The following is a 121,191-nucleotide window of genomic DNA, read 5'->3' on the forward strand; positions in this document are numbered from 1 at the left end:
AACAATCAGCAAAAGTGCAGCTGTCCAAGAGTGTTATCTAGAATGGCCATAATGTGAAAAGGTTTTCTTTCAAGGTATTAGCTATTTCTTTAGGAGAAACTGAATTTTTACTGAGAAAAAGGCTTACAAGGTTTACATTCAATACTAAAAACTTAGCATTCTGAAGGAATACCAGGTTCTTTGTCACTTTGAACAGTGCACAATAAAAGTACAAAAACCTTAATTTAATGTCTTAAAAATATTTATTTTATTATTTTATTAATTTTATGAGTATTTAAAAATACTTGCTTTTGTATGCAATCTCTGCATGCCTAAATTACGTAGCAAATTGTACAGCTAATAATTCAAGACTGCATGATGCAGTTGTGAGATCTCAGGGGGATTGGAGCACAACGGGTAAGAAGTTTCACATTAGAATGTGAACATTTGGGATCTCAAGAAGAACTGTGCATTTTCTAAACAGCTTAATGCAAGGAAAGAGTATTTACAAAGTTAGAAACTACCAAATAATAGAAATCTGATCAAATTTACTTTTTCTAAAGAGAAGCAGGGAGTGGGGGCAGAGTTGCAAAGAAAGTAGGGCATGATGTCCAGTTATGTATGGTATTTAGAAGGAAATAGAATACATGGAAGGTTTGTACATCAATATTTATGCTACAAGTAGTAACAATAAAATTACTCATATATTATAATGAATTGAAGGTGTGTTAGGTTCAAATTATAAATTCAATTAGCAACATGGATATCAGGAAATTATTTTTATTCAAACAGCAAAGCTCATTGTTTGCAGACAAAGGACCTGGCACAGATGGAAAGACAAAAGCACCTTCTTCTGTCTGTTGAGTTATATCTGTATAACTCAACACAGATGGCAGCTGGGTAGGAAATTTTTTGAAGGGAAAATACTTTTTGAGTGATAAAACCAATTTGGAGCCATCTTCCATAGAACCTGTCTCAAGAGTGACAGAGAAGGCGGTTTCCAAATGCAGAACTTGTCTTCAAAGTATATGCTGTTCATTTCTTTTTTTTTTTTTTTTTTATGAGTTGAGGACACTGCTGCTCTCTGATCACTGACTCTTTTCAGAAACATACATGTAGTAAAAGGTTGGACTTTGTTATGAAGATCTGGGCTTCAATCAAAGTTAGCTTTAATGGAGAATGAAAATAGGAGCTGCTATTTTCCAGCACTGTTTGAAATAAAAAATAGTGAAGAAATCATCACTCAAGAAATGAGACTTTATGGCTGTGTTCTGTTGAGTGGGCAGAGTAGTGTAGATGGGTGATTTATTGCAGACACTTCTGTTGTGTCATAATTCACTCAAAATAATGTGACTTATCACACATGCAGACTGGTAGCTTATTTCAACAGACACAGTTAAGTGCTAAATTGAGAACCATGGAAGTGAAAAAGGCTATCTTGAAGAGCTGGGGTGTTTATATATGATTATTGGCCTGTGCTCAGATTTAGAGAAAGGGGGATTTTACTGACACTTAAGACAGCTGAAGGAGCTACCTCAGCACAGCCGGGTTTGTATAAGCCCTGTGAAGAGACGTAACACGGTGTTTGTAGCAGGCTGTGTATGTGCTTGAGGATGCTGGTTGACAAACATTTCTTCTACTGCCTTAGGCTGTCTTTGCCCATGTCCAATTTCTGACTGATGCCAGGGCAACAGTTTGTGGAAATGCACAACGAACAGGACCAGGAACCTCATCCAGATGATGAATTGCATTTTTTTTCCTTCTTCAACTTTTTTTTGGACATATCCATTTCCTAATGAAGATTACCACATGGCAATCTATGTACTCATTCAGAAACATTTAAGAACACAATTGAAGGGCAAGAAAAAAATGCAGAAGGTTAGAGGTTACTGCTCAGACCAGTGCTGTTTACATTTGTTCAGTTATATTCACAGAGGTTCAGAATTTCCAAGCATGTTGTTATTGGTAAAAATAGCATGACAACGTGTTTGTTCTATATTTCAACTAATAAGGAGAGTTCTTAAATCCCAAGGATGCCTGAAAGAGAGCTGATAGTAACAAAAATGTGTCAATTTGCAGAATTTTAAAAATGTGAAAACTCAAATGCACATAGAAATGTGGAATATGCTGGAATTCTAAGAATATGCACATTTTCAAATTGAAGCACTGAAGAACTTAGTTACTGAAAAGATTGATAAACCCTGTAAAGATTTTTCTCAGCTTCTTTGACACATGTTCTGATTAGTCTCTTGGAGTGAAGATGAAGGTTTAATATTCAGATTTTTAGGAACACAGGTCAGAGATGAAAAGTAATTTTAGCTGTTGTGGGTAATTGCCCACATAATTCAGAATTTAATTCAAGGGACATGCAGGAAAACTAGAGATACATAGATATAGATACACACTGTGGAAAGTAAGATATCAAAATGGTTTTATTATTAGCCTAAACTAGAGAATTATATTGTCTTCATTTGGATATGAAAGATAGTTTTGTAAAAAAAAAAAAAAAAAAATCAGTGCCTTTTTATAGGCAAATTTTATTCTCACTAAAAAAACCTTGAACTTAGCTGTCAGTGGATTCCATTTTAGTTAAAATATTTATGCATAAAGGAAATAATTGCTTCTCTGCTTATGTAGCTACCATCTACAAATTTTAGGGGTTTGTCTGGGATTCTGAATGGATCCAATTACAATGGTATTGTTAAGGTTTTCTGCTTGCATATGCTAACTGATCTTCATCTTTAGAAGCTGATTCTGGGTCAGTATTATTGAATATAGACATTAAAGTCTTGGTTATGATATTCAACTTGTATCCTATTGATATGTGAAAGGAACAAATTTCTCAGAATATTTGTAAGGAAAAAGGACAAAGACTGCAAGAGAAAGGGGAAAGGCTATACCAGTAAAGATGGTTTCCTTTGATAGCTGGATAGGAACTAGTTGTTAGGCAAACTGTTTTAAAGTGATTGTTGTTTGGGGTTTTTTTTGTCTGTTTGCTTGCTTGCTTGCTTGTTTCTCCTAACTGGGTGATATAGATTTGATTGTGGTGTCAGGCAATCTCTTGTTAAGTTTACACAAAACCTGTATATGTGTCTGCTGGTATCCCAGTGGAATTCAGAGTTTTACATCTCTCTGACATACGTCAACTTCTTCAAATATAAGGGAAAATACTTTGTTTCTTCCAGGAAAATTTTGACATTCTTTTCATGTCTGGTCATTGTGAAACACTTGTCAGAACTTTAAGTTTCATGGAATTATACCACACCTTCTTCCCACACAGGTTATGTGAACCCTCAACATGCTAGTCAGAAAATCATTCTGACATTGTTGTGTTGTCAGTTATATCAAAATTCTCTTTATCATCAAGAATTGCATTTTATTATTTTTCTTCTCAGGCTCTAGGAGAAAAACAAGTGAAATATTTCTCTAAATTCTTTGCCACCTTATTGTGTTCCATACACTGAATTCAAAATATATTTTTCTACATTATTCTATTGTCAATTTTTTGTGTTCCTGGTTGCTTCTCTGGTGGAAAAATTAGCATTTATGCCTGTCAAGTGCATCAAAATTGCATCATTCTGCCCTGTTATCACTGTGCTGTTGGCTTCATCTGTCCTTTTTTTCATGGAGTCACCAGCAGCTATTGCTCACCTTCCTGCAAGAATTTCCGTCAGATATCTCCTGAAATTTTCTGTTACATATTGCCAGACAAGTTCCTCCATAGGTGTCTTCCTGGGAGTCTAACACCTATTCAGTAAGTTGAGTGTTTACCAGATTTTTTTTTGCCAGTTAGTCACAAAGGTTTCAGCTTTTCTACATTTTCCTGGTGCTATTTTCTCTGTGGTCCCTGCCAGTGATTCCCATCGTAGTCTTTCAAGACATATTAATCTGCTCTCACTGTACGCAGAACTGCACTTCAATCACATGAACACAACTTATGCTGCATTTCTGCTGGCATGCACTACATGCACCCAGCATTTCTTTCAGCTGGCAAGAAAAGGAAAAAACAACACACCCAGCACCGATCACAGCAGTTGTTCCCTCCTCATTCACATACGTGGCACCGAACTACTTCTCTAGAGACATAACCATAGTTCCCCTCTGATCTACCTTTTAGATGGAGATACTCCAAATTTCCACACACTTGGTTTTCTGCCATTACAACACACTCCAGACACATGGTATGATCAATGACCCTCAAGGCTCAAGCTTTAAATTCTTCTAAGGGAAATGGTACACGTGTATCTCTTAAGTAGGATATTCAGAATCATCGAATCCCAGACCATGAAAAGAAACAAACCAAAACAAAACTCACCGAATCCCTTCATTTCCAAGAACAGTATTTGCAGGTTGGGCCTCAAAAAAATCATTTTAGTTATTCACCCTTGATAGTCATTAATGATGTCCTTTGCTGTTGAGAGACTTCACTGTAAATCAAGAGATAATGCCTGCTAAGACCTGATCATTCCATATCCAGGTTCATAACAAATAAGTAAACAGCAGCAGCCCAATGCAGGATTTTTTGACACGTGCCACAGAGGTTTATTTCTTTTAGCTTTACACTGTCCCACTATAAATTGGTTTGCATGAGTCTTTATATATTCTTGAGGTATTCTTTTTAATCCATAGGCTTGCTTGAATCACTACTTACTCTGACATTTTTTATCTTTATAGTGATACAATAAAGATCAAGGCTTAAAAACATGGAACATATTTTTTAACAAGGGTAGAAGCAACAGCAATAAAGCAGGTAATAAGGAATATGCATACATCAAGACCAGAAGGTCTGTGCTCCAACAGAATCACATCACAGATGGCCCATCCCTTTTCTCTCAACAGGAAGGCAGCAATAAAGATACCCAAAATGAGAAAACAAAGATGATGGGCAGTAACCTTACCTAAGAATTAGGGAGGATGAAAAATGCAAAACTAAGGTCACAGTCATGCCATGACATCTTGACTCCCAGGGGTCATAAAATAGCTTGTCAAAATTGTGCTGTGTTCTGCCTGATCAAGACAAACCTAAGAGGCATCCCAAGGACTCAGGAGCTGCTGTCCCCTGTCCTGTGTCACACACACATACACAGAGTCCTGAGCAGACCACACACACACACATCTTGGTGCTTATGACTACGAGTGAATGTGTGAAATAGGAGTGAATGAGTGCAAGTGACTGAAATCTGTTTCATTTAAAACAAATATAAGCATCCTCTTCCACAGTCTTGAACTTTGTAACACTGATTCTTATACTTCCAAGGCTGTCATTCATTAATGGCCATGAGAATTTTCAGAATACTAATACAGATAAATCATTCCAATGCACCCATGGGTCCTCATGTCCTTGTGGGGAGGACAATAAACTGCAGTGAAAGCAACAGTATGAGGTGGGACTAGAAGGTTTTTTTCCACTCTCCATTTTTGGGAAGTGTATTCCTTTCCCCCCACAATACCTTCTCCTGTGTCTTTCCTGAGAACCCACAGATAAGGCAGTTCTGCTCTGTTTCAGCATTTTTCCAAGGAGATGTGGTAAATCCACTAGCTGCTACTGGGTGGAAGCACAGCTCTCTTCTCAGTCCTCTGCCTTTCCTCAGCTGGGGCAGAGGAGGCATGTACTAGCATTGCCTCATGGAGAAAGAAAAACTGGAAGAGGCAGAACAAAGCACAGCTCATCTGGACTACACAGGACAATGCAAAACATACATCTATTTTATAATACTGTAGTGTGTTAGTACTCAATCACTTCAACCCCAGTGGCAACATAGATATTTAGAAGGATAGTTTATCATACTGTTGATAATTACTCATCACTGCTATCATTGCTAGATGATTAAAAGGAATACATTTGTCTAGTTTATGTCCAAGATGAGCATTCTCATATCCTGGGAGTCAGTGGTCCATTCATTCCTCCAGAAGCAGTGAACTGAATGTTGAGTAATCTGTCCTTTGAAATGTGTAAAGAAGCTGTTAAGAGAGCACAAAACATGTTTAGCCAGCAGTACCAGCTGGATGTGAGCCCATCCAGGATATGCTCTGCTCAGATGACAGCTGTTACCAGACCCGCATGAGGGTTAGTCTCTAACTCTCTCATGTCTCATTCTGCCTGTCATTGACGCCTTTGTTTCACTCTGTAGGAGGGAGAGAAAAAGATAAAACATAGGGACAATGCAGCACCTGGTGGGTACAGAGCTAGGGAGGATTTGCAGGGTGGCAGGTATTTGATAGGATATACACACCACATTAGACAAGATATTGAGTGGTAGGAAGTTCTTGTTATGCCATAAATTGCATCCTCGCACCAAACAGCAAATTACTTTCTGGTCATTCCATCTGTCAGTCCTCTTCCTCTTCCAAGAAAGCTTTTTGTTTTCTTTTATTTCCCACTCTCTGTCTATTGTAAGAATCAGCCTCGTGACTGGTAGATGTCTTATGTGAAAAATGATTAAAATGTGTCTGTTGCTGCAACAGGAGAAAGTCCTGGTGTCTGCCCCAGGAAGGTAAGTGGAGATGGAGAATGTATAGAAGCATGTCAACACAGGGCAACAAGGGCTGGACAATCCACAAGGGGAAACATTACTAGGTGCCCCATCTGTACTGTGAGTGAGTACACTGCCATTTCAATTCCTCCCATAGCAAGTGGGTGTTGGAGGGTAAAAGACCTTTACTGTTGCAGAGCCAGAATGTTTTTTCACATCCATATCTTTAAATCTTCTTTTTGGAAGTCAACATTAGATTTCAGAGGGTTAACAATAACCATGCTTTACAAAACCCCAAATTTGTTCTTCAACTCAGATCAGGAATGTGAAAAGCCTATTATTTTGCTGTCAGCAAAAATCAATGCCAGCCTTCAAAGGAACAAGTAGTAGCATTGTTGTTAGGTGATGATCTAAGGCAAGCCAAGCTTTCTAGAGAGAGATACAAGCTTTTGATAAACCAAATAACACAGGTAGTCTATAGACATGCTTTGGGACTCACAAATCTCCAGAGCAGAAGGTCAGACATGAACATGATCTTGGGTAGCCAAAAGCCTGTCGTTTCCCCCAGTCACATCTTTTGGTCTAGCTAAGGCTTTTCCCTCCCTCATCGGCCTGACGAGGTCGGCCGGTGCGGGAGCCCCGTCCTGGCTGGCTCAGCCCGGGACCGGAGGCGCTGCGCTGCCTCCCCGCGGCGGTCCGGCCGCAGCCACACCGCCGTCCTGTGCCCCGGGCGGGAGCGGCGCCTGCCTCAGCCGCCGCTCTGCTGAATGAAGGGCATCATCCCGCGCCGCCCGTCCCCACAACGCCCTCTCCTCCCGGGAAGGCGGCGGGGAGCCCGGCCCGGCTGGCTCACAGCGCCGCATCGCTCGGTCACCCCCGTCCGTGTGGCGCCCGCACGCCCCCCCGGTCCGCAGCGCCCGCGGGCGCCGGCGCCTCCCGGAGGCCGCCCGGGCTTGCGGCGGTGACGGGGGCTGCAAGCCCCTCGCCCCGCCGCCCCCTCCTCTTCCCCGCTCCCGCCCGCCCCCGGGCCCTCCTCCCGTCACTGATTCGGCGCCGGAGCCCCGGGTGCCCGAGCCCCCCTCCCAGCCCCGGCCCCCGCCGCCGCCGCGGCTCCCGAGCTGTCAGTGCGCAGGCAGCGCCGCGGCCCCGCTCCGCACCCGCCCCGCACCGCGCTCAGACGCCGCCGCCGCGGAGCCGCCGCCGCGGGGCGCAGCAGGTACCGTGCCGGGGGAGCCGCCGCCGCTGGGGCCGGGCTGCACCTGCAGGGCCGGGCATTGAGATGGGATCCCCCGCTCGGACGGGGGCGATGGGAGCGGGGCCGCGGGCGGGCCTGGCCCCGGCGGCTCCTGAGGGGAGGCCGCCGGTGCGGAGCGGAGGGACCGTCGGGGCTCTGGCCGAGGTCCTGGAGGAGGGGGGCTGCGCTCGGAGCACCCTGCGGTGTCCCGGCCCGTGGCACTCGGGGCGGCGGGCAGGGCGAGGGCGGCCGCCCGCCCGGGCTGCACTCCCTCCGTTCCCACGGAGCGGCTGGACAATAGCGGGAAATGCCGGAGTTACCCTCCCTCACACCTATCATTCCCAATATTAAATGGCTGTAGAGTTTATGTGGGAAAGGGTATAAAATTTTGGCCCCACTTTTCATGGAGACGAGGTAGGAAAACCTCCCTGAGACTCGCCATCGGGAAGAGCATCCTGGCAAATTCCCACAGGGACAGTTTCTCAGGTGGGAAATAGCATTAGTCTTGCATGGATCTTGGTTTCTTGGTGCAACAAAGTCCCGAGGGTTTTTCCAAGAGAAGCATGTGCAACTGATTCTGTAATGTACGATTTTCCGATAGATAATATGATTTTATCCTTTGTGTACTTGGCCATCCCACTGTCATCTCCTCAACCCACTCTGTAAAAGCTCCCAGAGAAGTAGGTCAGTATCTCCAGATGATGTTTCTATTAGACACTGGTGAGTTTCTGTGCTGCCGGCTGACTAGAAGACAGCATTGTGACCCTTCCGTTTATTCGCATGCTGAATGAGCTGAGCTTCAATTATTCATTCTGATGCTATTGCAACCTTCTGCAGTTTCTCTTCTCCGGGGACATGATGTGTAACAGGAGTTTGAAACACTTCACCAGTGAGGCTGCAATCCTACCTTGGCATATGGCAGCGGTTTGCTTGTCTAGCCATTTTTAAGGTTTAATTTGCAGCACTAGGAGGTATGTCAAGGAAGAATGAGGATTCCCAATGGAGCAGCATTACCCTGTGCATTCCTTCTGTTTCCCTCTAGAAAGCTGTAATTCAAAGTGCTGAATAGTTCGTGGGCTAGGGTCTACAAATGTGTTTTGTATTTTCCATCTGAAAGAAGCAATGCCTTCAAAGGGCATTTGGTTACCATAATGGAGAACCTATGGCTTAGATACAGAATTGGTTTAAATCTTATAATTTGTTGCTGTTAGAGACGTTTGCTATTTTGAAGGTGAAGAAACAGATGCAGAAATAAAATACGTTGGAACCAGAGATTTGGCGCCAAAACTCGGAACCCTGTTTGTTGTTATTTATGTTTTAGTTGTGTTATTTATATTTTACTTGTGTGATCATCTATCCATTGTGCTGTGCTCTCCATTCAAACACTGTGAACCATTCATATTTTCCAAGTACAGAAGGCTGGGAGGGCCCACAATGGCAGCAGCAATACTTGTGAAAAAGCAGGATAACTATCCTGTGACCTGTAGTCGTGTAGGGTATGATAGCTTTTCTAGTCTCCATTTTAATAAAAGGTGTATTTCAGAAGAGCAGCAAGGCTGCCTGTTCATCACCAGCTCTTAGAAAACTTACTCTTGTATAAAATAGTAACCTAGATGAACACAGGCACACAGGGAAAAATGATATGTCAAAGGTGTAAAGAGACAAGATAGCTTGAACCTTCTGTGCAGAGCACCCTGTAATACAAAGGCCGAAAGAAAAAGAGACCCGTGCTAGCAGAAAGTGGACAGGCACTGAGCCTCTGAATGATCCCTGTCATTGTGCCAGAATTTCACCTATTATGGCTAGTTATAGGCAGAAAGCATTGAAATTAACTGATACTGGTAGTGGCAGCAGATTTCCAAGGAGGTGAGTACCTCTGAGAATATAATATTTTCAGCTGGGAAATCTCCCCCTCCGAGAGATTCTTGGCTCTGCATTGACTTTTAGGCAGAAGAATAGAGAAAAAAAAATAGGGTTTAAAATTGCTATAGTCTTACAGATGCTGAAGGCCAGGGCTTTGTTATCAGCATCTGAGGTCAGATGTTAGGATTTGATGGTTTTTACTCCTGAACTCTTCCATACAGCCACCTTTTTAAATCACCAAAGTATGAAGCATGCCTTCTACTCCAAGGTGCACAGATAAGGAAAATGATGTTCCACTGAATTACAGTTTACTGACTAGTCTATAAGGGTGAGGTTCTTTGTACTGTCTTGGAAGACACATTAAGACTTGGCAATTTGATAGTTCATTTTACAATGTTTGAAGTACTGGCTCTGATTTTCACCCAGTAGAAATTGGAAGCCTCTTACTTCTCATTTGGCACTCAGAAATTTAGTATAGATCCCATTGGCCAACCAAACCAAGCAGACATAAAGTCAGGAGTTTGTTTTTCCTTTCAGATTTCTGTGCCTTTTGCTTTGACCTCTCCTAGATAAGGAAATTTGTGTGATGTTCAAATGAGGTAAGCCAGTACTACACAACTGCTGTGCTTCTGGTGCTCTGTGAATACCAAGTCTACCCCTGAGTCCCTATAAAGCTTCTTTCTAGTTGTGTGCTTCCTCCAGACAGGTTAGAGAACAAAGGAGGAATTCCTGCTGCATCTAATCAAAGGTCTGAGGTTTCCAGCAGAGGTAACACTGCCAGAATCAGATGATCACAGAGCAAGCAGTTAGTGACTACCCCAGGGGCTAATAATTGATTACTAGGGCCCCATTGGGAAAGAGGGAGGGTTTATAAAGCCCTATTTCTTCCTCTTTACCCTCCAGCTGGTTAATTCAAACCACACATGTTTTCTGCTGTGCCAGGGCCTCAGCCACAGTGCCAGGAAAACTGTCCATACTGGATTAAGGAATTTGGGGGCACTGTGGTAATGACTACTAGAATAAGAGTCAGGGCTAGATGAGAGAGTTAAGCCTCTGTTGTCAGGAGGAATACCAGATCATCTTTATTCCAATGTACACAAAGGCTTACTGTCTGCGATGTGCCTGCTTGTGACCGTCATGGCTGGTGTTTAAGCTCCGAGGAAAAGATCCTGCAGTCATTGGTCAAGAGCAGATGCAAAGGAACTGCTCAGCCCATTGAAATCAACCAGCTGCCTTGGTGCTGCCCTTGAAGCGTATGCTGCTACTGTAACTACAGTGAATGTAATAAATTAGGACATTTCTATCATATGCCTAAATCTATGAAGAGAAATGGTCACATCTTTCCCAATTATTTTTTCAGTATTCCAGCAGTTTCTAACAGAATTGGCTTCTGTTCAGTTTATATATTAAAGGCTATTTGTAGGATAAGAGTGAGGGATTTCATTCAGGTTTGGGGCTTTTTAATGTAAAAGTTGAGATTCTTGACTATGGTTGCACATTAATAAGAAATATTTGTTTTGGTGAGGCATGGAGCATAGCAAGTGAAGAAGGCTATAAACTGGGTAAACATGATTATCTGAACAGGCAGATCCTCCTTAAATAATACCAGAAGATTCAGAGCTCATTATCTGTATGCTTTTAGTATGTTCCAGTCCTTCAGAGAGGCTACAGGCTGCTTAACAGTGACACAGTAGCTGCATTGGAGTGTCCTGGATCTGCTTTTATTCAGTGTTTTCTTAGAAGACCTGGATGGTAATATAAGGAGTGGGTATATCACATTTTCCAGGGACATGAAACTGTGACACTTGAAATGTGCTGGAGGAAAATACTAGAATTCAAAATTTTTCCAATAAATTGGAAGACCGCCTAGGAAAAGAGCTGAATGAAATTCAGCAGGGATAAATACAAGGTATTACAATAAGGCAGAAATTACCAGCCAGATAAGCACAAGACAGAAGTAAATTACTAGGTTGCAACTCCACAGTAAAGAATCTGTTACGATAGATCACAAGCTGAACATGAGTCAATATCATGCTGTTGCAAATAAAGGCAAACATCTTGCTAGAATATGTGAAAGACATGGAAACCTGGAAGACATGAAGCAATGATTTTGCTCTGAAGCCAAAGCCTCAGCTTGGGGGCTGCACAAAGTTTTGGTTGTTGCACTTTGATACAGGTGCAATTCAATCAGAGGGAGTCCAGAGGAGGGCAGCAGGACTCATCAAAGGTCAGAAAAATGTGACCTGCAAGATGATTTGAAATAACTGTGATTTTCAGACCAGAAATTTGACAGGGGGATATAACAGTCTTCAGATAAAAATAAAGGAGGGAATGATCTTTTCTTTAGGCTCATGGTGGATGGAGCAGAAAGCAAGAAGCAGCAGAAAGGATGATTATTTTAAACTACAAGAATAATTTTCTAGGGCCTAGGATAATAAAAACAGTCAAATATTTGATATAGGGAGGTTCTGAAGATATTTTAAGAACAGGTTACACAACTGTAAATTTATCTGTGAATAATCAAATAAGGCTTGTGATCCTATAATGGGAAAGCACCTTGGACTGTTTAATGTCTTAAGTTCTCCACTGGACCATTCTTCTATCATTTTATTAGGGTGATCATTTCATGTGAATGAAATAGAAGAAGTCTGCTGGCCCTGTTCTGATGTTTGTCTGATATCCAGGGGTAGCACAGCACCAAGACCACAGACCAGCTCTTTCTGAAAAGAGCCTGAAAGAAGAGTAGGAGCTAACAAGAAAATAGTTAGAAGAGGTCTCTCCTTTTGGAAAAAAAGGGAACGAATGGGACATTCTGATTTCCTGGGAGCAGATGCTTGATTGAGTCTATGAATGCTGAAAACAGTGTTATGGAAGAAGAAAAATTAACCAAGATTAGCAGTTAGTAAAATTATCTGAACTGAAAATATAAACTCTTCTAGTATTTTATTCAGAATGAAAGGCTGTAGTCCAAAAATGGGTTTTAGAGGTAAAATGAAATAAAATAATGGAATTCAGAGTAGGAATAAAATAAATCATAATCCTATGATTTATATTTTTAGGCATTTATCCAGGGAGAGAAAATCTAGGTCCTGTAGTATTCATGGTTTAACATATATTGTTTAATATAAATGGAACAGACAGTCCCCTGTGCATGGTGAAAAATCCTGGATCTCTGTGAGGAGACAGGTAGGAAGAAAGAAAAGAGAGCAACAATCAACACTTGCAGATGCTGAAGTGGTGGGCTGCACATACGATCCTGAAAAGAACACAGTCTGAGTCCAGCCAAATAATTTTTTAATCCTCTAAAGGGACAGGGATTTTTTCTTTCTCCTCAGGCTTTAGACCTTTTCACTCAGACAAAAAGAAAAGCTGTTAGAGAAGTTAAAGATATACTGGGAGGAGTGGAAGTGTTTTTATACCAAGCAGGCAGTAGGGATTTTTTTCTGTGAAAAGAGGTACTCTTTAGGACTGAAGGGCTGCAAAGCAACTGCTGCAAAGAGTCTGAGTTGAACAAGACAAGGAGAAAATGAAGAGTTAGGCTGTTCTTTTTAGTAACCTCTTTTCATGGAGCTGTTGCTCAGTGAACATATTAGCATAATAATATCTTGTAATTTAAACACTCTTACACTGGAATTATCCATAAAATGATGGAAATCCTCATATTTTATTTACTCTGGGACACATGAGCACAAGCTGTGACACTGTATAAGCAGTGATGGACTTTTCCCCTCCCCCCAAATTCCATTACTGCTAGAACACCTTGGGAAAAATAATTATATGCTTAGAAAGACAGTCACTTGATGCCCCAGATATTTCAAAGTGAATTCATATCCCTTCCACCCAAGGACTGAGCAGTGCTTGACATCAGCTTGTACCACTTTGCCTGAGTTTATTTCATCATTCCCCTTCCCATCCTTGCTTTTACTGTCTTTACTTCTCAGATGAGCGTATAAAAATTTGAGAGACACAAAGGGTATCCAAAAGAAGGCTTACTGTGATCCAGTGCTAAAGGAAATCTAGCTTTGGAACAAGGTGGTTTTGGAAGGAGATAAATATAGCTAATGTAAAGAAAATCCTATTTTTACTATTAGGAGGAGACAACAAGGTGAGGGGGTTATTCTCCAAGAAACTTGTGAGGAAATCTGAGACAGGCTGTGCAGAAAAACACTAAACATGCTGGAGGGGGTTCTGCAGATGGTAAATGTTTCTCCTGGTGGAAAATGTGGCTAATTGTCATGAAAAGGAGAAGTGTTAGACAGAAATAGCTACAAGGTAGGGGACTGAAAGAATTTGAATAGAGGAAGCACTGTCTTGAAATATGAACTGAATATGAATGTTTGGGTTTAGGGTGCATGACTGGAATTTCTCAATGTGGCTGTGAGGAAATTGCGTAGGCTGTTGCAAATGGCCCTTCTTTCAGTATGAGCTGCGTATTTAATGCAAAGTAATGATATCCAAGCCTGCTTTAAATGAAGCATCTGCATAGCAGGGTTCAGAGCAGCCAAATCCTTCATGTTCTTGATATTATATCCAACTAAAGTTTGAAAATCAGGTAAAACCTGCCAGTGCATTGCTGCAGTTGTTATTTCAGTATTTTAACAAAATTCTTTTCCTATAAGCAAAATCAGAGGCATCAGCTACAAGCTGTCAAAGGCAATTTTGCCTGGGAGGAAACTGGCTGGTCACGGAGATGAGCCGGGAATCTGTGAGCACTTGACAGGCACTGAGAGCTTCCTCACTGTGAATGAGGAACTGATGAGTGAACAGCAGTGTCCAGCAGCGCTTTTTGATGGCAATGCCAAAGCCTTTTACCAGCAGCTCCCCAGTGCAGATGGAGCTTTACAGAAATAGTCACACAAGCGTTTCGGCTGCCATTATGAGGGGACTGACATTTTTTAAATACTGGAAGCAATATAAAGCTAGAAAGCAGATACTGGAAAAACCTTGTAAAGGTATGTGTGTACTGAGGGCATTGTTCAGGAATGCTTCTCTCTATCCCTCCATCCAGGGCCACAGATTCTGCCTTGTAGGCGGCAGCACTTCTGTGTCAGATTGTCACAGAAAAACCCAGGTTCAAAAACGTGTGAAGTGAAAACTTGACTTATACAGGGTGTTGGGGAGGAACTTCACAGTTCCCTGTTGAAAAATATGACAAGCTGATTAAATCAATGGACCAAAATATACTCGATGTTTTAAAAGTGGAAGCAGAAACTGTGGTTTTCCTAAAGATACCAAATATCAATTCACAGCCTTGGGTTGTCTCATTTACAACAGCTATAGCCTTCTGAGAGATAACCGCTTTTTAACCAATTTGAAAGAGCTCAAGTTCCAGCTGTCTATAGATCTTCCTCAGAGAGGCCTGGTCACAAGGGATTTGGCAGGTAAGACCACTAAAAACGGGGAACTACACATTTCTGGTTGTGAAGTGTCAGTATTAATAAGCATGACAATTGCTAACCCTGCTGATTTACTTTGCTGCTTTTAATTGTGTATCTGTAAATGTAAAAGAAAGAGTGCTAGTGGGCCAAGTATTGGATAAACCTGATTCATTGTTAAAATAAAGGTCACTGTATGTATTGAAGAATTTCAATGCTCATCAAGAACTTCTGTTCCATACCAGGGGAAGTCTCTATCTCAAGGTATCTCAACTGTCTGGTGACAAAACTGACGGTAGTCCCACACAGGGATTATTCTTTTGATGATTGCTTCTTGATCTCTCTACCAATTCAGTGGGTACAAAAGCAACAGGATTATCATGGATAATAGGAAGAAATTCTTTCCTGTGAGAGTGATGAAGCACTGGAACAGGTTGCCCAGAGAGGTTGTGAATGTCCATCCTTGGAAGTGTTCAAGGCCGGGTTGGATGGGACTCTGAGCAACCTGGTCTAATGGAAGGTGTCCCTACCCATAGCAGGGGGTTGGAACTAGGTGATCTTTAAGGTCTCTTCCAACCCAAATCATTCCATGATTCTATGATCCAGCTGGACAGTTGGAGAACAGGACCAGAAAAAAGACTCATTAGCATACACGGACTCTGACACCCCTTTTTTCCCCACAGAGAGTTTTCATTCTCGAATAATACTGAGGTCTGCTGAGTGCATGATGCTTGTTCTCTGGCTCCAGGTCTGTGTCCTGACCCAACAGGAGGAGGGGCAGAAATGAAAGTGTCAGAGCAGAGATGAAAGATACCTGGATCTTAATGCCTTTTATCACCTTCCTCGCTAAACTAGAGCTCAGTGAATTTCCAAATTGAGATGTTGCCGCATGTTGACAGTGTAGAGCAGCACTGCAGTGCAATTCAGTGTTCTCTGAGTTTCTTTACAGTAATAGAATAGCAAGGCACGAAAAGAAATGAATGTGGGTTTTTGGCTGAGTGTGATGGCAGATGTTAAAAGACAGCATGTTTTCCTGACTTACCTGTCAAGACATGCTAAAAAACTCACAAGGAAAGCAGCATTCCTGTAGGAGAATAGCCCAGTACATGGAGAGTTTTTTCAGATAGATTTGCAAAGCCTGCTGTCAGAAAACAGTAGTCAGTAGCATGTGACATTTTCTCAAAGTATATTCTATTGTAGCCTTTGATGGATAAAATGACCAAATCAATGTTTCCATTGGTAAAACATAGCATAGCATAGAAGCTGGTTTATCAAACAAAGTAAAACTAATCTCATCCTTTCTGAAAGTTTTCTGTTAACTGAAAGTAGTCAGGATGGAGACCAGATTTACCTAACTTGTGAAAATTTTTGGGTTGCTAAATCAGCTCATAGCAGACAGCAAGTTCAGACATAATGATGAAACCAAAATGGTTTTTGTTGTCATGACATGTAATCCCAGCTGGCACTTAGCTGTCCATTAGTTCTCATAGGGGACCGCAGCTGGACTCCACAGGTTTATCCTAACTTGAGATTTGATTATTAACCAGCAAGAACCAGCATATTCCCTCTAGCTTCTACTCAGGTGGGTGATGTGGCAGGTCTTAGAGAAATGACTGGAGGGTAACATTCCAGTGAGTGGGGGAAGGGTTTGAAAACAACTTCTGCAGGTGCAGAGTTACAGGAAAAAATTACTATTATTTGCCCACTGAAGTGAGAAGGAGAGAGAAGGTGTGGCTATGCAGCTATAAAAGAAAGCAGAAAAGAAAAATCTAGAACTTGTTCTTTGTGTGATTAGGACCTTACGTTGCAGTTAAATTAAAATGGTATATTGGCTGATACAAAGTGCAGGAGGAAGGAAACAGAAGGAAAATTGAGGACATAAAACCATTACGGAAAGGACAATGAACAAGCTTTGAGAGCACACCACAGGTTCCAGTATCTCTTGTAATATCATCACAATTTCCAGGACAACAGTCTTGAACAGGAAGGTGTAACACAAAAGTTGCAATTCCTGTAACGTATAGACAGTCAAAATTGCTTTCCTATTTGCAACATCTTTGTGGAGCTTAGGTTCCACAGGTTCCTATTAGTTCCTGGAAAAATAAACCTACTATTAACAGTTGTTTTCATTCTTAGTGAGGAAAGGAGAGAAGAACATTAAAGAATCACTGCAAAATTTTGCTCAATTGATGGTGCCATAGCATGCTGCTGGATGACTGGGAATATGAATGAAAATGGAAGGCAACAGGGAACAGGAATGAAAGCCTGTACAGCCTGTGTTTAACTTGAATATTTACTCTCATCTTGATGACCTTTATTTTAATGTCTTTAAGTGTTTGTTAGAACTAAGGATTTAAAGAAAATTGACAAATACAGCATCAACTCTGAGAATAGCCCAGGAACCTCCTCTTTTGGTGAGTATGATTGGAGGATGAAAACATTAATTCAGCTGCAGTGAATCAAACTCTTGCTTAGGTCCAGAGAGGAAAGTGTGGTTCAAAGAAAAGTCAAATATCTGCCTATACTGTAGGTATATTTACCTATAGTAAACACGTAACAATGGTCTCTGAACTGTTGCTGGACTTTCGTTTGTCAGCAGAGGAAGTGGAGATTTTCCTGAAAGCTAAACTTTACTTCACTGGAAGGAAGTAGTGTAGAAAAACTGCTAGAAAAAGCTAGGATGTGTAACAATACAACAGAAAGAATAAAGGGGTTAATATTCGAGTTGATTCCAGAATACTGATTCCAGTGTCATTTTGCCTACCTAGTGTTTCCACTTTGTCACTCACAGCTCAGTTTACCCAACTGAGTTTAAAGCAGAGATTTTTTATTTTATTTTATTTTAAATGTCCCTAAGGATTTGAACTATCCTGCCACTTCAGGAAAGCCTTAATAAGCTTGTGATCAGTGGGGCTGTCCAAACAGTTTTTCTTTGTGTATGAACCCTTTAAAGCCCCTATGCTTCATACATTATTGGGAAAAATTATTTATCTTTTTCTTGTACAAACTCTTACTAAAAGAGAAAAATTACAGCAGTAGTCTGGGATGCTGAACCCATCTGCATTTTCCTTAGGTTCAAATTTTTTGTCTCCAGCCTAGTTAAGTCTTTTGTAAACATTTCTTCCTCATTGCCTCTTAAGAGTCTCTCATTTGTATAGTCATTGCCTTCCTCTTCACCTTCTCCTTTAGCACTGATGTGGTACTACCTGGATCCTGCTTGTTCATTCCAGTTTTGTGAGATGATGAAATAAAACCATTTTATTTCATGGAATCATAGGCTCATGTAATGGTTTGGGTTGGAAGGACCCTTAGAGATCATTTATTTCCAACCCCTGCCCCCTTCATGGGCAGGGACACATTCCAGTAGACCAGGTTGCTCCAAGCACTATGCAACCTGGCCTTGAACACTTCCAGGGATGAGGCATCCACTACTCTCTGGGCAGCCTGTTCCAGTGCTTCACCATCCTCACAGGAAAGATCTTTTTCTAAATATGTAATCTAAACCTACCCTCTTTCAGCTTAAAGCCATTCTCCCATATCCTATCACTACACACCCTTGTGACAAGTCCATCTTCTGCTTTCTCATAGCCCTTTAGGTACTGGAAGGCTGCAATAAGGTCACCCTGAGGCTTTCTCTTCTCTAAACTGAACAAATCCAACTCTCTCAGCCAATCTTCATTGAAGAGGTGCTCCAGCCCTCTGGTTATCTTTGTATCCCTCCTCTGGACTCACGCAAACAACTTTAACATCCACATCCATGATATTAAGTATCTTAAGCCAGGTGAGAAGTTTAAAATAAAAACCCTGTAAATAAGTCTTGTTCATTTTTAAAGAATAATTTCACATTTGGAATAGCCTGAATTGCACTGCTTGTACTCAGCATTCTTCCTCATAAAGTGTTTGTCACCCCAGTAGGTCTGTTGCTGGTACAGTCTCTCTGGCTTCAGATGATTTTATCTTCACAGGCAAAAAAGACCCCAGGACTTTTGCGGGAAAGTCCTCCTGCTTACGTGGCTTCTAGCCCAGCCACCTGGAACAAGGAAATTGGCCTCTACTCCATCCTCTGAGTTCTCTGAGTCCTCTCTCTCTAGAGCTTGATTGCAGTGTGCAGTCTGCCTTTGGGGCCTTCCCCTCTCACTCTTAACTGAGATCGTTATGGTATTCGCTGCCAAAGTGTCAGATACTTTCTTTTGCCTATCAAAATACCTTCTGGTATTCCAGGCCAGACTCTTTGTTAGTCCTTTATGCCAGTGTGGTCTGCCTGGTGCAGCAATATGATTCCTGCTTGGAGAGATGAAATGCTCCAATAAAGCCTAATTCCACAGTCTCAGCATCTCTTGTGCACAGCAGGAAAAAGAAATGCACAAATAAAACAGGTTAAAAAAGAAAACTATGGCTGGGGTGAAAGAAGAGATGGTTTAACTTTGGCATTACTATAACAGTAATGGGATCCATGTGAAAATTCCAACTGTTGAAATGGTCTCACTGTTTTATGTCTAAAGGTAGCAGTGTTAAGTAAACACTGCACAGCAACAGACTTTTGGTTTTCTCAATATGTGGTTTCTTCTGGCCTCTGCTTTCACAGAAGCTGTTTGTCACTGAACTCCTTCCCATCAGTGGCTACTTTTTTCACTTGTTTATTGCTAGTGTAATTTCCATGATTACTTATCAACAGTTGGTTTATCTGCATGTGAAAAATGTCTTTACAGTATTCAACATGCTTTGTGAACTACAGTTTAAACTCAAATGTTCTAGCAATGTTTTCCATTCTTCTGCTTCTGGCCAGTGTTAGAGTATGTTTCTTTACTTTGAAGTTTTAGTCCTGTTTTCTTGAGAAGTGTGTACATGGTGGACAGTTGGATTTGTCTAATGTGTTCATTTGGAAAAAGATGTAAAAGAATTATTACATCTTAAAACATTAGTTCTCTGGAATAACTCCTTTCTCCCACCTAGGATTTATTCAGCAATCCTCTCTACTAAAACACTATTTTGACTAAATTAATATATTTTAAAATATAATGGTAGCCAAAAAGGCAGATGTAGTGTGTCACCCTGGCACTTCAAATGCGTGTGACAAATTTTCTTAAATTATGTTAAAGACAAAAATCAATCTTAATGTCAGAACTATCATGTTTACATTTTGGTTGGTGAATTTACATAATTTCATATAACATCATTTTAATTTTAACAGAGTTGTTAGGTCTTTGGTTGAAATATCAGGTTTAATCATATTCTGAAAGGCAGGGTAACAATAGTGGCTTCTGCCAAAAAAGTCTCTCCATTTCCTTTTCCTAATTATGGCTGGAGTTGAGGCACTTGAAAATAATTTTTGCCTTTCCACAGATCTTTGAGTACACAGAAGCCGGTTTATTATGCTAAAGTCTCCCGTGACTCAGGGAAACATTCAAAAGTAAGCACTTTCTATATTAATGCGATACATATCTGTCATTCAAGGCATGACATAGAGTTTCCAAAAGGCATCCTGAATGCTTCAGACAATGTTTTACCTCCCAGGATTGTGCCAGAGTTTAAAAAAAACCAAACGCATTCATCAAAAGCAGAGAAAGGCCAGAGCCATAAGTGAATCACTGATTTTGTTACTCATGTACTCTTATACAGATTTTGCTTTTGAGGATGTGCTACAAATAATTTCTTTCTGAAGCTGGAAGAACGGATGCATTTGCATCATTATCTGATGCTCCTAATCTGTATTGGATGAGTGGAACAGGCAGTATGTGGTATCTTGGGAAAAGAAATCTTGCTAACTATAGTCCAAGAAGGATGTTCATTACACAGGCTTTCACTGATTCAAATAATTGAAACATTTGCAGCTGTCCTTAAATATTAGGGTGAGAGCTTGGGAGAACAGGGCTTTGCTCTTGCAGCTTTCAGGATTTAAAAAACCTTTTAGTAACAGCTGATCCTACTGTACTACTTCAATTTTGTTTCATATCTCATTCTTCAGCAATATTCCTGGCAAAACTCCCACTGAAATTAAAGGACTCTTGCATAAGGTAGGACTAGGGAATCTGGATAATTAATATTTTGGAATAAAAAGAAAACCCTTGTGGGTTTCACAAGTAGGTCTGTCCTGCAAGTGTAAAAATGGGGTGACCTTTCTATTGTTGAATGTCCTTTTGTAAATCCATGTGTCTCAATAGAAGAGTAAAACTAATTGTCATTTCACTGGTGGATTGATTCTGTTCCAGGACAGAAAAATCACCTCCAGCAAACTCAAAGCTATTAAAATTTCCTGGGTCATGCAAATGGTGAATTCTGACTTTCTTTTCAAGAAAGTTTTGCAGCTCTTGTTCTACTATGAGTCATTACCACTTTAGCCCCTTCTTTTCAGGTCACTAATTTAATGCCAGTGTCTTTGAGAATTGTTTCACTGCATCACGTGTTTTGTGCCTCCTATTCCAAAATTAGTTTCTTGACTTCCCTGTGGGCTGCTGTCCCTGCTGGTACTGCCTAAAGTAAAAGCAGTAGCCTACCTAGTTTATCCCTTGGGTCTGCTTAGCTTTATTCCATGCTTCTGTGGTGTTGGGACAATAAGGAATGGCAGGGTAGGGGAAAAAGGGCCCTGATTTGTGTATAAATGTAATGAGAATAACACAGCTGCCACATGCTGAAGACCCACTTTCCATCTCTAGCTTGGGTCTTTCACCTCACTCTTCAGTTTTAAAACTTGGATCATAGCATGAACTCAAGGCTGATGCCACAGTGTCCATGGCCAGCTTTACATCCCCAGTGCTCTCTTCTCTGCCAAAAAAAAACTATACCAGTAAAAGAGACTTGGGCACCAGAAACAATTTTTGGAGGAGGAACAAGGCATTTTGGCAGCTTTATCCTTCAGAATTACTATGACAATACTCAAGTCCAAAAACTGTCACAAGTTTCCTCTGTTTATGGCACCCCTTTAGCTGGATGTGTCTTCCTAATGATTGGTAAATTATTCTTAGACTGGTTTAGTGTGAGAGGCAGTTATTAGATACTTTTTAAATTATTTTTGAAAGAACCTAAATAGTGCTGAAAGTGGTGAGTGGGAGCTGTCAAGGAAACAGCTTGCTAATGGAAGCGCAGTATAATTAACTGCCTCATTTAAATTACTTGCTTTTGGAAAGAACTGATAAATAAGGGACAGCAGCAGCAGAGGGTCTTTGCAACTGTACTGAGTGATCCAACGTTTAATAAGTGACCTTATTACAGAGAAATTAGCTTTCAAACAGAAGCAAGCATAGCAGTAATTTGAGGGATCATAAGGTCAGATCTACTACAGACTTTATTAAGCTTTGTCTGCTTTGTCTTTCTGTGCTTTTTGGCCAGCAGTGATGTGCTTTCAGTATCCCCCCCTGACTCCTGGATATGCTGAACAAGATCTAGAGCACAGGCAGCATTTCAGAGAAGCAGGCTTGTTGCTAAAATTGCAAATGCCAAATCCTTTCCTGTCATTTGTTGTCTCAAGAGCATGCAGCCATGTCACAGTCATCCTGGTTCTCCATGCAGCCACACCATGGTGATCACTGGAATAACAATGAATGAGTATGAATCAGGAACATCTAACAGCCCTTATAAATTTGCCTTTAGGGCTTGGTTTTCTAAGCTGGAAACTGGAATGAACCTGCCACACTAGATGTAGCACCCTACAAAAATAATACCGCTGAACCAGAAGCTGAGCGCACAAGTGTGACAGTTTGGGATTTAGTTCTTGGTGGGATATTAGGGTCTATTAGTATTGTTTAAATGGCAACAGTAGCCAAATGCTGTACAGACATGGGAAGAGAGAATGTCAGTGCCCTGAGAAACACATAAACTACAAAGTAAGGAAAAATAAAGACATCATGGAAGCAGATTTGTGGATCCTTAACTGTGGATTAATAGTTTCATTTGAAAATGCTTCAATTTGCTGGATGGAAAATAATCTTTCTGTTAGACCTGCCATTAGCTGGTTAACTCCATGTAAATGCCATGACTAGGCTGTATAGGGACTGAATTTTAACTTTGAGAAGGCAGTAGCTATGGGATTCAGTTGCAGAGTCAGGAGTCATGACTTAGGAAGTCTCTAGTCCAAGTTCCTGCTGGAAGCAGAGCCAACACTGTGTGCAGACCAGGTTGGTCACAGCTTAATCCGGTCTTGTTTGTAACCTTCCAAGGATGGAGATCTCATAATCTCTTTGAGCAAGCTGTTACATTCTTAGTAGCCTCATCAGGGACTTATTTTGCTTATATCTAGTCTGAGTCTTCCCCTTTGGATTTTACGACCACTGTCTGTTATTCTTCCACCATGCTCCTCAGTGCAGTATCTCGCACTGTCAGGAACCACTAAAGGCACTGGAAGGCAGCTACAAGATCCCCCCAAAGTTTTCTCTTTTCCACACTAAACAAGCCCAGTTCAATAAGCCTCTTCTAGTCAGGCAGGTGCTTCAGACCTCAGCCATCTTGGCTGCCCTCTTCTGGAGTCACTCAGGTGCCAACTAAAGAGGAATAATCACAAACTGAGGTTCCTGGCTGTGTTCTGTTCTGCACCCCAGAGTGCTGTAAGCCTTCAGTACCTGCAGGGCACAGTGCTATCTCAGGTACAAAGTACTGTTCTGGACTCCTAGATCCTTTTCAGACCCTTTTCAGACAGACTCCCAACCAGTCAGTCACCAGTCTGTACCAACACATGGGTTAGTCCATCCAGGTGCAGTATTTTGCATTTATTGTCACTGAATTTCTTTTCAGTCCATTCCACCAGTCTGTCTGGGTTCCTCTGAATAGCAGCTGTGCCTCCAAGTATATTGGTCAACCATCTGTTTCGGTGTCACCTGCAGTCTTGGTCAGTGGGCATTCTTTCTGCTTCTGAGGACACTGATAAATAATATTGAAGATGACATCTGAAATTGAACATTAAACACTAGTTCTCAAGCCTGATATTCCAGTCAGATTTTCACTTTTCTAGTAGCCCACTTACCTAACATCACAATTTGGATAGAGAAATGCTCTGGGAGACTGAAACAAAAGCCTTGCTAAAATGCAGGTGACATCCACTGATCTCTTCCCACAAGAAGGCAATCTATGCTCAATTAAATAATGTGGGCTAAATTACATGTCCTTTGACTAGAAATATGTTCCAAGAAGAACATTCCATGATTTTCCCAGGGACTAAAGTGAGGGCTAACTGGTCAACTACCCTGTAGTTTCCCAGGTTGTGTCACTTGTCCTTTCTGAAGATGAGTGCCACATTTGTCTATCCCCAGTCACCAGGGACCTCCTCTGATGTCCATCACCTTTCAAAGATGATAGAGGGTGGCCTCAAAATGACATCAGTCAGCTCTCTCAGCAACCTTCAGTGCAGCACGTGGGGGCCTGGAGGAGCAGGCTAGATCAGGAGAAACATTCTGAAATTGGGGGCATGGAGAAAAATACTGACATGTCACAGGCAGAATGGGAGCTTCAAATTTAGAGAAGCCCTCCCTTCACAAACAGAAGCCACAAGGTACAGAAAAGACTCCCTTACTTTCTAAATTCTTTCTGAGAAAAGAGCTGAGGTACAGATGGATACAATATTAGTCCCGGACTCAGTCAATGGTTTACATCTAATGGTTTATATCTAATTACACAGGTGTAATTGAGCTTTTATACAACTTCGTCCTGCAGAATTAAGGATAGCAAACCAGATATATTTATATAAATAAAATTAATAATTTATTTCAATTTATTGAAATAATAATTAGGGGGAAAAAGCTTAATCAGAATTATTTACTACACAGTATGGATCTCTATTACTACTGATTTAGTGCACTGTTTTTGAAGCAATTATATTAAAGCAATTATATTCAAGGTAGCAGAATAATTGTTAAGCAGAGATTGATGTTACTTTCCCACACCAACAACTGTTGAAAATGTCTTTCATTCAGCCTCAAGGAATAACCTTGAGGAGTGTCCTCACTGAAGGGAAGGATCTTCACACACCTTAGGGAGGTATGATAGAAATCTTTCCTGTGCAAAAGTGACACTGGCCTTTTATAGCATAGAGTGATTGACTTTAATATGCTTTCAAAATAGGCATTTTTTAGATGATGGCGTTCTCAGGGTTACTCAGGAAAATATGCTTTCTGCTAAAAAATATGTTGGCAGCTTTTTTAGTTTCTTCTCTTCAGCACTTCTGACCGTCACTTCCAAATCAGGACCTGCACATCCTTGCTGCTCCCAGCCTCAGTCAGGGAGTCTCAGTCTTGCGTGTCCTTGTGGTGGAGGTAAGAGTTTGGTCAAGCTGCTCTCAGCATTCTTCAGCACTAAGAGCAGCAGTGTTATCCTTGCTCAGTATTATCACTGATCAGCAGCCTGTCCTTGCTCCACTGAACAGCAAACTCCCCTTGCTCAGCCCGTCACTGCCAAACTTACAAGCCTGCTTAGGCTGAGAGCCCTGCTGCAGATGTCTGTGGGAGAAGTGATCTACGCTAATGTTGGGTCATGGATGGATATTTCTTTTAGTCTTTGCTAGTGTGCCATTTTTATGTAATTGAGAATCTAATTTATTCTTGGGTTCTTATGTATTAAAGCTGCACCTCAGATTTCAGTTTTATTCTCAAATGTGAAAGAGCAGGAATCAAACTGAATTCCTGTTGGTGAGTGATTCCAGGTATCACATCTTGCCAAAGCAGGATCTCTTTGCCACTTCACAGTCTACGTGCATTCTGTCTGCTTTACTTCTATTACTGGGCCATCTCAGATGATTCAAATATTTACCCCTTTATCCTTTTTAATGCAGGATTTGTCTTCAACCCTCCCCCTTCAATGAGTTGCATGTTTTGCTTCTGTTCTGCTGGTCTGTGAATTCATTGTTTGCAGGCTGGCAAGGCACCAGTTTTGGGGTGACAGATGGAGCAGACTGCAAACCAGGCAGTTGCCTCCTAGCCTGAATGATATTTTAATAAGCACAGAGAGGTGACAGAAAGAGAAGCTCCCCACTGGAATGACTGGCAGTTTTGTTTCCAGCCTGAAAGCACTAATAGATAATTTTTGGCCTCAGTCCCAAAAAAAAATTCACTGAAAATAGAAGCAGAAAATCCTATTAGTGCCTAACTTTTACAGGGGTCAAAGAAGTTTTTATGTCTGGTCTGTTTTCCAGTTAGGGAGTTGTTTCCCCATTTTTGCTATGTCAGTTCTCTCTCAGGAACTGTACACATTAGGAGACTTTTCTTTTACTTACCATTTTGTTTTCCTTGTTTTTTTATTATTTCAGTAATTTTCTCCATTGTCTTCCTTCTCTAAACGTTCCTTCTTCATATTTCTTTATACTTTTCACAGATTCATGTTGGAATAATGGGATCTAACAACTTACTTGGCTTCCAGCTTCCACATCTTGTGAAACAGCTACTGCACTGCGAGGCAATGGCATCTGCATGGGAATCTCTAGAGCATATGTCCTCTTCTCCCTGCCCTTCAGCTGTGTCTCAGTTGTGCAATACAGGGTTTGTGCAGGGCTTTGTTTCACCCTTGGTCTTACGAATTAAAAAAGGCACAATAAAAGGGAGCTCTGGCAAAGCCCCAGCAAGCTCTGAGATCCCTCTGCAGAGTGAGCAACATGGTGTTTTGCAGACAAGCTGTAGGATAGCCAGGCTTTCAAAGAAGGTTCTCTTTCTTTCCATGAGTACATGTTAAAAAAGTCCAGCTCTCACTAGGAAAACATAAAAGTGGTGCTGGGATCTGAACTACGGTGTGGTCCCATATACTGCTCAAAGAACACACTGGAAATTTCTCAATATTTGGACATGGATCTTCATGTTTATTTAGCAATATTCAGGTCTGGATTTCAACTGATGTGTGAGCTGTAAATTAATGCTATTCTTGCTAAAATATGCTTCTTTTTTCTTCCAGATACAATGATGACACTGAACATTCAGATCATCTTTGGCCTCCTTTGCTGCATGAATTTTCTTCCTACAGATGGCTTCCCAGCAGACACCAGTGCTGAATTTCGCTCTGCTTTCTCTGTGGCCAGAACCAGCAGCATGGAAGGGAGCTCTGAGATGGTGATTACCTTTGACAAAGTGTATGTGAATATCGGCAATGATTTTGACCCCAAGACTGGCTTGTTCCGCTGCCGGATCCCGGGAGCCTACTACTTCTCCTTCACCGTTGGGAAATACCCAAAGAAAAACTTGTCTGTCATGCTGATGAGAAACAAGAATGAGGTGCAGGTAATTGTGTATGATGAACATCACCGCAAGGAACGGAAGGTGGCCAGCCAGAGTGCCATGCTGCAGCTTGACTACGGGGACACAGTTTGGCTGCGTTTACATGGAGATCCCAAGTACGCTCTTTACAGCAATGTGGGCCCCTATACAACTTTCAATGGCTACCTGATCTATCCAGACACTTCTGCCTTCTTCCAGAACGCTCTTAGCTCTCAAGAGCTCGGGCCACACAGCCCTCACACAGTTCAGCAACTTCCCAGAGAGCAGAACGAAGCTTCACAGCGACACGTGTTGTCCGACCAACCAAACAGGGTACAAGACCCTCGCTCTGCGTTTTCTGTTGCCCGCTCGCAAAGTCTCCTGGGGACAGATGAGAAGCAAACCCAGCACGAGCCAATCACATTTGATACGGAGTTTGTGAATATTGGAAAAGATTTCAATTCCTCCACTGGCATCTTCACATGCCGTATACCTGGTGCATACTATTTCTCCTTCACCATTGGCAAAATGCCCTTTAAGACTATGTCAGTGAAACTGATGAAGAACCACAATGAGGTGCAGGCCATGATCTACGATGACAACCACTCCAAGAGGCGGGAGATGCAGAGCCAGAGCATCATGCTGCCTCTGCAGTACGGGGACACCGTTTGGCTCTACAGCCATCAGCATGATGGCTATGGTGCCTACAGCAACCATGGCAAGTACATCACCTTCACAGGCTTCCTCATCTATTCAGAGGCTCAGCCAAAGTGGCTTCCAGGTGCCAGCTCACCTCAAGGGTCAAGCAATTAAATGCAGATGTGAAAGGATCATAAGAAGAGCTAAGGTGCCATGAACTTGGGTATAGCTTCTCTGAATATCATCCTCTACTTTAAGCATGCTGTCATGTGTCCAGTGCTTTCCTTATGCTGCACGCTTGTGCTCTGTCTGCAGGGCCACTGCTGTGTGTGCCATTCATCCGTAGAGAGGCCTTTCAGGCTGTAGCTGTGTGTCCCGTGTTGGTGTTTGATTTAACATAAAGCATGAGGTAGTTTTGGGGCAGGGTTGGGGTGGTGTAGTGAGATGCTGAGGATCAGAGAACTACTGCTGTCATGTTACTTCAGATCTCCAGCATCCAGACAGCAAAGGGTGTGGTGACTTTCCTTGTTTATCCAGGGAGGGAATAAATGTAATGAAAATGAATGTAATAAAAATTTTAAAAATGTGAATGTTCTCAGTTTGGAATTTATGCCATTTTGTGAGTTGTCACTGGCTGAGGTACCAGCTCATGTGAGAGAGAAGCATGGCAATTGTGTGAGCTGAGGTTGTGTTACTGAGCCAGTCTGTCTGTGTACATGCTTTTTAATCATTTGTGTGTGTGAAGGGCTGGTACCTCCTAAAATTTTATTGCAAGTTTCACAGTGGTTTGTGCTTTTCTTTATCTGATGTAGATGAAGTCAAGAAGCTTTGGTTGAAAATCTCAACTTCCGTTTAATGTAAATACATTTAGAAACAAAAAAGAGCAGGCTTCTTGTAGTGAAAGATAAGGGTTCAAATCTGTGAATGGACCATGCTCTGAAAGCCCAGGAGCAAGTTAAGTAAGAAGAGTAAGAAATGTATTTTTAAATCTGTAAAGATTTGGATCATCCGTAGGCTCGCAACACTAAGTGTGAGTAGTACCACGCCACTGGGACATTACCTTCCCCAGAAATGAGCCCCTTGGACACAAGGGTGCTGCCAATCCACCATGTGCTGCACTGATGGCCTCCTGCAGGAGGGGTCAAAGGAACCATGAGGTGATGTTTTCAGCATCTGTGTTCCGGTGGTTTCGTACATGCAGAGTTCCACCAAAAGTTTGTCCTGTGGAGAGGCTGCTGTGGCTGTAGAGGATGCTGCTGTGTTCCTACAGTCCAATAAACAGACGGACAGGCACCCAGCAGAATCCACTGAGGAGGCAGTGGGAGCACAGGAGATTTCATTGTAGCACCACTGGTGCTATTTCAGTTGAGCTAAACCCTGGTTTGTATCCCAAAAATATATAAACTGCAAAAGTCCCTGATCCTAAGCATGTACAAAGCTTCATGACATCACTTCAGCATACTTTATAATAAGTTCAACGGGCAGAAATGCTCTAAAACTGCTCCTAACAAAATCCTGAGTTCAAAGCAGTGTGTTGGCATCTGAGTCACAAGCCAACCCACTCAGCTTTTTTCCATGTATTCATATGGCTCAGGCTGTACATTCTCCAGCAAGTGTTTTCATACACTAGTGCATCTCAGGTCAGCTTTTTGATGATACTCTGCTCAAACTGGACTTAAATGCAGCCCCTCACTGCCACTGTTGCTCCATACATGTCCTAGACATTGAAGACTGGGGGCATATTTGGCAAAAGGGTGAAGTGTAAAGATTGGAAGTATGTAAAAAAGCAGCATAAGAGAACATTAGGTGAGACAAGATGTTTGACTTCAAATAAAATTATAATTTTAATTCCTATATCCTTGAAACAAAGAAACAAACAAAAAGAACCCCAAAGCACAAACCCAAATGAAACAAACACACAAAACAAAAATCCAGCAACAAACAACCTGCTTTAAATCTATCTCCTTCTGTCATAACCCTAAGCTGACCTCTAAAACCATTGTCTGTGGAATCTTGCTTCCAGGCTTCTTGTTCCTGCCTTACCATTTCTCCTGTCCATCTGTTGGGCTACAATGGCTTGGAATAAGATTAACTAGGTCAGAAGCTAGCAGTTCCCACTCTGAAGGTCACACATGCCTCTTTTGCTGAACATGGAAAAATTATATTGATAGGGAATTATGGATCCCATCGTCTAAGCACATGCAATGAATGCTCAAAATTGATATACCTATAGTGGCAGCAGAAAATCTGGTAACAACAAGAAGAACCAAAATCAAAACCCGCCTGAGGAGATAATTACATTTATTTAATTCCACAGCACAGTGTTTATGACAGACAAATGTTAATGATGTCTTTCTATAAAATAATTATATTTCTGATTTTGAGGATAGAGACTATGTAATTATTATGTTTGGCTTCTAAAATGCCACGGCTGTACAAAAAAATAACTTTATAGAAGACAGGCAAAATCTGCTGAAGAAATAACTAGGTCAGGATCCTTCAGAATTTAAATGAGATTTCAGGAAGTATATTCCGAAATGATAATTGAAACAAAGCTGTGCATAAGTGTAAATATGATATGCAAATACTAGAAAGCTTCATGGAATACATATATTTTCAGGTTGCTTTTTAGAGAAAAATGAATACATGAGATGGGAAATTGCTGTTGACACATAAAATATGATGCCACATGAAGAGAAAAAGCAAATTAAATATTTGACCTATATCATGAAACACAACAAAGCCTGCTTAGCTGCTACTGGAGAGGAGAAAAGATCTTGTATTTGTCTGAAACCACAGGGAGAATATAAGGAGAGTGAACTGAATTATCTGATATGAAGTCAGCTATGACACCAGCATAATATCCTGGAAAAATACTTCCAAGCCATCTCTCCTAAGCATCAGTGACCAAGATAGATAAGGCATCTAAATAGCACTGCCCTGTTCAGCACAGCCCACTTAGCAAAAAATTAGGAAAGGGGGAAATGCACTTTACAGTTTTGTCCTTTTTTCATTTAAAAATAAAAGCTTGTGCATAAATCCTGAGAGGGTTGCCAGCGCAGTGCAGAAAGCAGGACAAAAATGTGTGGCACATTTATACAAAGTCCTGCATGGTGTGGAAAGCATTGAAAATAACCAAGGATGCAGCTGATGCCAGGTAAGTCCTTTCCTATAGTGGGTTCCCTCATTAGGTGTCTCTCTTGGTCCTGGCCAGGTTAGAGCGATAGAAATGTTTCAGGGAGGCCAAATGCGAGGGCTTCTCCTTCCAAGGCCAGAAAGCCTGGAGGAGAGTGGTATTCGCAGGGCAGAGCCCCTTGCACAGGTCACGAAAGATTTCATCAATCAGCTGAGAGAAAAAGCCAATCCAGGGGGTTTTATCCAGACCCTGTATGGAGCGAACCTGATAGGCACTGTAAACACTGGTGAAAAGGAGACGCTCAAACTCTGTCGGGGGCAAGGGAGTGTCAGTCAGTGAATAATATCTCAGATGCTGCTCAATCTCCGCCGGTGTTTTGGGAACTTCCTCCTCTAAAATCTGCAGGAACCGCCGTGCCGGGCGTAGGGAGGCCAGCTCTTCATCCCGCAGCCGGATTGTCCCGTTGGCCTGAATATCCAGCCTTCCCCAGAGCATCTGCAAGAGAGGAGCAGCGCTGTCACGGAAAGCCCAGCACAATTCCGTCACTCGCAACCGCGCTGCCAAGCAAAGCCCTCCGCAGTGCTGCCAAACCTCGGGCGGGCCCAGAGCGGGCCGCTCCCTCACGGCCGGCCTAGTCCCACACCACGTCCTTCTCCGCCAGCCCCACACGCCTCGTTTCTGACCAGCCCCACACCTCGTGGGGCCTGTGCGGCGCTTGCCTCCCGCCCTCCTGTCCCCGCACTGCCGCCTGCAGCAGCTCCCCGGTGCGCGGGGCCTTGGCCGCTGGCGGGGCAGTCACCAAACCCAGCGGGGATGGTTCCTCGTCCCGCCGCGGGCACCCCGCGAGGTGCCGCGGAGTGGGGCAGGAGGGAGCACAAATGCCGCTAGGCATCGCCGAGGCGTTCTCCGGGGGCTCCTGAAATCCGTCAGGGACGAGAACAAACAGAACAGGTGAGTTTTTACGTGCAGGCAGGTGGGAGCATGGGCACTAACAGTGCCTCGGCCCAGGGCCCCCAGTGCTCAGGAGACCTCTAACATGATGCCAGCGTCCTCTGGGCCACGACGGGCTGTGTTGGTGCCGCTGTGAGGATGTTCATCTGAAAGACATTAGACAGAGCTTCGTAGCACAAGACCTTCCTGTTTACTGTTTTTGCCATTTGATTGTCAATAACATCTTCAACATTCCTGAGCTACCACTCAGCCTGCCAAATATGACAGATGCTGACCACGGGATTTTGATAAGCAAAACAAGCTTTCTAAGAGAAGCAGCAGTGGTTGAGGCGAGGTTTTGGATATCACGGCCCTCAGTCCTGCCAACAGAGCTAAAGCGTACAGCAGCAAAGGCACTGCTTTGACAGCAGTGAAAGAGGCAGAGAGGCAGCAAGGAGCCTCTCGCACTGAGAATGGATAGGGTTTGAACGGACAGGGTCTGGCTGGTTGGCAGCTTTTGCTGGAGAAAGTAATGCTGTGCAATGAAAGGAGGGTGCTGGCAGGCTCCTCAAGCTGCTGCTAGAAGCACAAACTGATGCTTATCCTGGTTTTTCTACTTCGTCCCTAAGCTTCTGCTGCTGGAAGAGTGTGAGGATAAAAGAAACCTTGTCAGATCCATTATGTCTCAGTTGATGTCCAGCTAATTACTTGCTGGGACACATGATATCATGTAATCTGGGAAAAATGGGTAGGAGGCCAGAGGAATGGCAGTTTTTGAATATGAGTCACATTAATCCTATGAATTGTTTGATTTTCATTTCCTAATACTTAAAGTGTTTTAGCTGTCTGCATTTATTTTAGTTGGTTTTTTGTGTGTGTGAAAAAGGAGACACAAGCAGTCTTGGTGCAGGACTGTGAGAGAGAGGCGGCATCCCCTCCCTCCTCTGTGTTATCAATGTCATGAGGTAGGCAAGACCCTCTTTTACTTCTTACAGACTCATCCTTAAAGTTAAGAAACATGAAATGGAAAAAGATCATATAAAATAGTAAGCGCTCTGATACTTTTATGGGGTTGGGGGTTTTTTTCCATTTTTAAATGGATGAAGGTTTTTTAATATTAAAAAAAAAAAAAAGAGTGAGGATTTTGCTTGAATAGTCCAGTGTTAAAGTCAGAAGGTGCATGTAAAAATTAGAAAAATTATTTAGTAGTATGGATGTGTGATGTGTACCAAAAGACACTTCCAAATTTGCATTTTTGATTAGACCTTTTCAGGGAGATGTACATGCTGCCTGGAGGAGTGCACTGCCAGCCCGCAGGCTGCAGAGGTTTGTTTCTCTGCACAGCTGCAGGCTCTGTGATCCAAGCCAGCTGTGGCTTTGGAATGTGAGCAGGGATGTAGCTTCTCTTTCCTACTCCTCCGTAGATGTACCAGCAAGACTTTTAGCTCAGATGAAAGCATTGTATCATCTGAAAATTTTCTTTGCTGGTCTTGTGTCTAGTAACCGATCCTCTAGGTTCACAGATCTCTCTCCTGAGAAATGTCTGACTGGCTGCAAAGTCAGTGCATTGTTGAACAGGTGCCAAACTGCCATCATTAGTAACTGCCTCATAATAAACACAGTGGTAGATTTTTGAGTGGAGAAAAATTCAACAAAGCATAACAAATAATGTATTGAAATAATAACATAAATATCCTCTGGGAAAGGGAAAATCCTTACTTACTTATCACTCAACAGGGTTGGGTGGGGTCTTGTTTTCCAAAAAGCATATAGAAAATCCACAAACAGTATTGCAGGAGATTTTTTTTTCAGTGGAGACCCAAGAAAATCCTCCCCTTGCCACCAAACACAGCAGCAGGTCTTCAACCTGCAAGTAGGTAGCAGTGCCCACACCAGCAAACCTCCCCCAGCTGGGCTCCTGCTCTGTCCCTTGCCAGTGCAGCTGCCTGAGACCTCGAGCCACATTTGAAGGAGCAGCAAAGCATCACACAAATGGCACTGCACCAAGTTTGCCAAGCCAAGGAGCCGTATTGCTAACAGATGTGCTCCTTACCTGTCAGCCTCTGGAATGCAGCAAACACACACAGGAGCAGCCAGGAGCTGAGCTGTGCCTGGGCCATGGCAGCACTGCCAGAGCAGCTGCCACTCGCCCCGTGACAGTGCAGTGCCCCAAGCCACAGCAGTTCGCTGGGGCGTCTTCCCGTGCTGCTTCGGATCCCAGCAGCCTCTCTTGGAATGGATCCATCTTTCTGTGTTTCTGGTCACAGCCCTGGGAAGGGCTTGCAGTTCAACTTGCTGACCCCAAAAGATATTTTCCATGATATTTTGGAAACTTGGAGAACTTTGTTGTGATGTTTTTGGCAGAATTGTTTAAGCTTCCTTTTCAAAGACTGACTTTCCACTGCAATGATTATAGGAAGCTGTTAGTTGTAAGAAATTCCACTACATATGTTTGCCTCTTAAGAAGGGAGGACCCCCTAGCCCCTTCCATCTCTGCTCAGTGCCTCTGCCACATACTGTGACACTTCTGCTCGCCTCCTTAGCTTCATTTTTAGTTTTCCTTTTTCCTGGGTTCGAAAATCTGAAAACAATCCTGGAATGTCTCAAACAGATAAAGCTAGCAGACTGGAGATTCATGGAAGGGCAGTAGCAGCCAAAACATACAGGCAGACAGAAGAAATGTCACTGGTTCAGTTCTCTATCAAACACCCTGGAGGGAGAACTCAGTACAGTGACCTAACAAACACCAAGTATCAAAGTGGCTCAGGGTTTAGCAGCTCATCGTCCTCTCCTGTGACTGCACTTCTGGGTTACAGTGAGCACAGTCTGCCTTAGATTTTCTAAATTACATAGACAAAACTTCATTTGATTCACTTTACAGCAGGCATCTGTTCTCTACACATCTTTACATGTTTATTAGTGCCAAATCCCCAGTCAAACTGTTCTGTATTTCTACTCTGTATGGCACAGTATGTGATGCCAGGGTTATACAAATATGCAGTTATATGTATAAATAAGGACTAATGCCATCTTCCTCAGGTTAAAGGGAGAAAGAAGTCTGCCTAGAAAAGAGAGAAGGTAAATCTGAAATGCATGCCTTGCTCAGCAAGTTACAGGACATACTGTCACCAGATGGTGTACTAAGGGCTGGGATGATATCCTGGTTGGCAAGTTGTCTGTGTGCAAAGAACCAAATCTTTTGCTACTTTCAGGATCTGTAGCTGTACCTGGCAATACCTGGACTCACACCAGCCAAAAGAAGCAGCACATAATGGAAGAGTCACAGAGGGTCCCACAGTATCCAGAGCCACTCTTCCTGTCAGTTTGGATTGAAAGCAAGACCTGGGTTTCTGATAGCCTTAGGTATGTTCAAGTCACACTGCGCTACTTTTGTTTTTCATTATTTTCTGCTGCTTACTCTTCAGTTGCATCCCTTTCTTCTTTTATTAAACTGAATCACAAGCTACACAAGAGGTAGACACGTGCGGTGAGACTGATGTGCCTTCTGCTTTGTGCCAAAGTCCCTTTTAGGCCACACTGTACACAGGAATTTGTCTAGAAGCCGCTGTGGAAAAACCCCTGTGCTTCATGGGCCATGAAACAGCCTCTCTTTGACTTCAGCATGTGACATGAAGAGGATTGCCCAACAGGATTTCGGCCAACATCTGTGAGAGCTGTACATGATTTTGTCAACAGGAGAATTTCCTAGGAACAGCTTGCAGCTGAAGTGCCTAGAGGAGGACAGCCACATTGGTGGGAGGGAGAAGAGAAGAGTGGGGGCTTTGCTCAGATGACTGACATACTGGCAGATGAGGGACAAGCATCAGTGTGAATGCTGCTTTGAGCTAGGGGAATTTTGTAGAATTACCTCCCTATCCCACAAAGAAAGGCATTTTCGGAGTGATAAGTATATTCCTTAGCTGTCTGTACAGCACCAATACTTGCACAGAAACAAGGCTGAGTTTCTGACAGCTGCACAAAGTCCCTGCATGTACGACTGCAATGTTAGACAGTGCACCTGCTTCTTCTGAAGGATTTTGTCCTTGCCAGGTGCTCACAGCTGAGCACAGCCCTACTACTCTGCACTCCCCTGGCCATACCGTCTGTTGTTGGAGCAGTTTCAAAATGTCACAAGCCAGGTTTATGCAGGGACACCTTGGCTGGTATCTTCGTTTTCACCATGACCTCCTGAAGCAGGAACATGGGAAATGAGAACAAGAGAAGAGGGGTCAAAAACTGCAGGAACTGGTTGGATGCTGATTGAGGCACAAGGTGTGGCACCAGAAGAGTCTCTTTAGGAAGGAAGTTTCTTTCAAGTAGAACTTGAGGGAGATAGCATATTCACAAAAGGGAAATTCTGCTTATAAAATTGAAGAAATCACTTGCTTCAATCATCTTGCCCAGAACTTGAGGAGGTTACTCCCTAGCCTGGGGCTGTCTGGCAGATGCTCAGGAAAGGAAGAAGACTGAAGAAAGAGGGGAAGGAAGAAGGACATACATGGCTCCCAGAAAAGGTGATGTTTGAGTTACTGGAGTGGAAGTAAGATAACCTTGAGGGAAGCAGGAGGGAAGCAGGAGGGGAGCAGGAGTGAAGCACTGACTGTGACCAGACAGGACCTCTATTATACTGGTATTTTCCAGGTATGGTGCTGCCAGTCCTTACGAGGATGCTTTCCTTATCTTTTTGTTTCACTTTGTGAGCAGCATCTACTGCTTGAAGGAGTAATGAGCTGTGTAAAAGTGACAGGGAGGGCCCCATCCCACTGTACCTACTGTACATGAGGTGCGTGGACACGCTGACATTGTCAACAGCCACATCCTCAGGGAGTCTGCTTGCCTGCCTGTAGGGAGAAATGCCAGATTTCTGGAAAACACCAGCAAAACTTACTCAGCTGGAGAAGCTCAACATGGTGGCCGTGAGTTATCACCTAAAGTCTATCTGTCCCTTCAGTACTAAAAAAATCTCTCTTCTGTATAGTGTGTCTATAAGTCAGCTACATCTGTTATGTACAGTCATACCATCCCACATCCTCCTACAGCTGGGGAATCCAACCCAGGCAAACAAGCCCTGCAGAAGCTGGCAGTATGCAACAGGCAGGGACAGAGGATTTGAAGACAGCTTTGTTCTTGGCCATGTTGACCACAGCCTTGTCCAGCACAAAGCAAGTGTTCACCAGCCACAAGGAGCCCAGAGTGAGCAGGCTCGATGAGCAAAATGGCCTCAGGAGCTCAGGAGCAGTGGGGGAAGCAGAGTGCACAAGTATTCTATGAAGCTGTGCAACCTCTTGTGCCCTGGGCTAGATGAGTAAACTGCAGCCTTCCTGATCTCCCAGGCTTCACTAATGAGAAGAGACTCAGGTCCACTTGCAACTATTCCACAAATGAAATACTTGCTGGAGCCAATGCCTGTTCCCATAGGGCTGGCTACTTTTCCAGTACACACATTCTTGAGCAAACCTTGCATATTGTCTAACTTGACAGGCATCATGTCTGACATTTATTGATGTCGATCAAATTCTCCCTCTGCACAAACATTAGTTTTAAAAGACAAATTTCCTAGTGTTCCTGCTACCATCAGTCTGACATGTCATACTGGGAAATATGTATTTTTATAATATATAGACCATAAGTCTTGGTGTGGTGTCTCAAGCAACCTGGGATGAAGGAGAACATGGAGAGGAAATGTGATTTATAAAGAATTTTCATGGTGATAGAAGTGGCACCAGGAACTTTTCTGTCTTGCACAATAGGCATCAGCATGCTATGAGAGCCACTGCAAAGGAACCAACCAGCTGTGGAACATCTTGTAGGAAGAACTAAAAGTTCATTTTGTATTAAATCTGCTTAATTGAAGACAGATCCAAAACAGAGCTAAGAATTGTATAAAACTCCAAATTTCTGTTAATCTGTGTTCACTTCTCCTTCCCATGTAGAGCTGTGACTTTCAAGGTGAATGACAAATTTATTTTAACCAGAGAACACCGCTGGGTCACATCCCAAACATTGCTGGCCATAGCAGCTGAAACAAAATTTAACAAATTAACCAGCTTACATTATAACCATGCTTACAAGGCTGAGGCAGAAACAAATATGAAACCAAATTCTTAGAATACAGTTCAGCCTTTATTCTTGAAAAGAGATCACATTCTAGTCACAGCATGTAGGGTTTTTTTCTAAATTGAATTTACTGGTGTTGTATCCCTTCCTCCATCCCATACTCTAATCTCCCCCTAACCCCTATTTTAATTAGTTCTTTTACAATTTAAAAACTTAAGTATTGATTCAGGGAATCTCGACAAACTGCTTGTGAATTATTCTATGAAATCTCTTATACAACAGTTTTCAGATCTTAATGAGGTCTGTCAGCTTTCTGATGCAGAACAGCATTATGCATTTTCTGGACCAAGGACAAGGGACATTATTAATTGATGACTGCTGTAATGTAATGCCATTCAAACAGGTGGTGGGTGGACTGGAACTATAGTGTTCTTCCAGGTTTTTTGGAAAAAAAAGAGATTTTCCACAAAAGCAAATAAAGTGGTAATGCTATTGTATCATAGAGCTCAAAATAATTGGAGTACTGACAAAAAGACATACTCTTGTCCATGAGGCAAGGGAGAGGTATATTTTTGGCTGCAGGGAAAAAAAAGCACACTCAGAAGATGCTGGAGAAAATAAAGACTGCTTGATTGTGAAGAAAAAGCGATTGAGGGAGTGTCACATCAGAAGTTACCTGCAACTCCTGTTGGGAGAAAAGGCAGTGACCTAATCCCCATGGAAATAGTAGAGATTTCCATAATTGTTTTGGTCTGGACCCACATACATTTGTGTTGTCCTGACAGGAACTGCATTAGAACCATTTACACAGGCTTTGCCTTTTTGCCATATTATTACTGTCTTCCCAACACTCATCCTGCAGCTAAGAAACTACTGTCCTATTGCTCAAACTCCACAGCTGCTTCACTGCAGTCTCCTAGGGAGTGCTCAGATTCTGATTTCTACCTGCAGGGACTGCTGGCAGTAGTAGTGTTCAGGAAACACAGCCACAGGCAATGCTTTCACTGTTCAATTTGCAAACCAAGAAGACAAATTCCCTGTTTTACAACTCAAAGCACCAGATAAACATCTACCAGCTGGATCCTAAGGATTATAAATTAGCATGCCTGGGCCTTGTGCTTTTCATCTAGTTTGGAAACAGTATTCAAGAGATGACAACAGGCAAGTATCTCATATCCATTTTTATTATTATAAATACTATATTAGAACAGAAAGGATGCACATCAACTTCCTTCTGCTGCTATTTGGTATCTTCTTTCTTGGCTCCTGCTTCTATTTTCAGGGGTTCTGGAGCTGGACGATAGGCAGGGAATGCCTCCCACGGGCTGTTCAGGTCAAACTTACGAAATTCCTGAGCTAGCTCCACAGGCTCTGCCACCACCCGTTTGACTTCATCATCATACCGCACCTGGAACAGCACAAAGAACACAGGCCAGTCATTTTCACCCTGCTCCTGAAGCATGTCTGCTGTGCACAATGACCCAGTAATGACCCACACCCCCCTTTCTGCAGACAACTACTTCTTATCCATGGAAAAACCCAGGCCCACAGGCCTCTGCCACAGCTTCAGTTCTCCTCATGACTAAACAAGAGCTCTCCAGATGCTACTGAGATCTGTGCAGTGTCCAAGAAAACCCTCCTCCTATGCTTTGCTCCCATGCCCCTCAGGTGTCATGACTAAGCACCCAGAATCAGGAGCACCCATCCTAACAGTCCACATGAAGGTCACATGCAGTAACACTTTTAATTTGTCATTTGACAAAGGAATTTCTCCTGAGTCGCTGAAATAAGATGTCCCATCCTGGGCCTGCATGCCTGAGGACTACACTCATGAATCTTTATAATATGGCATTTGTGTGGTTTTAGTTCTAATTTTTAGTGTAACACTCAGAACTAGGGGAGAAAAAGACAACCAGGATGGAATGCAGGAGTACCAGACATTTCTGATTGGATTGCTTTATCCTCGCTGTGCCAGTCCAGATCTCTGAAGCCAGCTCAGGAGATGGTACCTTATCCTTGCTTACAGGATTTTGTTATTTCTACATTTCTTAAAACAGCCTCTTTTTTTGCAGAACTTCACTGTTTCCTTCTGAGACTCGACTCAGTCTTAACACTGCACCAAATACACCTGCTTCTGCAGGGCAGTCATTTGAAACTAGACAGATACCAAACACTCTCATTTAACCTGTGGTTGGCATACAGAAGTAATAAATGGCAAGAGTCAGTTTAATCAGAGTTTTATTATCTGGGCCTACAAATAATCAACAGAGTCAAGTTCCAACTGAATCAAGAACGGTTTGGTCCTTTATCCTTCTAGACAACTCAGTTCTGCAGTGGAAACTTTAATCTTACAGAAAATGTGCTGAAAGCAGAAGCACTTTCTCTGCCTGATAAGTATCTTTGGTATACAGCACATAACATTTGCTCAATTTCTCCAGCCTTAGGCTGCCTTTTCATAGATGATATTTTGTGCGATGATTCAAATTTCTGTGCAGATTTATATAACTCTTCTGGAATATAGACAAGTGATTATAAAGCAGTCACATCTTTGTACTGGAGCTCAGAAAACAGCATTGGACAGATTTGGTAACTTTAGACATGACTGTATCTCCTACCTCCACATAACCAGAGAGTGGGAAGTCCTTCCGGAATGGATGGCCCTCAAACCCATAATCTGTGAGGATTCGCCTTAGATCAGGGTGGTTGGCAAAGAAAACACCATACATGTCCCAAACCTAAATGAAAGGGAGCCAAGTTAGTTGAATTGTATTTGAAAAAATACCCAAAACCACATAACCTGTGTTATTTCCATAAAATTTTAGTTACATGCCTGGAGTTTAGTTTACAGTGCCAGCAAAACTGATGCAGGAATTCATTCAAAAGCAAATCAAACACCATTTTATCTCCTACTCTGAAAAGGCAGCTGGGGAAACACTTATCTCTTTCTTCCTGAGGGCATTGGGGAATTACTTTAAATGTGAAAATACAGCCTCTCTCCACAAAAACTCTGTTCCCAAGTGCACCAGCACTCACCTCTCTTTCATACCAGTTTGCTGCCTTGTGTACAGGCACTGCTGAGTCAATAGGTGTCAGCTCATCGGTGTACGTCTTCACACGGATCCGGCTGTTGAACCGCAGGGACAAGAGGTTGTACACAATCTGAAGCAGAGGAACAGGCAGCATTTATGGATCTCTTTGCAGTACACCACTGCCTAAGCAAAGCCACACAAGGACTATTTCAAATATTCTTTATGAGCAGGAACATACTCTGCACTTCAGAGCTGGCCACTAGAAGACACTCCAACTGAGGTTCCAATAGCTTATCACTTTGGTCCTTAGAAGTGTGACAAAAGTTATGAGAGACTTAGACATCATGACTGATGATGAAGAAGAGAGATAATAAATCTTAAAATAGAGACTTCTGGAGGGATGGAAACACTTGACAATGGTCTGTCTCAAATAAAATGGCCATTAATCACTCTTGCAATTGCTATCAGTGGAAGAAGGCTAAGATAAAATACACTTAATTTTCAGCAAGTAAGTTCAATACCAGGGAACGTTTCCAACTTCTATGGTGATGAAGTTTAGTACAAAGGCTGTTCATGAGATTTATTGTAATCTCTGGAAAGGAAATGCATACTACAGCAGACTGAAAAAAGTTCCTAAAAATTTGTAAGGAATTTTAAAGCCTTGTTTGATACTGCCTTGGTGACTGGAAAAGATGAAGAAATTAGGATCTATATTTCTATTAATCTGCTATCTTGATTTTTGAAAGAAAAATATTTAATTAAAAAAATATTCCACTTCTTCAGCAACTGGAGGCCTTTGACTTAGAGAATTCTATCTGCAACTCTCAAAATTTTTTCTCACTGTCAAAAGCCAAAGAAAGTGGTCAGAGCTGCAACAGCACGTACAGCCATCAGCACTTGTGAAGCCCTCCAAGTACTGCACCTCTGAGCAGTTCCTACCTCAAAGCGGTACTGCCGAGACGGGACATCAACAGCAGTCAGGTCAGCCAGGGATTTGAACTGCGCGTTGGTGTGGTCACGAAGGAAGGTCAGGACGGGAATGATCCCATCTGGATGGATCAGAAGTTCCAGCTCATTGTAACAGGTCACCTGATGAAAACAGAGCAGTGAAAAGGGCATGCGTACAAACACCATGAAGACTGAACATGATGCTGATTTCAATAGAACACTCAAACAAAGAGACACAGCAGACACAAAAAGGCATCAGATTAAGGGGCTTAACAACAGCAGTACTTTTCATGGAATTCTGGCCCTTTTCTTCCCCAGAACTTCTCTGAACAGGTAACAAAAAAGTGGTGTGATCACTGGATCCTGTCCTGGCACAAGAACAATTTCTTGAAAAGCACCTACCTGTACTTGCTGGATATACTTGGGCAGAATCTCAGCCACATACTCCCCAAAAGCACACAGCTGCTTCTGTTCTACTTCATTTTTTGGTCTGACAGTAGCTAAGGGGAAAAACAAGGTTTCCAAGATTATGACAGGGAATACAGAAAGCTACAGAAAGAAGAGTAGTAACTCCGTTTAACCAGTCTAGCTGTCTGTTAGAGACTACACTATAGCAACATACTTGTATTACACGGAAGGTGGAACTAGACACTTTGATAATGAAGGAAATTTGTGTCAGTGCTAAAATTTTGTCAGCTCTGAAGAGCAGCATGAATTGTCCAACAAGCAGATGGAGGAGTAAATAGCCAGATGAAAAAGAGGGCAGCAGAGATGAACTCAGGAACTGCTCATGTCATTCAACATGGGTCTAGAAAGGGCCTTGTTTTCTGGGTTTGCTGGATGTGTCAACATCTAAGCAAGCCCCTCATAAACAAAACACTCTAGGAGCTCACATCGTTGGGGTGTGTTTTTTCACTGTTACGACTGAAAAAGCCTTTAAGAGTCAGGGCAACGAGGGACTATGAAGCTGTTGCCTAGGCACAGCTTTGCACAGAAAAAGCAGGCTTGGCCCTGCATCTGAGAAAGGACGCAGACAAGAACCCAGAGCAAGCACGGGAACCCACAGCAAGCGCGGTTACCAATATAACCACTTTTCTGCCCATGTGGGGTTTTCGGGTGACCGGACCAACCCTTTCCCGACACGCTCACAAAAGCGGTTCCACCGCCTAGGAACGTCCGTGGGGCGGTTCGGTGCCCTCCCGCCGGCTGGCAGCGGCACAACCGCACGCCTCGGGCCCCCTCCGCCCCCAAACCGGCCCCGCACTTACGGCGAGTATCCGCGGCGGAGCTCCCCGCCAGCCGGGCCCGCGCCGCCGCCGGTGCCGCGCCAGCTGCAGAGAGAAACGGACACATCTCACCTCCAACCGCCCGGCCCGGCCCGGCCCGGCCCCCGCACGGCCCCCGCACGGCCCCCGAGCCCCCGCGGCCTCACCTCGCAGCGCGGCCCGAGCCAGGCCCCGCGCCGCCGCCGCCCACATCCCGCCGGGACACGGACGGGCAAGGGCACGGGGCGGAAGCGGAAAGTGCCGCCGCCGCCGCGCTTCCCCCGGGGGCGGAAGCGCGTGAAGAGCTTCCCGGGGACGGCTCCGGGTCGGTGGGCGGAATCGGCGAGTGCCCGGCGGCGCCTGGCGCAGGGTGAGGGCCGGGAGCAGCCGCTGGGGCAGCCCGGGGCGGCGGCATGAAGGGAGGCGCCGCAGGTGGGTGCCGCGCGGTGCGGCCGGGGGGAGCGGCGCGGCCGGCGGCCCGGGGACGGAGCAGCGAGCGCCGGGAGGTGTGGGCGCGGAGGGCGGCGGAGCCCGGCAACCCCCGGGCTGAGCCAGCGCTGAGCCTTGCACAGCGTCAGCGCGGCCCTGGTGGGAATCTGCGTCTCTCCGAGGATCGGCCTCCTTTCCTTCCTTCCTTCTCCCCGCCTCGGACCGTAGGGTCGCTGTCAGTTGTCCTTAGAGGTTCCCCGGTCTTGGGCGCCGCCGTGGCATCCGCGACACTGTCAGGAGCAGGGAAAGAATGAAGCTGGAGCACAAGTCCTATGAGAAGCGGCTGAGGGAGCTGTGTTAGTTTAGCCTGGAGAAAAGAAGGCTCAAAGATGACCTTACAGCCCTCTCCAGCTGCCTGAAAGGAGGGTGTAACCAGACAAGGGTTGGCCTGTTCTCCCAGGCAACCAGCGACAGGGCGAGAGAACACAGGCTTAAGCTGCAGCAGGCGAGGTTTAGGCCAGACGTTACGAAGAATTTCTTCACAGGAAGGATGATTAGAGACTGGAATGGACTGCCCAGGGAGGTAGTGGTATTGCTGTCCCTGGAGGTGTTTCAGGAAAGACTGGATGTGATACTCAGTGCCATGGTCTGTTTGACAGGGTGGTGTTCAGCCTTAGGTTGGCCTTGATGGTCTCAGATGATTTTTCCAACTTAAGTGATTCTGCCATTCTGTGAAGGAGGTGTACTAGGTGTTGGTTAAACCACTGTCACTGATAGCTTGGCCTATGGAATGCATGAAGCATGTGATTTGGCTTTATGGAACAGTTAACTGTCCTTTATGCCTCTTTCTTTATAGCAGAGATACCATGGTTGCAAAGGGGAGCTTTGTCTGGGTGTCTACAAGGAAGATGCAAGATTTGTGTAGTCTTTAGTTGCTTCTTGGCATTTCTTTCATGACTTGGTATCAGTCCTCTGGGAATTGTGCAGGGCGGTGTGGGCAGCTGTTTCTGCCATGCCGAGGGGACAGAGTAGTTCATCTGTCCATATCCTGGTGCTCTGTGTGGTCTCTTCTGCGTTCTGGGCTAAAGCTCCTAAGCACCTTGACTGTGAGGATAAAGAGCTTTAAGCGAAGTGGAAGCCAATTTGCAGGATAGGCTCATATTTCATAAAGCTGGAGAAAGAGTACTGATGTGTTCTGTGCTGACTGCAGTTCCTCTGTCTCTTATAGACAGGTACTTTAGTATACTTACTGTATAGTTACTTTTCAGACAGACCACAACTACTGTAAAATTGGGATAAGAGTATAATTAAGGCAGGCTATCACCAGAGAGGAGATGGACTTGTCCAGACAATTAGGGATGTAGACAGTACTTCCCATGAACAGAATTTAAGCAAAGAACTTAGGAGCCCTCCTGATCAAGCACAGTAATTGTAAGAAAATGCATGTGTGACAAGATAAACCATGGAAGAGTAGCTACAAATCTGCTGGAGAAAAAAAATCACATCTTTGTGAAACATTGTCCTTGAAATAATGTTCATTATTAATTGAAGAAATTTCTGTTATCAGACATTATGGCTGGTAGTTCAGTTGTAAAAGTAAGTCTAAAGTGAAGGCAGGTAGGCAACTGTTTCAAATGCTGTCAAGAGCCATGGTAAAAAAGAGCTCCTTGCTGTAGTAGTCCTTCTGTGTTTCAGAAGCTTTTCTGACCCATGAACTACCTGGAGTGCTGCAGACATCCATGGTACCTGCTGAGAGGTGTTTTCTTTTACATTTTGTTCCCCTTTCCACTTGGGAAGCAGTGACTAACAACATCTAAAATGTTGTTTTGCGTGCTGAAGTTGACTGGCACATTAACAAACAGCATAACCATCAGTTGTCTCATTCGGTTAGCTTGAAGGACTGGTGGTGATGTCAGGCCAAAATCTCATGCATCTTTTTGGTAAAAACAAGTTCACCTTGATACAGATTCATCATTGGGTTTTGACAATAATTAACACCTCCTGATGATATGAACTGCTGCCTGTGCTCTTTTTTAGTATAATACTGTGATCCTTTTCTAGTCCAGATATGCTGCTGCCACTTATTTTGGCTTCGCAAGTTTCCTAGAGCAGTTGCTGGACTTTCCACTTGAATAACTTGATGCATTTCTTTGTGTCAGTGAAATGAATGGTGAAAAGATATGCACGTCTCCCAGCCCTGCTGGGATGTGATGTTCACTGTACTGGAAGTTTGGTATATATTATAATTTTAATTATGCCAACTTCTCATTTGCTGTTTGAGATTCTGAAGCTCAAGCACAAGTTTCTGGCTGTGCTATTTATGTTCAGTCTAAAATATGCTGGACCCTTACCAATATGTTTGATTTTTCCCTGTACCCTGAAGTACTGCATAATCTTGTTAGTGGTGAGAGGAAGTCGTATAATTATTGTGATTTTACAGATTGCTGGAGGTCTGATTTGTGCAGCACCATGGACTCATCAGAAGAGACTGGAGGCTCCTCTGCAGAAGAAAACTACTTTGTGAACTACACCTTCACCGACCGCTCCCACTCAGGCCGCGTGGCCCAGGGTATTATGAAATTATGCTTGGAGGATGAGCTCTTTGCTGATGTTACAATATCAGTGGAAGGCAAAGAATTCCAGCTGCACCGTTTGGTCCTGTCAGCTCAGAGCTGCTTTTTTCGTTCTATGTTCACTTCCAACCTAAAGGAGGCCCACAACCGGGTGATTGAGCTGCAGGATGTTAGTGAGAGTGTCTTTCAGCTCCTTGTGGACTATATTTACCATGGAACTGTAAAGCTGAGGGCAGAGGAGTTGCAGGAAACCTATGAAGTGGCAGACATGTACCAGCTGACTGCCCTTTTTGAAGAGTGCTCCCGGTTTCTGGCCCGTACGGTGCAGGTTAGAAACTGTCTGCAGGTCATGTGGTTGGCAGATCAACACAGTGACATGGAGCTCTACACAGCTGCCAAACACTGTGCAAAGTCACATTTGTCTCAGCTGCAGGAGACAGAGGAGTTCCTACACCTGCCTCTTCGCCTGCTGACAGACATCCTTACAGGTAAGGAGTTCTTGAAACTACCTAGGATGTGGATGTAGAAAGAGACTTTCAGAGTCTGGTCAAGTAGTGAATGAAATAGATGGAAAGATATAAACTTTCATAGTCACTGTCTATTCAGAGACTTAGCTGAGCAAGGCATAGCAAAACATTCTGGATACTTTTATCAGAAAAAGTCCCAAACTATTATTGTTACTGGATGTGAAACATCTAAGCTATAGAATAGGGACTTACAGAATAGACTTATAGAAAAGGATGCTGGAAATTCACAGCAGTTCCTGAGTCAACAGGTTAGAAGTGTTACACATTTTTTAAACACAACTGCCAACAATTTGTTGTATTTTTGTTTGCATTAAAAGTAAAACAAAGAAGCCTAGAACTACTAGAACTACATACCTGATGAAAGACTTTTTTATCCCTTTAGCTCATAATCATTTAACATAGTAATGCAATAACTCAACCTCTGTAAGAAGGCTTGAGCACATATTTTTAGACTATTTTAATGTTATTTACAATTGTATATAATTGTTAGGATTACTTAGGCACTCAACTGACTGAAATAGAGGCATTGTAAGATCTTGAGTAATACAGTAATTGCCCTTCTTGTAAAGGTAATAGTCTTCCACAGTTATGGATGCCATGACTCAGAGTTGTGAAGGACATGTCAACACATAGACAACTTAGTCCAGCTTCCACCAATCCTTAAAGATCTGCTGCCCTAGTAGGTACAGTCAGTACTTGTTACCTCTCCAGGATGCTGCAGTCACAAGTCCATTCTTCTGCTGTTATGTATCATTGCTAGAGGAAGAATGTAGAAGCAGCTCATACATCCAAATGTGCGTCTTTCTTGCTTTTAATTACTCTTTGTAACTGAGTAAGTAACTAGACTTTGTGTGTCATGTGTTTTATATGCAGTTGCAAAAATAAACCTATCATGACTGGCTTCTTCGGAGCACTGGCAAATCTATCTATAAGACCTGAACTAGCCTTTAGAGTTGATGCTATGCATATGAGAGTCTTTACATATTGTATTAAATTATCTCTATTGCATCTAAAGAAATTTACAGTCAAGGACCTATTGAGTGTATGTACTGATAGCTCAAGAACCGTGATAAATTTAGAGTAATTTTGATCACTATCTAACTAAACTTTTTTTAAGTAAGTTGCAAGTTCATTTTAAAAAAACTCTAAAATCATGAAATGAAACTGTAGAGGTCAATCACCTTTAATTTCCTCGTGATTCCACATAAAAAACAGTTTTAGGACTATGGACTTTAGCTCTTGTGGTCCTAAATTAAAACAATTGCTCAGTATAACTTTTTTTCCATGCATCATTATTTTCATGTTTAGAATCACATGACTCAGCATTTATGCCACAACTTAGCTCATAAAGTGGATTAAAATCTGAAATACTTCCCTACTTCTTGTAGGAAAAATCCTTTTATTTTGCCTTTCCTCCATCTTTGTTTAGTTAATGGAGAATTAAATAGAGGAAGCTTTTAGTGACAAGGATTATAATTAATTTTATGAAATAGAAATTTATTAAGTTTACATTATGTTGCACTCTAGGACCAATTTCAAAACCAATTTTTTTCCATTTACGCACTACATGTGATGGTTAGCTTATGAGAATCCTTTTAAACAGAGCTGAAATACCTGCTTCTGTGCCACACTTTTTCTGCTCCCTTCCACTATAGAGAAAAGTATTGGAATTTGTCTGGTGCCTTCAGCATCATTGAATTCAGAGTTTGTCATGAGGACAGACTACAAAATCAGAGTCTTCATAGGGAAGCTTCTCAGTGAACATAGGCATAATTGCTGGCTTTCAAACTGGAAGGAAATACCTAAAATCTTTTTAGGTAATGTACTGGTGATGATGATGCAAGACTTTGTGGCTTAACCAAAACTTCCAGTTATGTTTGGAAGGAGATTTAAATCTGATGCAGTCTGTGGAGTGTTTCCTACTGTCACATGGCTAAGAAAAGCTCTAATAGCTCATTGGGGATTTCCAAATGTTAAGAGGATAGCAGCAACACCAGATGCTCAGTCATGAGGGTCAGCTGCCTGACAGTGCTCAGACACATTTTGTAGATGACTTTCGCTAGGCACGTTTCTAGGACCAGCCAGAAAGAAAGGCAGGTGCTGACATTCTCAATAACACCATATTTTTGCCTAAATCATTAAATAAGAGAGTATTTGTCATTGTCACACAGCATGTAAGTTCTCTTTCACGTCCTCTTTCTCTTGGGCATAGATTCCTGAATAGATTGCTGAAACTCATCCAAAGTGCTTAAGATCTGGCAGCTCTGTCTTCTTATAGTTCCTCAAATTAATTTCATGTAGATGGCTGGCTGGCAGTGCTGATCATGCCTGACAAAATCTATAAACACCTGTGTCTATTTTTCCTCTCCAGAAAATAGGGTTTGTGGTGGGAGTGGGAGGAGGCAGCCGCAGGAAAAGGGTGTTCCTGAGTACATACACCTTTGTCTAGATATCATAAATGCCTTTCTGTCCCCGAACCGCAGATGGCGTTCCATCTTCTCAGAATCCAACAGTTGCCATAGAAACCTGGATCAACTTCAACAAGGAGGAGCGAGCGGGCTTTTCAGAGACTCTGCGATCGAGTCTGAAGGTATAAAAAGACCTTATGTTCTAGGGCTGATGTAGCACTTGCTACAGAACATACAGAACTTCTCAGGGCAGGGTATTCTGCTCACAGGTGTGACTTGAAAGTCACAAAACACAGATGTCATTGAAATTCATGGTGCTTGTGAGAGGATACTTTGAGTGTCATAAATATCAACCCCACTGACAGCTTTTTTTCATTTAACCTGAGGCTGCTTTCACTGGTGATTGGAGAAGTGCCACAAATAACTTATTTCACCTCAGTTACCAAATAAACTGGTCAGAAATCGATGTTTGGTACTCCCCTTGTAACAACTGTACTCCATCAGTGATGTAACTGGCCCTTACCTAAACCATGAACACTTATGTCGTAGTGACATCCGTGGCTATTCTACTGTGTCAGATATACATGGTATCTTGAAAAGGCCTTGAGGTTTTGAATCCTGAATGTGCTAGGGTGGCAGGACTTGGGAAGGAAGGTGTATAAACCTCAGGCCCACAGGTGGGTCCTAAACTGAAAAATTCAGTCTTGAGCATCACTGATGTTTGCTGAACAGAACCAATTCTGCTGACACACTTCTGCTTTCACTCAGGTGATTGGAGAAAATGTTCACATCTACCTGATTGGAAAGGAGTCATCACGTACACATTCCCTCGCTGTCTCTCTGCACTGTGCTGACGATGACTCCATCAGTGTGAGTGGCCAGAACAGCCTGTGTCACCAGATCACCGCGGCCTGCAAGCACGGCAGTGACCTGTATGTTGTTGGTGGCTCCATTCCACGACGGATGTGGAAATGCAACAATGCAACTATAGATTGGGAATGGTGTGCTCCTCTACCCCGTGACCGGCTCCAGCACACCCTCGTCTCCGTGCCAAGCAAGGATGCAATATATTCACTGGGGGGGAAGACTCTTCAGGACACTCTCTCTAATGCTGTCATATATTACAGAGTACGAGACAATGTCTGGACAGAGACCAGCCAGTTGGAAGTGGCAGTCTCTGGAGCTGCAGGGGTGAACCTTAATGGTGTCATTTACCTGCTGGGTGGGGAGGAAAACGACTTAGACTTCTTCACCAAGCCCTCTCGGCTCATTCAGTGCTATGATACCAACACAGAGAAATGCCACGTGAAGCCATACGTACTGCCTTTCGCAGGGCGCATGCACGCTGCTGTGCACAAGGATGTGGTGTTCATTGTGGCCGAGGGGGATTCACTGCTCTGCTACAATCCCCTGCTGGATAGCTTCACCCGGCTATGCCTCCCAGATGCCTGGAGCTCAGTACCATCTCTCTGGAAAATTGCCAGCTGCAATGGCAGCATCTATGTCTTTCGCGATCGCTATAAAAAGGGCGACGCAAATACTTTTAAACTTAACCCAGCCACTTCTGTTGTAACAGTCACAAGTGGCATTAAAGTGCTGCTCACTAACCTGCAGTTTGTCCTGGCCTAAACAGGCCCAGTGATAGAAAGACAGCAACAGTGTATTGCTGTGCAGCTCAAAGACACATATGACCCTCAGCACCAGTCCCAATTACAACAAGCTCACAACATCCAGTAAAGACCCCATCCTCTACCTGTGCAGAGGAAGTACAGGCTTTCTGACTGTGGACCTATTCTTTTACATAGCACTATCAAAACCGTGTTGAACTGTTGTATCTTAGATTTCAGATGGACTAAATACTATTACTTTGATTCCTTGATGATAAGCGTTTGAGGCCCAAGCGGCAGCAAATGGCTATTTTATCCTGGAACCAATCCATCACTAAAAAATCCTGTGGCATATGGAGAACATTCTCCTTGGGCCAGACTGCTAGTTTTAACTGCCCAGGAGGCTGCGTGTTGCTGCTGTGTCAGTCACAGAGTTAGACGTGCACTGTGTCCCCCAGGGATGCCCCCATTTAAACATTCCTGTGTCCTATTGCAGAAGAAGGGCCTGGCAGACAGATTCCAGAACTGACCCCAGGACCCTTAGGTTACATTCAGCACTTCTCCTAGAGGAGTGGTAACCAACTGAGTACTTGCTTACTGTTCTGTCATCACCTAGTATAAAGAGGGAGATCATTTTTAGAGCATTGGCTTCCTTTACTGTACAGGAAATCCCCACCTGTAATTATAATATAGTGTTGGTGAAAAGACAGAAATAAGACCACTTCTTCTTTCCCCTCTCTGTTGGCACTGTAACCCTTTGGGTAAGAATCTGAATAAAGTCTCTACTGAGACAAAGTATTTTGTTTTTTTCTCTTTGCTTCAAATACAAATATGAACTTCTTGTGGATTGCAGTTCCGCTCAGCACTGATGTGTGGAAAACAACTATGGGGCTCTGTGAGATCTACAATATTAGCCGTAAGGAAAGAAAGCTTTAATGAAACAGCCCTATTCCCCCTTTATTGATGAAATAATTTCATTGGTTAAGAATGAAAATGCTTAAGCTTTTGTTAGATCATAAAAACCTTTTTTATAGCAGCTGAGGTGAGGATTTTGATAGTTCTTACTAAGTTATGCAGTTCTCCCATTGATCATGTTCCTGTGAAATTTCTCCAGGACCTGGACTTGCTTGTGTCGAATGAGGATATGGGGACGAATCTTGGTAATGGCCTCTATTGCTTCCTGAGGGCTCCAGTGATGCAGCTGAAAAGGCAGAAACACAGCAAGTGAAAATCCATTCCATCTTTGCACCAGTTAATGGAACCCTCCTGGAGGGTACAGGCAATATTAGAGATGTTAGAAAGCTTGCTGCTGCTTTGCCCTTTAGGTTTACTTGATGTTCTTCTCAGAGCGGCCTGCAAGTCACACATTCATGAAGTGAGTCCCTCAGTTAAAGAGGAATGGTTGCTGCCTGGGCCCTCTATTTTCTCGCTCACTCTTCCTTCATGTTGTGAATAGTTTCCTGTCCTAGCCCCACTAGACCAGAGCAAAAGTGCACCTTGCTTCTTAATTTAAAAAAAAAAAAAACTCTACTGATACTCCCATCACATTTCAGCACTTAGTAAAAAAAGAAGAATTAGAAAAATTTAGAAAAAAAATTTTTAACACTAATGGAAAATTTTCCAGGGAGCGCTTAATAATACCAAGGAAAGAATCCACTGGTGGGATTTTATTCTTAATGCTGGCTTCCCCAGTTGGGCTGGTAGAGGAACTCAGAAAACAAATCAGTCCTCTTGATCCTGAGTTGTGTTTATGGAAAAGTGTAGGAAAGCTCACAACTCCAGTGAGCCAAGGAGAAAATACGAACAAAAAAAATGGATATTTATTTGCTCAGTGAACCTGTGCTCATGAGTGACTTGTTATTCCTACCTCAATCTGTTCCTCCACAGAAAGAATTAAATCAAAAATCTGCATTCAAAATCTGCATTTGCATTCAAAACAACAAGGTACATTTGAGGCGTCTCTTAAAATGAGTGTCCAAGCTTTGTAAAATCATGGAATATTAACGTGTAAATGCTCGGGTTTCCTGAGCGAGAGTTAACTATAAAGGTTGTCTGCATTTTATTTCCATTTTTAAATGAAAATTAACCCCGTTTAGCAGAGATGCCTGACCTGAATTAAGTATGCTGCCACCATGGTGGCACTGCGGGAGCGCCCTGCCTTGCAGTGCACATAGACGCTGTTACCGCGGGCTCGGTGTCTCAGGATGAACTCCACGCCCTTGTGCAGGTTTTCCAAGGTGGGGACTCCAGTTAGATCTACAGTGCTGAGACGCAGTTGCTCCACTCCCATTGCCTCCCATTCCTGCAACAGACATTGCAAATTTGGTGAGTGAACTTTTGGGTTGATTTTTTTTTACTGAAAGAAGCTCAGAACCTGTTGAGACACTTGAGAAATTCAGAGAAGCTGTAAACAGACTTCGAACGTCAACCCTTCAAATCAGATGTATGGGAACTTCAGTGCTCGTCATCAGAAGGTGGTAGTTAAAGGGGACTGAAAAAATATGTTTCTAAACATAGAAAGCCAAAGGAAAAGAGGGAGGCTGGGATCTCTTCCCAACCAGAGGCATTCCTGTATAGTGCTGTACGTGAGTTACATTCTTCCTGTTTTTCCCTGCCACTGCAGCTTCAGTTCACTAGCATGCTCACGTTTTAGTGGTTTGTCGCATAGTTTTTGAGTTTTAAGAGTCTGCTTAGGTACGAGTAGTCCCGTCTCTGCTGCCACAGGACGTGGCGGTGGCTGCTGGGATGACGGCAGGAGGCGGCTAAGGCCTCACCTGTGCCGGGACAAACAGCGGCGGGAGACGCGTGGAGGGGGGGACGACGACCAGCAAGCCCGGGGCTCACCTGGGGGGAAAAACAGAGGAACCGGGTCTCATAGTCCTCGGTGAGGGTGACCACGCCGCGCACGTTCTCCTCCGCCAGCAGCTGCGGGCACAGGCACCGTCAGGGAGCTCCATTCCTCCCGGCCCGGCCCGGCCCGCCCCGCTGCGCCCACCTTACCCTGCGGATGCGCCCCCGCAGCGGCAGCGCCCCGAGCAGCACGACCTCGTCGATGCGGTGGAACCAGGGCCGGCGGGACCCGGGCAGCCGCGCCCGCGTCACCGTGTACAGCAGCGACGGGTAGAAGAGCAGCCGCGCCGCGCCGGCGCCCAGCGCCTCCAGCACCCCCATGCGCGCCGGGACCGCGCCGCGCTGGGCTGGGCCGGGCCGGGCCGAAGGGCGGGGGGGCGCCGCGGACGCGCGCACCGAGCGTCCCCAGAGGGGACAGCGGCGGCTGGGTCGGGCCGCGGGCGGGAGGTGCCCGGCGGGGCCGGAGCGGGGCGGGGCCGGGAGGGGCGCGGCGGGGCTGGCGGTGCGGGGGGGGCGGGCGCACCGTCCCGGCCCCCCCGCGCCGCGCCCGCCGTGGTCTCTCCCGGAAGCGCCGCCATCTTGCAGAGCCGGCCCGAGGCGGCGCAGGGAGCGGAGCGGGGCGCGGGCGGATCCCGGGGCAGGTGAGGGCGGCGCCGCCGGGAGGAGCTCGGGCCGCGCACGGCAGGGACGGGACGGGACGGGACGGCACGGCAGGGACGGCGCGGGGCCGAGCCGGGCCGAGCCGGCGGAAAGCGCGATCCGTCTCGCGCAGGTAACGGCTCCTTGCCCCTTCTCCCCCGCTCCCCGGCGCTCCCGCCGCGAGGCCGCTCGTGCCGGGCCGAGGCGGCCGCCCCGCTCCCGCCCGCGGAGGAGCCACCGCCACCGCCGCACCGCGCGCGCCGTCCCGGGGCGGTGCCGCCCGCCGGGAGCCCCGCCGGGGCCCGGAGCCGGAGGCTGCCGGGTGTCGTATCTGATCCGAGCGCTGACAGCGCCGCGGGCGGTGGCGGTGGCGCTGCGGGTGCGAGCTCGGCCCGCGGCGGCGGCGCCATTGGGGGCGGGGGGGCTGCGGCGAGGCCGGGCGGACCCCGGGGCGGGGGAGCGGCTGCCCCGCGCTCGGCTGCCGTCAGCCTGCCGGCACTTAGAGGAACCTGGGGTGCGGTTGCTGTGTTCGTCGGTACGGTGGGGGTCTGTCCGCCAGAGCAGTGAAATGTGTGCTGGTGCACCCGGGGGTGGAGGCGAGTCAGGCATACGAGAAGCACGAGCAGGGAGATTGGAGTTCAGCACAGTGAGGATTTGCTGTCCTCAAGTATGAGAAGGCGTGACAGACGCTACCGGAATGAAGTAGGAAGAGGAATATAAAAGCCAGGAGGGACGGAGCATAAAATGGATGATAAATACATGAAGCAGCAGTAAAGGCTGAGAACAGCGTGCTTTTTTAGTAGGACTGTTATGAGAGGGAAGTTGAGAGGGAGCCTTAAAATACACTCCTTTAAATTCCTGAAGAACTGAGGCCCAGACATTCTCACCTTTAAGGCACAGGCATTCTCTACTGCCAGAAGTTGTCGGGGAACATTTTTTAAGCATTGCAGTTTTCTTGTATGTCCTGCTTGAGTGTGGTCGTTGGGTGTGTTTCACCAGTTCGCTGGATTTAGAAAAGTATTTGGTGGGGATTTCTATCATGAAGCGTGCTTGATTCCTGGCTTACAAAAGCTTGCGTTTTCTCATTACCCTCAATTGGTGTTTTTATTTTTTGTGTATGTCTATCCTTTCAGTCTTACTCCTTGTACCAGTGATCACAAAAATTGCTGAACTCTATTCTAGTATCTTTTGTTGTCTCTGCTATTGTTTTTCCCTAGGTTAGTTCATCAGATAGATTTTACTGCACTGACTTGGCATTGCACAGCCATAATAGACCCATCACAATTTTTTTCTTTTTTCCATTCCCCTCGGCTATGTTCTTGGGATCTCTGCATAATATGAGATACTCTGTCTTCCTGGAATTGTGTCTGGACCTAAGTCTTGAAGAAGCAGCATTGTTGGAAACATTGCTGCTGTGGTAGATGTTTAAAATGGATCCATATGTCTGTAGACTGAGCTAGGAAATGTTAGGGTGGGTGGGTGCAGCTTGCATCTATCAGCTTTATGTGTTCAGTTGCATTTCTGCTGATGAAGAGCCCCCAGGACATGAGCACAAATCTTATAACTGCTCAGAGGTATGGTTGTATATATATGTATATACTACTAAAATTCCTAAATAGGAATTATTAAATACAGTAATGTAAATAATTTACTTTTCTTTAGGTGCTTACCTTTCTCTTTCAGCCTCTGCTCACATTCAAAATTATTGCTGGTACTTATTTTGGGAAGGTGTGTGCTGTTCTGAGGAGTGTTATCACCCTTTCTCAATGATCATTCTTGCATGGCTGTGTTTTTTCTTGTTTTCCTTTCCCTAAGTTTCTAATGTTACATTGGGGAAAAATCAATGCTTGATCCTAAGTGATGGATTACATGTTTCCCCTTTTGTATCTGGGGTATTTTTGGTTTGGTTTGGTGGGTTTTTTTTGATTTGTTTTGTTTTTTTATAGGTAACAAATGATGCAGGCCTAGGACATTCTATTTACATGCAAGAGAAAGCATCTGTAGAAAAGCAGACAATTGAAAAGTGCCTGTTCTGAAGTCACAAACACTAAAACATGAAGATTTATGTGTTAGGTAGTTTTGTTTTGAAAATAAATGACCTTTACTTCTCAAAATGTGAGAAGAACGTACCCATCTTTCACTATGGGAGACAGGGTAAAGAAATCCATGGTAGTACTACTGTGTACTTCTTACTTTTACATATTCACGTTTCTGCTAGGCCTCCAGAACTTGATGCACTTGTAGAATTATCTTTGCATAGTAAGGGGAAGGTTCTTTTAGTTCTTCTGCTACAAGTAGGGGTTCTGAAAACATGGCCTCTGGCACTACTTCTCTAAAGGGGAAAGCAGGAAATGTAGCAGGATCATCGATTGCAATATTTGTCTATCTCATTAATAATAAATCCATTCCTTGCCAAGTAACCTGTACATCAGTTGAAGAATCATTGGTTGAAACAAAATATGATGCTTTGAAATAAGGGAAGTATTTATAATGTTGTATAAATTTTCTTCTAAAATCACTAACAGTATCCTGAATTGGTCGAATTTCATAAAAGGTAGATGCTTATGTGAACCTTAAATATTTATATTCACTTTGAGTTAAGTAAGATTCTACCTGAAATCCAGTAACTAACTGAACTTACTGGGAAACGTTGTGAGCAGGTGGCTCCTTAACTATTTCTTGCATATTTTTTTGAAGTGTGGCTATTGATTATCAGTTACTGAGTCATCTGCCGCAAATTTCTTCAGAATGCCCACTCTGATTTTTCCTTTAGTGCCTATTTTAGAGTAGGTGGGAAGTGAGACAAATTCTCATAGATTTTGAGATATGCTGGTTATTAGTCTTTAGCACTGAGATCTAAGAACCCACTCTTGTGGCTGTTAAACTGGAGACTGTTTTTAAGTGAATGTGTCCAGTTTTCAAAAGTATAATGTGAGTCCAGTTACTGAGACAGCTGCAACAGTCAAATGGACTCAGATCTATATTTCTGCTTTCTTATTTTTCAGTCTTGCCAAGAATGTCTAAAATGTTTTATTTCAATCTGGGCATGTTTACTATTGTTTGTCCTTCAAGACTATATGTAGAATTATTCACTGCCTTGGAAACTGCCTTCAGGCAAGAAGGTATGATATTTATCCATCGATCAGGTATTTGGCAGGAGAAAAGAATAGTATAGAAGAAAAGAAGACTAAAATATTTCAGTACTTGTTAGAATGGGAATTGTAAATTGAGAGAAGTTTTCTGGGGCCTCTAATGGGCATTTCTCAAAGTATCACAGCACAGGATATTGAGTGGTGATCCCATTGCAAGATTTCTTGTGTCAAGAGAGATTATCTTGATTGTAAAAAGTAACCAGTAGTTTTACTGCCCTTCTTCCAGTTGCCAGAGATACTTTTTATACGAATAAATGCAAGAATGCAAGATACCACATTTTCTGCTATTGCTCTCTACAACCTATTTTAGAAAGATGCCAAGACATTTTGTGTTTGGAATGTAAGAATGAAAAGAGAGAGCTTTAGCATTCACATTTCAGGAGGAGATTTTCCCAAATATCAGCTGAACATCATCTTTTTTGCACCTGATGTGAGACTCAAGCAAGTAGAACTAAAATATATGTTGGGTCGAAGCTGCAGTGCCACTTAGTCTGCAAGTGCTTTGCTGTAGGGAGGAATAGCTTACGAGTCTGAACAGTGATGGACAGAGCAGGCTTATTTGTGTGACAGCAATGGAGTGCAGCACAGTCATCATCCCAAGGAAAGGAAGTCATCTTTGACATCTTGAGTAGCTTCAAACTTCAGCTGTCTTAGCTCTGTGCTGAAGAAAATGCATCATTGCTAGCTGAATTCAGGATGAACAATGAGAAACTAGATGGCTGAACAGAAATCTTCAGTGGTTTCCAACTCTTAGTGAAAAATTTCAGTTTAGATGATGCAGTTTGTGTCACAGGTATATGTGAGTGAAAGCCTTATGCCGGAAGAGGAATCCTTGTGCACAAGCTCTCTTGTCTGTCCCATATATGCATGCTATCCTTGTATCTTCAATATACTTAGTATAGCATGGTCTGTCTTTTTGTTTTGTTTTTAGAAAGGTGTGCTGGCTTACTGGCTGCTCTGTTAGAGGCAGAGTATTAGTGGCAAGCTGACAAACTGCAAGTTTTGATAGTGAGTCTTTACCAATTTAGAGCAGATTTATAACTGATTTAATGGCTTGGCATGCAATGGTAAAGTCACAGGTAGATTTAAGATTATGTAAACTGTCTTTGAAACTATATCACTCTGGGATTTTTACATTGGTTTGACTAAATTGCTTATAATATAGCATGGAATAACTAGCTTGAGTATTGCTGAAATCCATGCAAATGAGCAGGCAGTTTGGGTTTTTTGTCCTTTTCAGCAGCACCTCAAGGAGATCTTGAGTGAGCATGTGGATGAGAGGATAAGTGTTGAATATCTTGTGTCATGCTGGTGCATGGCTGGTGCAAAGGCTTTCCTTCACAGAACATTTTTTTAATGCTTGCATGCTCTGTATTCTCTCAGAACTGAATACTCTCCCAATTCATGTAAGAACCCAGGTGACTGTCTTATGTTGTTTTTACTATAAATTAATTTGAGTTTTTCAAAACCTTGGCTTATTTTTTTCACCACTATCAAAACTGTTCTTTAGGGTTGCATTCAATTCTGCCTGCAGGCTGGTTTGTACTGCACTTTTCACAAAAATAATGTAGTTGTTATCCACTAGATTTCAGTATTTCACATGTCAAAGTAACACTGTTGTCCTTCAAACATCACTTAAAATTCAGGCTTTCACTGAACCCATGCATATTCTCTGCTATTTTTGTCCCAAACTATGCAGTTCAAAAGATATTCCAAAGTAGGCATGCAATCCACAAATTTTTTAGACTCTGTTGGAAAGGGAATATTCATGCTTTTTCCAAAGCAGAGGAGTTTGTAATTCAAATCAAGCACTTAGCAGACAATGTCCAAATCTACATACAAAAACATAGTATCTTTCTTAATATATGTAGAGATTTGCAGGATGGACATCAGGCATCTTATTATCTCTGCAAAATCTCTCAAGATAGACAAGTTTTGATGAATGTTTTTTCAGAAGGCAATGAAATATTGATCTTTCGGGAAGAGATAATGTAGCTTGAAGATCACATCTAGCTTTTGCATTTTGTGTAGGCACAGTACAGTGTAAAAGTAATTCTCTAATTTATAGTTTTTTAGTCCAAAGCAGAGCACCATCTGAAAATATTTTTTGCTTATTTGTCTGTATTTCCTTGTTACTTGTCTTCAAAAATTTTCTGTTCTCCATTTAAAACTCTGAATTAAAAAATACTTGGATGACAGGTCAACTTAGTGACGAGTTGTATTTTTTGTTGATTGTGTTTTCTTGCATGTGATTGTTCAATGACTGTACAATGCGTAGCGCAATTGAGCAGGAGTTGAAACAGTAACAATTCCTTGCATGGTCCTAAGTGACATTAGAAGTGATACCTTTGAATATATCAATATGCAAAATGTTTTTGGGGAAGAAAAAGGATTGTGTTTTCTCTAAAGCAGTTTTGGCTGCTCAGAAATCCATGATTATATGCATTGGAAACTTATGAAAAGTTAAGTGAGAATATTCTGATATTTATGGACTAAAGCCACCCATGATACACTTTGGAATATGCATTCAGTGCCAGAATTTGATCACTATCAGAGACTAGCTGTAGGTGGTACTGTCTGTATTTCATAGTGTGGAAGCTGCTATGACACTAATTGTCTGATGCAGAATTTCGTTTTGAATTTCTTTGGGTTTAAAATTATTTTGTCATTTAATTCAAGACTAAGTTTAATAGGCATTTATTGGGGAACAAGACTAGAACCCATATTCCTGATCCTTTTTTGTAAGGCAAATAATTTAGGCTGTGCTTAGTGTAGCACTAATTCCGCATATGCTGTTGTCTTCCTGAATTTGCAGGGAGCCTAAACCATTATCTCAATAATGATAAATTTGAAAAAATATCAGGATTTTTGGTTTGAATGCCAGCACTTTTGTATCTACTTGCACATGACGTTAACAAAGCTACCTGACTTGTGTGCTCTGAGTTCTGAATTGGCTGCTGCATTCCTGATACAGGTGGAAGTTGCAACTTCCACTTGTATGAAAGAACTTCTCTGGTAGCTCCTGTAAGGTGGTTTGGTATCACCATATAAATGTGGGATACACCAAGGAGAAGCAATAAGCAGCAGCATGCAGTAATAAATCTCTCATGAAAAATGATGCTTTTTAATATAAATTAAGCTGCTTTTGAGTTTGCAAACTGTCTTACTTGCGTACTAAAAAAAACCAAAAAAAAACCTGTGCTACTTCAAAGTTTTTTTTCTATGAAGACCTAGGGATTTGGGTCTTCAATTACACTTACTCTGCTCTTTCCATGCCAGAATGTGAAAGGGGTGGGGTGGGTGGAGAGAGAAGAGAGGATGCTGCATAGAAGTGCATTTATTCTGCTTTTAAGAAAAAGACTGCATAGGAAAATGTTTAGTTAGTGTTTAAACACTGGCAAAAAGGACTACAGGGAAAGCAGACAAGCTATGGCAGGTCACCATAGTAATTAGTATCAACCAATGAGAAAGGTCATGCTTCCTGGTTTAGGACAATACTTGAAAAGGGAGAATGGTTTAAAAAGACTTCTGTAATTCAGTTTGGGCTGGAGGGGGGAGAAGGTCAAACCAAGAACTTAGTATGTGGATGTGTGTGTCCAAAAGCAACAAGGAAGACTTTACTAGTTCAATAGTTATTGAAATGCTGGTGGATGTGGAGATTCCCTGGGAAGAAGCTTTTTGTCTTGTTTCTGAGTTGCTGCCCAGATTTTGTCGGTGAATAGTGTTAGACGTTTGTGCATTATTAAGGTGGGCACAAGCAGAGTGGAGCTGGAACTCATTTCAAAACCGTAACTGCTTTAGGTTTGTAGCTTTAATTCTTTTCTTTGCTTGCACGGTGTGACAGTGAATGAGGGTGTGTGTATGTAAAGGAACTTGTCTTAGCAAAGGTCTCTTTCAGAGACCATGTATGGGTAAAGCAGTTCAGCTGGTTCAGCTCCTGCTCCTCCCTCCCAGGGAGCTGGGCAGAATCTCTTCTGCTGAAAGGGTTGTTCCACTTTCTGCTTTCTATATTTGTCCAGCAGAGCACACTGGCTCACCAGGCAGTGTGTCTGGCCTGGTGGGCATTTTCTGAGCAGAATTGAGAGCCAGGGCTTACAGTCTCTGTTATGTCTGTCTGTCTGTCTCTGGGGACAACTGGTGTTCCAAGTGAAAGGTGATCTGTTTGCGTTGTCTGTTTTGTAAAATGCAGTTCATCCAAATTTGGGAGTCTAGGGACTGGAAGTGGAGGAGTTGTCTTGCAGGGGCAGTTTGTAGTGGCATCAGAAAGACACAGATTTAACCTCCAAAGGAACTGCTGTCTTCTGGGATGAGGATTTTAATCTCCCTTCCTGCTTTGGGGAGCGATTAGCCAAGGCCTGTATCCTTCCATAAAAGGTCTGTTGTCACTGTCTGCCTTGAAGATTAATGAAAGCTAGATCCTGTCCTGGAAGATCTGAGTGCTGTCTTTGCTTCTTATGGGCAATGGGGATTAATGAGGAGCTAGACCTTGGCCTGCCTAGTTTGGAACCAGAAGTTCATGTTCGGGGATGGAGCTTGTCGGAAATACCTTGTTAGGAGGGGCTTGAAACTTGCAGCTAAGACTTCCCTGGCTGCATGTGTGTGTAAACTTTGTATTAAGGCCCTGCATACATTGGGATGACTATTTACAATTGCTGTTTTTAAATAGTAGATGAGATGAACAAATAGTGCAGAAAGTCTGTTAGCTGCTACACTGTAGTAAACTGTTGATACAATCTTCTTTGAGTAGCAGAAAGGTACTCAAAATAGTGGCAGCAATTGAATACACCATTAACTGTGGCAATAATTTTTTAAGAGGGAGAGGGCAGTTGTTTATAGGATACTTTTTCTGAATTTTAAGAAATACCGTCCCCTTAAAAATTCTGCTGTCTTTTGAATATCTATGCAAATAGGCATCAGCCTTTTGTTTCTGGAATTTGAGGGGGGAAAATACGATTTCAGTTGTGAAATTGATTTTAGCAAGGGTCTGCCTTTTTTCTTGAGGACCATGTTCCATAAATTCAGTTTGAATTATTTTTCTTTCCTACCACTGCAGTGTCTTCAGTGTATTTCCTCCTGAGAAAGCTGGGTGTCTCTTGAATTTGGAAGGATGACATTTTGGACGCAAGCTGGTGGATCTCAGCTGCCTGACAATGTCTGGATTGTACTGATGTCTGCAGGCAGGGACCTGTGATTGATGTGTGACAGAGGGTCATCTTCTTGAACTGATTGAACTCAAGCAACTTAGTTGTGTGGCTGTTTTCTGATCATTCTTTGTTTAATGGGGTCACACTGCAGTAGTTTTTTCCATCTTCATGAGGAAAACCTATGGAATTTGCTGTAAATATGCAGCCTGTGAGATGATAAGCTTGTTACCTGAAGTGTCTTTTGGTATTTTGCCTAATTCTGGCCTCGTCTGCTAGAATTAGGTCCTCTGCCCGCCTGTCTTCCCACTTTTCCGCTTGCTGACTTCCTAGCTGACAACCTGTCATTTATATGAGTTGCCAGTTAAAAGCAATTTTTGGTACTGTTTGAGGCCAGTGATTGGAGTTTTATGATTCCTCAGGTTTCAAGTGTTTTCTTGTACCATACTCACCTTTTCCTCCAGGTAGTCTTGGAGCAAGAATATCATTAGGCAGTTTCAAAGGCCTCTTGGAGAAGTACACTATTGCATGTTTAAAAAAAATGTGCATGTTTAAAAATAGTGTGTCTGTTCTGTGAAAGATACCATGATAAATGGATAGAACTCTGAATAAATAATAAATATATGGGCACCAAGGGTATTTGAGTAGTAGAATGGCACTGGGGAATTTCAATCATAGCATTTTGCTGGAATCTTCCTAAAGGCAATGTATGAGAAAGTGACATTGTTCAGAGCTAAGTGAAGCTGTCAAGACAGGAAATCTTGTTTGCTGTATATACTTCTGTGTTTAAAGGAGAATACCCAATAATCCATTCTATCTTGACTGTGTTACCCTGTCTGCAGAAAAGGTTTGCTCAGGATGGGAGACAAATGAAAAATTAACTTTTGTGTAATGTCCTTTGAAGGTACTGAAATTCCACAGGAATGCATATTTTTTTATGTTTTTCTTGCCCTATTGCTTTTTTACTTCTTTTACAAAAATAAGCCCTTTTAAAAAATACTCTAATTGTGCAGTTTGGTAATAAAGTTAGGCTGAGGGTGAACATATGGGAAGATTACAGGAATTTTTAATTAAGTCCAATATGCATTTCAAATTGATGAAACTTGAAACTGCTATTGTGAAGTAATTATAGGTATTAAACTCCAGAAAGAATAAGTGAAAGTTGGAAAACATTTACTTGTGATTTCAAGAAGTTAAATCATATTGTTTAATCAAGAATATGGAGTCTCTAATATCTGAGGCAGTCCACTGACAAAGAACTGGAGCAGTGAAGATGATAATGTGGAAGGATTTTATATAGTTCTTACAAGCACACTGTTTTCTTAACAGAGCCAATGGAAGCCTTGTTTATCATTTTAGGCTTTTAAAAAGAATCGATCAGTAGAGATTTAATTGTGTGAAATTCAGTACCTAAATCTGGTGATCTAGTTCCATGAGTAATTTAAATGAGCATCTGCCAGTATTGCTCTGAAAGAGGCTTGTGCCATTTTCATGTGTTTTTCCTTTCCTTTGTGCTGCCAAGAACATCTGTGTGGTTGTGCAGTGAATTGAATCTAGGAGCATGTCTGGGTTAAAACTATTATTTTCCTGTTGTTGGTGGTGGACAAGATCACACCTTGACGATTTCCTTTCTCAGGCTTGTTACGCAGAGGTGGGGATGGACAGCTGGAGAGAAAAGAATTGTGCACTATTCTTTTGGCAAGAACACCAGCTTAAACTGAATGTATAACAGGAGTATCTCAATCTATTCCTTTGTATTTCTTTCCCATTTCCATTGAATGTTTATGGAGATCTCATATCCAGTCTTCTGAGTTGTATAACCTGAAAATACTAAGTGAGAATTGTTTGCTTGTGTTGCCTGCTGGGGCACGTGTAATTTAGCTCTAGACAGGGAAGTCTAAATGTTGTCTTAACATACTTCTTAACGAATGCAGTATTTGGTACACCCTGTGTTTGATGCTGCTCTACAGAAAGCCTGCTCTTCATTTGGAAAGAAATTGGTGAGCTTTTCTCATACGAGGACAGAGAGAAAATTACGTGCTGCTTAGACTGTCACGTGTAAGGTTTTGGAAGTACAAGGTGCCTCCAGAGTCTATGTACAAGGTATAGAGAATCCAGAAAGATATTCATGTCTAATCTGCATGCTCATGCAGCCAAAGCTATATCATAGCACTTGTTTTTGCCATAAAGTTTATGGAGTCTCTTCCTGCTAGCACTGGAAAACTGCTAGCAGGTGTCATACTGCACCTTCCAGTAAAAGTGAATGGAAATGAACTGACTGGTAAGTGTGTAAGTGAGGAACATCTGAAAATACGTGCATAAGTAAAGCAAGTACTGACTCTCTAGTTCTTGGCAAAATACATTGAGACTCTTGATCCTTCTCATCCAGCTAAAATCTAAGATCAAGTTATGGATCCAGCCTTGTACAGCAGGGGAGTGTATCTGAGGCCTTGGGAATACAGAGGAGCAAGCAGAGCTTGCTGTGCTGACACAAGAATCAGCGGGCATCAACCACTGGAGATGGGAAACACATTGTGTTAGGGTCACAAATGGACCATGAGGGTAGCTTGTGGAGTAAAAGGCTGTTGATACCTGTAGGAAAGATGTTCTATTAGTTGTATTCACATGTTTGTAACTAGGAATGAAAACTTAAGACAGAGGAAAGTTCATCTGAAGTGTGGCATTACGTTTGTGATTGGTAGTCACACAAAAATGTTGCTTCATGGCACATATTCAGTAGACTGTAAATGAATGTAGGGGTTTTTTTTAATACCATTTTTTTGGTATTATTTACAGTTGTATGTTTCAGATACTATATAAAGATACTGAAGAGGGGAGAAATGTTGCAAAAAAGAAATCAAAGTATATACAAATGATGCTACAAATGGTGACAAATGAGAAACCTTCAGAGGTCTGGACTAGGAGCTTAGTAAGAACTGCTTTGCAGTGAAATGGTTACATTTTATTAAATTTGTGGTTTACAGCAAAAGTGGAATGTTCCTAAGTTGATGTTCCCGCAGCAATGCCAACATTTGTCTCTGATAGAAAAATAGTATAAAATATTTTTTTAAAGTTTCAGCTCTATACGCCCATAATTAAATCTCTTCAAGTGTTAATAAAAATTATTTTCTGTTAAAAGTGATTTGAATCAGTATTCATCGGTTATTATAGAGCATTAACTCCAATTCTTTGCAGATGTAAATGAGAGTAATTTGTATCCATTTACTTCTGTAAAGGATTTACCATATGCCTGTTAGAAAATAAAGATAAAAATAATTGAGCCTATTTTTACTCTTTGGTTTGCAGGCGTGGCAATGGCAGATTCTGCACGGTAGAGTTCATGGCAAGTATTTGTCTAATATAAGCCAAGCAAGACAAACAGGCTTCAGGTAAATCAGTATTTCTTAGTTGTGCTTCTCTGAAAGAAAATATAAATGTTTATGCTTCAACATTTTGCAGATATAGAATTTCAGACCTACTCAGAATTTTGCATACAGCTCAATTCTGATCTTTCAAAATTGGGACACCTTAAAATTATTTTCCTCCTGAAGTAGCAGTAGATGCTGGAAACAGCCATGTACACCATGTCGTTCTTTGACATTTTAGGTGTGGTAATATAGAATAGTGATTGCATTTGAGGATTTTTGTGAGGAACGTGCAGTATATTTTTATTCTCTGTTTGCTTTTGAATCTGTTCCCTTTTGTACAATCAGAAAAAAGGTGTGTAAGTATCTTGAATTTTTAACACAGAGCTGTGCAAGCTCTATCTGTCTAAACATTGCACGGGGGTGGTTTTCCCACTGACATTTTTTTATCTTGCCTTTAAAATAGGTAAGTTGGAAATGTTAGTGTTGGAATCTTGTGGCTGAGATGGATGAGGTTGTTAAAGTTCAGCTAAAGTTCTGTTGCTTCTAGGAGTAGACTTAGTGGTTAAACCAAGATATTGTTTGTGCTCACTAAAACTCAGCCTTTTACCCAAAGGAGCCCAAACTCTGCTCTATGTGATAGGCCTTCCTGTGGCATGTAGAGTCTCCATGATGCAAAACATGAATGCATGCTTTCTGACCTTCATTCAAAAAGTAAATGAAATGTTGCTTTAGTTTGTACCTTCTCTATTTGCAACTCCTGCTTTATTTTGGGAGTCCCTTAATACCATAATCTGGAGAGAGATAGCAGGCTAAAATCTTTTGTTGGTGAGATTCTTTGGCTTTATCAACAGACAGGTGTTTTGCGGATTTTTTTTTTTTTTGGGAAGTTGTTCTTGAGGTTTTCAGCTGAGATGCAACTGTAACAATGTGATGATACTCCTGACTCTGCTTAAATACATTCCATCACTAGTTTTCAAAATACCTTTTCACAAAGAAATAATATTATTGTTTCTTTGTACATATTTGTCCATCTTGTACAAATGGAAAATCTCAGAACCAAAAAGTTACTATTCAGCCACATGGTTAATAATAGAAGTTTTCTTCTAAGCCCCAGTCCCATGTTTTCAACAGTAGATCATAGGATTGGTTTGTATTATTAAAGTGTGTCTTTGACACTTTCATTTTGGATTGTGAGACTTAATGATCAATCTTGGAGGTGTTTGGGCTGTAAATGCTGACTGGACATGGAACAGACATTGCGAATATGATCAACATCCCAAATCCTAAGTAATTTGTGATGTCCTTGTTAGAGCAACTTGAAGCATAGCATTTTAAATGTTTTTCTGTCCTTTTGTCTTTATCTGCAGCAGTCCCAAACTGTGCTCTTCTGTTCTTCATTCTGTTCTTCCTATTACATCTGAAGTTGAAAAAACTTAGAACATACTGTCATGAGTAATTCAACTTGCTAACTGTATAGTTTGTCTGCTACCCTGTATACCCTTTAGTATTCGTGCTAGCAGCACTGAGAAAACCAGTATTTGACAGCTCTGTCTGCCAAAATAAATTGAGCAGGCACAGTGACTGAGCTGTTGCCTCACATTGAACAAGTAGCTTCTGGTGCTGAGAGGTTTGGGTGGTGTAAAGATTGCAGCAGAAGGGCACTTCTCAGATAAAAAAGTACATCTCCTTCTCTGGTAAGGTTTTTATACCCTAGGAGTTGCCTCTTGCTATCTCTGTTGTGTTGTTGCCTCTTTAGTAAGGGTTGCTACAAAGTGACACTTTCTGTGGGTTGTGGCCTGAGCTGTGCAGTGATTGAAATTCCCTCTGGTCTGTGTAGGACTCTCAGTTTGTAATCTGTGTAGGGCACTTGCTCCGTCGCTCTTTGATGCATTATTATCTCCCTCCTGTACTTCTTCCAAAGAACTAGTTCTTTCTGTATTTTCAAATTTTCATTATTGGTCACATGGGTTCCTAAAAGTATGTACATCTGCAGTGAGTCCAGACTGAATGCTGATTTATGTGAGAGACTATTGACGCCAGGATGTATCTGAGGTTGAGCTATGTGGTCTGTTTGATCTGTTGGCCTCTTTAATTGCCAGTGGTAACCTTGACATCCCATAAACATTAGTTCCTGGAAAGTGTAATGAGAAATGAGAACTAACTGGTCTAGACAAAGTGCTGACTGTGACAGTAATTTCATTGATCAGAATCCATTTAATGATCTGGTATTCTTTTAGATGGTCCCAGGTGCTGGTGAGACAGAGGTTTTACCACTTAGTAGAAAAGTAGTATTAGTAGATTTATTAGGCTTATATCCATTGTCTTTAGTGGATAGAGCCACTTCTTTTCATTACCAACTGCAGTTCTATTTATATTATATTGCATATCAAAAGTTGCAACTGTTCATCAGTGAGAGTATGTTTTGTCACCTTTAGATCTGGTAGGGCTGTTAAATCTAAGTGTTAAACCTTTGTTTTTCTACATGGAGTACTCTGGTAGTGTCAGTAGTTACCAGCTTTGTGCAGTAGTTGAAAGTGACAGCTGTACTCAGCTGCAGCACCTTAGTCAGGGGACAACTTCAGGGAAGTTTTATAAAAGCTGTGATGAGAGGTCTGAATTTACCCCATTAATCGTTTTGCTGACTGCACTAAGAACACTCATGTAGCTTTGAGAACAGTTTGCTATCAGCTGTCAGTTGGCTGAGGAGAACCTACTTTGCACAAGAGCTTACAGCCCCATCAGTTAATTACAGACATGACTATGCTGCACACATGGCTAGCAGCACCCAGCTGTATGTATGCATGTACTTGAGTCCAAGGGATCCAAAACCCAATTTTTCCTGAGAAGAAACATTGTTGTCAGATTCTTTGGCCTTTGGGTCAGGTTTGTCTGATGTATGAACTTGGATAAATTATTTAGTGTATTTATGTTCTGCATGCAATTAAATAAACCATACTAAAACAATTTGTGATTTAAGAGCTCTCTCCCAGGCTTTCTACAGGTGGTTGTCAGATTTGCTGCTAGGTTTTTGAAGTTTTTATTGTCTTGGATTTTGCCTTTGATTCGGTGAATATTTTTTCCCAAAGGAAGAGGGTTCCTCTGGCTAAGTTAGCTGCACTTTTGGTTTCTTTGAAGTTTTTTAATTAATTCACCAGAGTGTTACAGTTACATGTGTGAAGTGAAGAGTTTCTTTTTAACATCAGAAAGTTTTTATAGATATTCTTAAGCATTCACAGGACCAAATAGCTGTGTATTTAATTTTTTTTCTGAAAGCTAATTATCAAAGGAGTATAACTTAGCATATAAGCAAAAAATTTTTGTTACATGTTGTTTTGAAGACATTAGAATTTAGGCATGAAGAAGTTCTGTTAGCAGGAATCTGAGACTGGGTTTTTTTGGCCATAAACAAATATTTTGTAATTAAACTGCAGAAAAGCAGAGGAATCTGGCTGAAGTGGAGGAAGTGTCTTAAGGTAACATTTGCCTCAGTCACTATTTGGAGCTTCATAATCCAGGATGTTGTTGTGAAACAAAACAAAAATATGTAAAGTGTTCCCTGAACAACAGTCAGTTTTGAGTAATATTCTAGGAAAGAAAAATTCATAATTTTGAAAATACACATTCCAGATAACTGCATTATGTTTGTCAGGATTCATGGATTGAGTTTTGTTTTCAACAAATATAAGAAAATTAATTTTGTTCTTGTGTTTAGGATTCTTTGTTCCTTTAGAGGTTTTAGTACTTTATTAAATAAATTGAACAAATAGGAAGAATTTAGAAGAATTGAAAATTCTCAAGAGGTCTCCCTTTGAAAAAGAGGGCATGAATACATGTGATAAATAACCAGCTATATTACATGGCAAGCTAGAAGAGGATGTGGCTCGCTTATTCTCACTTATTAAAAAAAATATAGAACAAAGGTTAAGTAGGGGGCCTGCAAAGCAGTCAAGATGTGGGAGCTCAGATAGCCTTGTATAATTCTTCTTGCTGGTGGATGTAGCTTTTAGTTTGGTAATTATAGATAAGCAAATAGATTTGGATTTTCTGTAAAATACTGCTAGACTGACATGAGTGTAGTTCTGCAAAATAACCCAGGAGGAAGCAGAGAAGAAATTATCTGAGGGGGAAAAAATGTCAAGAAACCTCACAGATAAAAAATCCCAAGTTTGTTTTTAAATATGAACTAGCTTGTGTTGAGAATCTGTTACTGAATTTGCAAAAAGAGAGCTCTGAATCATCATGTAGCATCTCCTATTTATTAGGTGCTAGTACAGAAAATTTGTATGGTTCCTGGCTGATGATTTGCTTAAGATGTAGAAATAACGTTTTTTCCTTGTGTTCAGTTCTGTGTTCCTGATTCAATGCTTTTTGATACATTTCCATTTCTGCAGTTGCACATTTGAGTTCCCCTCTGCAGGTTCATGGTCATCTGTTAGTGCTGCAGCTGTCAAAATAATGTCATGTAGGAGTTTAGGATTGTGGCTACTGCTGTTGGTAGCTGCTTCTGTTGTGACAGCCAAAAAGCCAGATAGGTGCCATAAGTCCACTGAACGTTGCTAGGAAGCTCCAAGACTTCTGTTTTCATCCATGTTGTGTTTGCAGTCCATTTTTGGGCACCCTTTCATTTACCCTTTTATACTTGAAATATGCAGCTTCAGTTTTGATTCTGCTGAGGGCTGTTACCACCTCATGATGACTTCCTTTATTAGAAATACTCTTTGCCTTCCCAGTCCTCAGTGCTTTACCAGGTTGAGTTCATGTAATGACTGTTATTATCTGATGTTAACTCTGGAGTTCTCAATGTCTGTTTTTCCTTATCTTTTAGAGTGAAGACTGGAACGACTGGAGGGAGGTGCATAGCTGCAGGTATGAACCAACTAAAGTTGTATCCTTCAGTTGAGTAGTAGAACTTCCTTTCAAAGGTTTAGAGAGGAGTTGTTTTTACATTCAGTGATGAAAGCAGTCATTTTCCACTGCAGTGAGCAGTGCTCCCTGAACCTTAAACTGCAGTTTCCTGCCTTTGTACTGCCAAAGGGGGTTGGGAGTGTTAACAGTTCAGATCTGTGAGTACAGTCAATAGATGTCTTTAACTCCATCTGTAATTTAATAATTTTAGAAACATAACTGCAAAGTAGAAATGCCTATCTTCATAGTAATTTCTTGACCAGAGAAAAAATGTACTATTCTGTAGTACATGAAACTCGAAAGGTGAGTGTTAGTGGAACAACTCCTTCTGGGCTAAGACAGGAACATAGTCCAGTGTGAAAGTGCATGGAGTCAAATGTGAGGATCTTTTGGTCCAGTTTTTTTTAGTGCTAGAAGTCCAGTAAGGGTGTAGCTTCTTGGGACAGCTGAGACAATTGCCCCGTCTCAGTTTCCAGCTGAGGCTGTGTCCTTTGGTTATGTTTGGTTCTCATGGTAAGCTTGCATTATAGATAGAGTCAGCTTGACAACCCAGTAAAAAGCTCTTCTGTGACCTAGTTGTTTCTCTGGTTTAGGAAGTTGAAATGATTTACTGTGTGGTCAGGGGAGTACAAAAAAACACATCAGACTGTTCATACTGTGCACCTCAAGAGTTTTGCTTCGCTTCTGAGACAATTGACCTGTAACTGCTGTGTTAAGTAACACTATCCGTATCACCACAACCAAACTGGTGATTTTCATTCTTCCAGTGAATTACCTTTGCTATGGCAGAAATATTTAAGGTGTGCTTTGATCTGTAGACAACCAGGGAGAATTGAGTTTTTATATTGTCTTGAGGAAAGAATTGTTTTCTGCTATGGACAGATGTTTGCTACAGTTTTCATTAATTCATTGGGAAGGATTTAGTTATGTCTATATCAGAAAGAAAAACAAATTTGTCTTTAAAGTGCAGGATATCCTGTCTCTCCATATGTTAGTCATCGGGGTAGAAAGATCTAAAGTTGGTTTAAGGAATCCAGGAATGCCTTCATTTTCAAGCCATTTTTTAGAGAGTTGGTGATTGACCTGGTTTGAGGGCATTGTCTCCAGGCATTGTGTGGGTTGCAAAACACTCAACTTCTTTTCTAATGATTGGTGCTTCCTGCTCCTTTGCTGTCCATTAGGACCATACAGAAGATTGGAAAGAGAGATTACTGATCACTGTGTTTGTGGCTTTTTTCCTGAAGAATTTGCATCTTTGGGGACAGACTAAACTGATTAGGCCTGGTTTTTCAAACTCATGGGATTCTCCAATTGCAAAACCCAGAAACAAAGTATTTGTTATTATATACAATATATTATATTGTCCAGAAACAATATATTTGGATTACTTAAATAACAAAATCAGATTATTTAAATAGCAAGATAATCACCAAGTTTCTGGTTGATGAAAACAAGTCACTTTGATTTGGTGCAAGGTCCGTGATTTCTCATCTTAAGAGCAAAATAAGGTTGAATTCATATGTCTAAATGTGAATAAGAAAGGTGTCCAAATGGAAGAGGATTGAGTATTTTCTTGAACATCTAATAATGGTATATTAAATTGTTTGTATAAGTCCCAGTATGAAATGCCTCATCATAATTAACTCTACAGAGATATAGCAGAATAAAACTGCTGGCATCTGCTTCTGGTCTGGTACAGAGAGTAAAAATAAGGAGGAGTCAGCTTTGCTTTGGGATAAGGAGTCAATCCTACCTCTGTATTGACTCTTGTCATATACACATAGACCGTGCTGAAACATAAATATTGTATTCAAAAAAATTTGTATTCAAATAAAATTTCTGCAGCTATGAGACCCTTCCAAAATGGAAGTCTTTGTCATGGAGATAAAAATGGGCGTCAAAAGATTGCTAAATGATACTCATGGAATCTTTAAGGTTGGAGAAGACTCTTAAGATCACAGAGTTCCACCATTAACCTAACACTGCCAAGTGTGTCACTAAACCTGTTCCTAAACACCACATCTACACATTTTTCAAGTACCTCCACAGATAGAGATTTTAACACTTCTCTGGGCCGCCTGTTCCAATGCTTGGCAGCCCTTTCAGTGAAGAAATTCTTCCTAATATCCAATCTAAATGTCTTCTGGTGTGATATGAGGCCATTTTATCTGATCTTGTTACTTGGGAAGAGAGACTGACCCCTTCCTCAGTAAAACCTCCTTTTTTAGGTAGTTGTAATGAGAACAGGGTCTCCCTTCAGCCTCCTTTTCTCCAGGCTAATTAAAGTTCTCCCCCATAAGACTTGATCTCCAGATCCTTCCCCAGATCCATTGCCCTTCTCTGGACATGCTCCAGCCCCTCAGTGTCCTTCTTGTAGCAAGGGCCCCAAAACTGGACACAGCACATGAGGTGTGATCTCACCAGTGCTGAGTACAGGGGAAGAATTACCATCCTCATCCTGCTGGCCACACTGCTCCTGATACAAGCCAGGATGCCATTGGCCTTCTTGGCCACCTGGGCACTGCTGGCTCATGTTCAGCTGTTGTTGACCACCTTTCCTAGGTCCTACTCTGCTGTGCAGCTTTCCAGCCCCACTTCCCCCAGCCTGTAGCGCTACATGGGGTTGCTGTGATCCAAGGGCAGGACCTCACACTGTGACTTGTTGAGATGCACACAGCTGGCCTCAGTCCATCGATCCAGCCTACCCTGACCCCTCTGCAGAGCCTTCCTATCCTCTGGCTCACTCCCACACAACTTGGTGTTTCCTGCACACTTGCTGAGGATGCACTTATCTTCCTTCATATCATTGATAAAGAAATTAAACAGGACTGGCCCCAATACTGAGCCCTGGGGATCACCACTGGTGACCAACCATCAGCTGGATCTAACTCCAGGCACCACCACTCTCTGGGCCCAGCCATCCAGCCAGATTTTACCTAGCAAAGAGTACACCCATTTACATCACAGAAAGTCACTTTGTCCAGAAGAATGCTATGGGAAACAGTGTTAAAGGTTGATACTTTATTGAAGTTCAGATAGACAGCATCAAAAGCCTTTCCCTCATCCTCTCAGCAGGTCACCTTGACACAGGAGATCAGGTTGGTCAAGCAGGACCTACCTTTCAGAAATCCTTGCCTGTCTGGGCCTGAGCCCCTGCTTGTTCATTGCGTGTTGTGTGATGGCACTCAGGATGATCTGCTCCGTGACCTTCCCCATCCCAGAGGTCAGGCTTATGGGCCAGATCCTCCTTTCAACCCTTCAGGTAGATGGGGTGTAGCATTTCCTAATTTCTAGTCAACTGGGACCTGCCTGGTTAGGCAGGACTGCTCGTAAATGGTGAAAAGTAACCCAGTGTCTCCGTTTTGGAAGACGGGTGTCTGCTAAGGAGGGCAGGAGCCTCCTTTGGAATAAAAATGTAGACTCCCCCCCTCCAAATTATTATAATTTTGAAATCAAGGGGCTCTCAGGCAGAGATCTGGGGATAGGAATAACAGTTCTTTGCTAGTATAACCAGGCAAACAAACAATAACTACAGCATTAACAAGAAAACAGAAACAGGGGCCCTGTGACAGCTTTTCTCAGCTGAGATGGGAAGGGATGGAGGAGAGGCTTTGTTTCACAAACCCCCTCGGGCAGTCAGTCCCGGTGCTCCTGCAGGGCTCTGAGGAACACTCAGCTGGAACAGCAGGGACGAGCAGAGATCCCGGGCTGGTGGATGAGGTGTATCAGCAGCTCCGCGGCGGTGCCTGGCACTGCCACACGTCCCGGCAGGACAGGGTGTGCGAGGCCACCAACGAAAAGGGAAGAAGGAGAAGAAGCAGCAGCAGCTCCGTCTGGGTGATGGCGAATTTCCTTCTCTGCAGCAACCACTCCCAGCAAAGTGTCCTTCTCTGAAGCTGAAGAAGCCGCCAAACTGTCCCTGCCCTCTTCTTTTCCTGCCCTCCTTCCCCGATGGGGCCCGCGGAACTCTTTGTGTTTCTCAAGTACCCACCAAGTACCCGCAGTCAGGTTTTCCTGGAAACTAATGGGTAGAAATTCCACAGGTAAGCCAGAACTAAAAGAAGGACGCCTAACCCCCAACACTCTATCAGCTCATTGCATCCATGGGTGAATGCGATTAAGTCCCATGGAGATTAAGCAAATCTCTAACCCTTTCTTCCTAGATGATGGGGGTTTCATTCTGCTCCCCATCTCTGTCTTCCATCTCAGGGGGCTGGGTACCTTGAGAACAGCTGGACTTGTTATCAAAGACTGAGGCAAAAAAGGCTCTAAGTACCTCTGCATTTTCCTCATTCTTTTTCACTATGTTTCCTTCTGCATCCAGATGGAGATTTTCCTTAGCACTCCTTTTGTTGGTAATGCATTTTGCAAAACATTTCTTGTTGTTTTTTATGGCAGTAGCCAAATTACCTTCTAGTTGGTATTTGGCCTTCTTAATTTTCTCCCTGCATAAACTCAGGACATCTCTGTAGTCCTTCCAAGTTGCCTGCCCATGTTCCAAAGGTGACAGACTCTTTCCTTCCTCTCCTGAGTTCCAACCAACACTCTCTGTTCAGCCAGCCTGGTCTTCCTCGCTGGCTTGTCTTTCAGCATATAGGCCTGCTCCTGAGCCTTTAGGATTTCCTTCTTAAAGCATGTCCAGCCTTCCTGGACTCCTTCGCCACTCAGGACTGCCTCCATCAACCAGTCTCCTCCTCAGGCCAGCATCTATGCTCCAGATACCCTGGGTGGCTGTTCTGCTGACATCACCGCCTTACTTCTCTAGGAATCAAAAACTATCATTTTGTGACTGTGATGCCCAAGACAAGCTTCCAGCATCACCCACGGGTCTTTCCCTGTTCATAAATGACAGATCCAGTGGGCTACCTTCCCTACTGGCTTTCTTACTACCTCTGTTAGGAGGCTACCATCCACACTCTCCAAGAACTTTCCAGACTGTTTCCTCTCTGCTGTGTTGTATTTCCAGCAAACATGAAGTCCTCCACAAGACCAAAGGCTGGCGATAGTGAGACTTCTCCCAGCTGTGTGCATTGGTGTAGATGTGCTTCAGCTGGGCTATCAATCCTGCTGCCTTTTCAGGTAGAGAAGCTGTCATTCCTGCATGAAACTTAGAAGGCATTTTGGCTCTTCTGCTGTAAAAAGTTAATTCTTCCTCAATACTTCTAAAACCATCTATAGTATAGGAAAGTAGATATAAATTTATTTGATGATAGAATTATTTGTTTGTTTGAAGGAACTGGATCAGAGTAGTATTCGTCATTCTTTCTGGGCTTAGCTCTTCCTGAAGTTGAAATCTACAGTATCTAATGGTTATTTGGACCTTATTAAAGAGTAAATGTTTAAATCAGCATGGCTGTATTTTCTTAGTTGATTATAAAAACTGAGATACATATATCACACTGATTCTCTTTTGACATTAGAGATACCTTTTCAGAAATATACTCTCTGGCACTTAGATTGTGGTCCTGAGTAGCTTAAAAGCTAGTGAAGTTTTGTAGGTGGCTTCTTATCCAGAATAGGCAGCAGGAGTCCCAGCTGTGATTAGGAGACAAAATAACAACTTAATCAATCTCATTTCTTCTGTACCTGGAAGTGTACAGGAGTGATCCTGGAACTTTTCTTGTTGCTTCTGTTTTTACTTCTCAATGTATGCGGTAAATTGAATTGTTTTGCTTTTTAGGGATACCACATCCCACTTCCATTCCACTCTCCTCATGGACAGTGCTGGAGCTATCTATACCTATGTAGCCTCATGCCAAGGGGAAATTATGCCTTACTGTGTTCTGAGTTGGTGCTCAACATAAAAATTATTATTGCAGCAATTACTATTTGAAGTGTGTAATGTGCTCTCCTGGAGAGCCCCTGTCTAGGCTACATTTGAACTTTCTTCAGGTAGCATGCAACAAAGAGCTTTTCTTTGGATAAAATGAAATGAGAGGGAAATAGTGACTTTTTGTAGTATAGTATTTACTGATTCTTGTTTGTATCTGATACTATTCTTAAAAATGATTTGAGATTAAAGGACTCCTCAAAATGGCTTGTGCAACTATTCTGATGGCTGCAGAGGACAATGAAACTTGAGACTTGTTGCTTTTAGTCCAAAAGGTCTCTTGAAACTTAGAAGAAGAGAAAAAAAAGACTATCAGAAAAAATTTTAAACATATCTGTCTGCTATTCTAAGACATTTCAGTAAGGAGAATAATAATTTGTGGTTTGTTCTTTTTAGTTAACACATATTTCTTAAGTAAAAAGAAGTGACTCTGGCCAGTTCTTACTTTAAGGTTTTAGTTTACATGTACACAAGATGTGTTGCTTGCTGTAAACTGAAAGGCATTGTTAATTCAGAGGTTCTCTTCCTGCAGGTTAATATAAATAATATAAAAATGTAGCAGTTTTTGTACATGGTATTGTCCTGGAACTGTATAGCTGGTTCTGTTGTTTCCCCTGGGTCCAGTATGCAACCACACAACCTTCTCTGTGTAAACATAGTTGCTTTGCCTGCTGTAATGCTTTATGGCATGTTTGGCTTGAGGACAAGCAGACTGTTGAGAGCTTTCCAAGAATGACTGGGTTTCCAGGTCCTTCCTAGAGGAATAACTTCTGGCTCTGTTTCAGTGTCAGAAGGCTGTCCTAAAATGTGTAGATGAGTCCTGAAAAATCTGGCGAATATTGTAGAGATTGCAAAATGTTTTTTTCCAGTGTATCTTTTTTGACTAAGTACAGAGCTGCAGATTCATGTCATACAGGAAAGGACAGGAAAATACATGGGTATCTGAAAGCAGATTTATAGGTACTGTATTTGTATCAACAAGGTATAAATGTTGAAACATATTCAAAGTCTTCTGTTCCATAGAATTGCTTGTAGGATTGTTTCTTGCACAAAAAGGTGGCCAGAAGTTTACCTTCAGCTATTTCTATCTTAAAAAAAAGATCAAACAAACAAACCAAACTCAGAGGCAACATTTAGAGGAGAGAAAGAGGGCAAAGAGGCTCTTAAGTGGAATCTCTACCTTGCTTTCAGCACAATATTGCTTGCAAACATTATATTCTTTTTCTCTTCCAGTAAATATTAGCGTTGTAGTGCAAGGGTGATTTGTCCTCTTTATTTCTGTGTCTTGGGGTCTGAATTCAGTCAATAAACAAAAAAAAAGGTTGCAAGGGGAAAACTCAAAACCTTACCACTGCCTTAAATGTTCCATCATGTCCCCTGTCCTTCCACAAGGTAGAAATGTGTGTCCTCTCTTCTTAAACTCATTTCCTGCTTTTTCTCCTGTGTCATACAGCTGCCTTCATTTCCTCTTACTATTGTTGTGACCAAGTCACTTTTCCTACTTTCTCAAGAAGTTTTTTCTGTCTGCAGTGCCAAAGTGTCTACAGGTCTTTCTGATATATCTTAGGTACTTAAGGTTTCCATAGTTTTTTTGTCTCATGCAAGCATTTTTATGTTCTAGCACTGTGATTATAAAAATTCAAAATGCTTCTCAAAATCAAACTCCTTAAATGTTGGCATATATTTAAAAAAAGTACAATTTTAAAGTGAAATTTTCTTTTACATACCTTACTGTAGAGATTAAGCAGTACCTGAAATAGATATTTCACATCCATTTATAAAAAAACCCCAAAGCAAAACAAACCAGACCCTAGAGGTAAGGATAAAGAGCTTTATTTTTTTAAATTGTTTCTGTTATTGTTGTCTTTAGTATCCTAGAACGAGGGGAAGAAACCTGCAGGTCTGCTTTAAAAGCAGTTGCCCTGGGATACATCAATACTTTTTCCTAATATCAATTATTAATTGTAAAATGTCTTGCAAAGAGGGTTAAGCATGTGATGTTTACTCCTTGTCTGTGATTTGACAAAATTAATTTTTCTAAGGAACCTGCATTAAGACTTGTAGTTCTGTCTTCTACAGGTACTGGTGCAGCATTAATTGCTTCAAACTCACTACTTGGTTTTTTAGCAGTTTGTTTGCTTATATGCTTTGTGTCTGGTACCTTTAATACAGTGTCTTCTCAGCCAGACCTTTGTTGTCTTCTTTGAATCACAGGAAGTTTTCCTGTGTCCTGTGCCGTAGTTCTTAATTCACTACAATTTGTGTCCCTCTGTGTTGCCATAGTCTGAAGAAGACACAGAAATCTGCAAAATAAAAAAATACATCAGGGAAAGACAGAAATGTAATATAAATTTCAGATCTCTCTTCTGAAGGTGACAATTGAGAACTTTGATTACAAAATTAAAGCTAGAAAAAGAAAATATATTACAATATAAGGAAAACAATCCAGATACCTCTTCTTATATTTCTATAAAGATTAATGTAAGCATGTAATATATCACTGGGGAATAGGTATATGAAGGACATAATTAAACACCAAAGAGAAGATGAAGTTTCTAGGAAGCTGTCTTTATTTGAAGATTTTAGTTACGTATAGGCATATTTTTTCCTTATTTCACTGAGCTGATATACTAGTCTACTGTTTTAGTGGTGTCCTTGAAAACAGGGTGAGTACATACTGTGTGCCTTCAGAAAAATCCACATATACTAAGTGAAGTTGTCTGTCACTCTACATACCACTATAACAGATATTTGAAATTCTTTGGAGGTTTTTTATGTTAAAAAAAAAATTAAATGTAGGTTCTGGAAAGAATAATTGGATATACCTCAAGGTAATTCTGTGAAGGCTATCAGCTTTCATACTCCCCATTGACATTAGGGTAATGAGAAATTTTTTGGTCAAAGATGGGTGTTTTATGTCCCTGTCAGGAGGTAGTCTCATGGCCAGAAAAGTTCCATTTTTCTCTCTTTGGTAATGCCTGTGCAAGCCTTTGTAGCATCATCACTGAAGCAGCAGACAAAGCTGCAGCAGGTCAAGCACTGGGTTAGCAGCCTCATGCTGCTGTGTTAGCTGACAGCTGTGCATTTAGAGAGTAAAATTCAGGGTAGCATCGTGCAGCTGTTCTGTCCTAGAGAAGTAGATCATTGTCTGCAGAGCTGTGGGTTGCTCACATCACAGAATTCCAGTACCCACAGCCCCATCAGGATATTCACAACGCAATCCTGGGTCCCCTCTCAGGCAAGCAGATGAAGAGGCAATGTATCAGAAGATGAGAGGAAAATTGAACAAGTTTGTAGGCCACTGCCTTAAACTTTGTGGACTTCATTCATGTGTTATTGGAGGGTCCTAACTGGTAATTCAGCTTCTTCCAAGCTCACATTAGATTTGCTGTCAATAGTAGTTACTGGCAGAGCAGGACCTAGTTGCAGTTTGGGGTGGGGGGTTTTTTTGACTTCTTGGATTTGAACAGATGTTGTAACCTGTCTCCTGGTAGATAAACTCTCATATTGCAGGGCTACTGTCTGCCATTTGGTGTGAGTTGTCCTTGGGAATGAGCCAGATATTGAGTATATCACAGATTGAATTTGTTCATCAGTTGTGTGGTGGCATAGTGAAAGCGATTGCAAGGCATTTTAAAAAGAAGGAGAAGTGTATATACTGGTTGCTGTCTATGCTGTCACATTTCCTGAAGTCCAGAAGTGTAGGGTTTGGGTTTTTTTGTTGTGTAGTTTGTGGTGTTGGGGGGAGCTATTGGGGGGGGTTTAGTGTTACTTTCTAAAGCAGTTGAATATAGTGCAGATATTTTTAATGAGCATTTGCATCATATATGTATAGTTCAGTTCTTGAGTAGCCTTAAGAGGACTTTTTTTTTTTTTTTTTTTTTTTTACATAGTGCAGTTTGTTTTGTCCCAACAGAAATGCATAGGCAAATTCCTGCCCTTTGACATGTTCTAGGCCTATCTTTGCCATTCACAGAGGCTAACAACCTCTAGTGTTTCTTTTCACCACAAAACTGACTCAGTGGTCTCTCAGCCTCTCTGTTTTAAGCTCAGAACCTCACATGTTGTGGTTTGTCTGGTAGCCTCTGGTGGGTCTCTTCCAAGTACTTTTCTAATCTCTTCTTCCACTCACATAAGTTTGTTGCATCTGCACTATCCTGCCAAGGAGTTCCAAAATGTACTAACCTGTGTGTGAAATACATCTTCTTTCTTTCTCAGAGGGCGAATGCTGTTGTGTCAGTCATTAGGATTTTGCTTTCTTACCTGTCATTTGAAAAGTTGGTTTGGAGATACAAGCTGCCTAAAGGAATAGCCACATGTACCCTTTGACAATTAATATGTGCAGTCATGTGCATTCACTTCATGCTTGTTGTTTGAAGTAAAAGCAAGAGGGGACACCTAGGCTGTTCAGACCAATCAATGTATGGCAGTCAAAGCAGAACTGTTTGGCATCACCAGTTCCTGAAGGGAGCCTGCAGGAAAGATGGGAGACTGTTTACAAGGGCATGTAGAGACAGAACGAGTGGGAGTGGCTTCAAACTGGAAGTAGGTTTAGAGCAGATGTTAGGAAAAAATTCTTTGCTATGAGACTGGTGAGGTACTGAAGCATGTTGCCAAGAGAATTTATGGATGCTCCATCCCTGGAGATGTTCAAGGCCAGGTTGGATGAGGCTCTGAGCAACCTGGTGTAGTGAAAGGTGTTCCAGTCCATGTTAAGGAGCGTTGGAAATAACTGAGCATTAAGGTCCATTCCAACCCAACCACATCTACGATTCTGTAGTTGTACAAGTCCTTCTTGAAAACACTTGAATCCGCTGTTCATATTCGAATTAATTTGTCAGACCAATAAGTGTGTGAAGGCATTAAATTCCTAATAATTTAGCATTAAGTGAAGGGGAAGTGAAAATGGAACATTCAGCTCTTGCTCTTTTCCCATCAATCTGCAAGTAGCTCTGAAGTGGTGTGGATGTTGGCTGTGATCTACGCATAAATAAACAGGGGAAAGTCACTGAAGGATCTTGAGATATACCGGATTTAGTCTAAGAAGGTACAACATAACCATAGGAAGAGCTTTTTTTTTTTTTTTTCAATTCTGCTTTTCTTATGTGTTGACAAATTTGTATTAAGGGTCACCTCTCTAGTGTATGGGTTTATTGTATAGCAAACAGTATTCTCTGTGCCCCTGGAGAGCATCACTTCCCTCCTGGTTTGTCTGTGTGACATCTGAAAATTGAAGAGCTAAGGGATGTTGCTTGGATTTTTGCACTGAGTTGGTACAAAGCTGGGAACAAAGCCTTCTCTTCTACGACAGCTTTCAATCCCTAGATTTTTCTCTGAAACATCATTTTCAAGCAATAGGTCTTTCCTGATTAGCTTAGTTCAGAACCCCTTTATCCAATAGGCTTACAGAGGTATAGGACTTTATATACTGCTTTGCTACCTCATAGTTGTGATATCAGTGGCTACAGAGAAGCAGTAACTTTTCTGTGGTTAATTCAAATATTGTCTTCCATATCTACATTCATACGAAGATTTTGTGCTGCATTTATTGATTTAGAAAGGTGAAAAGTTATGACTAGAGACATTGAGAAGTGCCAGACTGGACATGTTCTGGTTTTTGATTTCTTTCTGATAATGCCTAGTACTATGTGTATTAGACCAATGGATCTAAAATCTTTATTTATTAGGCTGTGTTTAAAGATGATATTACTTAGTTGTTCCTTCCTAATGTTAACTAGAAGGTGTAATTCTTATAAGCAGTATTTTGAGGCAGATAGCCCATGGGTTATCTGTTTTAAAAAAATAGTTGGGATTTTTATATATGTGCAGTAAATAAAAGTGGGGAAGATACCCCTGCATACATCCAATTGTGTTCAAGCCTTGTCAAGCTTTGACAGGATTACAAAAGTCACCACCACTAAATATTTGTCTATGAATTTAGTAAATGTTCCCTCTTAACAGTTTCAATTTGCCTTTGCTAAACTCCTGTCTTACTCCTGTGAACATAGGAAACTCCAGCTGCTTTGTGAATTGTGGGGAAGGAGATTCTGTGTGAAGTGAATGTTGCATAGCAGGAAGAACAGATAAGCATATGTATTTGAAGAGGCCCATAAACAATTTGACAGGAAAATTGTACCTGTATATGTTTCTTGTCTTTTTATAAGCTTCACTGTTTAGAATTAATTAGAATAACAAATTTGTTCACTTCAGTGCAAAGTTTTCATCTCCTTTTTCAAGAAAAATAATTTCCTAACTTTTCAAAAGAAATTTGATATCATTTACTGCTATAATTTGTCTTTACTATCAGAAAAATGTATGTTAAGCTGCTGTTTCATTTTTCTCTTTCTAAGAATACTTAGGCAGAGAAAGCCTTGTCCTGTAAGCCAGAAGGCTGGGTAACTTGCTTTCTCATCTGCTGGCAGAGAGTTGGGAGTCCTGGGGATTCTTCAGTCAGACAAAAGTTCATAATTCATTATTTTTGAGCTTTCACAGAATTAATTGAAGCAGATGCTACAGGACTTCATTCACAAGCCAGAGAAGTAGATCAAGAATGTATTGATGTACCTCAAAAATTTTTCCCCAGAAATATTTTGAGGAGGGAGTGGAATAAAAAAGCTTAGAGTAGGATCTATTTTTGGAACTAAATTTACTTACATAATTTGTAAAAATTAATCTGCGTCTAGATCTAATTCATCTGCTCTCACATAAATGCATAACAGGGAGCAGCACGAAACCTTGGTATTTCCAAGGTAAAGGCAGTTTTTTCCCCTCCTCCCCATTTTCTCTGGGAACTTCTACAAAAGTTTATATAAATAAAAATTGTTTTCAGTTAATTTAATCTGAATTGTAGACAGCCCAAAAACTTCATGTATTTTGATGGTAATTTCAATATTCTTAGTGTGTCAGATTTGTGTACCCACAGTGCATAACAGTCAAAGAGATTGGCAGAGGAAGAAACTGCAGTTTTGGCAACTAGGTAAGGGGCTTTTTGTACCCAGTGAGGCATGGGGAGACAGTTTGGATTTCAGCAGAGGCAGAAAACATTCTGACCACATGCTTATACGATCAACAATAAAGCAACAAAATATTGACAAGCAGTTACTGTATTTTGATGCATGTAACCTAGGGGTTATCAGTTTAAAAACAAAACTGCAATTCAGCAGCGCTGTAAGAATCTGGATATGCACAGATAATACAAGGGGAAGTTTATTCTAGGACCTGTCTCCTTCAGAGCTTCACAGTGTCTGATTTCCCCATAGCCTACATCCTTTCCCATAGCTTGCTCTCACCATGCCAGTAGTCCCTCAGCTTCAGATTTGAGTATGCTGTCTGAGTACAGAATGTATAAAATGAAAGATGGTAATATCTTCAGCTTTCTGAGTTAATTGCTCATTAGAACTAGTCTTTCTTAGGAAAGAGAATATGATACAGGATTTTTGGTTTTGTGGTGAATTTTGGGGATTTTTTGCTGTAGGATGTGATGTAATTCTGTAAACTTAAAAGCAAAAGGTTTTCAACATTTATACTCTGCAGTCTCTCAGGACCACATATAATGACACATTCTGCAGCATCATCTAGGGCTTCAGAATTGTAAAAATTGAGATCTAATGTGTAGTATGTAGAAGTTTCTTAATGTTCATACTGTCAGATGAGCAGCACATTTAAATGTGTAGCTACAGTCTATGGAGCTTGGCATTTCAGACATTGTTTCTGTTATCCTTTGAATAGAAACAGTCAAAGAATGGATCTGGAAGCCAGCAGGAATTTGACATCTGAGCAAAAAAATAAGTGTGTTTAACTCCCTTATTTTTCTTTTTTTTTTGTGAGAAATGGTTAGGATTACTTTTGGGTTTTTTCTAATTTTAAAGAAACACTTCCTCACTTAATTCTTATTTCTGTGCAGTAGTGAAATACCAGCTTTTTCCACTCTTTCTGATATTTTCCCAAGTGAAGTCTGTAAATCTTTTAATTTCACTAGATTGAAGCCTTCAGCTAAATAACCCGTTTGTACAGTGTTTTGTCACTGAAGTTGCCATCATTACTTCAAAAGTATGGTACCCAGAGGCACTGAGTCTTGGTTGACATATCTTCAGGTATTTATTCACCATTCTAGTATTGATTCTTCCCTTCTGACAAATAGTGCCTATAACATTGCAGTTTTGTCTTAATGGAACAAGAAGATAGGACTTTGATTTTGAGGAGCAGAGAGATGGGGGATAGGGAGGGCATAGGATCAAATCATAATGGCATAGTGATTTTCTTCAGTAAACTAATCAATCTCAGTAACATTTTTAAAACCCCTTTTCTAGACTATGTGTTGTCAGCATTGTCTTTTATCGAACTTACAGTGAGCATGGCAGCTGGGGCATTTTATTGGCTGCTTGAAAAAGCTAAAGATGAGTGAAAGACCAAAAGGAATGAGTTCTGGTCTTCCTGGATAGGGCCAGAATTTACAGTGTTGGTCTATAGATTCATGTCATCTAGGAATCACACCCTATAATCTGTTGTTTTAATCGTATAAATCTGAAAAGTTTTTCTCTGAAGTCTCATTTTAGTCAAATGCATGAAATGGGCTCTAGGATCAGTTTAGCATTTGAGTATGATGAATATGATGGGCTTTACTCAGCGTGGCATTTTTCAAGTGGGAAACCTGTAATATGTGTCTAAAGGCAGATAGAACAACTTAATTTACTGAAAGCTGAAAATTGACCTGTGCTCCCTAATGCCTACTTGCATGTTCTTAACAATTGTGCTTAGCAGATAGCTAACACCTTTTTCTTTAAAGAGAAAGCTTTCTTGCATTTATCACATAGTAAGAGCATGCATGTAGTAGTTACTGTTGAATATCTGATGTGTGAGAAATTCATGTCCTCTCTTACTTTGCAGTGTATGCATATCTCTTTGTATTACAAGGCCTGGCTCCTTTTAATTAACCTCACTGCTGGCAAAAGATAAGAAATGTTCTCTTTTAAGATTTTTTTTTCAGAGATTGGAAATGTTATTTATGAAAAAAACTATTGACATACTGTAACTGTTCAAGCTTAAATAAAGCTGTATATACTGGCCAGTCAGAATAACTGCAAGTACATATTGCAGTCATTGACAGAGGACAAAGATGTGATCACAGCTGCTCCAGTATGCAGTCCTTGATGCTCTGAGAGGTTATTTTGTGGCTACATCGACCGTATATAAGGGTTTCTGGTCTCATGTTAGACTCCAATTAACTGTTCCTCCTGGAGTTCTCCAACACACCCAGCTGCCTCTGCAGCACTCATTCCCCACAATCAAATATTTCTGCATTTCACAGTGTATGCAGTTTTATCCAGATTATCTCCCCATTAGTTTGAGTACTGGAGACTTAACAAAAAGCTTATATTTCATGTAAGCTTTAAATGCATATAAATGCATCGCACAGTTCCTTGATCAATGTGCTATGTCTGTTTTAACGGTGAAACTGCTGAGGTGTTCTGATCAGTGTTCTCAAAGATTGTAAAATGGTTTTTGATAAATCACTAGTTTTTTTCCCTTTGTTGGTCATTTATAGACTCTGTATATCTGGATTTTTAGACAAAGTATTGTTTCCAGAAGGATGTATGTTTTGCTTCTATAAAAGGAATTGTTTTTGGTGTTCTGTTAAGGAATTTTTGAATAATCAAATCTTCCTAGCTTTGATTTTTTTGGCAGGTTTGGAGAAAATTGTAGTTGGCATTTTTTGCTGTAGAAGTTGAGAGTGTCAATAGTAGAGCACAAGGTGAAGAGAGTGAAATCAGCTATTAAAAATGTTTATGGTGAAGGAACCTCTTGACTTCACACCTTAGTATTGCTGATTTGGAAAGTGCTTGTCTGAACTTCAAGGCCTTGGTCTGCCGTTTTGGGAGACAAGGAGTTAGTTGGGGGTGGAAAGACTGGAGTTTGTATTCTTTCTGCTCTGTTACCCATTGCTATCTTCATGGATCTGACACTCTGTTTATCTGACAGTGCACTCAGTACTGCTTCGCCAGGGAAAATTGCACAAAACAAGCCTAGTGCATCAGCATTTTCATTGTGTATTAAGCTGAGCCTCCCTTCACATGGTCACATCCCCTTTTTAATCTGGGATTCCATGTCCCTTTCCCAGTCCAGCCTGTTTCTGTGGTGTCTATTGCTGGTCTCCCTGAGCTTCTGTTTCTGTGGTTTGAGTGTTTTTTGCGTGGCTGAGTGTTAAGACCTGCAGGACTTTTGGAAGTGGCGTTGTTTGGGGGTTAGGCAGTACATTGATTTAGTGTTAGTAGTTTGTCATAGACTGAGGTGATGGCCGCGTTCAAGTTGGATTTCCTCCCAGAGATGATGGTGGACCATTGCTCCTTGAATGCAAGCCCGGTGTAAGTATTTTCTTTTCATGTCTAAGTTATAACTAAAATGATAGTTGGAATTGCTGTCTCAAGCCTCTGCTGTGTGTTGGGACAGAGAGAGACAGGAAGGAGAGATAGGAGAGTCTGCAGTTTGTTTTCTTGAAGAAATCCTAGTTGTCATGGAATGTTGATGTTGGTTTCTAGATGGGGAGGGAAATGGTCTGATAATTGTGGCAATAAGGACTAAGGAGGAATAAAGCTGTTTGATGATACTGTTTATAATATGCTACAGGTGTGATATTATAAAATGGATTATTGAAATCACTTGTGGGAAGAACTGTTTCTGTTCTTCTGTATTAGTGACTCCAGACTGAACCTTTTGGTTAGGAGTAAACTATTCTTTGAATATGGTTGAGGTCATGTTAAGAGTTGCCCCGTTAATAGGAGCCATGTTGTGCTCTTGGAGCTACCCATGGAAGGCAGGGCTCAAAATTATTGGAGAGGGTAAACAATTTTCAATTGTTCTTAACTGAAATGAAAAGAGGTAGTTGACATCTTTGTAAAAGGTGTTGTTTCACTTGGCTATTTGGAGAGGTGCTGACCCTTACTGAGTGGAAAGGTGGAGAAGAGTGAAAGGATTTATGATGATTCCCTTCCTTTCCCTTCTAGTAAGAAGCTTTGTTATTTTTGAGGTCTGTTCCTACAGCTATGATATTATGAGCTTTCCCTAACATCAGTTTTTCCTTAGGCTCTGAACAGCAGTGTATTGATGGGGAAAAGTACTAAAGAGTACTGGGCTTGGAATTTTTTTTTATTTTTTTTTTTTAAATTCTTTTCGGGGGGAATGCAATTTCAGATGGACAATGAGAGGAATACTGTTTGCTGTCATGTACAGTTAATAAGCCGTTCGAACTATCTTCAAAGGAACAAAGCAGAGACAAAGAGAACTGACTACTCTGGAAGAAGACCACCTGTATTCTTCAACAAAGAGTTTGGGGGTGGGGGGAATCATTGTATAGTTGCCGTTCCACTCTCCATGTCCTTTCTAGATTATGCAGGGATTGGTCAGCAATTTTAACCAACTAATCACTATAGCTACAATAGGATGTCATTACAGTCAGACTTCTGCAGGCAGAGAGGTGCTCTGGTGTACCAGGCTGGGAGTACTGATAACAGACATCACAGTGCACCTAACAAATAACAAGGAGTCAATACAGGGAGCAGTGTAGGACTTGTCAGCTGGCTGGGTGGAGCATAACACAACTTTTATTAATAGGGCGTAAATTGCTCATATGGCTAGACAGAATGCCTTGAAACCCATTGAGGATTCCCATACTCAAAACTTTGGTGTTGTAGTCTAAGAAGTGATTTTTTTCTGTGTTAGAATCCTGACATTGAACCTGATTCAGTCTATAACTGACTGAATTGTCCAATCCCAGCCTTTTCATGTACAATCTAAGCCTGTTCTTTTGCCAATTATTGTTGAAAGCTCCCTAGTTTTCACAAAGAAGTATTGACTTGTAAACTTTTGAAGAAACTTAGCAGTGGATCATTTGATTCTTTTTATATGTTTTAAGATAGCTCTTCACCTTGGGAAACAGTTAAAATTAGTCTCATTTAAAAACGTTGTAATAACATTCTCATTTTCAGTGATGACTGATAACTTCAGTAGTTTGTAGGTAGACTGAGCTTAGGTTCGTTATGGTTCTGGTTTCTTCTGTAAAATTTTACATGGTTGCACTAGTGATATTTTTCAGTTATCTCAGCAGATTTATATCCTGAATCCCAGCTGTTGATGTCATTATGGGAACAGAGTTTTAAACAGCTGTGTAGAGTGTGTTTGGTTCCCAAGTACACAGCTTGCCAATGAATGTGAATGTACTCTGATATGCATACTGAGAATGTGCAAGAGTTTCTCTTTTTATGTATATTTTCATATATATATGTATATTTTTATATATTTTCATCATACACATTTATATATGTTTAGAAAATTATTAGTTCTTTAATTTTGCTGTAAGCATGCTTTTGTCTAGAATCTGTAGGAAGATATAAACCAGAAATTCCTTCTTGTTTTTTGTAGCTCAAAGAAAATGAATGGCACACTGGATCACCCAGACCAACCTGATCTAGATGCTATCAAAATGTTTGTGGGTCAAGTCCCACGAAGCTGGTGTGAGAAGGATCTAAGAGAACTTTTTGAACAGTATGGTGCTGTCTATGAAATCAATGTCTTGCGGGACAGGAGCCAAAACCCTCCTCAAAGCAAAGGTGAGAACTTCAGTACTTCTCTGTGAGACTTGGGGTTTCAGCCACTTTCACATAGTTGCAGTTTTAGCTGTGTGCTTATTCAAGCAGCCCTGTAGGAGCTCTGTGTGACCAGGTGTGCATGCAAGCCCAGACTTTGTCTAACTATACTTGGACTGTGATCCACTCATTAGCTGAGCTCAGAAAAATCATAATTTCTTTTAGAGCTCAACAGTGATGGAGATGCTTGAGGAGTATGGATTATAACTGCAAAGTAGCACATCCAGTAATACTGTGTTGCTCCTGAGTATCACTGTGATTCTGTGATATTATCAAAATGTTGCTGAATGGGATGCAGTTTCAGATAAATGTGAAACTGGGGCTTTAGTCATTCGTGTTAATTAAATACTTATAAACATTAAATCCTTACTAAATTTTGTGCCTGGATTTGCAGTTCAGTTATATGTAATATTTCCTGTGAAGCAAGGTCGGGTTTTGGTACTAGGAAATAATTGAGTTTGAAAATTAAGTAGCCAACAGATGTGTCTAAGTGTTTTAATGGTGTAGTAGTGATGTTGGGTCAGTTCTGAACATATTCTATTTTATTACACTTGGAAATCTTTTTTTAAACTGTCACAAACAGTAGCACCTACCTGTTTCAGTGCCTAACCTCTTCTACCTATCATACATTTCGCATTGGAAAGATGGAAGTGAGGCTTGTAATTTCTGAACAGGGCTCCAAGATTTAGTGTTCTTTCCTGGGTAACATTTTGTTTCAATTGCAGGGTGCTGTTTTGTTACATTTTATACCCGTAAAGCTGCACTAGAAGCACAGAATGCTCTTCACAACATGAAGATCCTCCCAGGGGTAAGAGCAGAGCCCCGCTTTCTTCACAGCTCTGTGTTGTTCCTCTGAGCTCCAGCACCACTGAAGCATAAACACATTATGTTGACCTAAAATAATGTTGTAAAAAACTATTCAAAAGATCAGTGTTATGAGATCTATATAATAACAGGTCTTATGGGAATTTTGGAGTATTTAAAAGAATGATATGGCAGTGAAGGGGGTGGGCATGGCTTTTATAATACTGAGGAAGAATGATGGCATATAATAAGGAAAGCCTTTCTGCTTGGAATTTTTGTAGTGATACATATGCACCTCTCTAGAAGCAATTTAGGCTATAATTTCTTTCACAATTCTTATGGGATGTATTTCATGTAGTGTGAAGTGACTGTATCTGGGATTAAATAATCTTTTTACATTTTAGATGCACCATCCTATCCAGATGAAACCAGCTGATAGTGAAAAGAGTAATGGTAAGCATTGCTAAAGTCCCAGTTTGGTGTCTTCATTTGTGCTAGTCAGGAAGCTTGAGGATTTCCCTTTTGCTTAACAGCATCCCTTTTGATGACGTCTTGAATTGGTGGTCTGGTTTTTTAAAAGAAAAAAAGTGAAATCAGAAAGGTGTGTTTTCAATAATAGGTAGTGTGAGTGATGTCTCTCAAATTCCATGACTCAGAGTATCTCTCCCCCACTGCTGCTTGTGGTAGAACCATGTTGTCAGTTAGGGAAACATCCAGTGAGTTCTTCTTTGTGCTAAGGTGGTTTAAATCTTTGTTGGGAACGTGGACAGTGAGATTGAGTTCATCCTCAGCAAGCTTATGGGTCAAGCTGAGTGCTGCAGTTGATACCCTGGAGGGAGAAGAAGCCATCCAGAGGAGCCTTAATGGGCTGGAGAGGTGGGCCTGTGCCAACCTCATGAAGTTCAGCAAGGCCGAGGTCCTGCAAACATAGATACAGGCTGAGGGATGAGTGGATTGAGAGCAGCCCTGAGAAAGACTTGGTGGCTGAAAAAATTAATATAAACAGGCAGTGTGCACTTGCAGCCCAGAAAGCCAGTCATATCCTGGGCTGCATCTCAAGGAGAAAATAACAGGTTGGGGCGGGGGGTGATTCTCCCTCTCTGCTGTCACAAGACCCTGTCTGTTGTACTGCATTCAGCTCTGGAACCACCAGCATAAGGCATTGACCTGCTCAAGCATGTTCAGGAAAGAGCCATTTTGATAATCAGAGGGATGGTCACCTCCCCCATGAGGACAGTCTGAGAGAGTTGGGGTTGTTCCTCCCGGAGAAGAGAAGGCTCCAGGGAGACCTTCTAGCAACCCTCCAGTACCTGAAGGGTACTGCAAGGAGGATGTGGAGGGATTGTTTATCCTAGTGATAGCACAAGAGATAACAGTATTAAACTGAACAGGGTTTAAATTAGATTTTATGAAAAAATTCTTTACTGTAAGGATGGTAAGACACTGGAACACGTTACCCAGAGGAACTGTGGGTTCCCCATCCTTGGAAGTGTTGAAGACCTGTCTGGATAGAATTAACAGCAGTTCAGTAGAGAAGAAAAACTGAATATTTCTGCACATTGGCCATTTCAGATGGATTAAGAATTTAGCATCTACCACTGGGTAAACAATCATTTATCCATACATTTCCTTGTGAGTTTATGTGCATACATACATGCATGTTCAAATATGTATCTGTATTGCTGCAACCTAAGCAAAGAAAGTGTTTAGCATCCTGTAGTTTCAACCTTTCTAGGCTCAGCCAAATTTTATTTTCTTCATTTGCAGTAGTTGTGTTGCATCATGAAGAAGATAGTCCTGGTTTGAGAAAGCTTACCTCTTAATATAATTAAAAACAGTAGATGGAATACATAGTATGAGTAATTCTATCTCCAGATTCCTCCATGGGTATACAGGACATGTTCCTGTGTAAATATATCTAGAAAGGAGTCATTCTTTTGAAATATTTTTGGGAGGAGAACAAAATAGGTTCTCTAAACTAAAACTGACCTTGCATTACATACAAACACACATACAAATATCCTGGGAAAATAATGGAAAGTGAAAGAGGTATTCAGGGGTATTATAGGATGGTAATTCTGAGGCTGTTATTTAACTCTGAGTGTTAATAAAAAGTAAAGGTGACAATAAATAAGAAAGCATTATTTATGAAAGTATTTGAACTTGCACCCAAGACAAGGGATTCTGGATCTCTTGAACTAAAATGGACTGCTTAAAGGATTTGAAAGCATCTTTCTGCTCTAAGAACAGAAAATTAATTAGGTACAACATTAAGATTTTATGTTGTTAAAATCATGTCTGCTGGAGTAGTTTGGAGTCTTCCTTTATAGCATCATAGAAGGCTCATCAAGTTGATTTCCCCTCACTAGAGCACTGAATAGAAGACTTTATTGAAGCTTCAAAATGTGCTAGAGCCTTCATCATACTTACTATATTTTATATTGTGATGAATGTTGTGTGTCTAAACTGTTTTATATTTTGAACTGATATTTTGAATAATTCACTTCATCTTTTAAAAGAAAGTGTTTCAGGGGTGATTAGCATCCTTAAATAAATAAATCAAGAGTATAAAATTCTGCTCTGAATTCGAATTTACCCCACTCACTCAAGTGACCTTTAGCTGACGTTAGTAACAACTGACTGGAAAGTTAAGAGAAATGTCTTTTTGAACCATTTATTTTAAAACAGTCTGCACACTTCAAACTCTAATATATCTAATAGCATCAGTATTTAGAGCCAAGAAATGGTACCACATGGTCTGTGGTTTGATTTGAGGTGTTATTTTTGTGCTTTTGGTGCAGACCAGAATGGGTGTATCACTAACAGAAGTATAAGTGTTCTGTTTTAGCAACTGTTGTTGCTTCCACTGTTGAGAGAGGAGCATGAAGAAATGGGCATATCTAAATTTAGGTGATTGGCATGAGGCTAAAAAGAAGCTTTCTGCAGTTCAGTTGCTTGTTTATATGCAGTTAGGTATATGTTGGTAGTCTAAAGATAGAATAAGCAGAGGACAGGCAATGAAAATAGTCCAAGCCTTCCAGCCTTCTCTCACCTAGAACTGAAGACATACAGGGACGTGCTGAATCTGACATACTTTTTTTCCTTTGTTCTTTTACGTTCCTGTTCACAGACTTCACAAGCTAAAAATAGTCAGTAAATCATAAACATAAAATCATAAAACAGACATCTGTCAGGTTCATTGAAGTGCTTCATATACATCCTCTTAAATTGAAGGCAGTCCATTACTGGGAATCTGGTTTTGATAAGCCCATATCCTAAATACAAGGGAAATATCTACAGTTAATGGAGGAGTCGTAAAATCTAGTAAGTACATATATTCTGGTAATACTCTTTATCTTTTGATTCCTTAGCAGTAGAAGATAGGAAGTTGTTTATTGGAATGATATCCAAGAAGTGCAATGAAAACGATATTCGAGTGATGTTCTCCCCCTTTGGGCAGATTGAAGAATGCAGGATATTACGGGGCCCGGATGGCCTGAGCCGAGGTAAGCAAAGCAAAAAGCTTTTTTTCAGTTTGAGGATGCTGGATGCTGCCTTTTGCAACTCAACCTGGCATTTGAGCTTTTTCTGTGATTCCAAACCACACCCCCTAAGCATTTTCATTCCTGTATTTGTCCCAATAATTGTGGAGGTAGTGAACAACTTGATTCCTTTTTGTTCTTTCCCCAGGCTGTGCATTTGTGACTTTTACAACAAGAGCCATGGCACAAACAGCAATCAAAGCAATGCACCAAGCACAAACCATGGAGGTAAAACAAGTTAGTGGGTGTCAGGAGCAGATGAAATTTGTCAGGCAGTCACTATGGAGTTTGGGGGAAAGCAGAGGGAAGGACAAGTGCAGTTGTGTGTTTCTTCACAAAAACTGCTCCTGGACCTTTGTGTTTGTTTTGCTCTATTTTTAGAGTTTTTAGTTATTTTTAGAGATAGAAACTTCATCTGCAGAGAAAATACCAAAATACAAAATAGAATTAAAAGCAAACAAGATTTTGAGCCTTTGATGAAATATGCTGTTTGAATATATATCTGTGTCTGTATGTATGCATAGAGGAGGAGGGGAATGCTTCCAATGTCTGGGTCTTAATTCAGTATTTTTGTGACTGCTGGGGATAGCAAGTATGTAATTGTTTGAATTGCTGTTTGCAGGGTTGCTCTTCTCCCATTGTTGTAAAATTTGCAGACACGCAGAAGGACAAAGAGCAGAAACGAATTGCTCAGCAACTTCAGCAACAAATGCAACAGATCAGTGCTGCCTCAATATGGGGAAACCTGGCTGGTCTCAACACACTTGGACCCCAGTACTTAGCAGTGAGTTTCTGATTTGCGTTCTTTACATCTCTTCAGGGATTGAAGTGTCTGACTGTCTTGCAGTGTTTAATACATTCATTTTTAGAAGGCTCCTGGTAGAAAGGAGCTGGGTTCTTAATCCCCATTTTATGGATGAGAAGGCTGAAATTGTGTTCCATGCTCTCATCGAGTTGGAATACTTTTATGAGAGGATTTCAACCCCAGTCACAGTAGCTCTAATTACTGAAACCTTGGGTTTTTCTCCTGCATTCTGTAGAATGTGCTTCTTCTTTATATAGTACTGCCTCAAGGTTTACTATATAAATGCTCTTTTCATGTCTATCTGATGACATAGTTCTTGTATTCTTTTATCATTTTCCTTTATTTCTGTCATCCTCTTCCAGTGAAACCTGGAACAGTACTTGGTACTGTCCAGATAGAAAAGATGATCAGATTGGAAGCAGACTAAATAAACAAACCCAAACAACCAACCAAATAAAAGCAAACCCTGCAGAAAATAAAGAGAAGCTACTCTCTTTAGCAAAAATGCTGTAACAGAGGGTAGATTGCAGTTTTATTTCAGTTGATTTTGCTAGGTCCTTAAAGGATGAGCTTTTAAAAAACTGATGCACTGTGACTCAGGGTTGCCAGAGTAGCTCTGACAACTGTATTCATGCAATATAAAGTCTGAGGAAAAAGAAAATTTCATCTCATTTTTGGTATGGTGTATAGTTGAAATGGGGCTATTCTCTTACTACTTTTTTAGTTTTGATAGATTGGAATTTTTTAAATAAGAGCTAGTTAATGGAACAAGGAATTGGAAATCTCTAAAAACCTTCTGACCTGAAGCTTGAAATGTCTCTTATGTCTACCATGCATAAGGAAAGTAGAGGAGGTCCCCTCTCGTGGTGGCTCTTTGGTTTTGGTACGGCATTGCCATTTGTCCCATGCTGGCAGTGTCAGCTGTGTAGTCTGTTTTGAGGTAGCATATCCTTAGGGGTGGCAATCCTGCCTTAGGTGCTTTGAATAGGAATTCTTTCTCACTACTGATTTTGCTTGTTTTGTCTTGGTGTATTGGCTATAATGTTCCCTCAGCTTTGCTGGTATTGAGTGAGGAAAGCATTGTGCTGTTGCTTTGGCTGCAGTGTGCTGCATGGGCTACGTGGAGCTTCACTGTGGTGGTGATCTGGCCGTCTTGTTCAGGAAATTCTCTTTACGCTTTGCTGTGATGTGGTGCATGGGCTGCAGGAATTCTTTTGTGACGGCGCTCTGGCTGTGGTGTGATGCAGTTTCTCCCAGAGAAGCAGAGCCAGCCCTCACTCTCACTCTTGTTTTGTTTTTTGGTGTAATGTCTAGCTTTATTTGCAGCTCCTTCAGCAGACAGCAGCTGCTTCATCTGGGAACCTGAACACACTGAGCAGCCTCCACCCAATGGGAGGTGAGTTTACCTCTATGAGAAGAGAATTTCAGTGCCATACAAAAGAGAACAAGGGTAAACAAAGTAGCCAAAAGGCTTGTAGGCATTTTAATCTTGAAAATTTGAAATAAGTTGTCCTGAGTTTGCCTACTCCTTTGAAATTAATTCTCTGCTACAAGTGTGGTTGATCCTTCTTAATCTTAGTTGACTATTGTCCCCAAGGTAAGTGCTGGTATTCCCCCCAACCTCTGGCATTTAAAATTTCCTTCCTTTATGAGTAGCAGAAAGAATGTTCTCTGTATTTGTTTTCATCCAAACAGCTGCATATATGAAGAAATGTGTTGTGAAATAGGCACTCACTAATGCACATGTTTTCAGTGATTCTGGGTTCTTAGTTCCCATTTTCAATGCATCTAGCATTTAAGCTGGAAATATACTGTTGTTAGGAAAGTGAACTAGTGCTCCATTCAGATTCTTTTATTCATTCATTTGAATTACAGTTAATTATGCTATTACTGTTAGGGAAAATCAGCCTCACAGATATGAGCCAAATTGCTGTGGACTACTAGTCAGAACATTCATTGAGTATAGCAGTCCTGGGGCTGTAAATTGGTTGTCCCTTTTGTCTTCACCCAGTTGGGAATAATAAAACACATGTTAGCAACTCCATTCCCCACATTCTCTAAATTTTTTTGCCAGCAGAAAAATCTATAGTTTTGATTTTAATACTAAAGACTTTTAATTTTTCAAATTGCCTCCTGGAGTTTTTCAGTAGTTGCCGATATCACGTGCCCTTTCTATGCACAAGTTTGTCCAAAAGTGTCTTTGTAGATCTGATTTGTGTTGGCTGGTGCACCCATCAGTAACAATTACAAGCATTTGTAAAGTGTTATATCTTCATTTGTAAGAATTTGGTTTATACTGGAAGATGATTCCAAATTCAGTTTCCTACATTGACTTCTTTCATGTTAGACCTCTTCAGAGCTCTTAGATCTAAGGCTCTTGGAAAAAGCAATTATTTTTAAAAACAGTTTCACTAATATCCTGTGTGGAGCTGATCTGTAATGGATTTTGTTATGCACGTGATCCTGACCTTTCCCCCTTCTTGTGTCTTCTTAAAAACAGGATGTAATGAAGAAAGTACGGCAGTAAGGACTGGGGCAGAGGGAAAGGGGTAACTAGCTGAGATTGAGAAGTTTTCAGGGTAATTCTGTCTTCACTATTAAAAAAAAAAACAAAAAAAAAACCCAAAAAACCCCAAACAAACAAAAAAAAAGCCAACAACAACAAAAAAAACTTAAAATTTGAGAAACCGGACATCTAAACAGTATGTTGTGTGGTTATTCCAAATCTGTCATTCTCTACCAAAAAAGTTGTCGTTTTAAGGTCTTGATATCTCAGCTGATCTCGGTTCTTGAAATTCATAGAAAGAAAAATTAAGTAGGTAATTAGATCCCAAACTATATCAGACTTTGTAGATGGAATTTAATCTTGACGCTGTTTGAAAGCAGATGGGAAAACAGTGTGATGACAAGAGGACAGGTGCAGTGTGCACATGACAAACTGCTTCAGTAAGGAACAAGCTGCTCCGTTCTTCATTAGCTCCAACACTTGCACTTTTAACCCTCTGTAGCGCAATAAAAGCAAAATAGAAAACTTTTTGATTTTAACTTCGTGCTTTTATGTTACAATGGAATCTTGAGATTCTAGATAAAGGCAGAATCCAGTTGTTTTGGAAACTATATTTGCCAAAGAAGACAGATCCTGCCGTGAACAGAAAACAATTGAAAAAGAGTTTAAAAAAACAAACAAACTGTACTAAAAGTATTAGAAGTACTTTAGAAAATAATTAGTTTATACTGCGTTGTCACATTCTTATGTTGTCTGTTTACATGCTTAAATTACCAAACTGAGGTTTTAATTATTTGAGACGTGTGCTTTGCTCACAAAATACTTTTTGGGATACTTACTAGGTATCCAAAAGATGAGATAACACCTCTGCCTAGGACGTTCTGATGTTTTTAAATTAAAGGGGATTAATTAAGTTTTGTTCTTAATTACGTTGGGAATTAATATTAGGGATTGTCTGAAGTCATATGAAGAGAGGAGGAATTGTTAAAATAGTCAAAGGTAGAGACAAAAAAATGGAAAATAAGGGAAAAATGAAGGGAGGCACAATTGGAAGAATGGAGCTAGTCTACCAAAGTATGGTTAAAACACAGAATTCTGGAGGAGATCCATTTTAGTGGATCCTCTGGCAGAAAAAGAGAGTAAAATACAGTCAGTTCTGACCAAATGGTTTCATTCAAAAACGGTGGTTCAAAATGAAGGTGAGTCAGATGAATAAATTGACCAGTAAAATTCATAAACCCAGGGGTCCCTTCGTCCTCCTGCAGTATTCTTTGCTCCCTATGCACAACATGCCTGAGGTTTCCTGTTTTCCTTGCCAATGTGTTTGACCAGCCTACACATACATTGGCTGATCCTGTAGTCACAAGTTGCCACTTAACAATTGTCTCACAATTGACTGTTGCTTCTTGGCTGCCAGGGGACCAAGCAAAACATGCTGATGCTCAGCTGATGGTGTTGAAGCCGTGACTTTGTGGTCTCTGTGGTGTGAGGCCTTCATTAAAGAATTTTGCAGTAACTGCTGTCCCCATACAAAGAGTGTGGAGGGACATGAGAGTGGGAGAAGTTATTGGCCTGATGTCTAGGCAAGTTCTCTAGCTTGCAAATGAGCTCTCAGACCCTGACTTAACTTCTACCTATGCTTTTGTTAACTGGAGAGAACACTTCTTGTGTCCTTTGGGGCCTCCATCGGGTGTATATGAATGACCACCTGGCCTTTCCTGGAATCACATCTATCTGGGCAAAGAAAAAGATTTTCAATTATAACAAGAAATTGCAATATAAAAATGATCAGTAACTAGTATCAAACCTGTTGCATTTAAGCTGCTTCCCATTTGTCCCTTGTGATGAGCTTGCTGCTTGTGTTACACTTGGATGACGGTGGCTCTGACAGGAGAAACTCGGCATTCTTCCCTGTGTTGCAGGACTGAATGCGATGCAGTTACAGAACCTGGCAGCGTTGGCAGCTGCAGCCAGTGCAGCTCAGAACACACCAAGTGGCACCGCTGCACTCACCTCCTCCAGCAGCCCCCTGAGTGTGCTCACCAGCTCAGGTAAGAGACTGCCCATGTTACCCTGGAAGTCCTTCCAGGATCGATGTCACCTGTTTTGTCTATCTCTTTTTGTCACTTTCATGTTGATCTTTAATGGAAAAACAGTTTACCAGTAGATTCACTGGCCTCTGTTTACAGTAAATATCTTTGCCACCAGCAAAGGCTTTTTTACCTGCTGTGTCTCTTCCTCCAAATGGTCAGATTAATTTAGAGTAAAAAGAATTTTTGAGGTCATCATGAAGCAGAAAGGTAGGTGACCTCCTTCCAGTCATGTTACTACAATCTCATCACATATTTGGTTTATCTGACATTTTAGGGAGGCATTGTGGTAAATACACTCTGTTCCTCTCAATATGGAAACACAAAATACCTTTAGCATGAGGTAATGCATTCTGTGCACTAGAACAGTACAGTTTGTATTCCATTGATGAAGACAAGGATATTATAACTTCCTCATAAAAGTAGAATAAACAGACACCTAGCACTTCTACTGGAAAGTAGTTGTCTAGAATTTAGTGTATGAGTTTCACATAAAAATCACTGTCTTCCTTTTGCATGGCTTTTTTGTGTTTTGTTTTGGGTTGGGTTTTTTAACTTTAGGTTATGTACATTAACCAGAGATACTAGAATGTCCAAGTAGCATTCTTTTGCTGCCTTATTGTTAAATGTGATCATTAAATGCAACAAGCAAAAAACTAAAAATAAATTCAGTTGTGCTTATGGCAGACATACTAAGTTTTTGTCAGAAACGAGGATCAGTATTCTACTCAGTTATTTCTATCTTATTTTGAGTTATTACTAAATCCTGGCATGAGAAGAGAGACCCTGTATTTTCAGGGTGTCAAGTTTTCCAGCATCTCAGGCTTCTGTCCTACAGAGTTGATATCCTCACCTGTGACTGTGAGAGACCAAAGGGAGTTGGGGAGGATTAAATTTCCACAGGTAGATTTTGAACTGTGTAGGTGGACCAAGGAGCCGGGCTAAGAGATTATAAAGAGATTACAAGGAAAAGCTGTTTAGAAAACCTTCTGTCACATGATTGGGAGTTAAACCATGGGTGCTTTGCACAGTTTTCTACTTAAAGACATTCCCAAGAAAGAATTAGTCCAAAGAGTGTTCTGTTGCAGGACATTTTGTACATAAAAACTTTGTGGTCTGCAATCCTTAAAAGAGTGAAATTTTTAAATCTATCTTGACTCACAGCTATGTATTCTATTCTATAATTAAAAAGCAAACAAAAAGCTATGAAGGGTTCAGAGTACAGAAGAGCTGCATTTATAACCCATTAAATCTTCTTCATCATAAAGGAAGCATGAAGGTGAATATATCTGACAGTTTCTCCTATATTTCCTCATTATTTGTCAGGTTACAATTCGTTGTGACTGGCATTTAGAACTAAGATTTCCTTATTGGCTGTCTCATCTGATTACTGCAGCAAATTGGTTCTTTATTTTGTTGAGGTGGAGGAGGGCTGGCAGGTTGTGAAGTTCCAATGTCAGATGTACTAGAAAAGGCAGAAACAGCCCCTTCTCAGAAGTGTGGAAGGACAAGGGCAATGGACACAAGTTGCAGCCGAAAAAATTCTGATTAGATCAAAAAATAAAATTAATGGTAAGAATGATCAAGCTCAGGAGCAAGGTGCCAGAGGGGCTGTGAAATATCCCTCATTTCAGAGACTGAGAATGCAATTAGAAAGGACATTTTTAAATTCAGAGGTTAGATCACTTCTGAGCAGAGCATTAGACAGGATGATTCACAGAGGGCCCTTTCAAATTAAGTTACGCTACTATTGAGTGGTTCTTTGGAATTGGCTTCTCCTGTATGAATTTGGCTGTTCCACAGAAGTATGCAGGTTCCTTTCTCCTTGATGAGAGACATATTTCAGGACTCTGTTCCATTTTTTATCATGCTGGTGGAGGGGCTAGGGGGTGGGAAGCAGCCCATTTTCCAGCACTTTCTGTGTTGAATTCAAATAACCTTCTGATCGTCAGTAATATCAATAAATGGTTGTGTGTCAGCAAGTCAGTTATCATGATGGATCCTTTGTATTAATATCCTATACAGATTTCTCAATTAACTCTTCACAGGCTTGTAACATGAAGCTGGCACTATTGTATTGCTCTTTAAACCTAATTTCAAGTAAAATTTTAAAAAGCTTTGTTCAAAAGAAAAAATTTTGGAGGGCATGTTGTCTATAAGTAGTCAGACATCAAATTCTGAAACAGTTCTAGTGCATTTTGTTAGAGGTATAAATATGCTTCACCTTTTAAAACTACACTCAAACTGGGATCAGGGGAAGCCTCAATGTGTACAGACGTTTTCAATCCCATGATACTTCCTGTAATTATACAGCTTTTTAACTCTTTAGTCTTCAAGCAAACTTGAAATTCTGTTTTGATTAATAGTCATATGTGCATTCACTCTGTATGTATTCACATAGAAGGCTGTTGGGCTCCACACAGAAAACTTCTATCCCTCCTGAGCCACACCCAGACCTTGAAGAAACTCAGCATATAGCAGTTCAGTACCATGTGTCAGTAAGTGCCTGCCTTGACTGAGGGACATATGGCAGCATCTACTGTGATAACCTCTTAAACCTAACTGCAGATGAGATGACTAACTCCTTGACTTCTCTCCATCTGTCATCCAAATGTTCACCTGATGCTTATTTGGACATCTCTGCTCAAATTGCATAATTGGTGGAAAAATCCAGACAGTCCTGCATAGTTGCCTTCTTGGTTTACTTTCATCTGCACTGATATCATTTGTATCTGGGGGACTTGGAAGCCTACAAAGTGCAGTCCATGGACTATGGATGGGTTACATGTCGGAATGGTGGAACTCAAAGGCATTATGTATTGTTGTTGTGCAGCCTTCCTATCCATTTCAGACAATTTTCTTCCGATAGTTCCAAGCACTCTTGTGTATTTTGATCTAGAATGGGGTGAGGTAAAACCTTCAGCCATGCTGAAGATCAGCTCTTGGAACAGTTTGCTGGTGTTATGTAGTCATTGCTGCAGAGACCATGGCCATAAATAAACTGCTAGCTTCAAGTATCTCAGGATAGGAATGACTTGTCTGCCATCTCTTTGACTTGAGCACCAGTAAGAATTATCTGCTTCAGAGCAAAATAGAATGGTTGCAAACACTGTGAGGTATATTTCCATTTCTCTTCCTTCTAAAGGCAACCTCAAAGGTCCAGCAAAGCTTAGATGATTTTTCTGGTCTTGATGTATCTTTGGCAAAATTGTTTTCAGAGATAGCAAGGTATTTCTGGGTTTAGTGGAACTAAATCAGGTATAGTTCAGTCAGATTCACTGCCTGAATTTAACTTTCCTTCAGGTCATTGTTGGATGATATGTGACTGAATTAGGACAGATTTACTGTTCTCTCAGTTTACTTACCTCCACAAGTTGTTACTTGATGTCGTTGTCCAAGTTTCATTATGTTTCTAATAATGTATTTTAGTATCTTTCTACAAAGTCATTCTTTATTACATATTCAGATTTTCTGAAAACCTTCTTAAGTATTTTCAGCTACTTCCCTTAGAGTTAGCCTTTTTGACTAGATTTAACTCAGTAGATAGATCTAAGAAAACATAGTAGCAAGAAAAAAATCCCAACAGCCCACTACAAGCTGCACAGAAACAATATTAAGAATTAGGGATAGAGAACATGTATAAAACAATATTGATTTTCCATCCCCATTGCTTTGTTCTCTTTTGTGATCTAAAATATAACACAAGAAAAACAAAAGAACAGAAATGATGACTAGAACAGTGAACTCCTTCCCTATTAGAAATAACGTGAAAAATAGAAGACTGACATGCGAGAAGGATATGATTACAGCCTGCAAATACATTAGTGTTGTGATGAAGATGAATAGGGAAAAAACAGTCATTAGACATTTCAAGAAGAGAATTGCAAGATATCAAGTCGTCACATGATAATTTAAAAATAAAACCAGATTTTTCTTAGCATAGTGCATGATTAAATCCCAGAAGTTGTGCCTTAGAACATAGTAGAGTCCAACAATTTGGTTTTCACATTGTGCTGAAATTAATGAATGAAAATGGTAACTTTATTACAAGGACACTGCCTTTGGCTGAAAAAATCCTAGATTCATAGATGGCTCTGTTGGTATATAGGCTATACACAGGAAGCATTCCTTTGTAATTTGTATTTCTGCTCTACTGTTACCTATTTGCCTTTTGTCATCATCAGAAATGGGATGCTGTCTTCAATTCCTACATACATAGGATAAAGAAAATACAGACAAGTCTTCAGTTTTCTTGGTATTTTCAGTGCTAAAGGATTTCTTGTTTTTGCCTAAAGAAATTTCTGATAAAGGCAGCTAAACTAAAATAACTATGTGATTTTTATAGTGGTTTAACTTTATTTATTTAAAATTACAGCCTCTTAAAGTAGGGAAGGTATCCATTTTCTCTCTCACTTTGTTCTCTAGCCCTTTTTTCTCCTTAGCTGCTGCTTTTTTATTTGGGGTAGGTTTGGAAAGGTTTTTAAATGGTGTTCTCATCTGTCAAATTCAGTGTCTTTTTGAATATAAAGATCAGCAATGAAATGCTGGAGAAACAAGTGATACTCTAAAATCAAGGTAACTGTATGGTTTCTGAACTCTGGCTTTTATCCAGCCAGCTCTGCTAATTTTTCTACCAGCTTGAGGGTTATACTGTAATTTGTTCTTTGTGTTTTTCCAGCATTTAACATGCTACTGATAGTAAGACAGAAAATGTCTCCTTTTCGTCAGAGTAAGCATCTTAAAATAGTTTCGGACATTGTCTTTCAATTTTTGATTTATTAGGAGAGTTTGTCTTCATATGTACTAGAAGAGGTTTCTCATTCCATCTGTTATTACAAAAAGTGGTCTGAAGTGCAGCTTTTTGGTTCTCATGCAGATTTGGTGAGGTACAACTACTTTCATTAGGAGGTTGTTAGTCTATATTCCATTTAAATAGTTCCAATATCCCACCCCTGCAGAGACTTTGTGCCACAAACATAAAGTGGTAAATACGTAGAGCATGTGAAACTTCTTGAAAGTTGCTATAAGTTTTAAAGGATGTATACAGTATAAGTGAGAATCACAAAAACATTAGAAAAAATGAAAATGCCTCAAATTCAGTTCTTCTCTTACCTCCTTGGTTGAACTGATAAATTTCTCTTGCAAGCAGACTACAAGATGTCTCTACAATGTCAGTCTTCAGTATCTTTTAATTTTTAGCAGCCATAAATATTTTCTAGTGCATCTTGTGCAGTAAATATGAACTTCTTGGTTAATAGCAATACACATAGATTTTCTTCTGGAGTAGTGCACAAATCTGTTAGAAAAACCACTGCTTTATAATCATTAAAATACTATGCATTTCTTACTTTATCATGTCCATAAGTCTTTGTAGATGACCTCAGTGTGGACTTCTTTTTCTTTTAATATACCTTTTAACATATAACAGCTTGGAAAACTTTTTTTTTTTTTTTTTTTTTTTTTAATGGTTTTTGATGTTGACTTCTGTAGAACTAACTCTACCTGGTGTAGAATTTGGTGAGCCATGTAAGCTGTTACTGTCCTAGGTACTATATTGGTTGACTTCTTTTACTGAGTCAGTGTAGTTGGAGATGTTGCTGGAATAGAGGACAGACTATTTTTCATGTGCATTTCAAGACTTTTCTCAGTCCTAGCCCCAGCTGTGGCAGCAGGATTTTTAATAGAAAATTATTTAATGTGTCAAAATAATCTGGGCATGTGGTGTTCCTGTTCTGGCAGTATGGAAAAACCGTATGTTCAGCCTTCTTTAATGTCCCTGGTATCTATGTTGCAGGTCTTTTTCACCTTGAGTGATGTTTCAAGGATATGTGTTAATACATAGCAAGTGACTCTTACTTTAGGCAGCAGGAAACAGGGCATTGCTGCTGGTTACCTTATGTTGAGATATAGAGTTCAGCCAACATTTGTGTAATGTCTCAATCTTACATGTCTTATAATTACTGACGTTATTATTGCTACAAAGAGTAGATGTTATGATGAAGTAGAAATTCTAAAAAAATGTAGGAATGGCTCAGAATGTATAAGCAGTATGATCAAGTTGTGTGGGTTTGCTTTTTTTTACATAAAGTATCCTGTGTTGCCTGAATCTGTTCCTTACTAGTTTTTTCTACTGGAATAACTAAATGAAGAAGTTGAATTATCATGAATTAAAAATATGAGTTGAAGTTTAATTGTTTTATTTTAATAGCAGGTTCCTCACCTAGTTCCAGTAGCAGCTCCTCTGTTAATCCAATGGCTTCTCTTGGAGCACTGCAGACACTGGCAGGTGCTACAGCTGGCCTCAACGTTAGCTCTTTAGCAGGTAAGTTATGTGTAGTGGTGGCTTGGAGGAATAGCTGATTATCATTCCTCAGCCTGTCTCTGGGGTGATTTTTTTCTGCTTCCTGCTTTTTGTAATCGTGCAGAGCATTTGAAAGGTTATTGGTCTGGCTTGGTGGAAGCATTCAGTCATCTTTTATTTCCTCTTTCTTATACAGGAATGGCAGCCTTAAATGGAGGACTTGGCAGTGGTGGTCTCTCAAATGGGACAGGTAGCACAATGGAAGCCCTCACACAGGCTTATTCTGGAATCCAGCAATATGCTGCTGCTGCACTGCCCACACTCTATAACCAGAGTCTCTTAACACAGCAGAGTATTGGTGCAGCAGGAAGTCAAAAAGAAGGTAGGCAGAAAGTTGTAGAAACTACTTGAGAGGGGTTTTCAAAAGGGCAAGCTCAGCCCTTGCACCTACCTTACCTGCAGATTTTTTATTTGGTGTCATTTTTTAGAATCTAGGAGTTACTGAAGATAAAAAAGGTCTTTGGGATCTTTCTACTAAGGGCTGCCCAAAGTAATTTTTATACAGGATGTTTCTCATGGGGTTTGTTTAGTCTTAAGTGCTTCCTTAATCATACTCCTGCATGTTCTCAGAGGAAGGAGAATATGAGTCTATAGCCTGATACATGCAACTGTCACAGAATCAGATGTGCTTTTGTTAATGTTGTTTTCTGGGTCCTTCACCTCTTCCATATGCCAGTCTTATGCCAGTCTTTTCACTCTTCATATTCAGGTTAAATTTAATATGTAGTGTAAAGTAATGTAGAATGTAGGAATAAGTTTTCAGCAGAATGTATCATGTTTAGAAGAGAATCTCAGATGACAAGCAATGTGATTATTTGTATTTTGTTTGGAAATTTACTTAGTTGCTTTGGGACCACAAGTTTTGCATAGCCAATTTTTGTTCAGTCAACATGTACTACTCAAACTTACTGTTCAGCTGTCATTACAGCAAATATCTGTGAACCAGATTTGGCACAATGTGTAAAGTACTAACGAAAGTGGTCAGAAAGAGCTAGAATTATTTGAGTGACCAATCCCAGCAAAGGATCATGCTCATTTATTCTGGAATCAAGTGTTCTGCAGTACTGTAAATAGCAGTTTCATTGTTTTATCTAGAAAATTTGTCTTGAAAATCTGGCTCTTCCACCTTTTTTTGTGCAGTGGGTATGTGGTATCCATGCTTTTTCTGAATTTATTTTCCTACTTGTTTGAAGGTCCAGAGGGAGCCAATCTGTTTATCTACCATCTTCCCCAAGAATTTGGGGATCAAGATCTGCTGCAGATGTTCATGCCATTTGGAAATGTCGTCTCTGCCAAGGTTTTCATTGACAAGCAGACCAATTTAAGCAAGTGTTTTGGTATGTTGGATCTACAGCTTCTTTACAAGGGGAAGCAGTGGGGCAGACATTGATCTCTTATCTGGTGATCAGTGACAGGACCCAAGATAAAAGCCTGAAGCTGAGTCAGGGGAGGTTTAGGTAGGACATTACGAAATGGTTTTTCATCCAGAGGGTGGCTGGGCATTGGAAGAGGCTACCCAGGGAAGTAGTCACAGCACCAGCCTGACAGAGTTCGAGAAGTGTTTGGAAAGTGCTCTCAGATGAACAGTGTGATTCTTAGGGTGTCCTGTGCAGGGACTTCAGTGATCTTTGTGGATCTATTCCAACTCAGGGTATTTTAAATCATTATCTATAAAAAGGTGGTTTTTATAGTAATCTCTTTTTCAGTATATTGTCTAGTCTAGCTATTAAGTAAGTAGGGAATCTCTGCATATTCCTAAAAGATAAACCAAACATTTCCAGTAATAAACTGTATTTTCCTGATTTTCAATATGACTTTCTGCTTTTCACAATTTTGTGCCCTATTATAGTGTTCTGGCCCTGGGTAATTCTTCCTGAGATTAGCTCAGTTGGTTAGAGCACAGTGCTAATAATGCCAAAGTTTTGGGTTCAGTCCCCTTATGGGCCATTCACTTAGGAGTTGGATTCCTTGATCCTTGTGGATCCCTTCTAACTCAGAATGTTCTGTGATTATTATTTGTTTGCAGACTGTAATCCTGAGATAGTTCTTCCTCTTGCCTCTTCCTGTCTTTTCAAGAATTTCAATAACAATTTGTATATATTACTTAGTACATTATGATTATGAATTATTTCTATTAAGACCTTTATAAATAACTATTGTGGGTACCATAGTGTATTTTTGTAGTGCCATAAGCTCTTGTGACTGTTTTGATAGATGGAGATTTCTTGTGATGGAATAGGAGAGGTGAGGCTATGGTTTTGATAGCTTTGTGTCTACATAAAATCCTGAGCTTTTTCCTATTTGAGCCAAAAGAAGTGGACAATCTGATGCTTTGTGAGAACACAGAAATATGCTGATCATTCAGCTGTAACACCTACATCTTATGGACTCATAGCCATTGACTTGAATGGGAGTTACTCTCACTCCAGACATTGAGTGGAGTTATTTAAAGTAGGCTCCTTCAAAACACTGGAGAAGTTTATTTTCAGGATAATCTTTTCCAGGAATGATATGCAACCTCCCATCTGAGAGCAGCCTAAACACAGTAATGGTACTAGTGCTACCCTTCCTTGGCTGCTCTTTCACTCCAAACAAAACTGCTGCCATAATGTCATGAGGGTGATTTCAGTCTTATATCTTTAATGAGCTTTTGCATCTGGATGAATGTTTTCCAGGTTTGGTTTTCTCCCAGGTATGAATTCTTATAAATAGCAGTACTTATTTTGCTGATAGACTAGAAAACGTTAATTTTCTGAGCTGCGTATATCTTCTGGCTAAAGTTCCATATGTCAGAAAGCAATGCTTTGTTTGAGAGCCTTTAGAAGTTATTATGAGGAGTCTGAAACAGTTGTGAGCTTCTGAAAATGGCACTTCACGCAAAGCCTCTCTGACCTCTTGAGCTCCTGCATTTCCAGTTGTGAGTAGCCGTTGTGGGCAGCTCTGGCATGGGGTGTAACTGTTGTTTTCTTCTCCTCAGGTTTTGTAAGTTACGACAATCCTGTCTCTGCGCAGGCTGCCATTCAGTCAATGAACGGCTTCCAGATCGGCATGAAGCGGCTGAAAGTACAGCTCAAGCGCTCCAAGAACGACAGCAAGCCATACTGAGCACCCCTCCCCTCCGGGACTGGAGTGAGAAGGATCTTCTGGTAAGTTGGAGAGGAGCGCACTTAGTGATTCGAAGCCCTAAGGCTGTGTTTTTACAGTCCTGGAAGCTGATCCATGCGTTCTATCTGGCACATCTTCCCTTGAAGACTCTGCTGCAGCCTCTGCTGAGAATCCCGCTTCGGACGGAGGACAAGTTTGTGCTTTTGTTTCCAGTGTTTTACTTTGGAGTTTAGGTGCCATATCGCTGAGGTTTTTTTGTTTAGTTTTGGTTTTGTTTTTTTTCTCCCTTATTTGAAGTTTGCTGTGTTTGTAACCAGTGTGTGTTGAGAAGGACCAATGCCAGCTCCTTGGGGGTGGGGAGAGAAGGTTAAAGGGAGCAGCAGAAACTGACACCACACTGCCTTGGGGTAGAGAGGAGAAGGGAAAGCAGAAATAACACAGAACAGCTGATGAAAACAAAGATGGTCAAGGAGAACAGTCCTGGGTGAGAAAGAACCAACCCCATGTAGCCTTTGTCATACCCCATCCACTCTTTGAAATTTCCTTAACTGTATGCCATGGTGGGGATTTATTAAATCATCTCTAAAGCAGGAGACAGGCTAAAAGGGTGAACACATTAACAAGCCAAAGGAAAACTGCAGTGATTTTTTTTTTCTTTTCTGTATATAAACTACTGTTTATATAGCAGTGTGAATGTACACAGCACTTTATAAAACTATTATATAATGTCTCTGCCCAGAAAATTTTACTCTCTGTCTACAGTGGAATATTAATGAGATGCAGTGAATTTCTCCATGTATAAGAAAAATTAACCTATGTACTTCATCTAGGTTTTGTGGAAAGATAGAGGCAGCTAAGTCTGGATGAATACATCTGTGTCTGGAAACAAGAAACTTTAGATCCCTGGTAACCTGCAGAAATTTTTGACAATTTTTTCTTCTTAACAGTTGATCACTGTCCCCATTTCTGTGGAATAATGTCCTTTATTTGCAGAGATTGCTATGAATTCCTTTTCATAAGCATAATGTAAGTGCTGATTGTTTATTGAAATTATAATTTCCTGTTTTGTTGGGGTTTTTTGTTGTTTTTTTTTAATGAACAAAACTCATGCAGTGACTTGGTCTAGTAAATAGGTGTATCTCTCTACTGCAGTTTTCCTTTAAGGTGGTGTGTACCAGTGCAAAACAGGCTAAACCAGGAGCTGCGGAACCAGAGTATTGAGCCATTCAGTCTTTTAATGCCTTTTGGTACAAGCTGTTATTTTTTATATTGAAGGAAGATTGAACACACCCTTTAACTGAACACACACTTTTTCTGCACACCAGTGAAATTGCTAGTGCATTGCTAAGGGCCTTTGATATTCACTGGTTTTAGGGGGCTCAAAGGACTTTTGACACTCTGGCCTGAGCTGTTTCAAGAAATCAGTGTAGAGTTCCATTTTATAACCACCAAAATCCACCTCTGTCACAAGAGGAAGTTTACAATTTCTGTGTCTGTAACAGAAGTTTGATTTACCTCATAGTATCTCCTTTTCCTTGTTTTCTTTGTATTCCTGGGTTGTAAGGCTGTTTCCCAGGGCTCCAACTAACACTGCAGTCTGGGAGCCAGCTGCTAAATGATGTGTGTGGGTCAGATGTGGGGTCAGGACTTTGTGTTCTGCTCCAGCAGGAGGAGCACTAAACCCATCAAACCTGAGATCTCGGTCAGAATCCCCACTTGTGTGTGGTGATCTGTTGGGAATGTTGGGCATTTCCAGGGACTGGGCCCCCTGGGATCTCAAACCTCAGAATTACAAGGCCTGATATGTAACATCCAAGGGGAGCCCTTTCCAGTTCTTAGATTGAAAATAAAGCAGTGGATGTCAGTCTGTCCATAATGATGGCAGACAGGTAAATCTGTCAGTATTATTTAAATAATTTTGTGGTGGCAAAGTTTCAAAGGCCAGATTGCCAAATTTCCCAGTTATGCTGGCATGTGGTACCCTTCTATGTTAATTATTTGAATCTCTCTAGAGACGTAAACATACACTGAAGTGAACCATGTACACTTGAATTCTGCACCATAGGAAAGATGTGTCCTGGTTTTCTGAGAAAAGAGTGTTGGAGTGTGAAGGCCTCCAGGGTGATGATGGGATTTTTTTTTTATATATATATATATAAATTATATACTTTTCAAAAAAAAGGAAAAAAGAAAAAAAAAACATAAAAAAACGTAGTTGGGAGCAACTGCTCCAAGTGTAACCTGCTGTAACCAAGAATGTTGTTTCTATTTTTATAGAAGTTTTATACCGCTCCGGGGTGGAGAATATTTATTACCTAAATTATTTCACTGGAAAAAAAAGGCCAGGGTTTTGTAGAATCCTGAATGTGATTGTTTTACACACATAATGATGTGCATGATTGACACTACTGATTTTCAGTGGCCTGTTTGCAGCCCAACAACTGCTAAACGAGTAAGATGAATGCTGTGAACCAGTGGAGGGGAGCACTGTGCTCTGGGGTCTCTACAGTCACTCTTACCTTCTTTGCACCCTACCCCACTGTTACTATCCAAGATCTTTGTCCTGTTTTTCTTTTAACCTGATGCTCTGGCCTCTTTACTAGTCATTTCAATTGCCCAAAATTAGATATTTTAGCTTCTTCATCCTATAGTATGTCCTCAATACTGTAACTTACAGATCAAGCTTGGCATTGTTGCAAATAGGTGTGACTCCTATTAACTTCAGGAGATTGTCCAGTTTATACTGTGGCTTAGTTTGATCAGTGACTCCTCCCAGACATAATTACCTTAAGACACCTAACTTGGGCTAGTTCTTGTGCCTTACTGGCGTAACTATAAGTATTGCCAAAAAGAAAAAGAAAATAAATCTATGCAGGTTAAATTTTAAAAGATGTGATCCTCAGATGGTTTGAATCAATGCAGTTCAGCTCTCTGAACGCAGTAGAGCTGCATCAGTTTTCACCAGCTGAAGATGTTGCCCTTTTTGTGTATTTGTTTCAGATTTCCCTTTCTTGGTGTATCAATGTGTATGTTGCCAAAGTTAATAAATGTATCAAGTTTGTGACTTGGGCAGATTTTTTTTCTGATAACAAAACTGAACAGATAAAGTCAACATTTCTGTGTCTGATTTGTGGCTGCCACTGATTGTGGGGATTTAGGCTGCTCTTGCCTTTCAGTCTTAAGCCAGTTTTCTTCCTCAGTTACTGGCAGGAAAGCCTGGGATTCTGGGGACTTGGGGCTTTTAATTTTTAGTTCATATCATGCTCTCATTCAAGTGCAAATCAAATCAGTATAAAATGCTCTTATTTCCTGGATAGTAATATAAGAGTTGGGGGAGTTCAAATAAACTGCAGAAGGTTGGCTAAAGCAGCCACATGGACAAAGTATGCTGTATGCTTAAAACCAAAGAACCTGATTTTCTACAAGAAAACTAAAAGAATTTCTGATTAAATAAAATTCCTTATTTACATGTGCCACCACGAAATACTTAAAATATTTTCAGTTTACAAGGTGGAAATGTTCTACTTTATAGATTTATTCTTTTTCTCAGGAGATATTTGATTTTACTGCAGTAATAAGGTGAAAGAATTATGAACTTTGTCTGATACTGCTTAATGTCGATACTATAGTAAATGAAATAGTTTCTTCAGTCCCCTAGATAATCAACAGTCCAAAACAGGATAGCTCTTTGTAATTTAGCTTTTTTTTTAATACAAAGCTGGCATTATTTAAAAATTCCAGCTCAGAAAAATCTCACTGGCAAGTGCATCTACCAGGAAAAAGCTTTTCACCTGAATACTGAAAGTCACATATTATGGTAATTCTGTCATGCAAACTGAATCTAACTGGACTGCTAATGGCTGTGGATTAGGGAAGAACAACAAAGCAGAATGAAGTTGTTCCTATTTTATTTGGAAATTCCTAAAAACAACCTGGATAAATCAAATTGCAAATGAAGGGTGCCACTATGAACAGGTAAAATGCTTTGGAAACTTCTTGTTGCAGACATTTAAACCTAAAGAGGATTGATATTACTAACATACCTGCCACAAAATATAAAACGTCACTATTGTGAGAATAAAACAAGGACAAACTGGAATAACTTTCTCCAAGTCATCAAGACCTTGTCCAGCATCTCATGGTTCTGTTTTTATAGGCCAGTCTTTCCACAGGTCTTTGATAAAACTCCGTCTTCGCCCTCAACATAGCTGAGTGAAATATTTGAAAAATCCATATCAAGAAAATCCCCAGACAAATCACACAGAGGATTTCAGTGGTGCATGCTAAGATGTCACTTGACTTTGTGCCTCTTGTTTCTTATGCCTCAGTTCATGATGAATTTGCTTTTCTGGTTTAAGAGTGAAATCTTGCATCTATCTTCAAATTATCTAGAGTATTTCTTGAAATATAGAAATAAGTGCAAGAGGTGCATTGTATTCTGTTTGCTGGAGTTGGTTTTTTAAACTCAGTCTAAAGTCCTTTCCCTTTATTGGAAAACATGAAAAGCAAATTAATCTCAGCAGTTCTAATAAGAGGAGTGTTGCTGATTTAGTAGACAATGTGTTTCTCGTTGCTTTGGAATGAGAATGCAACACATGCTATTTTCAAATTATGTTAGATAATGTGCAAATCTCACCTTGTTCTAGTCTGTAACCAGAAGCTTTGAGATGTGCTGAAGATTAAGGCCACAAAAGGAGCTAAAGGGGAGTTGAGGGTGTGGGGAGGCAGGGTAAGAAAACAAGCTGCTTCCTCCCTCTTCTGCCTCCCACTCTCAGCCCAAAATGTTCCTTGTCTCTTGCAGCTCACAAGCTGAAGGGAGGGAACAGAAGTATTTATGTCACTTAATATAAGAATTATTTTTTTATAAACGCTTCAAGAAAATTTCAGGAAACACATTTTTTTCTGCTCATCAAACTGGCAACAGTGACTGTAGAGTGACTTCTCAGAGCCCAGAATCTCCTCCTCATGAAGCCAGGGAGCTGAAGGCTGTTACATAAAAGGTTGGGAATGGAAAATCCCTGTGCAGGTCTAATGATATGACAAGTGCTCAGCTAGGACAAGTCTTAACTTGCAGTCAAGTCTTAAGGAATTTTACTCTCGTGTGGGCTTTTTGTCTTGTATAATCTTTTTTTTTTCCCCCTTTTCCCAGTCACCCACCCCCAGTTACATGGGCTCCTAGGGAATGCGAAGAGACTGTAGCTAAAGGAAAGAACATGGATTTGCTGGGCTGCTACTGCCTATGAACTTCCCATGTTAGAGTGCAACAAAAGTCTCAAATGTCAAACCACCTGTGAATCCCTTGTGTCCTCTGTCTTGTCTCTCATGGTCTCAGTCTCTGTGGGCAAATGTTTGCCCTGGAGTCATATTTTTGGAATTGGTCTCCTGGGGAGGGAGTTCACTCTGTTCTAAACAGAGGTAGTAGACACACTGGGCACAGGGCAAGGTGAATGCATGCTAACCAGTGTTAGCAATGCTCCACAGACTGGGTGCTGAGAGGGAAATCCAGGCCTCTGCTTCCGTTTGGTTTCTGGCAGTTTGATGTTTACTTGGTGTCCTTCATGTACTTCAACTTTTACTTGTCCATCGTTGGCATGTGCTGCCCTTCCCTGTCAACTCCCTTCCCCAGGAGATCTCATTGTACAGTGCCCATTCTTGTTCTCTCTCTCCGTGTTTGGATGTACTGCTCTGTGTAACTCAGTGGGTCTCCCTCTTTCTGGTTTGTTTTTTTTTCTAGATTCCTGCCGTTTGTTCATCGTTGTGCCTAAAGCATGTCGATGTGGCGTTCAAGTACATCGTCCAAATCCTTGTCTCTTCAGCTTCTCTGATGCTTGAACTCTCACCTTTGACCTTGTGTTGACTTTTGATGCTGATGTGTATTTTTATTATGTTTGTTTCTTTTTTTTTTCTTTTTTTTTCTTTATTTTTTTTTTTTTTGTGCTGCCAAAATGGTTTTGCTAGAAAGACTGCTGAAGGGGAATATTTAAACTTGCATTTGAATATAAAAGAATTTCTATTTTTCTAGACCTTCATAAGATAACCACTTGATTTTGTGAATCTGATTCTTTGTAATTTGTCTTCAGAGCAGCCTTGCTAGCATACCTTGTGGAGTATTTGTATTTCTGTGAACATACAGCCAATCACTTTCTAGGCTTAGTTTTTTCTGTGTGCTTAGTTTTAAAAACACAGTTCGAAGAAAAAGTCAGTTATATGGTGTGACTCAATCTTTCAGGAGACTTCCTAGTCACATTTTGCTGATCTGGTTTCTGTGCTTGAGGAGACAGCATGTGTTTTCATGAGTTCAAACTTGTGACTTGAAGTGGCATCAACAGAAAACACTTGAACTATGTTTTACTCCGATTGTAGCTACATTTTTGCCCTAGCATTTACTGATTTTTTTTTTAATTATTTTTATTTTTTCCCCTGCTTCCCTGTGTGATTATCAGTCTGCAGTGAAAATTTGATCAAAGTTGATGTTGTATTTTGTTAAGCTCTGGCATGCTTGATTTTTTTGTAACTACAATCTCCTCAGCAAAATGTGATGTTTTTGTTTTAATCTTTCAAACTAAGATAGTGCCCAGAAATGTTGTGCATGTTTCCTGCTGTTTTCTTCACACCCTCGTATATATCACCTTCACCTCTCTGTTTTCTATAGTTTGTGCAAAAACTGAGCAATTTAATGGGTTTCAAAGGTATCCTTTAAATTGGTGGGTTTGGTATGACAAATATCTGATCAGAAGCCACCTGAGGGCATCTACCTGTGCACTTAGACTGTCTGCCTGACAGAGCACCTGGATCTTGCTCATCTCCAGTGCTGTCAGAAGCTCTGAGGGTGCTTGGTTACACTGTTCCCCTAGTGGAACTTCTGGTGGAAGGGGATAGCTGAGAGCAGGAAGGTGGGGGAACTCACAGTATTTCTGTTTCCAAAGCTATCTGAAGCTAGGGCTCATTTCAAACACTGAGCATTTTGTACAACTCAGGGCACATTTCTGTGAAGTCCAGCCCAAATCTAATACAATACCATCAGTCAGAGTTTGGTGGCAGGATTCTGGAAGGATCTAGGTAAGCTCATGAAATAAAGTGTTTTAAATATCCCAGAGAAAGCATTTGTAACACTGGTCCTACAACTGCTGGCTCTTTTCCCAAACTACAAGCACAATACAACAGCCTCTGAAGCTGTTACCTGAACAGGGTACCATCCCCAGCTGTCTTTTCAAGGGCCTTAGCTGGGGAATCTCTGCGGAGATTTTTTAGTTTTTGTTTAGTTTTTAATTGGGTAATGAGCTGAGCAGTTTTTCTGGCTTGCAGGATGAACTAGAACAGGTTACTGCTCTCTGGGTAGCAGGCTTCCCCTGCCCTACATACCATCTGCACAGGTAGAAACTGGGAAGTAGCTTCTAGATGAAGGCACCTGAAGAGTGTGTGCTGTGATGAAGTTTCAGTCAGAAGCAGCAGCAAGCTAGTGTAGGTATCTTAACAGTTGAAATAATGTGAAATGGAATTCCAGAAGGGTTTTTGCTGAGAAAACAAGTGGCGTTTGATTGGATAGAAATCTTAATTTTGTCCAGTATTTGGGATAATGTAAAGATGCAAAGATTGTTTTCTATCCTCCTAAGTTGGTTGAGGATACTGTATTCTCACTAGGTATCAACCAGATTTGTGTAGACAGTCCTTAATCTGCTTACAAAAAAGAACAATTTGAATATGGTACATGTACCTGGGAGTGAATCGTGAGGCTGAATGAAAAAGGGTAGGGACCCGTTAATTTGGGAAGTAGAGTTGGGGGCTGGCTGCTGTTAGTCCCACAGTCTGAATGCACAGGGCTGTGTGCTGGGGGGCGCTGATACCCTGCAGTGTATGGAGGAACTGCCAGTACGTTTCTGTACGTGTGCATTTGGTTCCGTAAGGAACCTTGGGGGAAGCCTGTGGAAAAATATCTGAAGAAAACCAAAATGCCAAATGTTGGGTGTTTCTTTCCTTTCTTCTTTCCTTTCCTTCCTTTGGTTGTTTTAATTGTTCTGTGGTGGTTTTAATGGATTTGAGACAGTGGAGCAGCAGCTGCCTTTCTGATTTTTGGCTGCTTTTTGTGAATAATTTAAAAAGAAAATTTACATTTTGGAGACAAACCTGTGGGCTTTTTTATTGGTACAAACATTGTATTTAACACTAGGGGTTTTGTACAGTTTTTTGCCTTTTCTACTAGAAAACAATGTAAAGTGATTCACAATGTGATGAGAAAACAAATTGCCACTATGACCAAATGTAGAGTCTGTTCTGCAGTTAACGGGATTTAATCAACTCGAAGTCGTGGTTCAGTCGTAGAAATGCTTTTCTTTACCTTGTTTGAGCTGTTCCTTTTTTTCTTGTTTTGATTTGCAAAACAAAATGTCTTTTTGTGTGAAATTGTGTTGTACTCTGTAGAGAATTACAGATTTTACTTTAATGGTTTAAAAAGCAGAGGAGCGCGTGTTGCTTTTCTGATCTGATCACAGAGTTTGTGTAGTGGATTTAAAAATGAAAAGATTTGTTACAAGTTTGGAACAAGCGAGTATGTGTTAAAGGAATTTTCTTCCTTTTGTGTGTGTGTGGTTTTTTTTCTTTTTGTCCCAAAGGGCAACTTAAAGCTGTTTTAATTGCACAGACACACCGACAACAAGTCATTTTGTATATGCCAAGTGTGGTACCTTCCTTTGTTTATTTGCTATTAAACTGTTTGAGAAGAGTCCTTGTGTGTTGTATTTGTGTCTTAAACTTGAGGTTCTTTTTGGGGTCCAAGTGTGAGAAGATGAAGAGAGAGACGAGAGAACCATTTTACAGTTTCTTAGCTGTGAGACACAAAAATATTCACGGCCCTATACCTCTTGTTCTTGATGCAGAGTATCGCCCTGGATTTTTACTTCTGTGTAGATGAGCTGCTTTGAGTAGAAATGGAAAATATTTTCTGGTTGATATACCTCCATTTTGGGTCATTTGACAGTCACGACCCCTTCAGATACGGAAAAGCTGAGGATCTTGGATAATGCGAATACGTGCAACACTTGGGAGTGAGGAGTAGGCATGTTCAGCCTCACAGAACTGGTGCCATGCAGCCACTTGCCTGTCCATGCACTTGTGCTTCAAGGTATTTCAATACCTTGGGCAGAGCAGCAGCCCTCAGCTCTGCAGGAGCAGCATGAGTTTGTGGTGCTGAGTGGGATTAGAGAGGCACCAGCTGATGCCACTCTCACAAACCCCACACTTGCCACCGCCTCCTTCCAATTCCCAGGAACACAGCCAAGCTTGCTTAATCTAGCCTGGTTCTACAGCATCAAGGTATCTGCAACCCCCAGTGCTCCTGGTCCCAGAAACACTACAAAGGGAAACTGCAAATGGATTTGGATTACTTACTAGTGATAAGCAAAAGCTACCTGCTTTGCTCTTAGAACTAAGGTATCTTTAATGATATCTCGTTTCAGATTAATAAAAAGTATTTGGCATAGCCAAAGCGTAATTCATTTAGAAACCTGCCACAAGTTTGACATGAATATTGCCTCTCTCAGAAGGAAAGTACCACAATGGGCATGATTTTGCTGCATTTCTGAAAGCTCCTAAAATTCCCCATTATTCCTTTCTTCTCTTGTTTTACATCTTGGAGACTTGCAAGCATTTTTAGAACAGCTATATTTCTCCTCTGTGTCCTTTTCCTGTGTTATCTGACATACTCTGTTTCACCCCATCACTTCCTACATGATTGTAAATCTGAGAGCACTTGCAAAGCATCAGGATTCAGTGCTGCATTCCTTGCCCTGAGCACACCAATTGCAGCACAAGGCACAGAGCCACCTGTTACAGACTGTGCTGGGATCCCTGCAGTTTATTTGCAGCTGTTGAGAAGAGAGGCTGGTGAGATTTCAGTTTGGATACAACTTGAGGCCAAGGATGGAGAGAAACAATTGAATCAGAAAAAGAGTTTGTTTAGGCAGAATGGAATATTCCAGCTTGGCAGCAAGTTCACTCACCTTGTCTTACACAATCAAAGCTTTGCCAGCTACATCTTACAGAACTGACACTGGATCCTTCTTGGGTCAGTGGCTTTTTTATTTTTTGAAGGCTTTTTCTTCAATTTAAAAGGCCACCACCAATCAGTACACAATCAAACTCTACCTAAGAGCCAGTGTATTAATCTTTGAAAATAATTGGCATTTTTACATAAGTTGTTATATTTTTCAGCATTTGTAAGAAGTACACAAAGTGGTAGATGAAATCCTGATGCTGAATATTTTAGGAGAAACTATTTTTTCCTCTCACATCCACTTCCACCTTTCAACTACTTGTTTCGACTCCAGTCTTCCTGGCTTTACCTGCCACATTCTGCTCTTCATACGGCCAGGAGTCACTAGGGACATTATGAAGAGCAGTGGGGAGGAGGAGAAGCAGGTCAGTGTGATCACTCTGAAGAATTGTGCATGATGAGCCACACTGCACATATGACAGGTAAGATTCCCTAATTTGATGTTGCCAAGCACCATTCAGGCTCATTTATTTGCACTTCCTGAGGAGAAACTGGATTGTTAACTGCAGAAGCTGTACCTGAATCTTGTATGAATTACAGCTGTCTTGAACCACAGATGGACTGCTTTTTTTCAAGTAGCACAGGCAGTCAGTGTTGATCTTTTATACCTCCTTATTTAGGCAGCTACAGCTGAGCTCAGAGTGGAATGTTCCATATCAGAGCATGTTCCTGATTTTTTTCAAAATGACCAGTTTGAACTTGATGTATTTAGTCCTTATTTTACTAGGTTGTTTTTATCTCAACAGCTGAGCTGCGAATTGATTCCTAAGAAACTACGCACTGTTTCATGGTGCTCAAAAGCAAGGAGATAAAGTGAGGTTAACAGAATGCAGGGCAGATCATCTCCTGTTAGATGGGTTTTGTCAGGCTGCAAGGCACCCTCTTTTCATTTTGGCTATGCTGTGTGGGGAAGGGAGCAGTGCTTTGCTGACGTGGTCCAAAAGAATCTCCGGATGAGTTTGAGTGACAGGCAGCTCACTTGTGGAAGGTGAATTTTGCAAAGTAGTCTGATCTACCAAGAATGATACTATTTTTGTTTTCCCCATTCCTGAGTCCTGGCTTGATTCTGTTGTGTTGCAAGCTCCAGTGGCTGCTTTCCTGGCCTCTTCTCCAAGTCTAGAAATCTGAATGGCCTCACCATTATGCTTTCCATGGGGACTGATCTTCTTCATGTTGTTACCATCCTACCACCTACATCCAGAGAGACATAAAAGAATTACTGCAAGGAGGAGAGATTTTGTTTAAAATTCTGAATCAGACTTTTATGCAAGTCCTAAAATCTATAGAGTACTTAATTAATAATTTTAACAGTGCTGCCAAAGTGATTTTCGCACATTACCCAGCCATACCTCACCGTTAGTTTTCTTCAGTTTCTGTAGATTTTTCCATAGTTTCTACTTCCAGAGTTTGACACTGCATATAGTCTATGCTGAAATATCATCTAGCACATAACATCTCTGAAAAACAAAGCTAAGTTAAATAATGCAAGTATCATAGCGTATATGAGCTCCCAAAAGAGAATCAGTCTTACTGTAGCAAAACCCTTCTACAATTTAAAACATTTTTCTTTTTGAAATATTTTTCTGAATGAATTTTGGATAAAGGACAGATGTAATCTCTTAAGATCATGACAGCTATGATGTAAAACCTCTGGGTAGACGGTAGTTCCTTATTTTGTGTCCTGCTTTCCTTAAGGAAGGCTCCCTTTGGTTTTTGCTGACAGACCAGGATAGTCTGATTGGCACCCTTTGAGGTGATTCTGTATCTACCTTTGCTGGGGGAAAAACTGCCACCAAATTCATCAAGAAGCAGGGACGGACCTGGAGACATGACTGCTTTTGCAGGCAGATCTGTTAAAACTTCAAATTGCTTCTCTTTGCCCAGTAAAAGGATCACAAAACTGGTTCTTAGAACTTCTGCATCTGAAAAACATTAGATATCCCTGCAGCATTCTCCACCTGCCCCTCCCCCGAGGTTTGGTGTATCTTCTTGAGAAGGACTGAATAAACCTCTAGAGCACTAAGACTGCAGCACATCACAGTGAGAGTATTAAATGTGACTCTTAGAGGAACCAGTATGATTTTTTCAGTGGAGTGTGGGAGACATAAAGCTATCTTTTAATGGGGCTAAGACTTCTCTCCTGCAACCAAAAAGTGCAGATACCTGTTGTTGTGTGTCTTTACTGTTACTCATCATAAAAGATCATCAATTTCTGGATGAAGAACTTACACAGTGCCATTGACAACTTCTGTTGGAAACTTTTGGAGGACTGCCACACTCGTCTGGTGACAGGGAGCAACATTCAGTTAAGATCAAAGGTTTTCAGGGTGGTTAGCTCCTTGACCCTAAAATTAGGAAGTCAAAGGTGTACTTGTAGCAAATCTGTGACAGAGCTGACCTATGTCCATAAAAACAGTCCATGATGCCAGCTGAGGTCCTCAAAACTGCCGGAGGCTGAGTTTCGTGCCTAGCCAAGTATCAAGTACATTGTTGCAAGTGTTACACTGCACATGTGTACACACTGAAGTTGCCTTGTTCACACCTAACTTTTAAGGAATATCTATTCCTAAAGCTACTATTCCACTTGAGTCTTCTTCCTCCCAAGCTTGCCCACCACCAGCAATGCTTGTCTAATGGGATAGCCAGAGAGGAGAGAGACAGCTAAGGCATCCTGAGGCTGTGACTGCAGCCAATTGTCTCTCCCTGGGGTATTTATAAGCTGCATACTGGCGGGCAGGGGTGGGCAGTTGGCACCGTGACCTTGGGAGCTGGGG

At 41.2% G+C, this 121,191-nt stretch overlaps 6 protein-coding genes across 22 annotated transcripts; 3 read left to right on the forward strand and 3 right to left on the reverse strand.

Moving 5' to 3' along the window:
• The first annotated feature begins 7,545 nt into the window (after nucleotides 1–7,545).
• C1QTNF4 (C1q and TNF related 4) lies at nucleotides 7,546–28,318 on the forward strand. Its single transcript, XM_058829408.1, has 2 exons — nucleotides 7,546–7,668; nucleotides 26,787–28,318. Exon 2 carries the CDS (start codon nucleotides 26,792–26,794, stop codon nucleotides 27,896–27,898), a length of 1,107 nt encoding a protein of 368 aa, XP_058685391.1. The 5' UTR covers nucleotides 7,546–7,668; nucleotides 26,787–26,791; the 3' UTR covers nucleotides 27,899–28,318.
• A 1,238-nt stretch (nucleotides 28,319–29,556) lies between these two features.
• On the reverse strand, nucleotides 29,557–34,003 carry FAM180B (family with sequence similarity 180 member B). The gene is made up of 3 exons (XM_058829409.1): nucleotides 33,844–34,003; nucleotides 31,890–31,957; nucleotides 29,557–31,355 (listed from the first exon to the last, which is right to left on the reverse strand). Exons 1-3 carry the CDS (start codon nucleotides 33,908–33,910, stop codon nucleotides 30,912–30,914), a joined length of 579 nt encoding a protein of 192 aa, XP_058685392.1. The 5' UTR covers nucleotides 33,911–34,003; the 3' UTR covers nucleotides 29,557–30,911.
• A 5,010-nt stretch (nucleotides 34,004–39,013) lies between these two features.
• NDUFS3 (NADH:ubiquinone oxidoreductase core subunit S3) lies at nucleotides 39,014–43,328 on the reverse strand. Its single transcript, XM_058829086.1, has 7 exons — nucleotides 43,257–43,328; nucleotides 43,093–43,155; nucleotides 42,227–42,324; nucleotides 41,816–41,965; nucleotides 40,881–41,006; nucleotides 40,463–40,582; nucleotides 39,014–39,255 (listed from the first exon to the last, which is right to left on the reverse strand). The coding sequence occupies exons 1-7, from the start codon at nucleotides 43,300–43,302 to the stop codon at nucleotides 39,088–39,090; spliced, it is 771 nt and encodes a 256-aa protein (XP_058685069.1). The 5' UTR covers nucleotides 43,303–43,328; the 3' UTR covers nucleotides 39,014–39,087.
• Nucleotides 43,329–43,360: 32 nt separating this feature from the next.
• Nucleotides 43,361–51,428, forward strand: KBTBD4 (kelch repeat and BTB domain containing 4). 2 transcript variants are annotated; one of them, XM_058829068.1, is made up of 4 exons: nucleotides 43,361–43,459; nucleotides 45,959–46,579; nucleotides 49,102–49,208; nucleotides 49,795–51,428. In XM_058829068.1, the coding sequence occupies exons 2-4, from the start codon at nucleotides 45,988–45,990 to the stop codon at nucleotides 50,653–50,655; spliced, it is 1,560 nt and encodes a 519-aa protein (XP_058685051.1). In that variant the 5' UTR covers nucleotides 43,361–43,459; nucleotides 45,959–45,987; the 3' UTR covers nucleotides 50,656–51,428. The 2 variants fall into 2 exon arrangements, with proteins under 2 accessions (XP_058685051.1, XP_058685049.1); XM_058829066.1 differs by having other exon boundaries at nucleotides 43,367–43,521.
• A 116-nt stretch (nucleotides 51,429–51,544) lies between these two features.
• PTPMT1 (protein tyrosine phosphatase mitochondrial 1) lies at nucleotides 51,545–53,958 on the reverse strand. Its single transcript, XM_058829087.1, has 4 exons — nucleotides 53,634–53,958; nucleotides 53,478–53,558; nucleotides 52,744–52,935; nucleotides 51,545–51,834 (listed from the first exon to the last, which is right to left on the reverse strand). The coding sequence occupies exons 1-4, from the start codon at nucleotides 53,802–53,804 to the stop codon at nucleotides 51,703–51,705; spliced, it is 576 nt and encodes a 191-aa protein (XP_058685070.1). The 5' UTR covers nucleotides 53,805–53,958; the 3' UTR covers nucleotides 51,545–51,702.
• A 70-nt stretch (nucleotides 53,959–54,028) lies between these two features.
• Nucleotides 54,029–117,091, forward strand: CELF1 (CUGBP Elav-like family member 1). Of its 16 annotated transcripts, none has more exons than XM_058829073.1 (17): nucleotides 54,065–54,124; nucleotides 65,722–65,804; nucleotides 70,609–70,649; nucleotides 86,790–86,879; nucleotides 88,933–89,120; nucleotides 89,882–89,964; nucleotides 90,365–90,413; nucleotides 93,332–93,466; nucleotides 93,651–93,730; nucleotides 94,125–94,286; nucleotides 95,634–95,703; nucleotides 98,736–98,864; nucleotides 105,112–105,225; nucleotides 105,401–105,586; nucleotides 106,458–106,601; nucleotides 108,242–108,410; nucleotides 114,104–117,091. In XM_058829073.1, the coding sequence occupies exons 4-16, from the start codon at nucleotides 86,809–86,811 to the stop codon at nucleotides 108,367–108,369; spliced, it is 1,539 nt and encodes a 512-aa protein (XP_058685056.1). In that variant the 5' UTR covers nucleotides 54,065–54,124; nucleotides 65,722–65,804; nucleotides 70,609–70,649; nucleotides 86,790–86,808; the 3' UTR covers nucleotides 108,370–108,410; nucleotides 114,104–117,091. The 16 variants fall into 16 exon arrangements, with proteins under 16 accessions (XP_058685066.1, XP_058685068.1, XP_058685056.1 ...); XM_058829074.1 differs by having other exon boundaries at nucleotides 105,115–105,225; XM_058829071.1 differs by having other exon boundaries at nucleotides 93,335–93,466; nucleotides 95,622–95,703.
• The last annotated feature ends 4,100 nt before the right edge of the window (nucleotides 117,092–121,191 follow it).

This window comes from Poecile atricapillus, chromosome 1 (assembly GCF_030490865.1).
Source record: "Poecile atricapillus isolate bPoeAtr1 chromosome 1, bPoeAtr1.hap1, whole genome shotgun sequence".
Taxonomy (NCBI): Eukaryota; Metazoa; Chordata; class Aves; order Passeriformes; family Paridae; genus Poecile; species Poecile atricapillus.

Excerpts from the sequence above, each read along its gene's own strand:
- PTPMT1 (XM_058829087.1), bottom strand. The coding sequence starts at position 53,804 with ATGGGGGTGCTGGAGGCGCTGGGCGCCGGCGCGGCGCGGCTGCTCTTC. Across the intron at positions 53,559-53,633 it reads TGCGGGGGCGCATCCGCAGG|CTGCTGGCGGAGGAGAACGT; the intron begins GTAAGGTGGGCG and ends CTGTGCCCGCAG. Across the intron at positions 51,835-52,743 it reads TGGCAGCATACTTAATTCAG|CTGCATCACTGGAGCCCTCA; the intron begins GTCAGGCATCTC and ends CTGCCTTTTCAG.
- FAM180B (XM_058829409.1), bottom strand. The coding sequence starts at position 33,910 with ATGGCCCAGGCACAGCTCAGCTCCTGGCTGCTCCTGTGTGTGTTTGCT. Across the intron at positions 31,958-33,843 it reads TGCATTCCAGAGGCTGACAG|ATGAACATCCTCACAGCGGC; the intron begins GTAAGGAGCACA and ends AATGTCTTTCAG. Across the intron at positions 31,356-31,889 it reads ACGCTGGCATCATGTTAGAG|ATGCTCTGGGGAAGGCTGGA; the intron begins GTCTCCTGAGCA and ends CCTCTCTTGCAG.
- NDUFS3 (XM_058829086.1), bottom strand. The coding sequence starts at position 43,302 with ATGTGGGCGGCGGCGGCGCGGGGCCTGGCTCGGGCCGCGCTGCGAG. Across the intron at positions 42,325-43,092 it reads CTCCGCCGCGGATACTCGCC|CTACTGTCAGACCAAAAAAT; the intron begins GTAAGTGCGGGG and ends TTTTCCCCTTAG. Across the intron at positions 41,007-41,815 it reads CTCGGCAGTACCGCTTTGAG|ATTGTGTACAACCTCTTGTC; the intron begins GTAGGAACTGCT and ends CCTCTGCTTCAG.
- CELF1 (XM_058829069.1), top strand. The coding sequence starts at position 86,809 with ATGGCCGCGTTCAAGTTGGATTTCCTCCCAGAGATGATGGTGGACCAT. Across the intron at positions 89,965-90,364 it reads ACATGAAGATCCTCCCAGGG|ATGCACCATCCTATCCAGAT; the intron begins GTAAGAGCAGAG and ends TTTACATTTTAG. Across the intron at positions 93,731-94,124 it reads ACCAAGCACAAACCATGGAG|GGTTGCTCTTCTCCCATTGT; the intron begins GTAAAACAAGTT and ends TGCTGTTTGCAG.
- KBTBD4 (XM_058829066.1), top strand. Across the intron at positions 46,580-49,101 it reads GCTGACAGACATCCTTACAG|ATGGCGTTCCATCTTCTCAG; the intron begins GTAAGGAGTTCT and ends CCCGAACCGCAG. Across the intron at positions 49,209-49,794 it reads CTCTGCGATCGAGTCTGAAG|GTGATTGGAGAAAATGTTCA; the intron begins GTATAAAAAGAC and ends GCTTTCACTCAG.
- C1QTNF4 (XM_058829408.1), top strand. The coding sequence starts at position 26,792 with ATGATGACACTGAACATTCAGATCATCTTTGGCCTCCTTTGCTGCATG.